Below are 144,179 nucleotides of genomic sequence, written 5' to 3' on the forward strand. Positions count from 1 at the left end.
AGTGCTACTGCAGGCTCCAGGCCTTGAAGTTCCTGCTGCTCTTTAATAACTCTGCTTAATAGAAGCCAAATGATGGAGTGTCTCACTGTCTCCAGTCCAACTCCCTTGGGCTTTTAGACCAAGTAACCTAATTTTTCGTGAATTCACACACATTGTCATCCAGCATGCTATGGAAAAAAAGACTCATTTATTTTCTAAGCATTCTATGTGAGGTCTTCCCCCATGCCTCTCTGAAAAAAAAAATCATTTTCATAATTTTCTCATTGTATGGGAGTTAAAAATAAGATGCAAACAAGGAACACCAGCAGAGCTGACAGTCCTTTCATGACTCTCAGCACAGCACGGGAGGAAAGCGAAACAATACACACACTTGCATTTTTACTGTTTATACAATCCCGCTCAAAATTCTACATTTTATTGACCTAAGATGATCTTATAAACAAGATCTGACAGGCTAGTCATCAGGTTAATTCAACTGCTTTTTAATTAAAGCCACGTTTTCGGTGAAACAGAATGAACTTTGTATTACTGTATTAAAACTGTATTTCTGTCAATTCATAAAGTTTCTTCCTGTGCTATGTAAAAGGCCAGAAAGGGTATTTAGTATTTTCAAACAGTGAACAATGCCCTTCTGTTCCCTCCTCTTTCTTGTTACTGTATGTAGCTATTACGGAAAAATGTCTGCTTTTAGTCAAGATGGCTACAGGAGAGACTGCAGGCTTCTCTTAAAGCTTTTGAAGTCAAGAGCAGCCAGAAGTCTGTGATCCCCTAATTATATCATTATCAGGCACATAGTTTCAGTATCTGCGACTTCACATCACTCAGTCACTCCCTGCTCTGCCCGCTTTGATGGGGCCAGCAGGCTCCCCCCTGCACGCTACAAGGGCTGTTATTTAGGGTTAATTACAGCCTTCCTTCCAAAATAAATAAATACCGTCGCACATCACCACCGCGCTAACTCGTGCTTCAGCCTCCCCCCCCCGGAGCACGGCGATCACGGGCAGCCAGCGGGTCGCCTCTGCCCGGGGCGGGCGCTCCCCGGGCGGCGGGCGGCTGACAGCGCAGGGCGCGGCCGCCCCTCGGCGCCGCGGGCTCGCCCGGGGACGGGCCGCCGCTCCCGCTTTGCCAACCTCGGGCTGACCGGCACCGGCGGCCAGGTGGGAGGGGAGGGACGGGACCGGAGGGCGCAGCCCCCGCCGCTGCCACCCGCCAACAAAGAGTCGGACAGGGGCTCCCGAGACAGAGCGAGCCCCGCCGCGACCCGCGCCCGCCGGCCTCGCCTGCGGGGGCAGCGGCCCCGCCGCGCTGACACCGCCGCCGCCTGAGTGACGCCCCCCGCGCCCGGCTCCCCTCAGGCACCCGGTCCCCTGAGGCGTCCCGTTTCCTCAGGCGCTGCTCCCCTCAGGCGCCCCGCGTCCCTCAGGCGCCGGGTCCCCTCAGCCCGCCCCCCCGGCCCCGGGTCCCCCCGCCGCGGCCTCACCTCTGGTGAGCAGGACGGCCATGGCGCACAGCTCCAGTTGCAGCCAGATGAAGATGTAGCTGGAATGGCGATCCATTTACCCGCCCGCCCGCCCCGCGGCGCCGCTCGCCACAGCCCGCAGCGCAGGCACGACCGAGCCGCCGCCGCTCGCCCCTGCCCCGCCGGAGCACCGAGGAGCCGCTTGCCCGCGGGCAGAGCCGTTGCGCGGCCACCGCTGCGGCGGGTAGGAGGAACGGCCGCAGCTTTCTGCCTTGCCTTCCCCTCCCTCCGCCGCCGCGGTCCCGTGCCCAGAAGCAGCAGCAGGCGCAGCGGCAAACAAGCTCCAGCCCGCCGGACGCTGCCCCGCTGATACAGCGGCGGCGTCTCCCGCCCGGTAAATACGGCCGGCGCCGGGCGCGGGCCGGGCCGCCCCGCCCGCTGCACCGCCCCTCCCCGTCCCATTGGCTGCCGCGCCCCGAGGTGGGCGGGGCGAGCCGCGGGCAGGGCTGCCCCGCCCCTGGCGGCGGCGGCGGCGGCGGCGGCGGGCAGGGCCCCGCGGCGCGACGGGCGCTCCCGCCCGCGGCGCCCCCGGGCGGCTCCGGCTCCGGGCGGGCCGGCTGCGCGGGCTATTAGCCCCGCTTAATTCAATGATGGGCACTAAGTGCAGGTCCCCGGCCCCGGGGCTCTGCCGAGATAGCGATCGCTGGCGGCACGGAGCGCCCTTACTCGCTGCGTTAGTTTCGGGGCTCTCCGGGGGCGGGCGGGTGGGTTTCCGCGGAGATCCCTCGAAATAATCCGCTTACGGAGGCAACAACAACGCCGAGTTTCATAAGCAAATGTGGTGGCTCTGGCTGCGAGCTTGGCGGAGCCGTTCGTGTTTAACGAATAAGCAGCGCTACAAACCCCTTCTCCGGGACGAAAGGCAGAGCCGGCACGAACCGAGGCTGAATCCTCCCGCCTGCGCTCGCCGCCCCGCGCTCACGGCGCTGCCACCGCGTTTCTGCTCCTGACACTCAAGGCTACACGAGGATGCGAAGGTGTCGCAACACCCGGGATGCCAGAAGTTTCACTGCAGCCGGATTTGGGTTGGGTTTTTTTCCCAGCCCACGTTTGGGCTCGATGTGGAGCTGACGGCAACGCGGCTGAAAACCGGGTGCGGCGGCGGTCCCCATCCCCCAGGTCCCGCCACCCTCCCGGCCTGGGATGAGCTGGGCGGCTCGGGGGGTTTCTGCTCGTCCTGCTCGGCTCCCCGGGGTCTTCCACGCTGCTCTCACGTCCACGCAGACACGGCAGGCCCGTGGGCCAGAGCCGTTAGCAAATACACCCACGGTTACTCTACTCTCCTTTCAAGGTTTCCTTTCAAAAAGCAGCTGTTGGGGATGGAAGCAAGAGGTGATGTTTCACCACGGGGTTCTGACACAGCTCCTCTGGGTCATGTTTGGCTTGGACAGTTTTCCTTCACACGTTGGTCCTTAAAACAATGTGCCCCAGAGTTAAAATTTCTTTGCTAACTTAGTTTTCTCCTTTCTTTTCTACTCAAATTTTATAAGCCTTGATTTCTACAGTATTTACACACTGACTGTTTCCCATTTATGGGCAAAATGCTCTAAATATTTGGATTCGCAGCTAGTATTAAAGCTGTAGATAATATGTTAATAGCAAAACTGACTTTAGAATTTTAATCGGAAATGTTTTGTGAGTCTTTAAAGTCTTTTTCAGTTTAGGACATAATACCTTGTGACAGAGACATTCCTCCCCTGAAAGAGAAAGGAGGAAATATGAAATCTGAGATTGAGATAACCCCGGTTTACTTTGGCAGAGAGGAACAGACTGGATCTCGAGCTAATTAGTGCTGATGCCATTACACGTTGTAATGGTTTTACTGCAGTCTTGAGATTTGCATATGTATAAGATAGATACACGCGTGCTGCACCACAGTCTTTACGCTTATGTTACACATATTTGCACTCCACCACAAAGCAATTTTCTAATTCTTGTTTCTGTTTAGAAATTACAAAAACAGTGAGATCAGCCAAGCCATATCTCCCACTCTGGCACCGGCTATCAGACACTCATTTGCAAACATATGAAAATATCGTTCATTACACCTTAGAATCCTTACAGCAACATGTGCGATTCTGTCTTTTCCGTTCCTACCACTGGTGACAAGCGCATTTAGCAGAGCTCATTTCTTACATGCGATACCGACAGACTGGAAATGGCTTTTATTCGTGGAGCCACATTACTACACTAAGTAACATGAGAGACTCCCTGAATATTATAAACATCCTGGCCAAGGGAGCGCGGACAGACTAAGCAGAAGGCAATGTGCTCGAGATCAGTTTTGAGCAGCAAATTTCATTGGCAGCTGTCAAGTTTGAATTGTGAGCTACAATTTACTGTAAAAAATTGCTAATTCTGTATGCTCCAGGCATACAGGGATGGAGGGGCAGCACGGATCACTTCCCAGCCTTGGTTCCCCCCAAAGCAACTGATTTGAAGACCCTTTTGGGAACCTGTGGATCAAGCTAGGGTGTCAGGAAGGTTTGGCTGACTTGCCATGTCTCCTCACTCGCTGGTACTTTGCTCAGGGAGCCATGCAAGGATTACGTGAGGTCCTCTGACAGACCATAACATAAACAAAATAATTCAGCTTCTGCAGCTCTAATTTGCTTTTGTTTTAGAGGCAAGAGCAAACAGGACCAGACTGGCCTGTAAAAAAGGGACAGGAGACAGACCCAGCACAAAGCAATAATAACAACATGTTCTGCAACCAGAAGGAATGTGGGATAATGACTACGAGGAATCATCAAGGAAAGCGTCAGGAGCCCGAGGCCGCATGACGTGTCTCCAGCAGCCATGGGAGAGCAGCCTGGAGCCTCCACTTGAAGGGACTAGGCAGCCCCACAGAGCACAGGGCTGCTCCCTCCCACCAGATACAGTGAAGCCCTTTGAAACCAACACAAACGAAGGACCTGGTTGCAAAATCAGCCTCCGGGCACCTCAGGAAAAGGAACTGCTTTGGGAAGCATCTCACAGGATCACGTTCCCTTCTGCATCAGCTCAACGCTGTGTCACAGATGCAGATTTTTATCCTTAAGAAGATGAAATTCCCAAACAAAAGAAGAGATCTGTCCAAAGAGGCTTTGCAGGCCACTCAAATGCTCATTTGATTCTTTTACTTCATTTCACAAGCCAATAGTTGCAATGCCAAGTTTCTGCCAGGAGAACTTAAGAACTGATGAGTGCTTCTTAAAGATCAATTCAAACAAGCATTCAGGGTCCTGAACTATTCCAGGCCAGGACTTCTCCTATCAGGCAAGCAGCTGGTCAGCGTAGGGCCTGCTTTCCCCTACAATCACACTCCAGAAAAGGCTCACTGTTTTCCACCAGGAGCACGTGAGAAAGTGCAGCCACACGAGAGTCTCTCTCCCAATGTCAGCTGGTGAAATCCCTCTGATGAAATCCCAAACCACATCCACCACCTTCTCCAGAAGCTCCATGTGCTTGAGAGCCCCAACACAGGCATGAGAAGGTGACTGGCATCAGGGATTTAGGTCTTTCCTAGATCAAGGAAGAAAATAAGACAAGCCAAGACAGAGGCTGACCTGGCAGCACTTTCCAAGTACATTACTTTGAGAGAAAAGCTCCTCTCTGGCTCTGGGGAAAAAAACCCGACAACCTCCTCCCTTTGTGTTGCTTCTTTTCATATATTCCCTTTCTCTTTTTCACATGAATTGGCACCAGCACCTGTCCCTGCCTCTCCCGCCCACCGTGTATGTGCCACCAGCAGCAGTGTGCCTGCAAAACTGACTAAATGGAGTTGAAACCTCAGCCTGAGGTGCTCCTGATTTATAGAATCATGGAACGGTTAGGGTTGGAAGGGACCTCAGAGGTCTTCTAGTTTCAACCTCCCTGCCATGGGCAGGGACACCTTCCCCTAGACCAGGTTGTTCAAAGCCTCATCCAACCTGGCCTTGAACACTTCCAGGGATGGGGCATCTGCAACTTCTCTGGGCAACCTGTTCCAGTGTCTCACTACCCTCAGACTGAAAAATTTCTTTCTTATATGCAATCTAAATCTACCCTCTTTCAGTTTAAATCCATCGCCCCTTGTCCTATCACTACATACCCTTGTAAAAAGCCCCTCTCCAGCTTTCCTGTAGGACCCTTTAAGTACTGGAAGGCTGCATTTAAGCAACTAGCCCTAGAAAAACAGTTTGCAGTGAAAATTCCTTCATCTGGCGGCTTTGAACACTATCACAAATTCCTCACCCTTCTACAAACGTGCCTGCCATGCTGGCCACTCACCACCATTTCCCCCAAATGTTTGGATTTAACCCTTCCATCTACCTCTAACAACAACCATGTTAACATAGTATTCTCAGCCTGTTTAAACCTTTCCACCAACTTCCTCCTCCATCAAAAAAACTTGGGCAAAAGAAATGGAAAACAACTGCAGTTTGGAAATCCATCCAAGTTCACCTCCATAGTCAGGGCATCCCGGCAGCCCTGTCCTGGGGAAACCTGCATTCTTTCAGGAGCTGAGGATTTTGCATACTGCTGGATTTGCATGTGCACGCTGGCTTTTGCCAGTACTGCCACATGAGAGGCTGATTTCAGTATCAAGGCTTTAAAGGTTGCTACAGCCGCACTGCAGTCATTTCAAACTGGTGTCAAACACAACGTTCGCATACCATATCCCTTCTTTTTTGCACCTTGCAATTATGATTCACCTGGGAATTTCTCACTTGGAAATTATATAAAGTTAAAAGCATTGGGACTATTTAAAGCATCTTTGGAGCAATATTAACCTGAGTAGTATTTTTTTTTTTGTTACCTACTCTGCAACAGCCAACAAACAACTTTCTTTTCCCAGTTACTTTGCTAGCATTTTGGATACAATACACACAAGGTAATTCTACTGAATTACCTTCATTTATGCTTATTATTACCTTTAAAAAAATAATTAAGGCTTAAGCTAACATAGCTGTGCTCAACATAAAGCCCAGGGGGTAGGGAACGTAATATGACTATATGCAATTTCTTTGGCTTCCCAGTTTTGGGGCTGGCCATGGATTTATTGAAACAAGTAGCCAGTTCAGGAGCTAAGACGATGCAGAGCCAAAGTCTGGCTCCTTCCCCAGCCGCTCCCCTGTGACAGACAGGCTGCCGAGCAAGTTCCCGCAGGTGAACAACTCCCAGGGAGCTTTATCCTTCCGCGACTGGGGCAGTTCAAAGGGGTGGACGGAGGCCTGCACGCTACACGCCTGCTCACCTTCAGCAGCAATTAGCATGTCCCCAGTGAAACTCGGTGACCTGCGAACTGGAGGAGGGGAGCTGTGTTCCAGAAAATTTCAGTGATACCTGTTCACAAAAAATAACTGGGAAACAAGGCTACTTATTTAGCTGCTTAGCTAAATATTTAGATGCTTAGCAGCATCCACCTCTCCATGAGCATGTGGTGTATCATCCAGGTGGCACCAATTTGCATCCCCCGAGATACATGACATGATAAAGAGACTCTCTTTAAGGGGCCCAGAAAGTGAAGCATTTCCTGTCATGCTCATCAGTTTACTTGTTTTTTTCATTTAAAACTAATCCTTCCTCCCCCTCGAAACGAGCTGCACTCCCGCTCCTCCCAATCAATAGGACGATTTGCATTTATCCTCCTGGAGGCATCGCTGCTCGGAGCGGGGCCAGAGCGATCCAATCGATAGGGGGAAGCTGGAGTAAGGCTGGAAAAGAAGCAGCAGAGAGATTCCCCCGGGGAGAAATGCAAAACACTGGAGAGAGGCAACAATTATTGTAATTGAGGTAATGAGGCCGAGGCGCCAGCTCCGGCTCTGCTTAACATCATTCAATACAAAGTGAGACGCAGATGAAGGAGCCAGCCTGCGCCCGGCTCGCCCCGCCGCAGCCCGGCCCGGCTCCTTGCCCTGGGCCACCGCCACGGCCCAGCCTCATCTCCCGGCTCCCGCCTCCTCGGCTGCGACCCCCCGCCTGCTGCAGCACGGATGCTCCGGGACGGGTCTGTCTCCTGAGCCGGTAGCTCGGCAGCACCGGAGTTGATGCCTTCGGGAGAGTCGCTCCAGATCTGAGTGGTCTCGGGGTCACGGAGTCCTTTTCCTTTCCGTAGGAGCCTCCTTGTGTCTGCAGCATCTCCGGTGTGTTTATCCTCACTGCGCGCTGAAAGTCACACGCTGGGCACCGAATCACTCGACCGAGGACAAACGTTGTCCTGTCCCATGGCAGGGCAACAACTTCAGCCCCAGCCCCTCAACCTTCACCCCTCCTCTGCACACCCCCCCTTGCTGCCGCCCCGGCCCCTCTCCTCCGCAGCCTCCCCGGTGAGCAGGGCAGGCAGGGGAGGGGGCTCACCGGGAGGGGAGAGCACCACGCTGGAGAGGAGCTCTGTGTCTGGGCACGGTATAGGTGTTTCTATATCCCTAACACTGTACCTGCACATGTGCTGGTGTCACAGCAGAGCTCACACCAGCTTTTGGCAGGGTCTCCAAAGGAGACACAACCACATTCGCTCACAGACCCCCTCGCAGCTTCAGCAGCCGAAGCGGTGGGATCAGTAAATCGCCAGCACCGTGACGGGCTTACGGAACCCTCCTTTAGGTTAAGGCAGCCGGGGCCGAAACGGCGGCACCGGAGTCAGAAAGCCGGTAAGGCGGCAGCAGCGCCGGCGGGGCCCGGGCCGGCGGCTCCGGGCTCAGCGTGGGCACGTCTTGCCCTCTGCTGGCAAAGCCGACCCTAGCAGCGAGGGGCCGGAGCCCTCTCGTACAGCCGAGCCCAGCAGCTTGTCCCGTGCAAACGCAGGGCTGAAAGATGCCGGGCAGCGCTGCAGCTGCTTTTGGAGCAGGAGGATGCAGCTGCCCGCGGGCATAGCAGTAAGTAATCCCCTTGCCAGACTGGCTAGAGCGGTGCAGGACCCGGTGGTGCACCGGGGCTCACATCGGCTCCTACTCCCTGCTGCATTCTGCACGCAGGAGTTAATGCTCAGGATTTAGCCATCGCCTTGTGAAACATCCATGGAAAGGCGTTAGATGTCAGAATTCGTAAACTGTACCTTAAAAGTCAAGCATCACCTATCAGATCTGAGTTATCAGGTGTCTAGAGATAAGGTAAGGCAAATATTAGGAATTCACTTTAGATCCCAAGCATGAGGAGCTATTAGTTATGTTCTGACACAGCATAGCATGCACGTGGGAGAGGAGAGCTAGCGCTGGAGATATTTCATGGCCAAAAAAAAATGGAAATTGAGCACCCGTGTAACAGGACAGTGTATATGGTTCAAGTAACATTTATTACAGAAAGCTATAGTTTGGATACAGGACACCTAGCGCAACAGTCATGTTGGCCAGTCAAACCAGAGCTTCTTTTGAAAAACAAACAAAAAAAAGAGCCTATTGCCTTTCTAAGGAAGTGTCTCAGGCTCATCTTTGCACATGCAAGATAGACTGTCCATGAGGTCCGGTCACAGATGTCGGTTTCCCAGAGGACGTACACCCAGCAGTCAAAACCCGGGATGCTCTGCAGGGGCTGGGGGCTACACGAGGCCATTCTCTGCTCTTGCAAATAACTGTTGTCAGCAGTCTCTCCACAAGGGCAGTCCTGAAAGCTTTCGATGCAGATGAAGAGACTCTCCAGTGATATGTTACTCAGTATTAGTCAATATTTATTGCTCAGTCTCTGTTTTCTGAGCTGGATATTCCAGAGCCAAAAGCCAGAGACGAGGCAGTCAATACAAGTCGGGAAAGCCTATATATGTTATAATAGACCAGAGTCTCAGCTACTTAAGCAGGCAGCACCCTACCAGTTTAGACCAAGCTCCAGTTCTGACAGGCATTTGCAAATGCAACAGAAAAGGCCAAAGGCAGAACTAGATTTCAGAGCAAGGACCAGCAGCTTCAAGAAGATGGATACATATCTTAATAAGACCTTAATAATTCAGCCTCAGAAAGCTGCTGTTTGAAATGAAAGTCAGCGGGACACCTAAGCAGAGACATGCAATAAGAATAAAACCTTAATTTTCACTTTACCATTAAAAGCAGAAGGGACGAGTATTTGTGAGACAGGGGACGTGAGGAGCTGTGAGTCAGTCACAGCTGCGGACTAGCTTAAATTCTAGCAGCACGTGGTGGTGTGCTCTGGGCTGGCCAGGGAGGCCACAACAGCAGAGCATGGAGGCTTCCCTCCTCTGGCTCTAGGGCAGGATCAGTAACTACATCAGAGTGAGCTTGGTAACTTGGAGTCAGAAAATTGTAAAAAGGGCAAATAACAGGGCAAAAGGAGCTGCAGCGAGCTTTGGCAAATATGCGACAGGCTGAAGGCATTGAACGCCCCAGATGCCAGTCAGGGCAGCGTCTGAAGGCTCAAACCTACTATCTCTGGTGGGTTTAACCAGGGAGGGTGAAGGTGGCCATATCTTCAGCTTTCTGCTAGCACTCCCTGAAGGACTCCCGCCCTTGTGGCAGGGACTGCAGAAGGGATCACCCATCCCTGAGATCCACATTCTCACACTGAAGCACCCATGGGACGGGTCTGAGCACTGTCCTGCCAGCCTCCGACAGAGAGGATCATCTCAGGCAGAGGAGATGGATACACAGTTCTTGCCAGTAACATCTCAAAACGCCACAGGGGTTCACCTGTAGGAGCACTGTGAGAGCAAAGGCAGACCAGGCAGAGGAAAGAATGGGTGGAGAGAAGCAGAGTGTTGGCAAAAAGTGATACCAAGTGGAACAGAAACTCAAATTCCTCACAGTCCAGGGTCGAGAGGCAGCGAGGGGGCAGGGGGGATTTGTTGAGAGAGCTGATAATCCTGGAAGGGGGAAGAAGTGTGGCCCCTATGTTTTCATAACCACTAAAGGGAAGAGTGCAAGATGTTAGAGTTACACAGGACTAAAAACGAAATTAAGAAGCCCCAGAGTAAGAAAGCAGTCCTGATTATTCTCAGAGCATCCTCTAAAACGCAGAGTATTTTATAGCAGTGGGACATTAAACTGAGGTCTTTCCTTAGGTAAAGACTTGCAAGGCAGGAGTGAAATATGAGTTAAACACACTGAAGGTGGGAGCAGAAGAGTGCTGCCCACAGCCTCACAGCCAGCACGGCTGGGCAGCCCCCGCCGAGCCCTGCCCGCAGCCTCCGCCTTCACATCTCTGCACTGCAGAACGCGACTGGTGTTTGCCTCCTCCGAGCTGCCATCACCTTCCTCTGCTGTACCTCTAACATGCCGCTCTTCCACTTTTTTTTATGTTCACTACTGTCACGCATCTACAGAGGGAACCATTTTCCTTCACTCATTATTCCTTCTTTTTGTCTATAGACACAACGAAGTTATAAAAAGGAGGTCGTGAGAGTGGCTCTGCTGCAGTCTGACAGCCAAAGCGAGCTGGGCTGGGAGGATGAAGCTCCGACGTACCAAAAGCAATGAAGAGGCTGAATTATGGCCTTCAGCAAATACACCACTCTGCCATAGGCTGTGAACATGCTGGCCAGATGCTTTGTCTTGTCTTCATTGCCTTTGATACTGCTGGTAGCACCGTGCCGCCTGGGTCAGCTGCAGCCCTGTCTGCCGCCTGGCCCTACTCTGGCAGGCAGGACCATGTGCTCCAAGTGGCACTTCTATGACCACCTCCTTTTTCAACCAATTCAATCATTATCTAGTTCTCACTTTTATCTTCGCTATCAGAGTCCTAATGAAACAAAATCATATCAATCTCTTTAAAAACATGTTTAGCCTGATACTAAGTGTATCTCTCTATCTCCGCTTGGAGAGCCTGGCAGTAAGACTGACAACGCACAGAAAAATGTCCTTTTCCCTCCCAAGTGCAGATTTTAAACTCATCTTGTTCTAACCATGGGAGTAACAGAAGGGCTGCTATTAGAAGCCCAACCAAGGGAAATTGCTGCTGAACACTTAGTGATTGGCTAATGGCATGACAAAAATCAGACACAACAGTCTGCATTAATTAGTAACTCTGTTGTTAGCCCTAGATAATTTTCTAAATAAATACAGGTTATATTCATCTGAATTGCATGGCCATAAATAATGCTGGACTCCAGCTCTGTGCCAAGGGAAGGAGGACCCTGTGAACCGCTATTTTCAGAGCAGGGGTGGCAGAAGGGAGCACTGACACCAACTCTGCACCGTGTGCCACGTCCAGCCAGCACCGTTACGTTTCATTCAACCTCTTTGCCCTTCCTGAAACCCTCAGGTTAAAACAACATTGGTTAATTCATCAAGCAAGTGCCAACTGAAACACTTCTATTTCCAGTAACAGGAGGCGCCACTCAATTCAGCCCCAAGGACTCTGGCGCAGGATTTCTCTGCCTGTCCCCTTGCCATGGCAGAGATGGCACTCAGACACCCAGATTCACCCCGCATGCACTAGATGACATTTTTGTACTATTAAAGAAACAGGGGAACTCTGTAGAAGAGTGAAGGAGAAAAAGAAATAGGGGAGAAGGAGAAGGGAAGGTCACTCATGAAGATAAGAACACCACCAGCACTTGCTGAAGATGCTCAGGGGCTGCAGGCGGGAGGCTGGATGTCCTACCAGGTAAGCCTTCCTCTGGAGCACCACTCATCTCCTCCTCCTCCTCCTCCTAAGGAGTTAGCAGACCACTCTATGTTTCATTCCCTACATTAAGTGATTTACTTTCCAACTACTCCTTCTCCCATGGCCTTCGAGACAGTTGCTGCCCTTGCACCTTCACCCTACCTCTCCGTTCTCTGCCTCCAAAGAAATACATTGAAAACGTATACTGGGACTCTTGTGCCAGCTGTGAAGCCCTGTCATGTAAAGTTTCGTGTGACATCGTTTCAGGCTGTCACGACGGGGCTGCGAGACACACTGGCTAGCACCGGCACGCCAGGCGGCAGCAGGGCTCCAGGGCTCTGCATGGCTCCAGGGCTGCTCTTCATTTGGTGCTAGCCTTGTGCTCGGGATGAGGCTGGGTTATCCTCCCCACCCTCGGCAGAGGGGCTGGGGAAAGTGATGAAAATATTGCAGCAGTGGTGAGAAGCTGAGAACAGCTACCCACCTCCTTCCCTGTGCTGGTGGGCTCCCATGTAAATCTCTGCTCTTCACTTACGGCCAGCACCAAAGGAGCTCAAGGTCATCCCTACTGACATGCTCTTCAGGCCTTCTCCCAGAAACCTGAACTCATCTTTGCCTCTCTTGCTTAAGCTATTTTTCCTTGTATTTACACATGAAGCTCAAAAGTAGCAATGGCAAGTTGTACTAAGCTATTGAACAAGGTGAATCAGAGTGAAAACAGGCTAAAATGAAGAGGAGCCCAAAAAACTAGCAGGGCAGAAGGACAAGAAGCAATCCACCAAAGTGAAAAGCAGAGAGCGGATCTGAGGCAAATCCCACAGCGAGAAAATCTGGCCCTGGCACTGTGCTGAAGGAACCAGGTGTGACGTGCCAGGAAAAAGGGATGCTGTAACGAAAGCTAAGGACATGCTGACTGACAGGAACCAGCACTGCCAAACACCCACATGTGAAAAATCGTCCTCACTGTTCTCTCTAGTAGTTTGCAATTCGATGAGCGCAGCTGGCACTGTGGAGGTGCTGGGAAGAACTGGGGGTGAGGGGTAGGTTCAGGGAGAGCCCAAAGAGGCTGAAGTGCACCTGAAGTCTGAGTAGCAGATGTTTGGCAGGGGCCTTCAGGGACACCCCCTGTGCAGGACAGTGCTGTCAGGACCCCTCTCTTTGCTGAAAGGAGCTGTCTGCATCCTTCTTGGCAGTCCTGCAGCAGCACTCAGACTTTCATTCCTAATACCTGGTACTTTGCTCTAGAAACAGATATTTATTTCCAGCACGCCAAGCTCAGGACTTTTCACTGTGCCTAGAAAACAAATCTCCCTGAAACCTACTCCATCCCTGACCATCCTGCAGGAACACTTGGATGAGGAATATCTCACCATGGCTGATTGAGTTTTTTTTCCTTTCTGATTTCAATGATGTAATTAGGAAAGCATAGATGACGTGTTTTTTTCAGAAAACATACTCCTTCCTTCTTTGTTGGCACATCTGGAGCAGTCCTCCACACTACGTTTGTGTCAGAGATTTACTTGATTTGTGTTGAAAGAAGAGGTTGTCAGAAATCTGGAAATGGAAACCATGCCAGGGTCCTACCTTAATCCTTAAAACTACACAGCTGCCTCAGACTCCCTCAGCACAGATTGCTTAAAAACGTGGTGGTATGCAATGACTTCCCACTGACAACCAGCGGGGATTGGCAGATAATATGTCAGGAGATACCTTCAGCTTATAAAGCACATTTCTTCCAGAAGATCCCCAAAGCCTAGTACAAAAAACAGCCAAAATAATTCATTCTGATGATATTTGATTAAACGACCTGTGCCTTCTCAGCTGTGGTGAGGGTGACAATCCTGAATAGAGACAAACATGCCAACTCTGAAGAAAGCGAAATAAATGGCAATTGATTCTCTATAAATTGTGAAACACGTAATTCTGTCACCAGCCCCCATGGCTCTTATCACAATATTAAACTGCACTGGACCATTACCAAGAACAATCCTACAACTGATTCAGAAAGCACAATAACTTGTTCATGAACTTCTCATTTCTTCCAACTTTAACAATTAAGACTGCGATTCTTCACGGGAATTTAGTGGTGCTAATCTCTCGTTTGCCACAGAAACGCTCTTGTGTATTACCAAAGAGTGATGGTAACAAACCAGGTCTGAATGTGGCAGATGTGGGAAGCAGAGCAAGTTGTTGGGAAAAGCCATGCAGCACCTGCAGCCGGAATGACTTTGTGAATTTGCATGCCCAGCAGTAACACTCATGAAAGTATCCCTGTGGAAAAAAATCACACTTACTTCAACAGATTGTTTTCCCTTGTCAGAAGGCAGTATGCTGTGGACAGAGCTTTACAGTGCAGGAGTCCAGTAGACCTCAACACACAAGACCTCTTTTCCTGGCTTTCTCTTGAATAGTGCCATCAACAGAAAAGTGTTAGGAAATACTAGGCGTATCGCTGTGGAAATCATAGAATGGTTTGGGCTGGAAGGGGACCTGGCCTTAAACACCTCCAGGGATGGGGCATCCACAACTTCTTCAGGCAGCCTGTTCCAGTGCCTCACCACTCCCACAGTGAACAACATCTTCCTTAGATCTGATCTAAATCTACTCTCTTTCAGTTTAAAGCCATTGCCCCTTGTTCTATCACTACATGTCTTTGCAAAAAGTCTCCAGCTTTCTTTTAGGTCCCCTTTAGGTACTGAAAGACTGCTAGCAGGTCTCCCTGGAGCCTTCTCCAGGCTGAACAATCCCAACTGTCTCAGCCTGTCTTCATGAGAGAAATGCTCCAGCCCTTGGATCATCTTCGTGGCCCTCCTCTGGACCCGCTCCAACAGCTTCATGTCCTTCTTGTGTTGGGGGCCCCAGAGCTGAACACAGCACTCCAGATGGGGTCTCACGAGGGCAGAGTAAGGGGCAGAATCACCTCCCTTGACCTGCTGGCCATACTTCTGTTAATGCAGCCCAGGATACAGTTGGCTTTCTGGGCTGCAATCAGATATCATCTTGTTGAACCCCTTAAGAGCAGAGGAAAGGAACAGAAATGAACCCTATTTCTCAATCCAGCTTCAGAAAGCACTCAATTATATAAAGTGCTGCCCTACTCCACACTGGATTCCTGCTCCAGTACATAAAATAACGTGTGAAACTTGTTCAGCATCCAAAATTGAAGCCATCTAGTTCTACAGATGTTGGAAGTTCATTTATAATCATCCAGAAACGACAAGGAAAGAGCTGCAGGCAATAATAAAGTATCCTGGCATACATTATCACTTCGGAACCAAGGAAAAATAAAAGTAGTGGTTGATAAAAAAAAAAAAGCATAGAGAAATAGTACTAGAAAGGACCTTAAAAGGTCATCAAGGTCATTCTCCTTGTCCAGAGCAGGATCATGTATCCCTATAGAAGATACTTGTCCTGCATGGTCTTCAGTGGCATCCAGTGCAGGGGCCCCATAGCTTTCCAGGGAAGCTCTTCCCAGCTTGTTGGGTTGCTGTTTATAGTAATATACAGTAACTAACTCTGCCTTGGTGCAGCCTAAGCCACTTATTCCTCGTACTACCTGCTAATGACACAAAACATGTTTTTCTTTTCACAACAGCCCTCTATATATTTAAGATTTGCACGTTGCATGCTCCCCTCTTTGCCCTTTGGCTTCCCTAAGCTGAGCCACCCCTGTTTTTTCAGGCCTCTGGCAGGTCATGTTTTGGAGATCATTGTCCTTGTTCTCCTCCAGACTCTTTCCAAACTGCAGTCTACAAACACAGACCTCACGCTACACCTCAGGCCCTCCCTGCCTGATTTTGTCTGTCTTGCAGACTGGAACATGATTTCTACCTCAGAATTTGCTGTTTTTCTGCAACAGCGACACACTGGGACATATCCTGAAAAGCTTTCCATAAGGAAGAAGCTGATCTTCCTGTTGCAAACACAGAGGCTGCTCCAGGGAATGCTCCTGAGTAGTTGTCTAGCTAAGGCAGTCCAATTGTCTTTGTAGGAGGAGACTACGCTGGCTAGAGAGGGAGCTTGGGAAGACCGGCATCACTAGGCAAGCTGTGTTTGACGGCTACACCACCAATGACTACATTTCAGCTCGCAATGCGCAGGACGGACTCTCAGACAACCTGCGGTGTTCTTTCTGGAGGCTGCTCCCAGCCATGCACCTGCGGTGGGCTCTCCCAACTGAACGTGCACATTTGTTCACGTTTCATCCCATGTTTTTCCAGAAGCCTACTTTCACTTTCTGTACACTTCTACCTTGTGAAAGAAGAGATCGCATTTTAGCCAGTATTGTCTCTTACTGTTTTCTCTTTTGTTCATACATCCTGGAACCACTTCTTTTGATATTCTTAGCACTTTTTTTTAATTATTATTTAAAAGAATTACTGGTTCTGCTTAACTCCTTTTTCCTTTAGGCTTCCTCCCTAAAATTACCTACTAATTCTGATTTTACTTAAGAGTTTTGTCTTTAGTTTGCTCTTTTCTCACTTTGTATTCCCAAACAGTACATATATTACCTTTTATCTTCACAGTCAACCTGTCGTCTTCTACTGATTATACTCAAACCTAGAATTTCTTTTTGATCACTTTTTATATATATAAAGAAGGTGGAAAAAATAATTTTCCATCTCTTTCATATAGATAGGAATACACACATATATGTATGAAACTCATTATGACAACAAAGGCTGGAATTTCTCGCCACTCTGCATCCCACTCATCCTTTCCCAGCGGATGATTATAGCCCTCCATGACCGTCATGCTCTGTGCTTTGGATGACATCGCTAGTTGCTGAAAGGCAACCTGGTCCACCTGATTTTCCTGGTATGGCAGCCTGCAGAAACACGTACAGCCAAAGCACTCTTTCTTCCCCCTTTCATCATCCCTGATAGAGCCAGTAACTCCCGTGAAAGCAGCAGGGGGGCTCCCATCCTTTGTTTCTCCTCTGGTGTAATAGCCACAAGTTGTGCAGGCGTTAAGGTGCGTGGTGTTTCCTTCCACACCAATGACGTTCCGTCCTCGCTTTGTGTTCAGGCAACGATCTAGTCAATCTTCCTCCTTAGGAGCAGGTACAACCACCAAGTCAGTGACTGCTTTCCATTTGCAGAGCAGCATTTCCTTTCCCATTAGCGATGTTGCTGCAAACCTCCAACTTCCTAGCTGTTGCCTTCGGAGGCCTCTACCTATGGGCCTCCACCCTATCTGGGTCTTTGGGATGATGGACCTGTGTCCGCCTGACCTTTTCTCACCCAGTTCTTGCAGTCTGCTTCTACAGAAATTTCCCCAGCACCACTGTCCACACTGAAGGAGGATGTTCTCCTCACCAGCAGAATAATGTGGGTTTCAGCCCTTGGTAACCCAGGCCAGGATCCAGACTGAAGCATGCCATGTTTGTGGTGACCATGTGGGCCTGGCTGTCACAGCTGCAGGTCAAGGAAGGTCTCAGCTCCAGCAGCACTGTGTTCCAACACTCCTGCCTGGCACGCTGTGGCCCAGCCCCAGCTGTTGGCCATGTGAAACTCCCCTCTTGTTGCCCTGTATTTACTCACAGGTGCTGGGGCTGAGGGTTCACAGACCCTCTCCAGGCTGGGCTGCTCTCTTACTAGGTTGCAAAAAGAGGGCAGAGATGCTACCTCTCATTAAACTGATGCAGCTGGAGAGGCAGCAGCAGATGGCTCTGGCTGGAGGGATTATGTGGCTGTGCTGGGATTCCCTATAAACTCAGCTTAGTCAGACCAATTTTCTCATGATCTGGAAAAACTAAATGAGAAAGGGTCTTAAAGCAGGTGAAGAGGAGGAGCATCAGAGCCACAACAAATGCCCTTCATCTGTTTCTGGACAAGGATATTGCTTCTGGCTGCCGGTGCAGCTCGTCTCACAACAACAGAAACGGGGCTAACTGCACCAACTCTTTTCACTACAAGGTTGTCTTATCGGAAAGAGAGCTGAGATTCACTGAGGTGAGCTGGTCTCTCTTTTAAGTAGGTATCTGCACAGGGGTAAGAGAAACCTAACATTTCAGAAAGAATTTTTTTTCCTCAGCATACCATCAGTTTTGTCAGCTGTTAGTATGTGTGTAAGGCATTAAAGACACTGACATTCAAGAGGAGGCAGGTAAAAGTTTTCATCTGTGTTATTTTAGCTATTTTTCTCATCTGGTTGAACACATATTGTCTATTTTCGATATCTCTGAATGATATGTTGGTTCTTCCTGTGTTGAACATTATGAAAGAGGTGGCAACTACGTCCCCCTGTTTCATTACAGTCAGTTCTTCAAAGAGTTCATGTTTTGACCCACTTGAGGCCAACAAACTTGTCCAATCTTAACTTGAGTTAAGATCAAGGCTATACCTCCCTAGCCCAAACATTAAACTTACACTTTGGTACCTTCGCTGCAGGACCTGGGGCCCTGAATGCTGAGCTCTTAATCAGAGGGAGGGATTGCTGGGGGATGGGGGTGGGAAAGGAAAATGAAGGGATTTTGTAGAGATGTCACCAATGGGTAACTTAGATAAAGCTTACAAGGGCATGTGGGGCCAGCATGCTTAAATTAGGAAATCTACCCCAAAATTCATGACTTACATGCATGCTTCTGCTATTCCCTTCGAGAAGCAGATGGCAGAGGGAATTTAGAAAATCTAATTCATCTAATATGCTAAGCTGTTGCAGGTAGAGACTCAAACTGTGCAATAATCAAGCTAAGATACCTGCTTCTTACAGTAGCTTCCTCTTTCCTTTTTGAGTACTTTTAGTGGCTGTCAGTGCATCTTGTTTTATAACAGACTGGGGTGTGCAGAGTGAGAGCCATTTCCTAGTTTCTGAAATGCCCCAAATCGTTTTTGGGACTCAGAAACAACTGTTTCCTATTCTCAACTAAAATTATGAGGACCGTTCCCATAATTCCTCCCAAGTCTAGGTGATTTTTTCACTCAGACTGAGCACTGATCATCTCTTGGCACAACCCGAAGCCACAGAAGACCCTCGTGACCCTTTCAGCTGCTATGGCATGGCTACATTTGACCCACAAATGACCAGGTAATGGACAGAATCTCCACAAAGGTCCACCCAGGAAAATGTTTCCTTAATGCTAGACATGAGTTTGTGATACGGAGGAGATACTTCAGTAAAGAGACTGGCTTGTGTCCAAGCAGATTTGGGAAGTCAAACATACAGGAGCCAAGTCTCAGTTCTCACATTAAAATCAATCAATTAGACTTCTTAATCATTTCATTGCAACATTCCAGTTGTGCTGCCAAGCTGGGCCGCTCAACAGATTTTTTTTTCCCTCCAATATACACTGGGACTAGCAAAACAGGCTACGACATCACACCTCGTCTGGGAGCTGGCAGGGCCTCTTCCTTTGTGAAGACAGATAGATGCAAAATCAGGCCAGAGAGCAGAGCAAATGGGCAATCACAACATTCCCATTCTCTTGTCCAAATTTTCTGCCTTCCAAATTGCTAAGGCCTGCAATAAATTGAACTTATCCAGCCCTGTAAGAAGCAAGGGACACTCAGACAGAAACACAGAGGGCAGCTGGTGTCGCGGAGCAACAAGCAGTGCCAAACGAGAAACATCCAAGAAAACAAAGCCACTGAGCAAGGTCCAAGGGAACAGCCTCACTTTATACCCACTATGTATATTAATCAAAAAACACTTTCAAAAGCATATATTGACTTTCTTTAAGAAACGAGGAATCACTGCATATCTGCTCTTCTCCCTGAATCGAAGCACCTTGTGAAAATGTCTTTCTGGGAGTCACTCAGCCTGCTGTCCCCCTTTCTCACCAGCTTTGCACTGTGAAAGCACCTCCAGCAGTGCCAGGGCCTCACCCTGAGAGAAGCTCAACACTGCCACAATCCGCCATGGAGACTTCAGTTCCTTACTACACAGAACACCTTTGGCACAAGCCTTTTACCGCTGTTTAAGGCATTACCGTGTGAACTACCACTGCAAGCATCAATAAAAAAAAAAAAATTGCAAAATGATGCCTATGGTAAAAAAAAAAGGAAGGAGAAGTTTTCTTTCTTAGGTGGTGGTATTCTGAGTAGAGCTCTTATTCAAAAAATATTTGGCAGAATATTTTGGAGTTTTGGAACCTGACCCTGAAAGGTCCCAAGAAGCATCACCTCTCCTCAAAGCTGAGCAATAAGCCATGGCGTTAGCATACGGCACTCCGATCAAAAAGTATTCCCATGTCCCTAGATACCTTCAACCCCACGGTACATCCTCTTGCACTCAGAGACTACTAGCTTCACATCACTGTTCTTCAGCATGGCACCTCTGTAATGAAACAGGTCGCAGCTGTTCCCAAGAGTTTGGCTCGGCTTAGCGCAGCGGGAGAGGCTGGAAGCAGGGGGTTAACATGCCAGAGTAACCACAGCCCTTCAACTTCCCCTTGCAGCCAAACGCAGAACCTGCCAAGTGCTGCGTTCCAATAAAACGCGACTCGCGCAATCTGTGAGTGTAATAAAATAGCTGTTAACAATTCTGTAACTCTCCCTCTTTAAGCTTGTAAAAGCCTGAAGGTCAGCTGGAAGTCAAGCTGCATTTCTGCGGGAGGAGGGCAGGCCAGACCCAGGTGACTGGTTCCTGTCCTTTTACCTCATCCTCCGGGATTTCTGAAGGGCAAGTGCTGCGCCTAGACAGGATTTTCCTCCCCGGCTCCCACTATGGGAGAGCAAAGGGCCAGAGGGGAGCGGGTGCCAAAGGACCTTGCTGTTTCAGAGCTGCTCAGATCTGCCTTCCATCAGCAGTGACACTGAGCGAACATCTGCCTTCGGTGGTCTGAGAGAAATAAGCTGATGGTTCCCCTTCTCTGGGCTTGATGCTGGAGACTCACAAGACCCTGGAGTAAGAGAGACAAGCAAGTTCAAACCCTGTCCCTCCAGGTAGTGGCAAGTCTTAGAATCCCATGGTGACCTCCAGGCTCACCTAGGGTTAGAGCTGGGTACCTGAACCTAGGCACAGTGCTCCTGCAGTCCGGTATGCCAAAACATAAGGCCACTGATCAAGGGAACAAAGCGGTTCTGCCACGTACAAAAGTGGGGAAGTAGGACGGATGTGGAGAGGGAGAACAAGGGTAGGGAGGCAGAAAAAATTCATCACCATTCTCTCATCACAAGACACTCCATTTCTAGTTTGGCAAACCAAGCGAATTTATTTGTCATCTCCAGGGTCAAAAGCCTCCTCATTTAATCACCGAGATTTGGAGGGACAGAATGTGCCGACACTTATAGTAAAAACAACCAACACAAATGTTTTCCCCCAGTAATTTCCCAATTGTGTCCCCAAGTATATCAAATTCTTGAAAGAAAAAGCATCCAGGCAGACCAGACAGAGGGCTGAGCAACACCTCTGGGGCAGCCCCCGCGAAACCAGCCGTCGTTGCAAAACAGCGTAATCCACTCCAGTCAACTCACAGTAGCAAGATTAAAGCCTACCTGGCTGGATTCTTTTATTGTTTTAGCAAATGTTATGTTATTATAGGTATATTATATTTTACATTAAAACTCTATTTATTTCAGCTAGGAAAGGAGGGAATCAAAGGGGAAGGGAAGTGCAGTAACTTGCAAAATCACTTCAAAATTTTAAGGCTTTAAGATGAAGCATCTTTTCCAGGATGATACAGGAGTACCCAAAGCCCTGCTCCTTCCCAGCAGGCTTTTGCTTGCCATTATCTTACAGTAGCTGAGGCCAGGGTCTCCAGGGACAGATTTGGATGAGCACTGAGTGGAAGAAAGGTGAGGCTGAACACCAACGGCAGTCAGAGCATCACCCTTCCCTCCAGGCGCTGCAAGCCCTTGTGCACAGAGGAAATTCTAAGGTATAGACATACCCGCACCACTCACACACACAAAGTACTGACTTTTTAAATTTGTTTTAAATGTATTTTTAAGAAGCACCCTTTAGAAATCCCATTCCCCAAAACATCTTTTGCAGAATGGGTACAACGGCAGCTCAGATCACAGTAAGAAGCACAAGTAGCACAAAAGAAATCATGAAACACATTCAGTTTTTCACCCAGATTTAAGTCTTCAGTTCTGCTTTAATCAGGAAAAAGTTTGGGTTCCCTGAGGGCTTGGTTACAAGAAACCAGCTGTAGCACTGGAAGACGATGGAGCTTTTCCAGAAGGAGCTGGTGGGGTTTGTGCCTGGAGAAGAACTGCCGAAGTTCAATTGGCCTCAAAAGGAGCCTTTCCATGCTCTCTTCTGGGAAATACCATGGAGATCTGATTAGGGCGGGGGTGGCGAAGAGATGGGGAAATTGCACATTAGCCTAGAAAACAACCTCCTGTGATGTCCCAAAGGAGAGCCGGCATCCTTTTGCCTTCATATACTAGCTGTCATCCAGGGGATACTTGCCCCAGAGACGATGATGTTCTCAGCTTTGAGGTAGCACAATCCCTTCTGCTGCTGCTACTTTGGAGAAAAATATTAGAAGAGATGAAACCTGTCCCTAGCTAGCTCCAGCTGTGTGCAAGCCTGGTGGGGGCCCCAGGTCCTGGTCTCACACATCGCATCTTGTCGTGCCGCAGCCCAACTTGCTGATGGAGCGGAGGTGGAGGGGGCTTCTGGGTGCAGGAGCGGGCGATGGAGGGGGCAGGTGGGGCAAGAGGGAAGGGGCACAGAGGAGAGCTGCTGCTCCAACATCGAGGGGTCTCCAGCAAAGCACTAGCATCCAGCAGTGTCCATCGCACCGGGGCACACACTGCCCGACCCGATGGCTTCTGTCTAACAGAGAGCATTTCTGGTGGTGCCCAATATGTTTTGAGTGCAGAGCACCAAGGGCTGGAGCTGTTTTCTGACTATAAGAACTGACAGTTGTTAGACAAAAGAAGGACCTTGGGTTTTATGAGACACTGACTAAAGAAGGCGAAGGGCAGCAGGGGAACAAAATCAGGCAGAGGAGGATGAGGCCATGACAGTCAAAACCTGCAACAGACGATAAAAATCTCATCTGGAAGAAGAGAAATTGCATGACTGAGGTATCACGGCAAGACACTTTTGGCGCAGGCTATTACATAGAATCATGGAATGGTTTGAGTTGGAAGGGACCTTAAAGATCATCTAGTTCCAACCCCCCTGCTTTAGGCAGGCACACCTTCCACTAGATTAGGTTGAGTGGCCTGAGTAGGACACAATCCATAACCAGAGATGAAGATTCACTATGACAGGGTGTAGTAAGGATCTAGAGACATGTAGAAGTGGAGGTAGGAAGAAAAACAAGCCTCAAATGTTAAAAAGGAAGAGCAACATTTCAAATACAACGGCTTACATGGTTCAAAATGGACAAAATTAGCAGATTGGGTTCTCAGTTGAGGAAAGTCTAAAGCCTCCACAGCCTACTTCTGCATTGATTAAAATGCATTAATCTGCGTTTTAGATTAATATTGAAAAGCAGATTCAGTTAAAACTATTTCCCGTAATTCACAAATGTCCTGTCACTCACCCCAGGAAATTCCACAAAATGGAAAAGCACACAGAGAAGATGGTATTTAAGGAAATTGAATCCAACTTTACTGAAAACTTCAAGCATATGCAGAATTCAACTGTGTAACAAAATGAACAGGCAAAACTGATTTCATTTTTAACTTTTTCCTCCCTTCAGGAAAGTTACAGATCCTCACAGTTTTCTCTGAGTGTAGGGTTTTAAGGATACACTGTTTATTAAGACATTTCTCATTTATGTATGCTTTGCTTAATGCATGCAAAAAAGATCAAGGCATTACAAAAGTACATGACAACTCCGTTAGATTCCCAGGCAGAAATTGTCTCTCTTGAACAACTCTGTAAGTGAATTAATCCTTCCCACTCTAAAGAGAAAATCTCATAACTTCTACTATGAACAAATACAAAATATGAAATCATATTAATAATTCTACTTGTCAGCCAGGGAAGCCATTGCTGAAAAAAAACGCATTTAACAAAATTACCCTTGTGAAAACTCTTGTAATAATCCACATCTCACTGGAGTTGAACAAAAGAGTACAAAAGAGAAGGTCGTCATTAAAAATATGAGATTTTTTAAATGATTATTTAACAAGTTAATGGCAGGTTTCTTTTAGGTGGTCCTCATCTAAAACTATGTATAACTGCACAAGCTTGAAGTAGGTTTAAGCCTCTTTACATTTCAATGTTTTCATACAAGATCCTCCAAATCTAGTGCCCATGGCTGGGCACACAATGTGAGAAGAAGTTACTCATGAAACATGAATAGCTTATCTAAAAATAGTAGCAGCTATTTGTGTCAACGCATGATAAAGGATACCTATTTTCAGACTGCAAAATGCTGAATAATCAATCTATAGCGTGCCTGAAGCAAAGTCTCTTACTAAGTACTATCCAGTAATGACGTTTATCATCCCATTCTCCACTGCACCAGTCGAGTTTTTGTGCAACTCAGATCACTTTACCAATGCCATGAAGATCAGTCATATGAAACTGCAAAAGCACATAGCAAACTCCCATGAACCAGCTACCAAAACGTTGCCCTTTGTTCAATAAACTATTCCAAATTATACCTCTAATCCCAAGTAGCTTGGAACAATGGCTGCCATTTTCAGGCAAAAATCAGTCTGAAATCTACACCTAGCATAGAAACTCCACTTAAGCTTATATCAATCAAGGATGATCAGTACTGAAACCAGGTACTAGAGAATTAAAAAAGTCCAAATACATCAACAACTAACAGAGAAAGCCATGCATGTGGGCTAGGAGAAAAATGCAGATATTTAGGGGGTTTTAGCAAAGATTATTTTTTACCAAAGATAATGGGATATCATAATGGGATATCTAAGTGGGATATCATAGCCCCAAAAATAGCAACAATGCATTTTAGACAAAAGGAAATCAGTTTCCAGAGGACCTGAAACTCTGTCTGGCCTGGCATTGCCAAAATGAGATCCGAGTTGGTCATAATAACAGTGCTCAATGCAGTTGAGGTGGGGACTGACACCCTGCTCTGCTTTTCGGAACCCTCATTTCAGTGGTTCTCTTGCTCTGACCCTCCAGGTTTGGATCCCTTGCGGGTGCCAGAAAGATTCTCACACCTTGGAGCTTCCTAAGCTACTACAGCACTAAAAACCTCCAGTCGAGTAAAGAAGTGCCAGCTGAAGCAGAGGCTTTTTCCCAGGCCATGCACTAGTTTGTCTGTGCTGAGCCGGGGCAGCGCTGGACCGGCTCAGACACCGCGCTCTCCCCTGAGCGGGCACCAAACACAGCTCCAGCCGCCGCAGAAGCGAGGCAGATTGTCGAGAGACAGAGAGAAAGCACACACAGAGAAAGAGCCTGCGTCTCTCTGGCACACAGCAGAGGTCTGCCAAGCACCCATGCTGGCCTGCAAACCGTGGGAGATCCCCAGCCTGGCAGGTGGCTGGAGACCTGCAGTGAGGACACGTGCTTGCTCTCACGGCTCCCACAGGGCAGCCTGCTAAACCCTCACAGGACAACTAAGGAGTTCAGTTCAAACTCCTCAGATGGCAGATAAGGACAGCCAAGCTGATTTTTCTCATTCTCAAGAGAGGTTTGGTATCTAAAGAAACCATCCAGGGCAAGAATAGCAGCTTGGTGTTAGTTTGGAGCCACAGCTGAAGAGGAATAGCATCTCCTGGGAGACACTTCTCCACTTGTATTCTGAACCTATTAAGACACAGTTTGCTCTGGGACGGGTGCTTCATTTTAACTGTATTACTGAGAGCATGGTTGATAATTACACCTTTGCTTAGGCTTAGTTGAAAATTCATGTAACACTTCATAGGGCAGTTTGGTTGTTAGGATTTTGTTCAGCTGCACAGCAGGTAAACACACACACAGAGGAAATTTTCAGATGAGAGCACATGTTCATTCAAACCTCAGAAAAATATGCCTAACTTGGAGCAGTCTTCACACCCCAGCCCTTCGATCTGCACACGCACCTCTGAGTTGTACGAGCAGGTAGTCTTTACTATTTGAACTTGCTGCTGCCCCAAGAGCATCTCTGACCTGCCCTTCAATGCCAGAAGGTGCCAGCCCTGCCCTTGCCTTGGCCCTTGGTGTAAGCCTCTGCAGCCTGGGAAGTCAGATGACACATTTACCAGGTGGGTTTCTGCTGGGGCTTTGCTCCCTGAACTGCTTCAGGGCTGGCAAAGAGAACTTGACAGGAGCACATCACCGGGAGCAGGGAAGCAGTAAGGAACGGTCTGTTTTTGCAGGGAGCTGGATATCAGATAAGCTCTCCCACTGTGTGAAACCTCACCTTCAATGAGCAATTCTTTCAGGATTGCCATGGAATCTGTGGATTCCTACGAAGCAAACAAGAGTCCTTAAAGATCTTGTCCTATCTCTGTATGTTACATATATCCACTCTGCACACACCCACAGTCCCCCTACCACATCTCTAATTGTTCAGGTGAAGAGATATCAGGGGACATAAGAACAAGATATACAATATATTTTTTTAAATTAAGTGAAATTCGAATATCAACCTAAGTCAAAGTGAACTCTTGAGAATTTTTATCCTAAAAAAGAACCGTATCAAGTGGTTCAGTTATCCATGCTTCTACTGGCAATGTTATTGCAAGCAGAAAGGCAGTTTTATTTAGGGAGTGAAGACAGGGACATGCTGTCAGTGGTTTAATAGCTTTCCCATTTAAAAAAAGATAGAAGACTTACTGTGGAATTGAATCCCTGACAAAAAGATCAATTAAACTAATTAAAGTTCAATTAAATCTGTCAAAATGCAGAAAAAAGAAAAAGCTTTTACTCTGAGGATGCAGAGCAGCAGCTAAAGGAACCTGGATGGAGCTGACGGACATCAGAGCCCCTTGGCACCATCAAGTAGTCTGGACTAGCTGACAACACGTTCACCTTCTGTAGCACCATCTGCCACAGGCTTCGGTCACTTTGCCAAATAATTCTTCCCAGAACACAAGATTTCTGCTGCTAATGAGGGCACATCTAGCAGAAGAACACGAACCCCAGTCAAACTCTGAGAGCATCCCAATTACACTGAAAAAAGATCCAATCACAGATTTTTGGACTGAGAAGCACGTAAGATCTTGACAACAAATCTGCCTTGTCATGCAGAAGGAAGCTGTTCAGAGTTCTGAAAGGCAGGACACTAACAGACCTCCATGTGCCAACTTTAGAAATTCGGGAGGAGGAGAGGGAAAGAATCTAAGTGACTTGCACCATTCTAGCTACGGGTGCAGATGACTGTAACAGTGTTTATCCATAATTAATTGGATGCATTTTCTTTTAACATACAGTAAAAGAGAAGATGAGCACAACAGACCAGTCTGAGCTTCAGCATATGAACATACACTTTCACAGAGCACAAACCCCGAGATTTCAAACTGGAGCGAAGGGACTCATCTTCAAGCACGGTGCTGCACGCGGAAGTAGATGGCATCCCTTTGCAAATGCTCTCTGGCACGTGCAACTAACAGAAGGTGACAAAATACTGTCACATGTATTGAATAACAGCTGGAAAGATGAGGTTGTTCAAGCTGTTCGCAAACCTGGTGTGCAAAGTCTGGTAATATCGAGCCTCGTAGTACAGCTGCCACACGACCCAGCAGCTCCAGGCAGGACCTGCCCGGGATGCAACAAGATTTGCCAGGATATTACTAGTTTCCTTGGGATACAAAACCTGACAGCTCATTCTCTAGGAAGCCCTAAATCAGATGGGCTAGTGTCTTTATCAGGGAGGAAAAAAGTGCTTCACAACTTCCAGATCCTCAGCTAGCTGAAGCCCTAATTGCTACAAAGTTTCCATCAGTCCTTTCCCTCAAAGAGGATCTTCAAACAAAAAGCCATGGTTGGGAAATAAAGAAATCTGTAGCAAGGAGCATCTTCTAATAACAATTCCAGCTGAATTAGCACAGCAGCAGCCTACAGCTATGAAAGACTGAATTTTTCCAAACGCCTGTTGGAGACCAGAGAGATATCAGATGGAGAAACTTAACAGACATCTGAAAAGAGTGACGTGTAACTGGAATCCAAAACCGTATCACAGCTGCAAACAATTTTCTTTGCAAAAGAAGTCAATATACGCATGGATTTCAGTTGCAAATGAAAGCTTTTGCTTGACTAACAGCAAAAGAAAAGAAGTGCCAAAGAAGAAGATAGGGTAGGCAAAGCAACAAATTCCTCCTATATCAAAAGCTCTGATTCTTATGAAATAATATAAAACAAATAAGAAAGCAAAAACAAAACACAAAAGCAACCCTCACATACCATTAATCAGTAATCATGGGCAGAAGAGCAGTGCTAATGTCAATGAGATGGCACTTTAGCTCAGAATATTCCTCTGCAGAAAACTCAAAAGTCAAGGCAGTGTATTTAAAACATCCAGAATTGCCTCATTATCATACTACATCTGTAAATGAGATTGTGTTTTTGTGAGGACAGAATATTATTCTAGGAACAGCAGTAAGGATGACGTATTCACAAAAACATCCAGCTCCTACTTCCAAGAATGGACTTGAAATTTAACTACATACACAGTAGTCAAATGTTAATTTACAGTAAGTGACTGTCCCTCACGCACAGCTGACTCACGAGTACCCCAAGGCACCATGACCGAGTGATGCTCAGGGCACGTCACTCCTTCCTTGCAGCAGAATATGCAATATCAGTCACTCAGTCAAACTCACAGCAACAAGGGACTTTCCTTTTGGTAAAGTCCTCAGGATATCATCATAGGCAAGGTGACACTGGAACAAAGGGTGACAGTAAGATATGATCTTCTTTGACCCACACTTAGGACACAGGGCACAGCTACCCAGTATTTTCTCTCATATCTCTGGGGATACTCCTGCAATGAGGCTACTCCGAAAAGGAACAGGTATGTTTTTAGTTCTCTCTGGCCTCAATTATATATCCTTTCTGAATGTTTTTAACTGCAACGGTAAAGACAGCACCAGTGTCCACCAAAAGATAAGATGCTTCTATCAAAGGAGATAAAATTAACAAAATAAGTCTGAAAATGAGACACTTCGTCGCTGCTAGAGATTAGTCTAAGCAGGGAAATTGACTAAAGTTGAGCAGTTGACCACAGCATCTCAGGATCAAGGCCAGTGGAAAAAAAAAAAGCAGACCTTCAAAGATACCAGAGGGCCTTAATAATACTTATTTTTTTTAAAAAAAAGATGGTGCAATTGTAAAAGCATCAAACATGGGAGTCCCTTGCATCAGTCACGTGGTTTTATAATTATATTAAGCCCCTCTTTCTGCTGCAGTTCTTGAGCAGGCCACCACCGATGATAAAACACTATCCCAATGGCACTGCTTGCAGTATGATTGTACAGGCTCAGCCAATCTCTGAAGCAATTCTGAAGACTGTTTCTGTTATACTAAATAATCACTTAGCAAACGCGTAACAGGAAAACCACGAGCAACATATGCAACAACAGTTCTTCAATCAGTTTCTCATACTACTCCTTGACCACTCGTATCAAGTAATGAGTATAGAAAACACATCCCACAATGCCAATAAACACTTTCTGAACAGCTGGCTAGAAAGAAAACACCACTTATGTGATTTGCAGGTGTAGAACGATCCAATGAAGCCCCTTTCATTAAACAGTGTCAACTACACCAGAAAGCACAGCATCAGTTTCAGAACAAATAATAAATGGCAAGCCATTAACCAATTAATAGGTTTCAGTGCACCTGTCCATTTCTTTGTTGTCCAGCTTCGGATTTGACAGGAAGAAGAAAAATCCGCGGTTCCTACCCTCCCGCCCACCTCCAGCAACATACAGAGGGCCGGTTTCTGCATGTCGCTGAAGATGGTCTCGAGATCACACAGTAAGACCAAAATTGCGTTGGTGCGTTAGTGGAGCCATGATGAAGGACACTGACCTAGACCCCGCCATTTGGTTAGCGTCTACTTTAAAGCAGTGCCTGCAATCCTCTTCCCTGACTTGTCTAACGCTAGTGAAAGTTTGGCAAGCCGTCACTCCTTGGCTAACAACAGCTCCAGGCTTTGGATGGCTGCGGAGCACAGGGGAGAAAAGCTATCGCACAGTGAGCAAACACAGAAGCCAACAAGCTTTCAGGATGCCATCTGATGCTGACAAAGAAGTAGCTATTCTTGCATTAGCTAGAGAGGACATCACCTGCAGAGGGAGTGTGTGCTCTGTCACGTATGCACGTATGCACGTGTTTTTAAGGCGTTAAAGCAGTGCATTAATCCTTGTTACTCCCAAGTTATCTGTGACCATTCATACATTACGAAAGTTCTCATGTCATTAAACAGACTAGTCCTCTTTAGGCTGGAAGAGACTCTTCTGTAAAACAAGCGAGATGATCAACAGGTCGCAGCTAAGCATATAAAAAATTCATTCAAACCAGAGCTTTAAAAAATAATCCAAAGTAATTTTCTACAGAATGAAATTAACTTGTGAAGCTCGTTGACGCAGGATGTTATAGAGGGCAATATAAGAATCAAAAGGAAATCACATAAGATCATGGAAGATGGGCCCGGCATATCTATTAGACAGAAACAACCTTTGTCTCAGCAAGAAACCAAACAGCAAAATACCAGAACTAAGGACAACCACTGGTGAAAGATCATCCATACGTCCATTCATTTCGCATGCTATTTCCCTATGCTTGGGCAACCTCAAGACAATGAGCATCACAAGAAACAGGACACTGGACAAATAGGAGAGTCTCAGGAAGCCTTCTGTCACCTGGCCTTGGGTCTCTAAAAATGCTGAAACAATTTATGTTAAAATTAATTCATTCGAGATTATTATACTTCCATTTTCTGAGCAAAACCAAACATCTACATGATAGAAACACAACAGCACATGCTGGGTTAGAAAATGAGGAACAATTACAAGTTCATCTACCCTGATTCCTCCCTCGTTGTTAGTTAAGGTATTTCAACTCGCTCCATTTGCAATGGCTTGTTTGCACAGAGCATTCAGCTTCCACTAATGAAAAACTGATTTTAAAAATCAGTCCGAGCCCACTCAACATGAGACAAGGCAAAATAAAAGTCAAATAATGTTTCTGGTGCTGAAAGACAGTATTTTCTAGGAATAAAACATGTATCATCACATGTCAACACCTCTAAGTAGTTGGTTTTTTTTAAATCCATTACCTACGTTCTTTCTTACTTAAACTACTGTAACATATACATCTCTGCAAATACTGAACTAGTACTGCCATCACTATTTTTGTTGGTTTTAAGCAAAGAAAAAGTCACATTTATTTTGTAGTAGCAATAGTTTCTTTTTTATTTTTTAATATACTTTAGGAAACAATATACAAAGCCGAGCTTTGCCACCATTTTCAAACGGTGGGTTGCTCCAATTACACAAATTCAGCGTTTTGTGATGGTTAAGAACAGCAGTCAGCACCAGACTTAAACAGTTAGCTACAACACAAACATCCTTTGAAATGAAATGTCATAATATCAAGACAGGTAAACCAGGAGTTAACATATGACAACTGTTGGGGAGGTGTCTTAAATCATTCTTGTTGAATTTTATATTTCATTAAATATTTTATACACATTTTCCTGTTTACAAGTTTTAAACAAAACCTCCCTTGAGGAATTATTTAAGTACAAAAGTGTTCAACAAGAACAGTTCTAATAAAGAGTCCCCAAACAGACCAAATTTTAATATGTGTTGACCAAAGGAAATGAAAACCAGTGTTTCTTTGTTTTAACATGTTTATTACAACAGATACAATTCACATCTGACTAGCTTTTTTTTTTTTCCTCTTTCCCCTCCCACAACCATGTTAACATGTTCATTGGGCTATTTCCTTATATTTGAGCAAGTAATGTACTTTCAGCACACATGCCCAGCAGTACTATAAGTCCATTCTTACAGGGTGCAAATGGAAATACGTTTCAATAATTTATACAAACAAGTGGGTTATGCTCAATCACTGCAATTTTAAGCTACTGTACACAGGAATGAAAAGATTATAGAAAAAGTGCCATAGCAACAGTGCCTTAAGAAAAGAGAAAATTAGAAGCATTAAAAAACTGATAAAATCAGATTTAGGATTTCACGGGGAAATGGAACACAGAAAATGAAAAACATTTCTCTGTAAAACAGAAATGGAGAAGCACTGCTCTCGATTCGGTGCAAGTGTGGAAACAGTTGTTTCATGGTATTTTGTACATTACCCAAATTGTTGCAGCCTTAGACACAGATCGCCTGGCGCTTGCATTGAATTTTAGGAAATGCAAGATTTCTGAATGATAAATTAACTAAAAAAAAAAAGAAAAAAAAAGAAAAAAAAAGAAAGCTAATTTTGCAGACAGGTTTACATGTAAAAGGCTAGGTATTTAGCCACCTCAGCATTGATTAGTTTTGGATGTCTAAGCTCTGATACACATGGCTTCCCATGGCTTCACTCTACAAAACATATTTACAACGTGAAGAATACATCTACAAGAAATCTACATTTCAAGGGTTTTACAAATCATTCTTGTATCTTTCCCCTGAATTTGACTCCCTCCTGTCCCCTTCCCCATGTCAACTTTTTTTCTGCCCAGCTCAACGGTCCAAAGTCTACTCAAATGCAGCTCAAAAGTGTTAAGACTGGGCATCAGTTTAATAGTTCCTGTACTCAAAACCATGTGCAATTGTTTACAACTTTTCACACCATGAAGGAATTCTGATTCTTTAGCTTTTCAAGTTCTTTAATTTGTTGCCTCAAAAATAGTATCCTGCAAGAGAAAGGAAATAAATTAGTACAAACATTTTCATTACATACAGATATTAAATAAGTATCTACACAAGCACTTCCACAATTTCAGTGAAAGATACATAGCTCCTTAGCTCTACTAATAACATTCAGATATTTTCAAATTAATTTGCAATCTGTTCAATCACCTACAAACACCATATGCAGATGCACAGAGACCTGCTATGTTTTATACCTTAGTTAGGAAAATTTAATTGCTGTATTTCATTATGACTGATATACTGTTATGTTTAAACTGGCTCGTCACTTGAATTCAACTCCCAGAAAAAGCAGGACACTGGAAGAGTATGTTGAGCAACTGAATATTCTGAAGAATAGTCCTGTGCCTGCATCATGCAGTTTTCCAGACTGTACGACAACCCAAAGCGCTCAAATTTTTTTAAACAAATAAGTTTTCTTCTAGGTGCTGTCAGTTATGGTTAAAATAATACACTTGCTTTGCCTAAAGTTCCCTCTTAGAACAAATTTAAATAGTTCTCTTCTGTGCAAAAGTACAGAAATAATACATTATTCAAATGTACTGGCTTTGATAGTCCCATCCTTTGCAAAAGCCTCCCCCCACCCACTTGTTACTTATGCCACATATTTCACATCTTTGAGATTGCAGTAAAAATAAAAGATACATGTTATCATAGATTCAAAGTCACAATAATCATTATTCAGTGACAACTTAAGGACACACAGCGTACAAGAAACAAGGTGCTATTTAGTGAGCTGAACAATCACATTTGATATGTTATTTCAGATCAAATGTGCACCCAGGGACAGAAATAAAACTTAGGGAATGAAACCTGTAAGAAACCAAGCAGTTCATTAAATATTCCACAGAAATTGTGATTTATGTAATGAAGTTATGAAATAAAATTTCAGAAAGAATGGATATTTTAGATTCTTTATTAGGAAAGATGTCCAAATATATTATAGACTACCTCTGGTTTGGAACTAGATGATCTTTGAGGTCCCTTCCAATCCTAACCATTCTATGATTCTGACTAAAGGTTTGTTTTACTAACTGCCAAAAAGCAAAGGCTTCTAGGATAAAGTTAGCTATTTGAACAGCATGTAACACTAAGAGCAGCTTAAAAATTGTAAATGAGAATCACTGTATTCGAACTGTAGTGTGACTTAACAGTTGATGGGACAACACGATTCAAAAAATAAACTGAATATGAAAGTAGGTTCAGGATCATGACTGCTGGTGAAAAGTTTCAGCATGTATTGTAAGACTAAACTTTTCAATCTTGCACAACAGTCTTCAACAACGTGGCTGTGTGTCGCTTCAGTGATACATAAGACACTCGCTATTACTGACTTAAGAAGTCTACTTTGCTATAATCAACATCTCACTAAAGAACCCCAAGATCTTCGACACCTCCTTCCTAAGTAAAAACCTTATTTTTAACTTAGCTTGTGATACCAGTGACACCTGCTCAAACCTGCTCTGGCTTTATACCTAACGAACGTCTCTCACAAACTGTAGTGTTTCAGGCCGCGCAAACGTGTACCTATGTGATTCCACGCATCGCGTATGAACAGATACTTTTAGATGTATGCTGAACTAGTGTAAGTTAATCAGTTTTTCCCAATGCACGCATGTATCTGGAAAGAGACTTCTTTTCTCTCTAGGTGAAGATACATACAGAAGCTGCATATCTTGTTCTAATCATTGGAGACTATGAGGCATCTGTGCGGCAAACAGGTAGAGTGTGCACAGAGAAGACAGCTTGCAAACCTGACAGATATTACAAAGTCATCGGTAAATATAGGTCATGCAAAACCATGCCAGAATGGGAATTTTAATACCACCTTGAAAACTACCATTTTGAAAATAAACACAGAGCACATACTTACCTTTGCTCACGCAAAGTTGCTTGAATTTCACATACTCGAACTAAAGACCTTAAATTCTTTAATTCAGTACAAATTTCTGACATATGGACACTTCCCATGTTATGGGCTTCCTCACGTAATCTTGATGCCTGCAACGGTTACACAAAAAGGTCAGGATTTTGAATCATGTATTGGAAACAACTGGCTGTAGCCAGGGGATCACTGGATGAGCGTGTCTTGAAACAGTAAAGCACTCTAACTTCAAAAGGGAACATTAAATCAGAAGTACGTTACATTCTCTACAAAAGTCCATTTAGAAACAGAAATGAGCAACACTGGCTGCCAAGAGATAATCTAAACCCAGGCCCATGCTAAGGCAGGGATGGTTGAGATTTCCTTGATCCTAACAAATGCTTACCCAACCATCTTGAAAGACAGTGCATGACAGGGCTTCAAGTTTCCAAAGTTGTTCAAGTAGTTAAAAAGTCTCTGTCCACTAGTTCAATAGTAGACTTAGACTTCCCATCTAAATTAAGCCTTAAATGACAAAAATAATTAAATATCATCTTCTTTCCAGCTACCTTATACAGGTAAAAAAAGCTCTGCCATCCTTTTCAGATGTTCTCTTCCAGACAAACTCCGTTATTTTAATTTCCTTACTTAGTCAGTTAGTTTAGAAAGCACGACCTATCCTCAGTCTGTGCACTTCTTGAAGCCTTGTCACTGAATTGGATATATATATTATATTGGATATATATATTAAGGGCAACAAGAAAAACTTCTATAGGTATGTCAGTGATAAAAAGAGATGTAGGGAAAACGTAGGCCCTCTCCGGAAGGAAACGGGGGACCTGGCTACCCGGGATATGGAGAAGGCTGAGGTTCTCAATGATTTCTTTGCCTCATTCTTCACTGGCAAGAGCTCCAGCGGCACAGTCCAAGCCACAGAAGGCAAAGGCACGGACTGTGAGAATGTAGAACCGCCCACTGTAGGAGAAGATCAGGTTCAAGATCATCTGAAGAACCTGAAGGTGGACAAGTCCATGGGACCTGATGAGGTCCATCCGCGGGTCCTGAGGGAACTGGCAGATGAAGCTACTAAGCCACTAGCCATCATATTTCACAAGTCATGGCAATCTGGTGAAGTTCCCAATGATTGGAAAAGGGGAAACATAGCCCCCATCTTTAAAAAGGGGAAAAAGAAGACCCAGGGAACTACAGGCCAGTAAGTCTCACCTCTGTGCCCGGCAAGATCATGGAGGAGATCCTCCTGGCAACTATGCTAAGGCACATGGGAAATAAGGAGGTGATTGGTGACAGCCAACATGGCTTCACTAAGAGCAAATCCTGCCTGACTAATTTGGTGGCCTTCTATGATGAGGTTACAGCATTGATGGATAGGGGAAGAGCAACTGACATCGTCTACCTGGACTTATCCAAAGCATTTGATACTGTCCCACACGACATCCTCATCTCTAAACTGGAGAGACATGGTTTTGATGGATGGACCACTCGGTGGATAAGGAATTGGATGGATGGTTGCACTCAAAGAGTTGTGGTCAACGGTTCAATGTCCACGTGGAGGCCAGTGACGAGTGGTGTTCCTCAGGGTCAGTACTGGGGCCAGTGTTATTTAACATCTTTGTTGGACACATGGACAGTGGAATCAAGTGCACACTCAGCAAGTTTGCAGATGACACCAAGTTGTGTGGTGTTGTGGACATGCTGGAGGGAAGGGATGCCATCCAGAGGGACCTTGACAGGCTGGATAGGTGGGCCTGTGAGAACCTCATGAAGTTCAACAACACCAAGTGCAAGGTCCTGCATGTGGGTTGGGGCAATCCCAAGCACAAGTACAGGCTGGGCAAAGAATGGATTAAGAGCAGCCCTGAGGAAAAGGACTTGGGAGTGCTGGTGGACGAGAAGCTCAACATGAGCCAGCAATGTGCACTGGCAGCCCAGAAAGGCAACCGTATCCTGGGCTGTATCAAAAGGAGCGTGGCCAGCAGGTCGAGGGAAGTGATTCTGCCCCTCTACTCTGCTCTCGTGAGACCCCACCTGGAATACTGCGTTCAGCTCTGGAGTCCCCAACACAAGAAGGACATGGAGCTGCTGGAGCGCGTCCAGAGGAGGGCCACGAAGATGTTCCAAGGGCTGGAGCACCTCTGCTATGAAGACAGGCTGAGAGAGTTGGGGCTGTTCAGCCTGGAGAAGAGAAGGCTCCGGGGTGATCTTATAGCAGCCTTTCAGTACTTAAAGGGGGCCTACAGGAAAGCTGTGGAGGGACTTTTTACCAGGGCATGTAGTGATAGGACAAGGGGCAATGGATTTAAACGGAAAGAGGGTAGATTTAGATTAGATCTAAGGAAGAAATTTTTCACTCAGAGGGTGGTGAGGCACTGGAACAGGTTACCCAGAGAAGCTGTAGGTGCCCCATCCCTGGAGGTGTTCAAGGCCAGGTTGGATGAGGCTTTGGGCAACCTGGTGCAGTGGAGGGTTTCCCTGCCCATGGCAGGGGGGGTTGGAACTAGATGATCTTTGAGGTCCCTTCCAACTCTAACCATTCTATGATTCTATGTAACTCCAGAGAACTCCTCAACAGCGCAAGGAGACAAGTATAATTACTCTTGAGGTCCTGTGCATCACACTGCAAGAAGGAAAGAAGACTTCTTGCAAGTGGCATACGGAAAAAACTATGTTTCAAATAGATCCTGCCCTGCACTCTTACTGCTTAGCAAAGTTATCCTCTGCTGTACTGGGTCTGGCTGAGATGGAGGTAATTTCCTTCTTAGCAGCCCATATGGTGCTGCTACATTTTGGATCTGTGACCAAAACAGCATTGATTTCACACCAACCTTTTAGCTATTGCTGAGCAGAGCTTACAGAGACAGCATCAAGGGCTTCTCCCTTTCTCTCTCTGACCCTCCCAGCACATAGGTTGTGGGTGGATAAAAGGCAGGGATGGAACACAGCTGAGACAGCTGATCCAAACTGATCACAGGGATGTTCCATACCATATAATTTCATGCTCAGCAATAAAACCGGGGGCAGTTTTCCACAGGTTGCCATTGCTCAGGGACTGGTTGGGCATTGGTTGGCTGGTGGTAAGCCACTGTTTTTGCATCACTTTCCTCCTGCCCCTTTTACTTATTAAGCTGTCTTTATCTCAATCCATGAGTTTTCTCTCTTGCCCTTCCAATTCTCTCCTCCATCCTACTAGGGGAGAGCAAGCAAGTAGCTGTGTGGTGCTTTGCTGCCTACTGGGGCTGATCCACAACATCTGCTTAAGTACTTGCATACTTGATTTTTCCTTCCCGAAAATGATATTTAGCACAGGTCTTCATAAACTTCTGGCATTTCTCCAGTTCGAAGCAGCACTTTGTGTTCTAATTCCCTATGTTAATCATTCTATGATTCTATGTTAAAAGTTTTTTTTTGCTGGAGTGCGTTGACATCCAGAAGCACCCTGGTCTCCAGTAGCACATCAGTCCCCATGTCCTCCCTACACAGCTCCAAAACCTTGAGACTGATAGCAAACTATCAATAATGACTTTCAGAGTACTTCTTTTTAAGATGACCAGTCACTCGTCTTAAATCTCATTCAAAAGGCCTTAAAATAACTTCTGCATACAAGATTCTTGTTAAAAGGTGTTAACAGTCTTACTGCAAATCAGGATATAATGTTTATTGCTCTCTCTCATGTTACCAAACACTGATACTTTATCAAAAGAAAGAAAAAACACAACAGAAAACCCTGACATCACTTCTTTTTAAAAAGTCCACATTGACTATTATTAGGGTTTTCTTTTCAGGTGTTTGTAAAAATGTAAATTCACCATTTTTTCTACTTAGATATTGTTCAACACACAAAGTACCTCTACAATTACTGAGTTGAGAACATTCACAATTTCGTTTCTCACATTCCTTAAAGAGAAGATAGTTACACTAATTATTTTTCAGTTAACCACATTACTGGATTCTTTTCAAGTTTACCACATTAACTGTTTTTTATGAGTTCTGTGAGATAAGTGCTGGTGGTTCAAGAACTGTTTTAGCTACTAATTACTGCACAGTACATTTCTTCAAGTCTGACTGCTTTAAGACGTACCTGTCCTGGCTCACCTTATTTATTTACTACTTATTTTTCAGTTTACTCTGGCATGTGCTCTTATGCCCTAACTTCAATTTAAGATACACATCTGGTTAGAAATCTGAAAAATCAAGGCACTGCATATTTTAGCCTCTCCACTTTCCATCTAGCTTACCTTCTTCACTATGTATTACATCCATACTTTCACTTTTTCTTTTCTATCAAATATCTGACTTAAGTCCCTCAGGTGTTACTATTCTAAACTGGCCTATAAGCAACACTGTCACGTGAAATCATCTGAAACTGCAGTCAGGACAGTACAACAGGTAACACTTGGCACAAAGGTAAAAGTATCCAAATGAATACAAGGCTGCCTAGCATTAGGGTTAGGCTGCCTGGGCTTTTTTTGATATCTTTATTACAGATAGTGGGGGGAAAAAATTACCTATGAACCGTATAAATCTGTACTTTCTGCATTAAGACATAAGTCAATTCAATACACAGTGAAAATAACACTATCAAAACTGAGGGCCAAGGCCACAGAGAGAGATGGCTGTGCTGCACCATTTCCTTAAAGGCATGTTCCACAGCAATGGCTCAGTCATTTGACTCAGTACAGGCTGGTAATGTCTAAAATTGAATCAAAAAAAATAATGAAAAGAAACAAAACTCAAACCCCAAACACAGACTAAATAGGGTTATCAGTCTAGACTGCACTTCTAAGAGTCATCCTGTAAGTTACTACCCAAAATCCGCCAGTGTAGGCTTGAGCTGGCATGCAACCACTCTTCAAAAGACCAAAGTAAACCAGGCTAGGTAAGATTAATATCCCATACAGACTGTGTCAGACAGCGTTGCCTGCGAAAGGACTTGAACTGGACTCTACCAACATGGTTCCTTTGAGTAATACATTCCAAGCTGCTGACATGTATCCAGTTACTCTGTGTTACCACAACAGAGTAGGTCCTACGCAGTTAGTTATAATGGGAAATCCAGTAGAATTGCCATCCATATTTTATGTAAAAATAGCCCAAATTCAGTCTAAGCCCTCTAAATCATCTTAAAATCTGGGTACAACAAACAAGGCAGAGTTCCTTTTTTACTGTGTAGAGCTAAAAACTGAGTAACTCAAACTGTGGAGCAGTCTCAAATAGTTTAACGCTTGTCACCTAATTCCTAACTTTTTCCATATAATAAGAATATCATTATTATAGACATTAATTGAAATGTACGTTCTTTGTAAATTTCAATAGAACCTTGGCAGTAAGAAAACAGTTATGAGGACAGCTATTCATCTGAGAGAACTTCAAAAGCTCTGGTAATTTAATCAAGACTGAAAATACTTCACTGCTAAACGGCAAATCACGTGTAAAACCTGCAGGTCTGGCCTAACCTCTCTACATTCTCCTCTTTTCTGGCTAAGGCCAAACATTAGGGTTTTTCTAAATACTTTTAATTCCTAGAAAAAGCAACCTGTGTTAAGAAAACCATATTTTAAACTACACATTTTGCATTCTCTCAGGGAACAAAGTACAAGAGTACTCACCTGCTTTTCTGCATGATCTGCAGGCCAGCCTTGAACATGCTTTATAAGATTTTCATTGAAGTGTGCTGCTAGCGTAGGTGTTAATGAACAAGTGGGTCGTACAGATGTATTTTGTGGTGCAGGTGTTGAATTTGATGCACTAGTGCTAGAGGTATGATTTGGACCTGGTGATGGGCTTCTTTGACTACTAGAAGAAAAAATTACCAAAAAAAGTGAGCATTAAAAAACATACATAAAACTATAGAGAAACACTTCAAATACATTGCTTCCAGTCACAAAAATAAAGAAAGGATTTAAACCACAAGTAAATACTTCTGGTAGACTAATCCTATGTCACATTTCCACAGACCTCCTACTTGTATGGGAACTGTTTGAGTGCTACAATATCACAGGGTTTTTTATGCTTGGTTAGGGTTGGGGTTTTTTTAACCTTGATAGCTGTTCAAGACATGTAAGCTGTGTCTTCATTTTAGTGTTGGATAGAGAATATACACATGCATGTTCTTCCTCCAAATAGCTGCAAACCTAAGATTTTCAATAATGATGTATCAGACGGCGTCAAGCAGGTTCATTCAAGAGAATATCGGCAAGTGTCACAATGATCATTAAGTACAAAGCCTGATGTCCTGATATAAAAATCCAGCCATTTGGGCTTTGAGGAGTATAACCATTTGCTAATGCGAAAACACAAACGTCTAGGTGACTCTGTGATACTGCACATCCTTAATTAATGCACTCAAGGGAATAGCAGTATCACAGGAGCAGTATTTTTGTAGCTACCAACTTGACTGCTTTATTGGAACATATTCATGCGCCGTTTTTCTGGTTGGCATGTTAATCTGTTGCTGGAGAACAGATGCATGGAGACATGTTCAGTTGACATGTGCTGTAAGAAGAATCAAGAACTCTGTCTCGGACAAAGCCTTTGACTGTCCTCTTTCAGACCTCCATATGCAAGCAAACACAACATTAACATTATCTGAACACTACACCAATACATGGCTTTTCTGGTTCTGCTTTGCAACTATAATTCTTGGTCAAAAACTTTTCTAACTTTTACTAAAAACCTCTCATGTTTGTCTTGGCATAGTAGTCTTTTGCCATCCACAGTGCTCGAGATTATGTTATCAACAAAGTGTTCCAGCCATTGCCTTAAGCAATGTTGGTTTGGCTATTTTTTTTTTCTTTTAAACTCCATTCCTCTAATAATTACCCTCTCACTTGACTTTACAAGACATTTTTCCCCACTACCTCATGAGGTTCCTCACGCATGGCAACGGTCGTCTTAAGAGTTTCTCTTGAGAATCCCATCTCTTTATAAAAGCCTATTCCTGCTGCAATGACTAAAAAAGGCGGGTACCGCTTAGGTAAATCTTTGGTAAACTGGTATGACTGGCTAATTCACAAGGACTCTTGTACTCCAAATTTGCAAATATTCATCCTCCACCTTACAACTGGATGGTAAGCCGCCTAGGTAAAGAAGTAGGGGTTTTTGTTTCACTTGTATCACTTCTCTCAATAAAACTATGATACACAACCTGAATACCTATCATTAAGCCCAACAAGCTACAGAAGTTCCCTCAAAACATCTGATCACTGATACTTAAATTTACTCTCCATGTGTCCAGAAGCCCAGGTATCAGGGCCAGCATGAACACTACACTCTCGTATCGGTCCAACTACATCTGACACAAATGCCAGAGCTGCAGCTACACAGTTCTGCTACATATAAGTGTTCGTAGCTGTTCTTCAACTTCCATATTATCAGCAATAGACAATTCCACTGCGACTTCTACCAGCACCAAAACTGCTATTTGGTATATCACCATTATCAAACAAAGGATCAGAATGTGTGAGTTTGTCTCCTCCTTGCAAACACTGCTGTCCTGGTCATCTGATCATCTAGGAAACCAGAACTTAGAATCATAGAATCATAGAATGGTTAGGGCTGGAAGGGACCTTCAAAGGTCATCTAGTCCAACCCCCCTGCAAGGAACAGGGATATCTCCAACTAGATCAGGTTGCTCAGGGCCTTGTCCAACCTGGCCTTGAACGTCTCCAGGGATGGAGCATCCACCACCTCTCTGGGCAACCTGTTCCAGTGTTCTACCACTCTCATAGTAAAAAATTTTTTCCTAATATCCAACCTGAACCTACCTCCCTCTATTTTAAAACCATTACCCCTTGTCCTATCATAACTGGCCCTCCTGAACAGCCTCTCCCCATCTTTCCTGTAGGCCCCCTTGAGGTACTGGAAGACCGCTATAAGGTCACCCCGGAGCCTCCTCTTCTCCAGGCTGAACAGCCCCAACTCTTTCAGCCTGTAACTTGCGCTGGGAGGGGTATATAACCCATGGTGGGGAAGCTTAGAAGCTGACATTTCAGCACATGCCCTTTTCTACTCCCCTGTCCTGTGCAAAGACAAGGTCTCTACACTGTTGCTTCCCTTTCCAGCATTCGTGCAAACATTCCCCCACTCCCAGTTGGCATGATTTCCCTTGATTTCAGGCAGCAGAAGTTACAAAAGAGAATATATGATGTGACGGGGGAGGGGGAAAGTACTCTTTCAGTTGCATGCTCTGTGTTCTCTTCAGTAATTGGCTCAACTACTTCAAAATCACTTAGAAGTGCAAACGTTTAACTGTAGAAGTGTTCAGTTGATTAGGAAAAAACTGCATTTAGATTTCGAAGCTGGAGTTGAAACTAGTCAAGAACATGAAGGGTGACAAGGGCTGTACAACAGGAGCAAATGAAAGGTAAGGAACAGGTGGGTTGTCCCTCTACAAGGCAAGGAGGCCTAGAGACAAAGTACATGAAAAACGCCAGGCCAGTTGGCAACTTTTTATCACCTGTTTTTTACGGGTATGGTCTGCCCTCAGGCCTCCCACATGCCCAAGCAGATCAGCAGAGTCAGTGTGAGAAAGTATTACCTACAGCAGAGGAAGAAGTTAAGGAGCAGTTAAGCCAAATGGACATATGTCCATGCAATCAGGCGGCATGCGCCCGAAAGTAACCAGGGAGCTGGCCAGTATAACTCAGATGCTGCATCATCTTGAAGCAGCATGGAGAGCAGGCAAATTTCCTGATGATGGGGATAAAAGGCAAATGTTAAAACCATCTTCAAGAAGTACAAGGATGACAACCTGGGGTACTACAGTCCAGTTGACCTTAATCTCTGGGAAAGTTACGGAGCAAGTCTTCCTGGAAGGGGTTCCAGCTACATGAAAGACTAAAAAGAAAACAAAACAAACCCCAAACTCCAGCCAGCACAATTTACCAAGGGGAAATTATGCCTGACCAACCTCACTGACTTCTATGATGAGATGACTGGCACAGAGGATAAGGGGAAAGCAGTGATGTTGTTTGTTTTGACTTCAGCAAGGCCTGTGACATCATTTCCCATAGTATTGTTATAATCAAACTGTTCACTTATCCAGTCTGTATTTTATGTATAAGGTGGAAAACTGAATGAACTGCTGGGCTCAAAGGCTGCAGTCAGCAGTACAAAGACCAATCAAAAGACAGTGACTAGTGCTGTCCTCACTGATTAACACCAGGGCCAATACTGTTTAACATTTCTATTAAAAAAGCTAGACACTGGCAAACAGTGCACCTTCGGTGAGTTCTGAGATGACACCCACTTGGGGGGAGCAGTCAATATGCTGGAGGGTAAAATGTTATTCAGAAGGACCTGAACGGGCAGATAGGAACCAAGTTCAAAATAAGCAAATGCAAAGTCCTGCACCTGGGGTGGAATAAACTCGTGCAACAATACTGGAGGAACCCCACAGCACAGGCTGAGTGGGTAGAAAGCAGCTTTGCAGAAAAGGACCTGAGGATGCTGGTGGACAAGTTGAACGCGAGTCAGCAATGTATCCCTGTGGCAGAGCAGGCCAAGCACATGCTGGGCTGTATCAGCAAGAGTATGGTTGAAGCAACATTTCCTCCCCTCTCTTCAGAGCTTATGAGATCCACAGTACCTGGAGCACTGTGTAGTGGGGAGCCCAAAAACGGACAAGAATTAAACTACCACACCAAAGAGTGTGGGACCTGATGAGGTGCATCCGCGGGTCCTGAGGGAACTGGCAGATGAAGTTGCTAAGCCACTATCCATCGTATTTCAGAAGTCGTGGCAAACTGGTGAAGTTCCCAATGACTGGAAAAAGGGAAACATAGCCCCCATCTTTAAAAAGGGGAAAAAGAAGACCCAGGGAACTACAGGCCAGTCAGTCTCACCTCTGCGCCTGGCAAGATGATGGAGCAGATCCTCCTGGCGACTATGCTAAGGCACAGAGAAAACAAGGAGCTGATTGGTGACAGACAACATGGCTTCACTAAGGGCAAATCCTGCCTGACTAATTTGGTGGCCTTCTATGATGAAGTTACGGCATTGATGGATAGGAGAAGAGCAACTGACATTGTCTACCTGGACTTATCCAAAGCATTTGATACTGTCCCACACGACATCCTCATCTCTAAACTGGAGAGACATGGTTTTGATGGATGGACCACTCGGTGGATAAGGAATTGGATGGATGGTCGTTCTCAAAGAGTTGTGGTCAACGGTTCAATGTCCATGTGGAGGCCAGTGACGAGTGGTGTTCCTCAGGGGTCGGTACTGGGACCAGTGCTATTTAACATCTTTGTTGGAGACATGGACAGTGGAATCAAGTGCACCCTCAGCAAGTTTGCAGATGACACCAAGTTGTGTGGTGTTGTGGACACGCTGGAGGGAAGGGATGCCATCCAGAGGGACCTTGACAGGCTGGAGAGATGGGCCTGTGAGAACTTCATGAAGTTCAACAAGGCCAAGTGCAAGGTCCTGCATGTGGGTTGGGGCAATCCCATGCACAAGTACAGGCTGGGCAGAGAATGGATTGAGAGCAGCCCTGAGGAAAAGGACTTGGGAGTGCTGGTGGATGAGAAGCTCAACATGAGCTGGCAATGTGCACTGGCAGCCCAGAAAGGCAACTGTATCCTGGGCTGTATCAAAAGGAGCGTGGCCAGCAGGTCGAGGGAAGTGATTCTGCCCCTCTACTCTGCTCTCGTGAGACCCCACCTGGAATACTGTGTTCAGCTCTGGAATCCCCAACACAAGAAGGACATGGAGCTACTGGAACGAGTCCAGCGGAGGGTCACGAAGATGACCAGAGGGCTGGAGCACCTCTGCTATGAAGACAGGCTGAGAGAGTTGGGGCTGTTCAGCCTGGAGAAGAGAAGGCTCCGGGGTGATCTTATAGCAGCTTTCCAGTACCTAAAGGGGGCCTACAGGAAAGCTGGAGAGGGACTTTTTACAAGGGTGTGTAGTGAAAGGACAAGGGGCAATGGATTTAAACTGAAAGAGGGCAGATTTAGGTTAGATATAAGAAAGAAATTTTGCACTCAGAGTGGTGAGGCAATGGAACAGGTTGCCCAGAGAAGTTGTGGATGCCCCATACCTGGCAGTGTTCAAGGCCAGGTTAGATGAGGCTTTGGGCAACCCGGTGTAGTGGAGGGTTTCCCTGCCCATGGCAGGGGGGTTGGAACTAGATGATCTTTGAGGTCCCTTCCAACCCTAACCATTCTATGATTCTAAGTCTGAGAGAGGACCCCACAGATGACTAAGGGGCTGTACCAGGAGAGGCTAGAAGAACCAAGTTTATTCAGTCTGGAAAAGAGAAGGCTGAGGGAAGGAAGTTAAAAACAGTATGATGATCCTTCAATTACCTATGGGGAGAGCACAGAGCCAGACTCAGTGATAGGACAAGAGGCAGAGAAACAAGTTGCAACAAGGGAAATTCTCATCAGACATAAGGAAAACACATTTCACCACAAGGGCAGTCAAACATTAGAAGAAGATGCTCACAGATATTAAAAAAACACCTAAACAATGCCCATAGCAATTTAAACTTGCCAGTCCTATTTTGAGTTGGGACTTGGACTACATCACAACTAGAAGTCCCTTCCAACCTAAATTATTCTATGTTTCTATGTATCCATACAGCATCAGCATACTGATGGTGCAGAGAAAGGCTACATTTATTAACTAAGTAGAACTGAGGCATCACCTTCAATTTACTCCTTAGTTCCAATAGGATCGAAGTTCCACTATCAATTGCCTCCTCTCCATTTATCAACCTGGCTTCCTGGCTTCTCTGACATCTACTTCATCAGTTTAAAAAAAAAATAAAATCAATCATACACATCAGAAAAATAAATAAAATCTGTGAGTTTCTCAAAAATAAAGTTGTATCTTGATTATGAGTAAAACATACTGTCACAAAATATCCTAGCACTGCTGTGTTAGCAGCAGGGGGAGCTACGAATGCAGCAATGATAGTTCCAAACTACTGCTATATTTTAAATGCTTCAATAAAGCCAGATACCTGTCTTAACTGCTGGATGAGTTAAAGACTGACTATGCCAGAGGCACTGGAATGCTTCCAGAGAAGCAAAAACATTTGTACAACAGTAAGAAAATAGGATGGTTCTGAAATACACTACTACAAAGTACAAAATGTTACAATCTACAAAAAATGGAGGAAACACCTCCCCCTCAAGCAGTTTTGCATCTTCTAAAGGTAGAGGAAAAATATTCTCAGTCCCTTCTGGAAATAAAGATAAACTAGCAAACTGATAAAACTATTCATTATGGAAGCATTCGTTTAGTTTGATTTTTAAGGCAGCTGTAATTCATGGCGTGTCTTTGGAATCATCTCTTACAAAAAGACTCACTGTATGCCTACACTGCACTAATTTCCTAACTTACATCTCTAAAATGTTCACAACTTTAAAGTTATCAATAGCTATTCACATATTTCTTAGACAGTGCTTCATCCCAAACAAGTTAAATGTAATTTTAGCTCCATTCACTTAAAATTTTTAGTAATAGTAAAAGCAAAAGAAATGTAGTTGTGATTAACTTCTGCACAAGTCTTACAGTCTTAAGCTGTAGAAAAAGGCAACCTTAATTCATAGTGTCTCTTTTTGGACCACCTGTCCACACTTCAGGTTGCTAAGTTGTTGTTCATTCCTATAAAAAAAGAGTAAAGGGAGTCAGCCCCAAGAGCAGTCCCCAATCCGACTGACTGCCTTCACCTACAAAGGAGTAATTTGTTCTGTATTAATTCACAAACGCTGCCTGGACACAGGAAATCTTTGGCAAATGAGGAAACCTACATTTGAGCTGGTCCATTTTTATTCAACCCCACTGCACTGAACAGAAAAAAACACCAGTCACATAAGTTTTTCCAAATCACCTGTTCCTTAATCTACCTTTTTTTGCAAAAAAGACACTTCCAAAAGAAAACAGAAATGCAAGAACTCGTGATGGACAACATAGCACTGTCGCAAATGTGAATCAGTTTGAGAGATACGGGATACTAAAAAATACTAATGTCACAATATCTTTGATACTAGGCTGCCCACTCTCCTCTATTTGTGCACTGCCTCATGCATGACTCAGCTGTACAGTTGCTGGGACAAACTCAGCTTCCCTTCGCCAGCAAAATCCTGATGCAAAGCGGAGCAATGGTTTGCAGAGGGCCAGTAAACCCCTAAAGGAAGATCAATGTTGGTAAGGGTTACGCCAGAGTAGGAAGTCCTACAACCCAAAGGAGAGGGGATGGGATACGGTAAAACATCCGGATTAGCAGGTCAAATGCCTATCAGTATCACTTCATGCAGGCTCCAGGCCATGGTGAATGTTTCCAAGAATAAGACTATCTTCCTTAGCAAGGTTTTCTACGGGGAAAGGGTGATCAGCAAAGGACAAAAGGGTCTGTGACTGAGACCTAAAACTTCACTACTCCTTATAAAAAGGTCTAGTCCTCTTATTAAAGAGGGTTATAGCTGGTTGCCAAGTATAGTTTTATTTTTAGTACTGTAATTCAGAAAGATTTAAACAGCACCATCCATAATTACTAAAGACTGGAACTGGTACACCATGTCTTTATTCCACTCATAAAGAAAAATCAGTTAGTTGTAGGTTAGACATCTGCCAGAGATTAGCATCAAGTGTCTGTAAAACAGCCAACATTAAAGACTCAAAAAACTTCTGACTTGCTTCTGTTTCTACCCTCGAAATGATCAATATCATAGTGTTTCCAGCAAAGCCAGTCACTGGGACAGGACTGCCAAGCAAACAAACAAAAAGCCCACACCTCCAAAAAATCCAAACAAAAACAATTCCTCTCCTCACAAAACAACAAAAACCAACACAGATTTGAAAATCTATCAATAAATTAGTGCATCGATGACATGTAATCAAAGGTTCTCTTTACCACTAGTCTTAGAAGAGATAAAAGGGCTTCACTATTTTATGATCTGGAAAGCACCACCATGTAGCTGCAGCTATGCTGAGAAGGAAAGAGTGTTCAGTTTTTTGGTTTTGTTGTTTGGAGTTTTTTTTAATATCATACCACTCACCTTACTCAACCACTCCAAAAATCTAGCTTTTCAGATTTGCAACACCTTTTATGCAGATTTACAGGAATCCATTGTAAAGATGCACATTTTAAAAACCCAACCTGCAATCTCTTCCTGCCACAGTTCTAGACCATGACTCAACGATAGAAGGATTTTATGACAAATCTTTGGTTACAGCCCCTGGAACCAATGGGATAAAGTATGCAGCATCCTACACAATGAAAAGTCCATCTTCCCAAAAGAAAAATTTCAGACAAGATACAGATTCTAAACCCACCTTGTAAACCCATAGCTAAATGCTCCTATCATGCAACATCTGAATAGGCTGCAACGTTGACGAAAAAAGTATGGCCAAGGAAAAGCATTTGTGAAACTTACTTCCTTTTTTAAACGCTCTTCATTAAAGCAGCAAAATCACTTGATTCTTACTAATTTAAAAATCAAATGACACTACAGCAAGACATCACAAATATCTAACACTAAGCAAGTCACAGAGTTAAAGCATTTAATCCCATAACTGAACAGAAATAAACAAAAGTTTCAAACTCAGAATCACAATAGAAGGAAGGAATCACCTGTAAGGGCAGAAACATTAATTCTATTTTGCTTCTGTAAACAGAACTCTAGCGGTGGTCCTAAAACGGAGAACCTACCACATCAGCTCTGTAACAAAAGTCTTTAGCTGCATCCTTTCAGTAGCAGCAGAGTTAAATTCTGTGTTCAATAAACAGGCCACAGAAGAATCCAAAAAGTGCGACACATACAACACACACTGGATTCAGAGCAAAACCAGAGGACAGCACAGAGAAGCATTTCGACGTACCTTGAGCGCTGAAGGCTTCGTGGAGATGCTGGTTCATGACCTGCCTGCTTGTCAGCTACTACCGGCTGCTGAGGTGCTGCCTGTGAAGCTGGTCCTTGTTTAACGCCTGGAGTAGCAACCTGGAAAGTTCAAAACTTCATTAGATTTCCTCCACAGTAAATAACAAGTGTAAGAACCAGAGGAAAACATGGAAATTACAAGTTGCAAGAACAGTGGGGTTTTTGATACAAGATCTTTTGTTGATAGAACTTTTATACTTTTCACAAGGTGGGTTGTTTTTTTTTTTAAATCACCTCTAGTTCCAGAGTTGTGACAGACTGCAAGAGCAGCATCAGGTCATAATGGTATCATAACATCTCTATCAGAAATGGGGAAAAAAATCTAGAGCGTATTTATCAGTCTGCTACTCCCCCTTTTTAACTGTTCTGTCAGTTCTAAGATGAACGACAAAAAAGTCACCAGAATCTTTTTCTTTTTGCTTTTCATTTGTAGTACACATTTAAGATATTAAGACACCTTAATATCTTAAGTGAGATACAGTCTTTTTTCTACGAATTCCTGAACTATAACAGGATGAAAAGTTTGGGAATACACTAGAGTCTAAGTTGCAGTAAATGGAGTTCAAGATATCGCCACATACACTCCCCACTCCCACCCCCTCCTGGCCTGTCCCTTTTATAGTACATACAAAAGAGGAAGCAGCTCCAAAATTTATCCCTCACTCTGGAAAATCAAGCTAACAACTTTAAGAAAAAGGAAGGGAAGAAAAATGGGTCCCAGGGATCCATAAAGACAAAAAACGTAAATCAGGCAGCTTGTCTGGCATTTGCTGACATCAAGCTGGTATAGATTACTAATTAGTGGTCATCTGAACCTCCAGAAACTCTGTTTCAGAAACAGATGCCTGTGAAACAAACCACAGACAGCAAGTCAGACAGTGTCTGCTAACGTAAACTCAAGACATAAATTCATTTATTTAAATATACATGAAATCTTAATATAATCCCAAATCTACTTATATGCCTAAGAGGAAAAGCCACCTTTTAAAATTATCATCAAAAGTCAAAAAAAGTCTGAATAGCACATGAAAATGTCTCTGTTCTGGAAACATAACGTAAGATCATGGTAAGATCACTCAGTGTCTTGAAACCAATAAAATTACACAGTTGAGGAGGGTGAAATAATAGCAATTCATAAATTGATTCATGAAAAAAAGACTACCTATCTTTATAAAATGTACAACATGAAGAACTTTGCTATCAATGCCTAAATTTTGCTCACCCTGTGAGTAAACATAATCATCAAGGCTGTTTGAACAGAAAGAACAATTTCAAAAGGAAAAGCCATCAGATGCAATACAATCACCTTGCGGATCCGAACTAAAACTACCTTGACTGGTAAAAATCAAAACAAAAATGGATTGTAAATAAAAACTGGAATTTGAGAGATAAATGAGCCACAAACACTCTTAACTATTTCCTATTTTCCAAGTGTTTCAAAGACTGTAAGTAAGTATGCCAGAAACAGAAAAATAAAGGCTATATTAAAAAAAAAATATCCTTAAACAACATTCTTACTGAGCTTATTAACACGTCTATGTAACATACGCTACACACAGTGATTTTGCAGAAACTCAGAACAGTTTCTAACCATACAACACAGGCACAGCTGGACAGCACAATGTGATGCCTAGGATCCTGGAGCCTGTGACACCTGAGCTGCCATGTGCATATAGCACACTTCAGGCAGACATACCAGCCCAAGTTTAAAAGCAGTACAGACATGTTCATGCAGTCCCAAGAAACAGGTCCTGCTATGCAAATGGCATTACAGTGTTATCAGAGGCAGTCCAAGGATCTGTGCATCTGGCACTGGGCTCTGCTTGCACGGTGCCAGTTGAGCTTTGTCTATGCCTGCTGCAAAGAAGCACCCTAAGCCAACGAGCTTGTGCTCTGAAACCAAGCGTGTCCTGGCACAGCACCACATCTTGATTATGCGTAATTTACCTCAAACTCTTACAACTGGATAAGCTAACCTGACTGACATATCCAAATGACTAAAACCAGACGTGCTTACACTGGAGCTATTACCACATAAATTCTCATCTCAATCCCATTTTAGGGAATTGAACTATGTGAATACAAGAACTATCAAGAAAGTTCCTTCCCTACTTAACTGAAAAAGTATCTGTTGCTGAACCAGAAGAATGTGTTACCTCTGGGACTAACACACAAACAATTCATGTTAATATTTCCACAGCTGTTAGCACCAGATTTGAGGAACACAAAAACCAAGAAAAGCTCCTGCTGTCAAGCATTGCTACTAATTCGGTTTAGCTGATCTGTGAAGCTACTTTCGGTACCTAGAAAACAGAAAGCTTTTACAGTAATGATATCCTGGTGTAGTAAAGAGTTATAACTTCCTCACAGAGGCATGGGAGCGAAAACTTGTCAGTATACATAATAACACAAAACAGTCCATCAGGATTAATGGCATTCTGAAGCAAAGACATTACAGCACAGAAGGCATAACTCTGAAATTTACTACATTTAACACTTTGTTTACAACCACATTATATATTCTTCAAAAAGAAACCAGATGTGCAATCTCACCTCACTGTCATGCGTCTTAAAGAAAGATGGATTAAAATATGGTAATTTCAAAACGTGTCACAGTATGCTCATCAAAATATAGACATTACTACTTTCAGAAGAACTTCTATATATGTATCAATAAAACACGCAATACTCTCCTTTGAAAATACCGGAGGTGAAATCCTACATTCCGAGTCACTAAGTACAGGCAATCACAGAGCCCTGCATATAAGTGGAGATTCTCATAGCAGGCAGAGCATAAAATAACCAACACTGTTGGTTTTTGAGGAGTGGCAGCCTTGCTGCAGTTATGACTTACAGTGAACTCAGATCAACTCTTCTCAAACCTGCATTTAGCCTTGAAGTTTGTTGCTTCAACCAAAAACCCTGTGTGTCCAAAAGCACGTGCAATTACACAGCTGGTCTACCAATACAGATTGGCCCTACTTACAACGCTTGGCTTGACTTCACTTTCTCCTAAGGCATAGTTACTACCACATCACCTACTTCACAGGTATAATGCTGGCCTTTATACTGGGTGAAAGGCAGTGGCTTCAGGTTGTCTGCACAGTTCTAGGAAAATATCTGTAGCAGGATGATAAATACTAAAGAAGCAAAGTTCATAAAACAAGGATAAGTGTCTTGGGGGAAAAAAAATCCACCTGCTGAGCTGTCCTTCCTTAAAGTTTTCTTTCAGAAAACACTGAAGATAAAGAAGATCCCAAAGGATGATGTTTATAATGTAGCTGATAATCAGAACTTTATAAATAAAGTAGATCCAGATCACTGGGTTGTAGAGACCAGAACAGATCAACTTCCAATTACTGACAGTAAATGATTTAAAAAAGATTCTTTTTCATATCCCAGGATTTGAAAGCACCAGACATCTCTCTTCTTTGTTTCAAATGTGCTATTTGATAATTTCATTACTTGTCACCTAGCTATAGGATGTGAACACATATATTTGATAGGACAAGGGGAAATGGCTTTAAATTCAAAGAGGGCAGATTTAGATTGGAACTAGATGATCTTTGAGGTCCCTTCCAACCCTAACCATTCTATGATTCTATGATTCAGGATGCACTCCAAGAAACAAAGACAACAAGCAGGATTAGTACACACATAAGGCTTTCACAATTCACTGTACCATTGTCAATCACAACAAACTGGGAGAATCACTTGGTTTTCTTCATACCCATGAAAAAATTCAAATGTAAGAAAACTAAGCATTTAGACTAGAATGAGGAATGCAATCTGTCCTCTTGAAGATAAAAGTATTCCTTAAAGGCCTTCAAGAAATCAGAGGTTCTCTTCCAAGCAGAAAACTGAAAGAAAGCTGTCTTAGCTAAGCCCGCGTGGGGTGGAGGTGAGTCTCAATCTTAAAAGACAGATCTGTACAACAAGGAGACATGTTCCCATTGCATGACAACGGCAAACCGCAAACCTCTAGGAGAGGTCCAAATTCTCCTCAATGGACTTCTATTTTTCACAGCCAAAACAACACAGTAAATGGCTTTTTTTTTTTTTTTTTTTTAAAACCTGCCTAAAAGGCACACGAGTGTTAAGCCCGGCAGCTCTACCTGTCACTACAAAACTAACTTGAATGTGAAAGGTTACTTTCCACCAGAAGGTGCAAATCAATAGCTGTGCCTTCAGTTCCTTTTAGTAACAAAATCCTCCTTCATAATGGGTCCTTTAAAGCAGTATCTCCTCCCACCCTTGCTCTGTAGTATGAATCACAAGTCTTCAAACAAGGAAGAAGACAAACCCGTTAGAAAAGGTGCCTCTAATTACATCTACTTTCCCCATTTGTACACAGCAAAACAGTCTCTGATCTGCTGGGTAAAGAAATGCAATAAATAAATAAATAATCTCAGCTTCAATCATATTTATTCCTCAATATCGCCACTTGCAGGTGAACTCAGATTCTGCAAAAGACATTTTACCTCTGAAGACTGACCCACTAGAGGGATCACACACAAAAAAAAAAGTAAAAGAGACAACTTTATGCTTTCTACTTCATACTTAGGAAGAACCTTAGGAGCTTATTTGTTAGCTTCAATTCATGTCTCCTTGTCACTGTTCCAATTAAGGAATTCTGAATGAACGGGAGTGGGGGGGGGCAGGAACAGAAAGGGACATCATGTTACTAACCTTGTAAACATGTAGAACATTTCTAAACCAGATTTGAGGCTATATCAAGTCAGCTTCCTCAAGAATTTCTCTCCTATTCTAACAATCTTTTATTGGCTAAAGTCTAGAGAACTGCATCAGCTGTTGCCTTTGAAGTAAGCTTTTGTTTCCATTTAAATGTGTTAAAATACTGATCTCTTGGTAATATCTCCAGACAGCATCTGAAGCAAGCACAAGATGGTGCTGCAAAAATACAGCCCAGTAGTTGCTCCCAGTTGTTTTTGTTTCTACTGGGAAAGACAACATACATACGTTTTCATCCTCTATATAATTGCTAGCACACAGATATATAGCAGCAATACTTAATGTTACCTATAATGGTTTCTTAGTACAGCATGGCATAAATCCAAAGGAGCTTACCTTCTGCTGCGATGATACAGGTGGTGTAGTCATCAAAGGTTTAAGCGGAACGGTGTTAGTTTGAGGTGTGCTTATTCTCGGAGATACATACGATCTTGGTGATGAGGCGTCAGATGTTAAAGACATTGGAGACTGATTAGATGGCTGCGCTGTAAAGAAAAAAAAGTGTTTTGTTTTGTTGGTTGTTTGTTTGTTTTAATAAAACCATATCATATCTTAAATGTGAATTAATTTTCTTTTGGTTCTTTGTTTTATGATTACCTTATACAGCATATTGCAGTTTCAGTTGGAACGGATCTTAAAGATCATCCAGTGCCAACCCCCCTGCCTTGGGCAGGGGACACCTTCCACTATATCAGGTTGCTCAAAGCCTCGTACACAAACATATTCAACTCGAGATGGCTGGGCAGGTGAACAACTGGAACGATCAAATGCTCAACAACAATCCTAACTAAAGAATGTATTTTCCTTAAACCCCCCACTTCTAAAACTTGAGGAGGGAGAGGGGGAGAGAAGCTATTATGCAGTGCTTTTTCCACATGAAAAGACTAAATTAATTTCACTGGTGATTCCTATCTTACAGTGCTCAACCAAACCTATTAAACCAGAAGAATGCATCTAGAAACCTATTCGCCCATTCTAGACATCTACCAACAGCTCCTCGCCCATATTTTAATTACTGATTGAAAATCAGCATTAGAAAATACTGGTTACCTACTCAATGACGACTGCCTTTATTGTTTTAGTTTAAGTTTCTAGCTTTATTAAGTTACAAACCACAATGTATCGAAAATATGTGAACGAGTACCTTGCCTAGAAGCTGAAAAATACTATTTACAGAAGACTACAAAAAAAACCACCAAATAGAATAAAAACTCTGTTAAGTATCTAAGGCCTCCCGCAAGAGTCACGGTTGCACAGTATTACAAAAAGGGTGTTCAACCAATGAAGAGCTGTGTTCTATATGGACCATTAAATAACGTTCAATTAAGGTTCAGAATAAATTGAGAGAGTCTTGCACATTACTCATATAGAGTTAGTTAACATACAAAGAAAATCCCAAAAGGCAAGACAGGGAAGCACATTTACTTAGCTGTGTGTCAGCTTCCTGCTCCCCAAGTAACAATTTCTTATCCTACCTTTGGAAGAAGAAGTCATTCAACATCCTCTACACCAGATGGCCAAAACCACCACGAAAGATAGCTTCTGCAAGCTTCAATTGTATCAGCCTTTATAAAAATGCAATGTAACAATTTTACATAAGTGAAAAGACGACTGAATACCTTGCGTAGACAGTTGTGCAGCTTGAGAAATTAGGGAAGTGATATTGAAAGCAGATGGTCCAGCAGTAAGAATTTTATGGAGTATAGACTGCAGAGAGGCTTGTGTCACAGCTGCTGTTAGAACTAAAAACAAACATTTTGTTTAACTGGCAATTCTAGAACATCACTTTAAACTGCTCGAACTGGCTAAATACATTTAAGCTGCATTTTCTTTCTGATTTTGTTCCTATACTACAATAGGCCAAAGAGTCATCTGAACTATTTTTCAATGACTTGAATTCAATTCATGAATGCTTGGCATATCTAACCAAGTCCTTTATTTTGTAGTTTTCTCTTTGAGACACTAAAAAAATGCTTTTAGAAAATAAATGTTAACTCTTCAGCTTGATCTTACGGATCTGTAATAATTCTTGTAAACATACAGAGAACATTTGTTCAATTTATTATTGTAGTAAGCAGAACGTGTGGGTTTTTGTTTAAACTGCAATAATTTAAAAAAATAAAAAAGCAAAAAAGGAGTATCACTTCAATTCACTAAAAGATGGGGCAGGGTGGGAAGACTTCCTATTCAAGGAATAAGATCTTTCAAGCTAAAAATCCAGATACTCAGAGTTTCTTTTTAAAACCAAACCATATTTGTTCTGGGTTTAGCTATCCCATCCCCCACTCCTCCAGCAAAAAGTTAATCATTTTCAACCAATTGTTTTAAAACTGCACTATATAGGAAAAGCATCTTACAGCATGAGCAGATAAGACCCAGCCTCTGAACTGATCTTTTCAAAAAGGTCTACAGACTCCGTGGGATATTTCCTGAACATACACTACCCATGTATAAGTCTGAAAAAACTGCCTCACCAGCACAAACACAGAATAACTGCATCATGAGCACAGAAAGGGCAGTCCTGCTGTGCAAGCTGAAGTCACTCTGCCCACATGGACCTGCCCGCCAGGCCCTCATACCATCAGAACAGTACTACACGCTCGTTCCAAGACAGATACAGCTGCTGCTCAGATACGACAAGAGAAAATGACTAGGAACTTAAATTGGCAGCTTTCTAATAAAATACAATTGGAGTCTTGATTGGACTTTTTAAGACAACCAACCATGATACTACTACTTTTTTAGTCCAGCCTAGTGCACTAGAGTTTAAAAGCTTCTCTCTGCACAGGAAAAAACAATAACCCACTCACCTATTAATACTGAACGAAGCCATAATATTTCCTGATTAAAATTAAGTCAATTGACAGTTTTTCCTTATAAATAATTGTAACGTGCATAACAGTGAAACGTTAAGTACAATTTTACTATTTTGACTTTCATGGTTTGATCTTTCAAAAAGTTAAAGACAATTAACTCTGGGCACTACAAGTAAATGTTTTGCTTCCTATTTAAATCAGTGACCAGTGCGCAAGAAGTTCAAAGAAGCAAACAAAAAATCCCACACCACTTTCTTAATCAGTAACCTGCCACATGCAGACACCATGTTAGATAAAAATCACATTCAAAAATGCATCAACTCTACCTTGCCACAACTCTACCTTGCCACAACTCTACCTTGCCACAACTCTACCTTGCCACAACTCTACCTTGCCACAACTCTACCTTGCCACAACTCTACCTTGCCACAACTCTACCTTGCCACAACTCTACCTTGCCACAACTCTACCTTGCCACAACTCTACCTTGCCACAACTCTACCTTGCCACAACTCTACCTTGCCACAACTCTACCTTGCCACAACTCTACCTTGCCACAACTCTACCTTGCCACAACTCTACCTTGCCACAACTCTACCTTGCCACAACTCTACCTTGCCACAACTCTACCTTGCCACAACTCTACCTTGCCACAAAAGGTACTACAGCTAGTTCTAAACTTTCCTCTAATAAACCAGGCCAATGTGACAAAAATCTAAGGGATACACCGTTTACACGCACAAAACTCAAGTTGCTAGCCAAATTACTTATATACTATCTTTATTCAGAGAGGCTAACGTTCTGCTTAAGAAAAAAGTTGAGAGGCAACAAGATTTAAGAATTCCTAGAAGATTCAGTATTTGCAAACACATATTATTTGAATAGCAGCACAAACTACAGAAAACAAAGAACACTGCACAAAACAAAAGAACAAAAAGCTCTAACTAAATTTTGTGCAACAGATGAATGCTGATACAGCGATTAAGTCATCAGTCTCAATTAGACTGCTCACACACATCAGCATTTATTAGCTTAACAACCTTAAACGTTACTTGGCTAATTTAGAAAGGTTTAACATTAAAAAAAAAAAATCAAACAAAAAAAATCCCCACTTTATCTAAGGGTTCATTTATTCGCTTTTAAAGTAAGGCTTGCATTTACTACAGCTTAGTATCCAATAATATACTAATGCATGTATATAAGAGGTTACATCAACTTGAATCCTTACCTTCATTGATTTTGGATATATCTACGCTAGAATTATTAAGCTGCAAGGTGGCTTGCAGAGCAGGCAGCAGCTGTCGAAGGAGATTTGGGTCCTGAAGTAACGGAGGAATTGGTGATTGTGGGACAGGTGAGACAGGAACCGTAGGAGCAGATGAAGCAGGCGCAGAAGTTGGATTCAGTCCAGAAGCAGAAGATGTAGAAGGAGTTGTGCAAGAATGGGAAACAGACTTGTCCACAGATGCAGACTCTGAACAGAAGACAGACAGTAATTTTCATTTTCCCCAATATAACCTGACAATTTCTCACTAGTACAATATTCGTATTAAATTCCGAAGACCAAATGCTTAACTATCATTATAAGGAAAAAAACTTTGAAGATATTTGTTATCTAGTGTAATTTATGGTATTGAATCTAGTATTTATTAGGAATACACACAAAAAAATTTTCCACTTCAAGGTACTGGACTGAAAGTTGTCAGTATTACAAATGTGATTTTTTCCCCCCTAATTTTTAGGACAAACGTAAGCCAAAAATTCCTTAGTGATTTTTTTCTATTACTGGGCATATACTCATACTCTGTGTTTTTAATCATGATTCCATATACCATGAACGAAAACTTTATAGTCCATGGATTTTACAGGTAGGCCAATATGTCAAATTTGAGAAGGTATAAGCCATGCTTCATTTATTCAGAGACCAGACCAAAAGAAGCTACAAAATAAAGACCAAGTTTATCATATACAATCCAGCTACATTGCTCAGGATTCACTGATTAATGAGCTGTACTAGAAATGTAAAACAAGAGCTGTTAACATCCCCAAAGCAATGTGGAAAAATACCTAAAAACGTATTTGCCCATAATTAATTTCAAATGTGTCAGCTTCTCCTGAAGCACCAAGAACTAAATCTTTTATTTTATTAATCTTGTTTCAGCAAACAGTAACACTTATTATGCACAGAAATGCTTAGTACTTAAATTAATTATACTGTATGGCAATTTGTTCTAATTAATGTGAGTTATTTAATTAATTTTAAATTTGACTTTCAGTTAACATGAAAGTTTCTACTCCATTCCAGTAGTGTGAGAAATTCCTGCACTGAAAGTATTTCCACTTACTACAGGTGTACCATCAGTCAGCTTCAAATATCCTCCCTTTTAGAAGCCCAGACCACTATATTTCAGTTTTAGCTTCCCCTTCTCTCATCCCCATTAAGCCCATCAGAGACCTCTGCCCCCAAATTCAGTCAAGACTAATGTCTCTATAGCACCAAACAGGTTGGATGAAGAGTGGAAAGATGGATATGGATCTAAGATCTCACCCAGGATGCTTGCCCATAATATTGAAGACCTGGATTTTAAACCCACCTCAAACTGGGCAGAGAATGTCAACCTGGATATTCCACATTTCAGGCAAAAATCCAAATGAAAGTTAAAATAACTGCCTGGGAAACTCTTTTACTATAAAAGTGCATTTGGTTGGGTTTTTGTTTGTTTGTTTGTTTTTGGGGAGACAGCCAAGGTAAGAGGCGGCTCACTTTTAGTAAAGAAAAATGAAAAGGTCTTGTTTTGTTTTACTATGTAAGAATAAAATGTTAAAAGATTTCTAAAAGCTTTTGTTTTCTGACAGGTTAAATGCAACTTTTGAGACTAATTTGTAGAAGAATCCTAAAAAAATAAAAATAAAAAAATGACTCAAGTGAGTATCCATACACAAAGCAAACGAGATCAGAAATCTCAGTGAAAAGAAAGGGGACTCCTGCTTCCATGCAGTTACAGTAGAAATAGTTCATAATAGTCACAAATACTCCAAAAAATCTTTTTCCAGTCAAGTAGCTGAGAAATCTAAACCAGAAACAATTGTCAAAGAATCCAAGTTTGACAGCTTGCAAGGATGCAATAGCCAGGGCACACAGACATATTTTGATGTTTCAGGCAAACTTCTAAGAAAGAGGCAGCCTTATCTAGTTACAAGCTCCTCAGGACAAGGGGTTGGCTTTCAATGTATCTGCAAAGGGATCTGGTCATTTGGCCAGGAGCTTAAGAAGAACTTACAAAGGGACAAGAAGTGTTACAAAGACTGAAGAGGAAAAAAAAAGCAGTTACAAAATTTTTATAGATTTTTTCATTAACATGTGACTAGGACAGTTGATTAGGTATTAGCCCCCCCCAAAAAACAGTAAGTCATTAGTAAAAGTGTCTGTTATAGAAATATTACATACAAAAATCTTATGTTACAGTGTTCAAAGTAAGCTTATTAAGACAACTGCAAGTCAAGACACATCGATCAAACAAGAATCTTACCATACTAAACAAAAACATGTGAAGTTTAAACTAAACTTGGATCTGTCGCAGTCCACATGAGGACGAGATACACTTGTAGACAAAAGCAAGGGAATTAAGCACAACGGGGAATGTTAGTACTTATATGTACAAGTCTCTTACCCTACAGTTTTGAAAATTTTACAAAACAAAACAAAATGAAACAACACAATCACCAAAATCCCCCATCCTAATTTAAAAACAAACAAACCAGATAAAAATACTAAGAAACTTCCAACACTAATTTCAAAACATACTTAATATAATTAGGCTTGTCTTCACAGTTGAATGGAGTTATTTTAAGCAAAGAAGCAACTACTATACTATTAATTCACATAAGCAGTACCTGAGCTTCAAACCACACCATCAAATGAAACAGCTGGAATTATTTTTCAACCATGCTGCAGTTTTGAACACAAAATAAACTGAATCAAAGGCAAATTTGAGCTAACAATGCAGTGAAGACAAACCTTAGTTTGAGGTATTTAACTAATTTTTTGAATAAAAGGACTCAAAATATGTCATACAAAGGTCTGTAAAAGTACCTTAGTTTGGGTAAGCTTCTCTGCTCTAAAAATGTAAACTGAATTCCATCAAAACAACTCACTCCAGTTAATTCTTTTAGTCAATATGGAGACACTATTCTGTACCTGTACTATTGAAGATGTTTTAAGTACGTGTTAAAATGCACCTGTGAAAGATCACCCAGATTAAACACCTAGAGAAAGCGATGTGAAAAAAAGATGGTGTCTAATGCTAAGACTCCAATCTTTTGAGATGGTTAACATTACAAAACCAACAGTTCAAATGTTATGAAAGAATACATCTCTATGATCATGACTATCTACGTGTACATCGTATTATAACTCCGTGTTATTGAACATCGTAGAGGGTGCAGAGCACAATGAATGCTCAGAACATCACTACACTTCAGGAATTAAGTAACTGAAGTTATTCATAGTGAAATAAAGGGTATAAACCTGTTTCTGCCAAAAAAAAGTTGTAAAAATATCTGTGAAAATACTAGTATTTCTTGTTTGTATTAAGTAGCCTGAATGGCTATTTTCTTCTCTACAAAGGGAAACTCCTCTGTGACGAAAACAAATATGCTAAAAAATATAGACTACAGATTAGCTCTATATAATCACAACTTTCATTACCTTAATTTAAACCAACCTATCTTACTCCCTGACTTCCAGACTGGACGCTTGATTTCACGGACATAAATCCAAGAAATACTGCCAGTAAAACAAAGCCTCTAAATATTTACACATCCACTTTTGTACAATGTAATTACAAAGGTTTAAAGCTTGTTTAATTTTATGATGCTACACAGACCTTGCAAGTTTCACCTTTAAAGTTAACACAACTAGTTAAAACTCCTCAAGATTAAATGTTTGTTTCACAAAAATCCTCAGATATCACTCACTGGGGTGTGTGCATTTCCCCTGCTTTTTCTACAAATAGAAGCAGAAACTTCTCACTCCCTGCTTTTCCTCCCTAATTCCCCTCTTCTGATCTGCTTTGAGAGACTGTTTCATTCTATATTTTGCCACACAGTTAAGTTTACTTCTGAAGATTTTAACACTACTTCCTAGATTCTGAAACATTTACTAGGATTTTTAGAAAATGCTTAGAATTATACAGTCCTGTAATTCTTAAATGCATTTGAAACCTTGACTGTCATAAAAGACATTCAAAATGAACACAGCATACTGGGAAAAGTTAGTATCTTCACAAGTCTAAGTCCTTCAGTTTTACAACTCTGATACACTGGTGTCTACACCTCTGCCAACATAAGTTCATGTTCATTAACAAGCTAACTACAGTATAATTGCAAAATGAGGCCTTTGATTACACAGTCATTCATAAATCTAATTTGAACAATTAATACATCAATCAGACTAACACTGAACCTACAACTGAAATTTTACAAACGGAAAATGCAAGTTTGGTCTGCGTCTTATACCAAAGATACCCTTAAAGAAAAGATGAACTACACTGTAAGGCCTGCAAAAGTCTTAGACTATCATAGAAGTTGCCTCCTATTGGGCAGGGCAACTATGCAGCCTCTTCATTGTCAACATCAATTTTCATACAAATGCTATGCAAATGACTCTTCAACTTCACTTAAAATTTCAGCTGTTAGCACAAGAGTCCCACAGAAAAATTTTAAATTTAAAAAAAAGAAAAAAAGAATTAAAACCAAAAGCAGACCACAGCCCACTGAGATTTTGAACTGTTGAAAACTTCCATTAATTAAAATTTAAGTTTCAGCTCTTCCTCTGAATAAATAAAAAATGAAATTATTTTTTAAATCATTTTTGTGATATTTTAAAAATGACTTTGCACCAATTTTTCCCCGATAAGCTAAGCACATTAAAGCTTCAACTTCCAGAGGTCTTAAAAAAAAAATCTCCAAAAAAAAAAAAAATCCATTCACTTTGTTGAGACGATATGAAAACACAGTAAGCTTTCTGACAGTCATGTAAACAAGCTAATTAGATGCAGCCTACACATAGAACTTAACAAGTTTCTAGACTGTCAACTTTAATCATTTGGGAAAAAAATGAGCAAGAAAAAGTCATCCAAAAAAAAAAAGTGAAAAAGAAGTAATCAGATAGCAAACAAAAACAACTAGGTGTGAAGATTAACTTAATGTGAAGAACTATTAACTGGTTTTACATTAAAAAATGCATCAGCAAAAAAATCTGTTTATAATGAAAATTTTTGAAGGCCACAATTATTAGCTTTCTATTCATAACCTACTCTGCTGGAGTGTCAGCTGCAATCCCTTCTTTTGGTTATCAGGCAGTATACTTTATCACAAGAACCTGTATGACAAAGGTGCATCTTTGTTGCAGGTTTCACAAAGAGGTATTTGAACTCAGGCAATCTGAAGGCTACTGCTTGCTCCTCAAACATCATGTCAAGTCGGAATGGAAACATTATACTGGCTTACTTCCCAGCAGTGTGTATTTTTTAACAAGGCCAAGTAATCCTTTCAGAAAAAACACCACAGATCATTTCCAGCAGTCGTGGCACAATGTTCTTCTATTGCAGCCTAGATACAAGAAGGCAAACGCTTCTCTTCTCAGCGTTTGAGGCAGTACACTGAAATGCTGCTGAATCTCGCTGTTACCATCTCTGCCCCTCATGATGAGAGCCTTTGCTGCTAAGCAAACAGCTGACCTGCTAGTGAACCTCATTCTGAAAGGCAATTCTCAGCCTAGCATGATACAGTGGTAGTCACTTTTACCTTTTTTACTTGGTTCAGTTCTGGTCTTAAGTTCCTTAAGACACAGCAAAATATGTAATTATTTAAAAACAATTAATTTTGCAAACACATTTGGCCACATGAAACTGGCAACAACGGTAACTGGGTTCTCAAATATGCTGAAATTATCTAAAATACAAAAAATTATCTATTTTTCTCACTTGGATTATTCCAGTCTTAAAACTGAATTTTCATATTTTATCTCTGCTGCTAAAATAAACAGCAAACAAGTGTTAAGTACTGGAAGAAACCTCCAATAGTCTCACTAGTGTAATTTTTCCTAACCACTGTATGAATTGAGTAATAAAACCGCAAACTCAGCCAAAGAAGACGCAACCATACGAGGAGCAATGTTAATAAGTGACTGGTAAAGACTAGCAAGTGTTACAAGTAAGAAAACCACAAGGGTGAGAAAAGGATGAGGAAGCAGCTCAGCTGTCACTGACCAACCACTTTAATCTGTCAGCATCAGGGTCACAACCCACCCAGCACTGCACTGGCCAGCTTGCTGGGCTGTGTCAGAAAAATTTTAGAATACTGCTGCACTTGGAACAGAAGAGCTGGCTGATGGGACTTGGAGGAAAAGGTGTGAGAAGTATCCTACAGACAGACACACTGTTAAGATACAGACAACATAACATTTCATTCAGTTGGAAATCAGAAATAGAAAAATGTGACGTGCCCTACAGATAAAGCAGCCAAAAAGTAGGAAAAGCAACCCCACACTTTACCTGCATAAAGCACTCACAGTGAGCACAAACAGAAGCAGCAGATTCTGACTGGAACATTCAAACCAAAGGGTAGAGGTCAAATAGTTCCCCAGGAACTCTCCACTACTGCCAGCCATTGAGGGCAGAGGACTACCGCTAACAGCTGAGCTATAGTTCAGCCAGGGATTTTATTCAATCTCCTTGTGGGACTACAACATACCCCTGCAGCAAAAGAGATTGAGCTGAAAAAAGTGTTGTTGTTGTTGTTTTTTGTGGTTTTTTGTTGTTTTGTTTTTCACAACTATTACTGCATTAAAAACTACACACTAAGAACAGAACTAGTAAAACATTGGTACATCTATGCTGGCATAAGGCTGCCAGCAACACATTGACCAGAAGCAAGAACTCATTTAGGCAAGGACTACTGCACATACTATTCAGTCATTTGGACCAGGCCATTTTTATAAGCAAAAATACAGCTTTACCTCTTTTTAGAAAGAGTGGGATGGCACAGCTAGCAAACAGAAAAAGATCAAAGGCTGTTTGCTTTATTAGTGTAAAAATAAACCCATCAAACTATTTTCCAATTTTACAAAGATACTTTTAGAAGATTATTTGAACTGAGTGTCTCAGGACATTTTTTTTTTCATTTTGTCTAACGGCTAAAAAAAAAATACTTTTAAACACTGCATACCTGTAGTACTACAGGTCCACAGTCATCTCTGGGAACACGAGTAACAGAAGCAAACTATCTAAAAACATCACAATGTACAGCACTGCTTCCTCCTTTCTTTTAAATTTAAATATGTAAAATAATACAGAAATTATACTGGTCAAGTTTCTTATTAAAAAAAATTCCAACATTCACAAAAATAGAAAAAGGCAAGACTGCTGAATATACTCTTTGAATGATCTCTTATCATACTATAAGCTGCACTGAATTTTTCTGATTCTGTAATATGAGAGGTATTCAAGCAACATGGGAAAACTCACGTTTTCTGGAATACGTATTTCAAGCCTAACATTCATCTATTCTAATTCTTCAATTACTTACTAACTTTCTGTAATCCACCCTGTCTGAAGCTCAGGAAGTATTACAGTTGCTCACAATGAAGTGCCAGGAAACACATCAATGAGGCAAGAGTATTACAGAGAATCTACCCATTTAACCCATATGAACTTAAAAAAAATCTACATAGAAATACAGAAATTAAGTGATTATTTAATACAGAACCATCTATGGTAACACGGATTCTAAAGTAAGATTTAAAGTGTTAAGACTGCCCTGTGAGATTGTTTTCACTATTCATATCCAATTGTACGTTCTCAAATGAATGTCATACGCAAGAAATACTAGAACTCCCTAACAACATTTGTAGCAGTTGTCACAATGGGAAATTCCTTCCACTGCAGCATGGTTCAGCTGCTCAGTTTAAGTGGAAGCAACTAGTAAAGGTATGCACTGAAGCAGGGACAGAATATATCCAGTCTGAAGTCTGACCACACACAAAACAGCAATCAAGTACATGCCAGAATTGAGTAATAATAAGGGTTTTCTTTAAGCATATTTTGAAGATAGTAACGAAAATAGAGGATACACTAGAGAACACCTGACATGAATGGAAGTTTTGCAGTGTCGTGTTTAAAAGTGCATCAAATTGCAATTAAAACATAGAGGCTGAACTGAAGCGGGTAACTATGGTATTCAGCACAAAAACCATGCATAAACTAATACATCTTACTTCTTGCTTTATTACGATGAACAGAAGAAGGCTTGCTGAAAATGTTTTGTTCCTTAGTAGTTTATAGTCAACATTCATGTACCAGGTCAAGTAAAAACTGCTCAAAATCTCAAGAAAAACATACAAAATTTCTTTATATGCACAATTTTCTCATACTGCAGTATTTGCCAGTGTATGTCATCGTTTCGGTATTTTGGATGGTCAAGTGCACTTATGTCTGTGCAAAAGCTGGAATTCTTTAATAAAGAAAACTGGAAGGCAGGAAAGCAAACACAGAGTATAAGACCAATGTCAGTCCAGAGTCTTTTTGGTCTTCTTTTTAGCACTGCACTATTAACTCTGTAACTAGACAGACTTGCAAATATCAACAGGGCAACAAGCCATCTTTAAAAAAAGAATTCAGTGTCATACTAATTAAACAATATTTTAAAAACAGGCCTGCTTATCAAAAATTACTTTCTCCTCCTCTCAAAGCTCCAAAAATAGAATTTTCTTTTACAATGTTTTACTAAGAACTTGACTATACCAAAGTATCACACTATCACTAATAACACACATCTCCATTCTCACAATCTTGAGCTCTTCTTCCCTAATAATGAAGTAAAACCAATTAAAATATAGACTTTTGAAGGGTCACAGACAACTCAAGGTAAAGTCCTGATCTTCACTGGATAACTCCAAATGTTTCTGGTACATATTATACAGAAATACAAACTTTCAGCAGCTTTAGAACTGAAGATCCAGTATATCACAAGATACAGATAAACACAGAACAGTAGCTGTTACAGATATGTAGAAAACTGTGCTGCTTTCTGTTAAGAATTGCACTTGTGTTTATTGAAGAGTTTGACACTGGCATTCCAAACAGTAAGAGCAAGTGATAAAATATAATGGTCCAAAATGACTTTCAAATAGTGTAACTATATCTATGTTAAGAGCTCAAATAATGGCAAAGATCCAAAATGACATGAGGGAGGACAAAACTAAAATATGTCCTACTAAAACACGTCTTTCACATTATCATTTGAAATTGTAATTTGCAGAATAAGCCAGTAAACAGCAAATACTGCAGTGTCAATATGAAGTTGTGTAAGATTTAGCAAACGTGGTTTAAGGGGAAATAAACACATCATAACAGTAATTGGGTTCTAAGCACACACAAGCAACAGGAAAAATATCTTTAAATTCTAGAATAACATACTTTGAACAAGCAATGCAAATGTAATGTATTATCTTAAATACTAGAAAGAATTTCATAAGACATACCTTTTCTCTCTGTTTTCTGTGCAGGGATGGAAGATGTGGATGTAGGCAGTTTTGATAAAGTAGATGCTCCATTAGCATCAAAGGATTTCTTTGGCTGGTGATCAGATTGTAGAGAAAATGGACTAGGAGGAACAGTGCTTGGGGTAGCAGTTGGATGAACCACTGGTTTGATGGGATGCTGTACTGGAGTAGAACTACTGTGAGTCTCTGCTCTTGGCAGTCTGTAGTCTCTGTCATTGTGCCTGCTTGTTTGAGATAAAATATTCTGTGGGAGCATACTACTGGCGTCACTGGAATGCTTGTCTTCCACTTTTTTCAGGATTTCCCAAGAAACATTACAGTGAGAAAAAAAAAAAGATTGAATTAGAAACTTGTCTGAGATTGCAGTGACTTTGATTAATACAGCTGTACATCAACAACTAGAGTTGATTGAACTTCTTATGATTAAAAATAGCCTCAGGTAGATCAGCATCAAAAAAGCATCAACTCACTGACAAAACACATTTTCTCTGAACTTTGCTTGATTTAGATTTCCGGTTAAGCACTGTGTTTTGATGAAAGGCTGCTTTATAACAAGTGTTACAGTCAAGTTAACTTTTGATGTCTCCTAAGAAAATCTAAATCAAAATTTATTATTTCCATCTTATATTTAGCGTGAAGAGACAATTCATGCCATTTTTCTCTTGTTCACTGAAAATCCTGAACACTGAGTATAATTTAATAGTTTCAAATTCCACTCTTCAAAGAATTCTACTTCAAGTCACTTGACTACTACTACAAAGAATTTACTTTCAATTAAATTAATTCAAGAAGACTATATATTAAATGAGTGACTAATCTGCATCTATCACACGATCATAGACTTTAAAGTATGCTACACAGGGAACATACCAAGCAAATAAAGAGTAATTCTTTCTATCGATTCCTAGATTTTCACTTGTCACAAACAAATTGTCCCAGGCAAGGAGGGAGGGCGTGGGGAAGATTAATACTTTGGCTTCTACTTTTAAACCACTCTGAGAACTGTGCTACAAATTCACCCAAACTACATCAGCATGCAGAAGGAATCTCACAGTACAATCATTTCCCAGACAATGCAAAGATTAAAGCTAGGTATCAGGAAAAGAAATTCCAAGTAAAAGAAATTCATAGTCCACGAAGCGCTTTGCTAAGAGTATTGGCACGCTAAAAATATGCTTTCGATAACGTACACAGGCCTCTAAACCCCCTGATATCCTAATCCATTAAATAAACTTATTTTCAGATGTGAAATCAAGGTTTTAGAAGAGATTTCTGCATCTCCATTTTTAAGCTCAGAATATGACACTGACAGATCTCAGTGATCATGACAGTCCAACTATACCATAAACTGTGCAAGTTATTTCAACAACTACCTATAGAGATATTTAAATTAGGCAGTAAAAGCTGCAAAAAGGAGGAGTACTATGAAAAGCATTAAGCAAGTGTTGTACTAGTAAAGGCTCAAAATTATTTTAAGAAACAACATTTGGGAGAGCTGGATGTGCTATCTACTTTGGCCTTTTAATATAAAAAGGTGAGAAAACAGCTAAGGAAAGGGATTTGATTTTTTTTTTTTTTAAGTTTGGAAAAGAAAACAGTAATGCAAACAAGGCAAGAATATATTACTGTAAAAAAACCACATACTTCCACTGGCAAACCCACTGGCAGCTGTCGCCTGCATCACCTCTCTTCTGTAATCCCTATCTTTTGGAAAACTGTTAACTGACATTTTGCTTGCTTCTTTTTGTCTTTGCTCTCTGAAGAAAAGAAAACACAAGTTAAGTAAGAATTTACATCATCTAATAATAAAACACTTTCTACGGGTGAAGTTACATGAAATCAATTAAGCTATCCTAAAAGCCTGTGGCTGCAGATGGAGTAGGCAAATTCCAGCCATTGCTTCCTTACACCAATGCTTATCAAAGTCTCCAATATATCAGTTCAGCTCACTAACATTGCAAAAAACCCCCAACAAACTACTACACCAAAAACGAAAAAAACAAACCAATCATACTTCCCCCTCCCGCTCTGGATCATCAAGGGATAAAACAGGTACCAGTGGTCATGGTAAGGGCAGGAACACAGCAGACCTGGATCATAATCCTTTACAGCAGTAACCTATTAGATAAACTCAACTGCTCTTAAATGAGCTTAAGAATATTTGTTCTCTATACAATGAAAACAGACACACGCATATACCTTTCCAGCCATTCTTTTGGTTTTTCCCATTGTGAAACTTCTGTTCGGCAGTTGTAGTAGTATTTTTTGCCTGAAGAGCTGATGTGTTCAGACCAATCATCCGCAGAATCATAAGCCTTTAAAATACAAAGAGTGTTGGACAAAGGACTACTTGAGAGTTTTAAGATACAAATTCAAAAGCTTCTACCATTTTTAAAACTACACTGCATCAACATATGCACCCATATCACAGCTTTCCATTTATACCACCTCTAAATGCCTGTTTCATTTTTATAGTTTAAAGATGTGACCACTACAGTCCTGTTACATTCTGCAAAATTTTCCTTCGTTTTATTCTGATCAACCTTGAAACAAGAACTAACAGTATGTTTAGTGGGTACAGTAATATCAATTCTGGTAACATTAGTTTTCTCCATCTTAAAACTTCCTCAAAAATTAAGTTTATTTTCAAAATTTTTCTACACTTCACAAATTTATCTACCATTTGCAGTGCAGTTTTTAACAAACACCAGTCTAACTACTAAAACCTGGATAATAAAATGACTAAAATTCACAATGTGTAACGCATTTAAATAAGCAAAATCATACTGTCTTCTCTAGATTTACCACCGAAGTTCATGGAAAATACTTCTCTCTATATCTACTTCATTTAAATAATCTAGTATTTCTAAATTCAAGACCAGTAGCTCAAAGCTCTAATGATTATAAATTAGAATAGTTTTACAACATGTAAGAACTGCATCTTGGTTTTACAGAGTGTTTATAAAATAAAGACTGATGCCAGAAAACTCAATGAAGCAGGTAATGTATATGCCGCCTGTTTTAGACAAAACGACGAAAATACAGCGTGTATGAATGGGGCGACACAGAGATGAACATCAATCCCAAATACTCACTGCATCAGAAGTTTTGCTCGGATTATTGCTGGGATTAGAAGAATGTGAATTTGAACTATGAAGAGCACTGTGGTTATGTGAATTTTCTTGCGGAGAGTAACTGGTCCCTGAAGGAAAAAAGAAAGACTGTTCACCATGTACGTTTTCAAAAGAAATCGATCATCTGCCTTCTAAGGAGCTGGAAAGGGAAAGGAAAGGGTTGGGAAGAAGGCAAATTGTCCATGTGCTGGACCACAGCATAGTTCAGATGCAGAAGTATTTCAGGAGACCATACACTTACTTCTCTTTCACACAGTGTAAAGCTCACTTTGCCTTTCTAGTTACAATAATGCAGTATGTCCCTTCACTAGTTTCTTTGTAGTGGAATGAAGTTAGAGAGTAAGACAAGCAGTCTTTGTCTTTTTTGATGGTTGGAGGAGTCCTAACATGCCAACTCAGAAATAAAGACGTGTTTCGTCCTCAACTTTAAGCCAGAAAGTTTAAATGGGTTTATCAACAGCTTACACAGTTAGATAAGCAGAATCAGGTTTTAAGTTCACTGGAGCAATGTTGTTTCCTTAACCCTTTTGAGACTACTCATAACTGGTTCTAGGTAACCATTTTTGTTTATGCATTTAGATTAAATTCATTTTCCTGCACCGCAGTCTCTGCAATATAGGTATCGACATCTAGAGTACCAAGAGCAGCATTTCCCAAACCATCACCTGCTTCTGGCCTCCCTAACAACTGCTTCTCAGGGTAACCGGGTTTTCTTCCTTGCCGTAAAAACTACCTGAACACAAAAGAACAGCTGGGAAATGAGAAGAGAGCTAATTCTCAACATCTTTTACATCTACATTTGCATCTAAGCTCAAGTCATCAATTACACCTGAACAATTCTCATTACAATTAAACAAGGCTATCATTAAACCCTTTGCAATATTATTTTAAATTTCCTGCTCTCAAGGCCTCTCATTCCTCAAAAATTTCTAAAGCAAGTAAAAACTTTTCCATTCTTCTTTATACAATTTCCTCTTCCTAAGTTTTAAATGTTCACATAAATCACACCAAACTAAGAAAAATCATCTGCTTACACATCTCAGGGAAAAACCTAGATATTCCACATACAACATTCTCCCTGCCTTTGTTTTTCCTCTGCCTACCGAGAAGTTTCTAAATACCTAAGGATACCACATTAGGTATCACCAGCTTCACACACCGTTCAGTGATCTAAATACAAAGTCAAAGTGCTTTGCAAATGGCAGACTTTACCTTACGGGCAACTAGAACAAAGAACAGTGGACTGACAGGCGGATGTGAAAGGAGCCGCTACAAGTACTTTTTTAATATATCTTCTGAGAGTCACACACACAGAAGATGACTAAATAATATATCATGGGGCAGAACGGGAGAGACTAATGCAAATTCTGTCTTCTGAGCCTTCTGACTACACAAGAGTTGAAAAAATTGGTATTTCAAACTTCTTCCTCCCTGCCTCTAACGCTGCAGGTTAGAGAAACAGTCCATCACAAAAGCAAAGAGGTACATTATGACTAATCTGTTTAGTATCCTATAAAGGTTAAAGGCTGACTTGCACACACATGAGTTATTGTAACCTGAACCATCACTAGTTCTGAACCGTTCCCTACACTGTTTTGGCTAAAACCGTATGTCATGCTCTTTAAAGATCAGGCGAGGAAGAAGGACAAAGTCTTGCTCTCAAATACAACCTTTCAAAAGTAAGACAATTGGTCCTACACTGAAAGCATCTTACACACTCAGCCACGTGGAATTACTTACTATGGGAGTAACTTAAGCTTGTCAAAGCAATAGTCACAACATCACATGCTTGTGAAGTGCATGAACAACAACAAAAAACTGAGCTTGATGTGACGTTACACGTTATGTACGTTAGAAAATTCTGGAATTTAGACTTTAATACACATTTTTTAAAAAACAGACACATTTAATTCCCTTAAATGTATGCAAGTAGTATATTATAATTACAAGACTGTACTCAGTCACTCCAATAGTCTCATTTATTTTTTTTTTCAGACAATGATTATGGAGTGAGATGGCTGTTTAATATTTTCATATTAATTATTCTGTTAATAGTCTTTATTTATTCACTCTATCGTTCCTAAACTCTACTGAGATAAAAACTATTAAAATTTCTTCATGTGTTTTTATAGGTTGCTTAACACAGATGTATTAGTTTATTTCTACTATGAGATAAAATCATCTCTCTTTTTTAAAGGAAAAAACGAGATGAAAATTTACCAGATGGCTTGTTTGAACAGTTTGGTATTAGTCATTTCAAAACTTCAGAAAACACCAATGTTGTTAACTTACTGTAATCCCATACCATGGATGCAGTAACACTACATTTTGTTCAGCATACTCAAGATGTAGTTGGTGATTTTTAAACACTGTACTGGTCCAAATACACTGCCACAGTGAATCTAACATGTGTTTTCCAAACACGAATAAGAGCCAACAACATACGTATTAAAATCAATAAAATCCTTTAAAGTCAATTCTATCCAACCCATAAACAAACCCCTCAAACCCACTGAGCAGACTTTCAGCCCCCACATGGTCTAACAGCTCAGCAGCATCCCCGCACCATTTCACACTGTTCCCAGCCACCCTGGTTCCCAGCCCCAGTACTGAGTCAGAAAGCACCTCCCTGCGAGTATCAAGAGCGGCTGCAGCAGTGACACCCACCTACAGCTGGCCCCAATAGTAGAAACACCTACTTTGCAGCAGTTTCTTCATAAGGAGCCCCTGGGCCTCTCTGTGCCGAGCTGCAGGTCTCCCAGCAGAACCCTCAGGCTGCACATCCACAGGCTTGCCCAGAATCAGGGATCCTGCCCTACCTGAGCTGGCCTCAGCTGCATAAAAACCGACCATGGCTGCTGCAGCAACACCAATCGCCTCCAGTTGCCAGGACAAGCTATGTGGGCTTTTACAAGGGCAAATCATAAATACATACTCAATGGTGTCTAGGACAATTACATAGTGTAATTACAGGTGCAGGTCCATTTCCATATCTCTGTTTTATTTTATGCGTAATACCGCTTTACGTTTGGATCATTACTCAAATTTCAAGGGAATGAGACTATGAAAGGGCTGCCCAACTGATGTTTGCTGTTGGGAACCTTCCAAGACCTAAGCAGAGGATGCTCTGGGGAACAAGAGTTTCAGGCACTTCATAAAATTTAGCAGCTTAAAGGTCATATGTAAACACCAAAACCATATCACCAAATTAACCACATGCTAAAACCTTGCTGCCTCAGAATAAAAAGGTACATACTTGCACAGCAGTCATCTAGGAATTGTGACAACCCAGGCAAGCAAGCATTGCCAGCTCAGGTTGCCAGGGAAAGTTGCTCAAGATCTTTAAAAGGCCACCAAGTTAAAATGGTATGCAAAGAGCAATTGGCAAATGGAGGTCTACTTCTAAAAAGAAGGAGGGTTCCCCTTGCTTGTACGCTAGCTTTCACCATTAGCAAAGCCTAACCTTGATCCATTTTAAGGTGGCTGTGACTTGCAATCAGCTCTGTGCCTCCCAGCTGCATGCCTGGCAAAGTAGATCACGAGAACGGGATCACTAAGATTAGTCCATATCCCAGAAACAGACCTGATAAGGTAGACAGCACACTACTGTCCCTCAAGATGTTCCCTTATAGCACTTCTCACTCCTTCCTCTTACAGTTAGACCCTCCTTACCAGTCTCACTTTCTTCAAGAAAGAGGGACAAAAAGACTTGGTTCTAAAATGCTTATTAGCATACCTTAAGATTTAGCAATTGCAAATTGCAAATCTTTGATGCAGCACAGGGAAATTCACATTTTGTTATAAATCCTCCGATCCAGTTACAGAACTCCCCATGGAAATGTTTACTGCACCATCACTGTGACTTTCCTCAGCTTAATCATTATTTTGGAAGCAGTTAAATCTGGAAAGAGCTATTCGTAACTGGAAGATGGCCAAGAAGGGCATCAGCACTACAGTTATATAAAACCGCAGCGGTGTAACTGTGACAGCAGGCCTTCACTAACACCATCTCTAGTGATGAACAGGTCATAGGACAGGTCAGCGCCAAAGTTAAATTATCATAACTATCTTCAAGTCTTTCAAACAACAACAAAAAAAAATCACACCTTTCTCACTAATGCACGAAAAGCAGTAGAAAGCACACAAAACATGGTTCTGGGAACCAATTCAAAAATCAGGCTGTGACTTAATGCCTACTACAGATTTGAGATTCTGCCAAGATTCACTTTGACATTTGTGTAAGTAGTTTCCAGATCCAAACTGCTGAATCCAAGACGGTTTGAACTGCAATGAGGTTTCAGCACTACACTGGACTTGGAAAACAGATATAACACAGGGTTAAATAAGAATGTTTCATTTTGAATCGTAGTTAACTTTCTCTAGTAATTATCACACTTAATTAGTGTCTCCATTAACACCACTTCAACTCTGTGAAATTAAGAAAAGTTGAAATTCTGAGTTAGCTAATGATCAAACTGCTCTAATAGAGCACCTGATATCTCTCCCCTCTCCCCTGCCTCTCAAGAATAAACTCTTTCCTTTCCGAAACTTATACAACTATACTAGCAACTACAGCATCCATTTGTAACCAGCTAAAATAAATTTTCTTGCTGTTTGCTTAGAAGAGTCAAATACATCACCGTGCCCTCCACATCACCCTCTGGCACGCGAGTGTCTTAGCCTAATTAAAACTCTTTTTCGCTCATAACATTATATAGTATCGTGAATCTCCAACTGAAACGCACAAATCAGGACACTGAAACACATTAGTTAACTTCAAAAGATAATCTACAATCCAGATCAGCAAACAGTAAAAAAAAAAAAGCAGCTCTTTTCCATCCTCTTCACACAAACGTACACTAAGAAATTAAGATAGTTAACAAGTTCACACACCTCCACTCACACACAAGATTTTACCCAGGCACAAACAGTAAAATTACCGTAGTTGCAGTAGTATAGTGTTGAACTATACAATAGTCAACTTCATACAGACCAACCTAGAGCATTTATGTCTCCTTTTCAGTCAGACGAATACCTTGTTAATATCTTAACTCTCCTTTTGTCCATAATAAAAAGTGTCAGTGCAGATAACACAAAGGGGAGTTTATAAATGGTTACCAGCTGGGTAGGGAGCACAAAAAACACTCCCCAGCATTTCGAGTGCTGGAACTGGAACTCAAAGGCAGTCCTCCCTTTTGCTCCTCCAGAGGGAACAGAGATTCAGGAAGGGCTCTAGGAGAGTAATCTTTTCTGTGCCCAGAAACCAAGCATATGGAAAGAAACACTGGGCAGCAGAAAAGCAAGGAAGTTCATTGCATTTATTTCAACTGCATACATACCGCTCTATGACTCCACACTCCACCTCTTTGCTAACATGCATCAAATTCATTAAACTACAGACAATATTAGAACTTGAACTTTCTCAGCAGAACAAATACTGCCTAACTGACAGACACTAATTATCTGTTAACAGAGAGAACTTAACAGTAAGATAGTTTATGGCATGATATTTTACGGGGATTAACTAATTAAGACTTGTTTCAACAGTGAACATAATAGAAACTTATCTAGGATAAGCCTAAATTAAAATACCTAAAGTGCACGTCAACTGACATCTTTGTAACTTCAGTGCAAATCTTTGTGCAGAATACTTTCTCAAGTTCTGCATATGAGAGGGAAAAAAAGTAACACAATAGGAACACAACACACAATATCTCAGCAGTAATCAAACAGTCTAGCATGGTCGTTTTTATTTGCCACATGTAAAAGTAATAAGACAAAACACAATTTTTCTTCACTGCTGCTGTACTGAAATAAAATATGACTGTCTTCCATAGGCAACTAAAAGGATAAAATCTTGCAGTTTTTCTAGCAGATCTATGGTCTCAGAGAACACACTGTGTGGTAACATTTTCCAAAAATTCATAACATACTAAGTTGAATGCACAGCGCTCTGCCAAAAGAAAGAAAATCTAGCCTGATCACTGTACTGCTCGACTGCCCAACTATATACTCATTACAGTCCCCAAAATAAATGTTTTATACTAGTCAACAAGTAGCTCTATGAGCAAAAGAGCCTACAAAGCCTCATTTCCTCCCCTGCCCTCCTCTCCTACCACATCTCCTATCCAGCACAGTAAAATCTGTGTTGTTTTGTAATGTTTCATTCACAGGATAATCGTCCCAATGTAAAGAAGTTTCCATCTTCTTCTCCAAGTTACCGTTCACACAAAGTTCATGGAAATTAGCCCAAAATGTTAGTATAAACAGACCAAGAGTCATACATACATGGAGTAGGGCAAACGACCACTAAGGGATGAAAATGATACTGCAAGCATAGTTCTCTTCATGACAGAATTTTTCTTCTGAAAAGGTAGTTAAGAAAATGACACCTGAAGAAGGAAAAGCCAGGACCAGAAAACCAATGGAAGTCAAGCACTCGAATTGTTTTACTAATGAAGTACTCAAAAAATGACAAAATATTCTGGATTACTAAAATGAAAAATATTAGCTTCAAATTTTATCTTACACATCGCATAACGTAACAGTAGTTTGCTATTTTGCTGTCTTCCACTTACGTTTTTATTTTTAATTAGATCTGTTCAACTTATTTCAGAAACTGAAGTTTAATTTTAGGGCAAACAGTACAAACTGCTCTAGAAAGAAAATCAGTTATCTGCCCATCAAAAAGGAAAGCAAAAAGCAGCAATAAAATGGCTCAAATTAAATTCAAACTTCTGAAGTCTTGCGTAACAATTCAGTGAGTTACCACTCCAGCAGCTAACAGGCAGACTGTTTTCCCAGGGTTGTACTTCAGTCTAACCGGATGTTACAGCTTGGGTTGTCCTCACTGCTAGAACAGACATAAACTTATTTTTGTCCAACCATCCCCTTCTAGCTTGCTCCTTTCCTTGTTACAGCTACAGCAAAATAACTAAGTAATTTTGGGTTGTTTTCTTCCTCCCCTCAGCCCACGTGCCAGTAGCAATGAGAAATCACTTTTCAACTTACAGATAACTTATAAAAGGATCAGATTCACTGAACAAGGTCCACTGAACCCACCGAATTTCCGGACGATCCAATACTCAAATGTCCCAAGCCACATCCTTCACAAAAGCCGAAAGAATGAAACGTGTTTCCACCACACTCTAGACCATCTCTAGACCCTACAAATTTTCTTCTTCAGAGAAAACCAGTCTATTGACAATTTTCTTGCTATCTCAACCATTCAAACAAAAATAAGCAGAAGACTGGACAAATAATTTTACCATCACCTGGAAAATGTTTATTCTTTATTTCTGAAGAGCAGTTAAGTAATATCATTTGAAAGAATTTGCCTGTTTCTCTTAAAATAAGGGAATGTCCAACCAGCTTCTAAACCCTTCTGATAAGAACACCTTAGAAAGACCCAAAGTTTACTAAAGCAGATACTTTTAAACAAATTGAAATCTTCAAGTTGAATTAAGAACTATAAGCGGACAACAAATTCTTCAGATTTACATTTGCTATTTCCTCCCTTTGGGTTCAGGTCACCTAATAAAAAAAGCCAGCAACCTCTTCAACACTGCTTAACATGTCTAAGGTACCTACTTTACTTGAGATCAATCAACTCGAAAAAGCAGCTTAAGCAATTTTTCCTATGGAAAATATGAAAAAAAAAAAACCCACATGAACATCAGCAACACAGTCATATTCCTAACTCTCTAGCCCATGACCCCAGAAGATCTCAATGAGTTAAATAAAAACTACACTCACTATTACAGCATCACTGATGACAGTCAATTATGAAGATATTAACATTATCATATCTGTATTAAGCCGACTGGGACATTCCGCTAAAAAGAAACTAGAGATGGTTGAGAATAAAGCCAAATTATGCTTTCATTCTTAACTGTAGCTTGGAAAACATATACATCTCTAACACAGTGTAAGAGACTGCACGAGAGGTTCTTCTGTCCTCAAATAAGAGCTTCATATAGAAAAGGGCTTTTTAATTATTATGACATGCAAAATGAGAAGTGTTAAACTGACAGCCAGAATCTTTACCACAAATGAATAATGATGTTATCTTAACTGCTGCGTGGATCAGCACAGCATATGGCAATAGACTGAATTTCCCCCTTCCAAGCCCTCCCCAGCAAAACACCATGAAGCCCAAACGAACAGACCTCCCATGAACATACTGTAATATAGCAGTAAGAGCTTCAAGAGCTTCCAAGCTTTCAATGGAAGCCTAACAGCACCACAACGATGCTCTATCCTACCCCAGGCAACAATACTTCCACAATTCTAATCAACTCAGAGTAAGCAGACCAGTGAGCAGAGTAAGCCTCCACTGGTTCGTGCCTTAGACTGGTCTAATACCTCCTCAAAAGACAACAATTCCACTACATGAATACAGAAAGAAAGGTGTGAACGGGATTTCAGGTTATGTCAAATAAAGTGTATTAAGGTTTTTAAACTGGGTCAGAAGTAGAAACTAACTTTATGCCTAGGCACCTGATAATAAGCGGATACCACAAAGACGAGAAACTGTTCACTGTAATAGAAAACTGTGCATAAAAGTATATTCAGTGCACATCATAAAGACAACATTTGAACATCTGTCAGATCCCCTGGATCTCTATTTCTCCAATGACTGATACACATTAAACGTCAGTAATAATTCCAATTTTGCAATGTTTTTCTCTCAAAACCCAAGAAAAAGAAAAACTAGAGAACTCAAGACATTTCTAAAAAAAAATGTATTAGCCATCTGTATTTTTAAATTATTACCAGTAGGCACATGCTCAAATGCTTTGCGAAAATAATGCTTACGGGATACTAAAACTGGATAAACAAATCCCTTAATACTGGGGAGGGGGGGCTATCACAATTTTTACTTTTCCTTCAAGGAGCTTCCCAAAGAACATAAAACAAGTACATTGGAAGAAAAACTGATGTTTAACAACATACACCTCAGTGACATCAGATGGAAATTGCTTAAACGCAGACACTTTCTAAAAACTAAGTATTCCAATGTTTAAAGACTACAAACAGCACAGTAATACTACGAAAGCGATACATCATAAACTGGTCATCACTGTCGGAAGTCTGAATAAAGTCGGGGTCATGCAAAACAATTTCTGCTTACAAAGTAGAGGGAAAAAAAAAAAAAAAGCAGTGGCCAGAACACAGCTCTGAGACTGCTCCTCCATTTTCTGTGCATCAATAGCACTAAATTAGTACTCCCACTCAGAGGCTCCAACCAATTAAGCAAGGTATGACAACTTAATCTCTCTGACAAAATCCCCTGAGCAAAAATAAGATTAAATAAGAATGAGGCCATGTTATTTGGCAACTCTCAATTTTCTTTTAATGTTTTCAGGATAGTTTTGTGGGGACAAAGAGCTTTAAGCAGAAGATTCTGTGAATGCAATATTACTTACAAATTAACTTGCAGGAAAGTTTCCATTACTCAGTTTAAAATAAGGAAGATGAAGTTGCAACTTTTTCTGAACATAGGTGGTGCTACGCAGTGACAAATGCTTGCAACCTTAATCCCACCTTAAAAGTTTCTTTCATTTCAATTGAGCATGCACCATTCTGAAGCGGCAACTCTGGAAGTACATGGTGTCGTAGAAAGATTGAAAAAAAGGAGACTCTATCACAAAACACTACTGCAATCCTGCAAAAAGGTTAGTCACAGACATAACTAACACACTTATAGCCTTAATAAAAAGGCTGTGGCAGAATCAATGCCCAACCACGTGAAAAAAAAAAGGAAGAACAAAAAAGATGCTGTATATCTCCCTTCTGAAATGTCTCTTTACAATATTAACTGTAAGTCACGTTATCTTACATTTGCATCTCAAGATACATAAAATTTGACTACCCTCCAAAGGCATGCAGAATTTTGTCTCATTCAGTTCTGCTCTATTTTGTAGGCTAACACAAGAAAGCCTTATTCATCCTCCAGTTACTTAATAACCATATCTGACAAGAACCAAATTCCACTTCAATACAAGATCACTCTTAAGTGCTATTAATATTTGCCAGTTGAAGAGAACTTTGCACCTCTTCTAAGACTACAGCCATGTCCATTAATGTTGTGGTTTAGGCCGATCCAGCTGACCCTCGCTTTTATACTGGGCATGACGTTGCATGATATGGAATACTAATTGGCCAGTTTGGCCCTCAATCTTAAGTTCAAGTACAAATCGTAAGGAGAGTCGTGGACCCCTTGTCCTGGCCATGTTCCCCTCCCACATCAAACCATCACATTTAAATTTTTAGTAACTCATCACAAACGAGCAAATTAACTTAAAGATATTTAGTGTTAGATGCAGAATTGTTTAGTAAACTTTTAGAGGATAACTTGTGAAATGACTAGGCTTAGACAAACTTCTTTCTGTTTGGGACATGCTGTATCACACGTGTATTTATTACAGTATAGATACACAACAAATGTAAGGATTTTAATTTTATGCTTATTTAATCTTCAACTGGGAATTGTTTTTGAAAAGATGAGATGCTAATAACATTCTGAAAAAAAACAAGTTAAATCAATTTAACGCACATAGCAGCTCTTCATTAAAAAAAAGGGAGGGCTTGGGGCGGGGGGGAAGGCAGCAAGCAAGGATCCACCTAAGAATTAATATATATAGTGTCGTGGTCTTAATACGATGGATTCACAGCCTTAGTTCCAAGCTGGATGTTTAGCTTGGCTTAATACAGGTATTGTGCACCAGGCTTTTCAAGTATCTACAGCACAGTAGATGACAAGATTCTTCTCCTTCTCATTAAATAATTCTTAAATATATACTTACAAATCAACTGGTGTTCCTTGGAATTTCCATACTAGAGGAAAATATGGCTCTCCATAAAAGCTAAAGTTATGTTTACAAACTGAAAATCTATTTTACAATTGTTTGGTTGCCCGAGTGTCTCATTTTATTTCCCTAGTTAAGTAAACACTCTCAAAAGGACTATACAGAGACTGCAATCATTAGCACAGGCAGTGTTTTGCCAGTAAAAGAGGTGAACTTGACACTACTTGCATTTGAAGAGGATCATATTATTTCTTGTATTAAATCAAGTAGAAATAGCATTCCTTAAAAAAAATGAGCAGTTTTAACCCATGAGCAAACTACTCAAGCTACTGAACTAGAGAGATTTGAACTCTGGCTGATGTTACTCAAGGGGAACACCTGACATCAGTACACCATCATCCAGAAAAAATAATTATGTGAAACAAACACAGCAGAAAAAAAATAGGAAAAGTACATTACCTAATTTGTACAGAAGAGTTTATGCACAGATGTGCACTATTTATAATTAACAAAATTAATTAAATTAAATTTAAATTAAAAATAACTACTAAGAAGCATTCTTTGGGGTTTTTTTTTTTCCACATTTGGAAGTGAATAGCTATATTTGAAACATAAATGAGACGACCAGGGCAGATCAAGATTTCCTTTCTCCATTTTTGCTACTGATAGATATGAATAATTTATAACTCTGTTACTCTAACAAACTCAGTAACAAATCTACTTAGGAAAGCACTAAGGACGAGTGTTGCTTTGTAGGACATAAAACAGCATGATACTTAAGAAACGCAGGAAACCAAGGAAGAGGAACTAACCTGTGTAACTGGGATGGAGCTATTGCTTCTTAAATTATTTTCAGAAAGCCTAACATGCCTAAATACACCAGATTTTTACGATAACATGGTGAAACATAGAATGTTCCTCTTTAAAAAAAAAAACAACAAACACTTAAAACCCCAAGAAATCAACCTTACTAGGGACACTGAAATTCTTACAGCAACAGATATTAACAGATTTGAAAAAGGGGTAGGAGGGATTTTTTGAAAAGTTTAACTACGCTGAGATCTTTTCCATACGAAAGTGCCAATATTGGCAATTTAACACAATAATTTAGTTTAAATCTAGTAAAGTCTAATATTAAATTTGAAAAAATATCCATAGTAATGGGCATATTATGTTTTCTTTTAACAAAAAGGCTGATCTTCAGATTCCTGGAAAAAGCAGATTAAAGAGCACTACTGTTAAAACCAAATTCACTGAAATCTCAAATCTTTAGGTACAGTTACAGAATAAATTTGAAGCTCTCACTTCACTAACACAGGCCCCAAATTATCCAAGTTTTTACTAAAAAAAAAGTATATTTTAGCAAACATTTCTAAGTATTACCTGATTGCATTTTGTTTCTGCAGAAAGTAATGAGCGTGTTCACAGTTTATCTTTTCCCAAGCTTTTCTGCGGTAGGCAGCTTCTCAGACTAAACAACCATACAGAGTAATGACAGTGCCAGTTTTGAAGTGCACTCTTCAAGGGAAAATAACAAGTAGTAGTAAATTCAAGATGTATGGTATTTGGGACTAAACACCACACCAAAGATGCACAGCTAAATACATTTCCTTCTTAATTTATCTAAGTGATTCAACGTCATTCCCTTCAGGATCCACTACGTGGGAACTTCTATTAGCTGAGCTCTATACACATGAAAAAGGAGTTGCGCCTCCTATTCTTCCCCACAGAAACACCACAACATCTGGGGTTTTAATCACCTGCCTGTGAGGAGGCATAGACAGGCCATTTTCATTTATGCTTTGAGTAGCTATGTCAACTCTCTGAAAGGAAGAAAACGCTAAGAAGGAATTTGATCTTATCAAAGGAATGGGACTCATAAAAAAAAACAAAACCAAAAAACCCAAACCCACAAACAAACAAATAAAAAACAACCCACACTGATTTTATAGCAGGAATTTCCTGAGCCACAAAATCATATGCCTTCAACCACTACCTCCTAAAACCAGAGGAGGTAGGAACTGATCAAACACGTGCAGCTGACATTTTCTAACCAAATATATAAGCATACAAAATGACACAAAGTTTTCGCAACAGCCAGCTTTTTCTGCATTTTAAAAATCAAATATTACAAACAATTAAAAAACAGGAAAATGTAATTTTACAAATTTCTTTAAAATTCCTTTATATTTTCTCCCCAGTAAGAAGCTGTACTTATTCAACCATGATCATTATTATTATTCAAAACATTAGTAAAATTACTGCAAAAAGGATCTGTGACCGATTTCCATTCAATATTGGCTTTAAGATTTAAATAAAACTGGTTTAATCTTTATAACAAAATAACCTAGTTTATCCTGCTTCTCCTCTCATCTTGTAGCCATCTTAGTCTCTAAGCCCAAGTCTGTTTCTCACATTCACAGCCAAAGCTAAAGCTAAGGACGGGAATTGGAAAAAAATGGATAGTATAGAGCCGGATCTCCAGTTAGCCCCTCTGCTTCCTTTATGGTCACAACAAATTACAAGAAAAATATTCAGATGGGTCAGCAGACTTCATCTGGAAGGCAAGGAAAAAAGCCTAACTACAATTTCATTTGGTTAATTCATTGTGTATTCTGACTTTATTATCTTATATTTGAAAGCTGTCCTGGCAAAGACTGTTGACTAAAGGAAAGCTTTATGTAATAAATGTTCAAGTTCTTTCTGCCTATAACATGCCTCTTCAAGGAAGTTCTGCAAGACATAATAATAATTTCTGTTGAGTGAAAACTTCTGTATCAGAATAGATTATAAATCTGTTTTAATTCTCAATACACTTAAACTAAAACCTTAACTGTAGTAAATAAGAAGAAAAGATGTGGAAACAGAAACAACAGAATTTGACCTAAACCAGCTTTTAAATGTAATCTCATACTTTCAGGGGAGAAAAAAAAAGAGAATTTTAGCTTCATTATTCTCTAAATTCACTTCACATTATCCTGCATAAACATGATATATGACAATGAGTTTAAGGAGTACAGCATTTCTCTGTCCCAAAGAGAAACCTTTATCTACAGAAGCGATCAATAACTCTCCAACTTTCATATTAACAAATTTAACTTCGAAATCAAACATATGCTGGAAGGTGGGGAGGGAGGGAGGGAGGGAGAGGGGGAAAGGCCTTACAAATCACTCTACAAAGCATGTGAGACAAGCATGTCAACCTTTCTGTAACAAGTTCTTCCAGCGAAGAAAACAAGAAACTTAAGAAGAAATTAATGTTCTATTACATGCAAATTCTGCAAATCTAAAACAGCAAAGCAATTTCAAGACACTCAAGATACTGTCTAACTAGATCAAGCTGTGTAGTTATGGCCAACAAACTAAAGTTCAATCTGGTAAACGTATACACCAGTGAAAAACACCGGAAGTCTGCATTAAAGTGGAAGTGTGCAATCATGACTGAAGAAACACACTCTACATACTAAGTCTGGTATAAACTGTACTGAACTGCAGATAAATTCTGAACACTTTATACATAAAGAAATTTCAGAGATCAAATCATCTGGATTATATCAAATTCTAAAAAGAGTTTTTAGGATAGTTGCTCCTAAAAAAAAAAAAAAAAAAGAGTGCTGATAGAGCCCACAAAACTTTAACCTGTCCCAGTGCAGCAGGCACCTGCAAATACTGAATTCTACTGCCAATAGATCCATCATAGTTCCACCTGACCCCGCAACAGCACTCAAAATAACATATCTTCAATGACCGAAAATCCTACAATGCAGTAAGAAACACATTCACAGGTTCATAATTTTCACATGCCATCCTCAACCACTTGGGGCAGGGGGGGAATTGTAACAGGAATGCTACTTACAAAGTTAATTAACTTTCAATCCCTTTCAATCTTAAATCCACTAATCTACAATGCTTAAACTACAAATATTCACACTAATGTTTTATCTGTCAGTGGACCTCTGATCAACTAGTTCAACTTTCTGCATGAAACAAACCTTAGAAAATTGTCTTTTAAGTCATCCAGTTTCAAAGCTTCCACCCCTGCAAAAATCATCACAATGAGTCACTCCAATTGTTACCAACAACATTAAAAATCGTGCCAAATTTCTATTTTCTGAATATTTAGGTTAAGCTAACTGGATCTTACACCTTTGTTTGCTACATTCAAGAACTCTCAAGTTTGCCATTTTTTCCCCCTGTAATTATTAATCAAATAAAAACCAAATAAACCCTTAATGTTTTCTTTGTAACTATACCAAGAGCTCTTCAAGTCTCTCCTTCTAATGCACGAGTTCCAATGGCAGTCATTTTCTTGCCTCTTCGCTGAAAATCTGCAGTTTTGCATACTTGCTGAACTGTGAGAATCAAAACAGAGACCGTATTCCAGTAGCTGTCACATTAGCACTAAGAGGAGGTAATCTCTCTACTCCTACTTGATATTCCTCTGATCATATATCCTTTCTGGCTAACACTGCACTCAATATTTATGCTCTTAAATGTGTATGAGTTTCATGTCTGTTCTAAGAGTCATTGCTCTGCACAGTATCTACTTTCTGTAAAGTCCTAAACTCTTTCATCTCCTTCCTGTAACTTTTTACACAGTGGACCAGCACTGCATGATCCTGTAGATTAAACAGCATTTTTGCTTTTGTACAACTTACCTAGCTCTGTACTAGTGAACAGTTTTTATTATTTGCCATTCAGTCTCAAACTTAGTGATAGTATATGAATGATCCTAGGATTTCTTCCCTGTAGGTAAAAAAAGTTATTACTTCGGTCCAAGAGCAAACCTATGCACATTTAAAAAAAAAAAAAAAAAAAAGACTCATTTAATGATCACAAGTTTCGGATTTATCAGTTACCAGTTTTTGATCTAGAAAACATACAATGTAAACAATGTTTTCTTAGTTGAAGATCTCAAAATATTGTACCTAGTGGCTAAGAATCACCTATTTCATGCCTACTCAAGATAGCAGGTCAACGAAGTTAGTTGACATGTATCAGAAAATTAATGACAAAAGTTTAGAAAGAAAAAAAGACATCCTGAAGATTCCTGCTGCCCCTCAGACACTAGGAATTTAACTCTGGAAACTAATTGTTCATATTACTGACAGCTTTGCCCTTGTCATGAAGTACTTTAATAGTGCATTACATCTCTCTGAGTGATGACAAAAGCAGGATATTAACATTTTTATCATACCTCTGCTGTAGAATCAAAATAAGTTATGTTTTAAAACTCAAGTAGAGAAAATCACAACACTGAACTCTGACATACTGTTCCTTTGCAGCTCTTTTCCTTACAGTCACAGTAAGGAACAGAATGATTATCCCAAAGTACTATGGGGCCTAATCAACACAGGTCTTCAGGCCTCTTGTTTTCCATTCATTGCAAACACGATATAACATTGCTGCATGCACAGAAACTTAAGTCAAGGCCACAAAAACTTACCAGACATCTCAACTCATCTGATAAAAAGAGTGAATAGTGTGGTCTCTTGTTAGTCATCTGCTCAAAAATTTTCTCCCTTTTCAGTAACCTGGAGGACAGGCTTTCCAACCGGACATTATTCTTGAATACTGCCCAGGAGTCTACTTCTAGGCAGTGCAAGTACAACTTGTGCCTTAAAACATGCATCTCGCTTCACAGGCTTCAAAGTAGAGAACAGGAGGGATGTTAAAGTGTACATAGGAGAATTTTACGTTATTTCACTGTTTTGTTTGGTTTTTGCTTTTGAAGGTTTGAGAAAAACTTTCTGCAGCAGGAAAACAGGTGAATATCAGATTCAAGAGATGTCTCTGAATAATTTAGAAAGTGTTTAAAATTTACAGGATCAGTCATTTATTTTAGAAGCTTATTTGCATCAATTCAGAAACCAATGCAATTTTGTTCCCTATATATTCATTACCATAGACTTTCCTCTCATTACAGATGAATGAATTTCAAAATACTGTTTCACAAAGCAACACTTCCAACAAAAATTACAATAAACAAAAATTTTAGCCTATGGTATAATTCTAAGATTACTTCCTGTACATACAACTGCAGGCAGAAAGCTCTGATTTCAGAAAAGGGATAAAATATTCAGCAAAAGTTTGGTAAGCCACAATTGCTCTGGTTAGTATTTTTTTTCAATAGGTCAAAGTACTGAAGGGATACAGGGTTCATGTCAAAATCTAGACATGAATTCCCTGTATGATTAGGTTGGTGTTTTCATAGAAAAAAACCACTACTTCAGTAAAAAAGTAAGCCTGCACAAAATGCATAAAACAAGCAAAAGAAGCCCAGAACTAAGCAGCGTTCTTTTACTACTAGAAAAATATTTTGGGGATAAAGGAACAGCTAGTGAATTTATATGCTTTTTCTAGGGTAGTTTCATTGTTAAAAGCTAGGAAGTCTGTTAAAGGTCTTCAAGAAAGGAAACAGAAATCTTCTAATACTGCAGTTACAGCAGAGAACACCTGCAGTCAAGTATAACAAAATTTGCTGACCCCTTCATAACTCAAGAGAAAACATTAAGAGGATAACAATCTTAACTCAATATAAAGAAACACTTCTCTTTCCAAGCGCTACATTTAAGTCCAGAAAGGATTCATTTTTACACTACAACAAACTACTGACAAAGCACAGGCCCAGAAGCATTAGTGTTGAGAACTGCCTTTCACTGCCAGTACAATTTTTTTCCTTACTGGAGAACTATATAAGAAACAATTTCTCTGTAGACTGAGAGATTTTATACAATTTCATAGGCACTTCCGGGGAAAAAGCCTGACTTCATAAACAAACGTAGTTAACACTGCAAGCTGGATGCCATTAAATTACTATTTTCCACAGCAAAGTTATTACAGCATCACTTCCTCTTTCAGCCAAAACAGAGGCAGAGCTTTCTCTTTCAAGCTCTGTATAGTTTTAATGACGCTTGGCTTTCTTGATGTTTTACATAAAATAGGTAGAAACAGCACGGAAAAATGTAAACTGTCAATAAACAATATTTCTCTTAGAAAGCAGCCGAGTCCTAAGCAGTGGTTAAGGAACTATCTGTTATTGGGGGCCATTACAGAATACAGAGTAATACCAGTAAAAAAGGCACATAATTTACAAATTGCTATCTTCACTATAGCCTAGCAGCAGGCAGCTCACCAGAAACTAACAGTTCTCATCAGTCGTTTTTACCTTCAGAAAAGCAACTCAAAAGTTTAGTTGGCTGTATATTCTATTTCTGCAAAGACAGAGGCTTGAAGCATAAGCTAAGAAAGCATGATGCTAAGTAAAAATCATTCCCTCATGATTACCTTATGAACTAAAGATAACCAAATTTAACAAATCTTGTATATAGGCAGTATTTTCCCTTTTCCAAAACCTGAATAAGCTTAGGTACAAAAGCTTACCAGGTCTAGCTATTAGACTGACTTGAACATATTACACTTACAATCCAAAAACTAAGTTTATGAGTTCTTAAAACACTTTTAAGATACGTATTTCCTTAAACAGATCAACCATAAAGGGAACCTTCAGAGGATCTATTTACAGCTCTGTACTCTATATACTAGTAAATAGAAGAAAGTAAGAATATAAGTGACACTGGAAATTCCCAACGTCAAAGTCCCTAATAGGAATGGATTTTGGGAAGTGACTGCAGCAATAGGTTACAAATGAACAGCGCTGCTTATTACCGTTTCCTGCAACTTCCACTTTGGATAAAGTCTCCCATTAACACACCTTCACTCTCCCAACCTACTCCAGATACTTGAACTTCATGAAAAGAAACACAGAGGACTCCATTCACCTAAAAGACTTAGCATTTAATACCATCATATTAGTATCACAATTCTTTCCTAGTATCAATAACATAAAATCAGTTTTTATATGTTCCATTCTGTGCTTTTTAGAAGCAAGCATTGCAGCTACTTTTCAAAAGCAATTTTGAACATCAACATTCTAAACTTCAAAATTTTAAAACTACATACGCAAGTCATATCCTTTACTGCAATTCTATGATCACATACTTCCCAATTTCTTTTTGATTATAGATCCTCACAGCAGAGTAACAAAATAAAAAAAAAGAAGAAAATAATGGTTATATAACTGATCCAGCAAAAACTCACTTCAGAAACATCGCCAAATATACTGAGTAAATATAAAGTTACTTTCTACATAAAATTCCTAAACTTTTAAAGCCAACTTAAAATTAATCCCCCTCAACTGAAGGTACTAATACTAGTGAGACTTGGAAGAAAACTTTTAACACAATTAGAAAACCACAGAAATCTGCTTTTTCTATCTTTTTTTTCCTCCTGAATCCAGAGAAAAGCATCTAAGAGGTGAATGGTCCTGAAAGCAATTGTATGTATCTTAAAAAACAAACAAATCACCAAACCAAACTCCTTTAGAGCCATCCAAACAGTCAACATTCAAGGAAGGGGAGTGAATCGCCTCTTTTACACTTCGATATTGGGGGTGGGAGGGCGGTGTTCAAAGCATGTTTCCTGGAGAGCCTACTCTGATTTGTGATCACAGCCTTCTCTCATCCAAGCTTTGACCGTACAGCTACAGTGAGGAAACGGTTTTCGTAGTAATGAATAATTACTTTAGCATTAACAGCAGTTAACACTACCTAAATAGGTAGAATCTATTCCAACTTCTTCCTCAACCCTTCACTATGCTTCATTACTCTCAGACTTCCCTCTTTCCACCTACTGCAATTTTGTCTTTCCAGTGCAGGCTGCACAGGCAGCTTCCACTTTCTTGAACCTGCCCTAACGCCCCGTTTATCTCTGAGTGCTGGTCAATGATCACACTAATTTAATCAGCAGTTAGTCTCTTGTCCTCCTCTACTGTGAAGGTTGCTGAGACAGGAAAGAAAAGCTAACTCTGTTTCCAGCTGTTCACTGTCCCTTTGCCATGAGGACCCTGAACTGCAGGAACCACTGGAAACAAAGCAAGTCAATGCTTGATGACAAAAGCTCCCACCACTACTTGGATAAAACTAGGAAATCGTCATTTAAAACATTCCATTCAGCCTCTAGTAGCAGTAGGATTTCGAATCTTAGAACTGTATTACAGTCAATAAGAGTGATCACTTACAGTAGTCTTAATTGCCAATTAAAAAAAATGCAAAAGAAACATATTCACAAAAGTTCAGTTATATTTTGGAATTTAAATCCCACAAGTTATCAACAAATTTCACGAAAATAGCCTACATAGCACAAATCCAGCAGAAGATTTTATGCTGTGATTAATGATCTCCATCTTTTTTAAACAATTCAGTAAGATCATTGCAAGAAGCAAACATACATTTTCAAAGTGTCTTAAACGTAGCAAAATACTCAGTAATTTCCTCACAATAAGAAACAACTGAGTAGAGGTGGCTTAACTGAACTTTTTTTTGCAAAATTCTACTATGTGTCTTATTAAGTCATTCCGCTCCATATATTTAAGTAGAAAGAAACACCCTTTTCCCTTTTTTTCCAAAGGTTGCATCTTGCAATTTTTACTCCTAAATATGTATCTCCCTTACAGCATTCCCAAAGCTACGTTACCTATCTGACCTATTTGTTTATTTCCTGTACGCCAATATTACCTCATTTCTGCATTTAAAAAGACCTACAAGGACCATCTATGCTCTCAGCCTCTCCATCCTCAAGCATGAGAACCCTCAAATTTTTGTACTTCCCTTTTTTCTTTAACGGAAACACTTTTCCACATCTACAAGGCCCTTCATAGTCCTAGTCCCTGTAAACAATGCTAGCTTTAAGTCCCTATTTGTTACTGTTAAGGAACTTCACACTTGAGTTGCTCTCATAAGACCCCCTAATCTCTTCAAACTCCACACTTGCCCACAGCAGCTGACCTAGAAATAAGAGATGCACTGAGGGGGGTGGCTGTTCATTATGTTTTAAACAGTTGCATAGAGACAATGTCCCCATGCACAAGGACCCGAAAGCAAGAACAAAGTTACTCCAGTTTTTTGATATGCTCGATGTACAAGTGCTCTTTGGAAAGCGGGGATGTGACAAAAACTTTCAAGTACTCTACCGTGTTTAGTCCAAGGTACACTTGGAAGTCTCTCTCCAAAGAAATGATCATCTCTGTATGTAGACTCTTCACGCAGAAACCATGCAGTAAGCAACTTCGAAAAATGCTTTGTTTGCACTGTATCAGTACAGGGGGCTTACCCATAACACACACTTTAAAACCTTAATTGACAGCAATTTAATTTCTTACCATGGATTACAGTTCTACAAACACAAAAGATTCTACCATGAGTATTACAAAAATAAGCTGTAACAACAAAATACCTTTATACAGGTACCAAAGGTATTTGCAGAGGGAGGTTCTACCATTTTTTTGAGTTATTAATTTTCAATCAATTTAATTATAGCTCTTACATTTTATACATGTACACTTTAAATGACATTTAGCCAGTTGTCTTTACCACAAAAAAGTCAAAACTAAGTGAACCAGTCATGACTAAAGGAGCCCCAACTATCAGTATGCTACATCAGTCAATCTTCCTGTTTCTCTTCAGAGCAAAAATCACTAAGAAATATATAGGGGCGGCGTTTTAAACACTGACTGGAAAGGCAGAGACCAGGTTAAATCGGCTTTACGTTCAGTAGCAATACACCAGATTTTTGTTCTGTTTTGTTTTCTAAGGGATGAAAGAAAAAGAGATTGATTGTGTGGGACTTTAATGCAGTTTGGGGAAATAAATACTGGAAATTTTTTAATGAGGTTTGTTTTGTTAAGTTCAGCTAGTTCATAGGAAGGCAATAACACCTTTGTACCATTTCCAAATCAAGCACCACTGATTTTAAAACAATGAAATGCACAGCAATTACCAAAAAAAACCCCAAACTTTCTTTTTCCCCTCAAAAGACTGTAAAAAGAAAAGAAAACTACAGTAGCATTAAACTCTTCAGTCATATTAGGACTTCAGTGGAAAATTTTAGAGTTTTTAAAATTTTTTTTCTTTTTTCCATTGTTATGTCTGTAATTACAAAACTAAGGAAACGCTGTACCAATAACTGTATCTTAGTGTAATTCAATAGACAAAGAATATAGTAAATTATTAATTATGACTTTTGCATAATATCCAAATGTCCGTAATACCATAGCACTTCACCTATATTCTAACACCTACCTTCAAATCATACTGACAGAAAGATCCAGTAACTCAAATTTGATGTCCTCCTGCTCAGCTTTGGTTTACTACATGCAATACACAGGATTTAACATAACTTTGGTTGTTTTGAATACATTTTAAAAAGCAGAAACCGGGGCCAAACTAACCTTACTAACAGCACCAAAAAAAAAAAATTATTTCCATTAAATAGTACAAATTTTCATATTTTAAAATTAGTATCTTCCCTCAGACTGTTGAGGACTACTTCCTTCTCCCAGTCTATTAACATATGATGTGCAAAGGACCACTTTCAGATCAGAATAAAGGAAATTTTCCACTGTGTTAACACCTTGGCGAAGGAGAAGGTACAGTGGGTTAGCGTTCCTTCCACTTACAAAACTACAAATAATTCGTTTTCCTTTATTGTTACTGTATACACTCACACTTCATTCCCCCACTATTAAATCCAGCTGGACTCAGTGAGAACTTTAGAACGTCCTTCCTATCTTAAAAACAATTCCAACACACTAATAAGCAAGTACACTCCCCATATAGAGCCTCATCCCCCAGCTGCTTTCACATATGCCTAACTCCATTAAATGTAGCTCCACTGAGGCAGAAAGAAATACTGATTACAGCAAAACTAAGCAGAATTGCAAGAGCATATAGGACAAGTATCTTTGGACAGGTGAACGGGAAATAAGAGAGGACACCTCTGTGTCCTGAAAAGTAGCAAAGAATAGCAGCCTACTGGCCTGGCACATGCATTAAATTCTGAGATTACCATACTTTCAAGTGTGATCAGATATAATGAAAATCAGTGTACCAACAGAAGATGTCTGTTTTTATAACCATTCTACACAATAATATCACATTATCAGTGGTCTACAGAGCCTCTGTATTAATCCAAAGAAGGAAGAACAAATAGGAATGGTAAGAACTCTCGGATAGCATAAAGACATTTGTGGTGTGGAACTAGTATTTCCTAAAAGATTCTTACAGATATTTTATTTATTTTAACTATTGTAACAAGTTACAACTGCAGCAATAAATGTATCTGTACATCACAAGTTGTTAGCTTTATATAGAACAAAGAAGCCCTGATTTAAAGCTTTAATTTGATTTAATTTTCAAGTTCTCTACTTGAATACTTCACTTTATAACTTGATACAGAGACCAAATACAGTACTTACAAAACAGAAAACACACTTTCAAATTCAGTCAGTAACAGCGGTTCTAAACTGCAACTGTTACCATTTTTTATTAAAAGGAAAATCCTACTCTTTCCTCTTTCTAGGAAGAAAGGACAGAAAATAACATCAGTTACAAAATTTCCGGGATATTACTACTGTCTATAATATCCTGTAAAAACACAAGAGGCTGACTTGACTGTGAACATTATTCTCTAAGCTCCTGCCAAGAAAGGCTCTAGTAAGTGCTACCTTTGATTATCACTTTCTGATTGTTAAGAGTTCTATGCAGCAACTAAATACGAAGCTTTTTTCATTTCTTATGGGGTTTAGTCTATGAAGCACGTAACTACACAGTATAGCACCAAAACACACAGTTGTTAAAGTCTCTAAACTAGCTAGTATTTATTATTAGTGAAAAAATTCAGAATATTATTTCATGTTATCAAATGTTGCAGTATGTCTAAAGTATTAAATTTAAAAAAAAAAAAGAGAAGTTTATGCCATCTTTCTAGTTATAAGAAAAACTATCATACCTGTAAAATTAGGAAATTAATAGGTGTTACAATGCCTAAATTATTGCTTCCAATGAAACTTGCACTTCAGTTTTCCTACAGTCTTTCAAGCACGGTACAAAGCACGTTTAGTGTAACACTCTCATCGCTCAGGTGATAATGGTTAAATTTTAATATTTATGAGATACTAGTAATTGCTTAAATAAAGGTTAAAGATAACTCACCACCATCCCTCTCTCTAACTCTGTGAGTATGCACACTTTTTGCTTTACTGTGCCCTGTGTTGTCACCGTATTTGTTTTCAGGGCTATCAGAGCGCCGCAACATTTTATTCGGTGGCGAAGGATCTGTGGTGTCTCGCATCTTGTCATGACGGTGATCAGCACCACCGGGGTGACTCTTTGATGAGTACTTAAGAGCCTGTAACAGATCACAAGAGAACAGGCATTTACATTAAATACAAAGTTACAAAACTGATTATTAAAATATTATTTCTAAATTTTAGATCTCTAAAACATTTTTTAAAGTTAATTAATTTTCATTTCCTATTTAAACAACCAGCATTAGTCTTTCTAATTTTAATTACCTACATTAAAGCAACAAGTTCTCTAATTAGAACTCAAGTCATTTTCTCCCACTATTACATCCAACGTAATACTTGCTGTTAAGAAAAACCTAATTTCTCGATCTTTACACAGTACTTTTACTTTTCATTTTCAGCAGTAAACAGGCCACGGTACTTCTACACTTTTGGAAGAAGCACAGGTCTCCACCTGGTATTAAGAATATAAACGGAAAGTTACAATTAATCACTGTAAACTTTGAATATGTCCTCCATACCTTAGTGAAGGCCACTCAGTTTACCGCTACCTTGAACTTCTGCAAGATTTTTTACTACTAGCAACACTGTAACAGATGTAATAAGAAAAAACCCTAGAATTCTGCGGGCCCAGAACACCTAATGTGACAATTCACTTTGAAGTATTTACCAAAAATTACGCTTTTGACCAGCTTGAATTCATAGTGTGAGCTTGTGAGTGGCAAATGTTTACATTTATATGAACTGTCACTGACAGCTGCTTTAGACTGTCAGATTACACTTCACAGTGACAGAAATACACAGAAATGTAATAGAACAGTTAAATTCTGTGCCCTAAGGAGAGCAATATGACAATATACAGCACTCCCTAGATTCACACCTTGAGAACCGTTTTTTCCAGCAGACACAGGAGAGGAATACAGTATTCGCCTTACAGAAACTGAGGTTATTGTCAGCGGCTTAAAGATTTGATGGTTTCTGAACATGCCTAGCAGCTGGCAACTGCAGAAATTAAGCCTTACTGGCAACCCCAGTTATCCAGGGTCTAAAACCATGCCCTGCTCAGGTTACAGTCCACAGCAGCAGTTTTGGGGAGAAGAAAGGACTTGGGGAGGGGAGTGGGGGAAGAACAAGATGCCTTTTGTTTTTAAAAGGAAAACACTCACCTCCCCCTGGATCTCCGCTCCACTGCAAGTGACCCCGGCTCGCTCTCCCGCCCCTCGTACCGTACCCTCCCCGACTCCTAGGCCCAAGCCCTACACGGGTCGCAGTAGGCCTCGCCTCCTCGCCCCGGCCCCGCAGGCCCCAGGAGAACGCCGGAGCACCATTCCCTCCGCGCGCCGCCGCCACCCCCCGCTCCGCTCCCCCCCGGGCCCGAAACGGCGCTGAGGGACGGGACCGAGGCGTCTGTTGCACCGCGGCCTGCGCCGGCGGCCGAAGCCTCCGCTGGAGTAGCTCCCCCCCCTTCCCCTCTCCTGCTCCTCCTCCCGGGCCTAGCGGCCGGCGCTTGAGGTACCTGGTAGGGCTGCGAGTCCCCCCTGCGGTCGTGACAGCTAGAGAAAGCGAGAGAAAGAGAGAGACGTTAGCGAACGACCGTTACCGGCCGCCGGGGAAGGGGGCCCGAACATGGCGGAGGGGAGGGGGAGAGCCCGCGGGGCCAGGGGCCAGAGGAAGAGGAAGGGATTTACCCATCACTGAGTCTCTGCTGTTTCCTCGCATACATTACCATCAATGCCCGGCCTGTGTGTGAGAGTGTGAGGGGACCAGGAGGGGACGGCCGCGGCCGGGCCACAGGCGCCGAGGGGGGAGGAGGGGGAGGCAGCGCTCCGCCTCGCCGCCGACCGGGGGCAGGGAGGGGGGAAGGGAGGGAGGGGGCGGCTCGGGCAGCTCGGCTGAGAGCAGCGCTCACGGGCCCATCTCCTGCGCGCACAGCGAGAGGGGAGACGCCAGCAACTCGGCCCTGCGCGCGCTGAGACGCTCCGGGAGCACGGACTCCGCCGCCGTCGCCGCCGCCGCTGCTGCTGCCGCCGCGGCCGCCTCCTCCCCCCGCTGCGCCCGCCGCCGCCACCGCCGCCGCCGCTCCTCCAACTACATCCGGGAAACTCGGGAGACGCCGCGCTCGGTTAACGTCGGCTCTTTTCGGCTCTTTCCGACACGCTCCGTCCCCTCTGTCCCCTTTGCTCTCGGGCGACTCTGCCTTCGGGAAACATCGGCTGCCTTCGCCCAGCCAAACGCCCTTCAATCTCTCCCTTCGGCAAACATCGGCTCGTTCCGTAATTCTCCTCCCTCCCCCCTCCTCCTATCGGCCGGCCCGCCTCGTCTAACTCTCCCGAACGCTACCTGTCTTCGGAAAACATCGGTTATTTCCGTAGAGATGTTTTCACGCTCCCGTCAGGGTGGCGCCGCGCTCGGAAACGCTCGGCTATTTCCGTGACCCCTCACCCGGCGGCGCCGAGGCGCTGCCGGTCGGAGCAGTCGGTGACCGGGCGCGCCCGGCTTATTGGCCGAGGGGCCCCCGCCGCCTGGGGGGCCGCGCCGCGGGAGGGCGAGGCCGAGAGGGAGCCGGGCCACAGCGGGGCAGGCGGCTTTCTCGCTGGCGGCCGGCAGGGCGGGAACGCCAGGCAGGTGGGGGCAGTAGGGGGAATTGCGAGAGAAGCGGCGGGGCGGGGGGAGCGGCGCCCGGCCGCGAAATAGGAAAGGGAAGGTCTCCTCTTACCTACCCCCTCCTCCCCTTCCGCCTGGGGACTTGATGTATAGGCAGGAGCCATTTTGTGTATGGCTTGTCTTCTACGAGGAAGCGCTCGGCGGTGAAGAGGTTGTTAAGATGTCCCTGGGGAGGTGGCGGCCGCGTGGGTCAGGCCCGGCCCTGCCGCCCAGCCCCTGCGGCGGCGCCGGTTTTTCCCGACCCGCCATGGCGCGGCTCTGCTGCCGGCCCCTGAAGAAACGCCGCTAGGCTGTCGCAGCCCCGGCCGCTGAGGGAGCGAGGCGCTGGCGGCAGAACGGCCCGGGCGCGGTGAAGCCGCCGCCGGGGGTGGGCGGGAGGGGGTGCTGAGGGGGGGTGGGGGGGTGGGTGAGGGGCGCTAACGGCCGCCTCCGGCGACCACAGCTCGCCCGCGTAAGATTGTCGTCCCGGCGCCTGCGAGTAGCCAACAGCGCCAGGTCGGTTTGCTTCAGGTGGCCCCGAGCTCTTGGGAAGCGAATGCCTGGCGCTCGGTTTGCGAGGAAGATCTCCTTCGCCAGAGGCCGAGTGGGTGCCGCTGCTGGTGGTGACTGCTGAGCCTTCTCCTGGGGAAGGGTCGCTTGGTTATTTCTGACCAAACCCTCGAAGTCTGAGGTATAAGGCGTCATGTGTTCAGAATGGTATTGATATTCAAAAATGTAATAGAAGTTTTTTGATAACGGAGTTGAGCATTGCTGTGTGAGTATCAGGAGAGATCAGCCTTCACTAAAGGTATAGTGGAAATGCTGAATTTTGTCCCACTCCCTCCCTGAAAAGGGAAGAGATGTGGCACAACTCGGAACTAGCATGTTAACCTCAAACAGAGCATCTTTCCTCTTGGCTCTGTCTGTGCTAGAGTAGCATTCATGATAACTCTCTTATGGAATTTTTCTTTCTGATTTTGGTTGTTTTTTCTTAGAGTGCAGAAGGCCGTTGCTGAGAGGGGACTTCAAGGAGCAGTGGCAGAGCTCGGGGAGGGGAGTGGAGGATGACTCAGCAGGGAGCCGTTCTTCAAGGTTACAATAATGAACTAGTGAAATGCATTGAAGACTTGTGTATGCAAAAAGAAGAGCTGAACAAACAAATCCAACAAGCAGAAGAGGAAAAAAATAAACTCCAGCATGAAATCCAAATTCTGAATGAACAACTGGAGTGTGTATGTGAAAACCTGGCCCAAAAGGTAGCTTCACGGAATGAGCTTGATAAAATTCTTGCTGAAACTGAAGCTGCTTACATGAAGATTTTGGATAGTTCTAGAACTTTGCTTAATGTCCTGAAGAAGGAAGTGGGAAGCTTAAAGCATACGCCAGAACTGAAAACCAATGTAACGTGAAATGGTCAAATCTTTGGACTTCACAGTGCTAAAATTCCACTAGGTGAGAAATGTGGTTAGCCACAGAATCTTACAACAGTATAAGCAGAGAGGAATTTTTCTTCCAACCTTTCTGTATGTTTTATTACTATTTTTAAGTGCACTAGAAAATAGATGAAATAAAGTTGCTGTTTTGCTGTTAAAAAAAAAGCTGATTACTTAAATACTACATAACTATATTGTATATAGGTAGTTGAGGCAGATGTGAGGCTGTCACTTGTGACACGGTGATGCTTCAAGGCTATTCTGAACACAAGAAAAAAAATTCCGATTTTATCGTTTGGCTTCAGGTGGCTACCAGTGAATTCCTGTTTGATTGAAAACTAGTGGATGCAAGTAGATCAGATACTACTTCTTTTCACTTTACAAAGGCTAGGCTTTACTGTTAGGACCAAAGAGAAATCAACTATTTAGCTTCCTTTAGGAGTTTGGAGTTTGATGCATGCACAAAGTCAGCCCCTGTTTACAGTTGTCTCTTACTTACCTGGAATAATGGAGTGATAAGGTGAGAAATCATAACTAATGCAGGGAATGGAGGCTTAAGTTGTAAGACTGTATATGGTTCGTGCATCTTCTGAAGCTATGCTCAAAAGCCTTGTTCAGAAAGGAGACGCTATAGTGAAAGGCAGGTTTTGGTGCAAGTGCATGCCTTGGGTGTGCAGGACGCAACACTGCAGACAGCTACACCATATAAAGTCAGACTAACTAATCCACTTACGGATAAGGAAAAGATGATTGTATTTCAGTAGTGTCTAGAAGTCCCGAAAAGCCTGCTGGGGTTCAATCAAAAATACTAACAGCTAAATACAAGGCCAAAGAAAATAATCGTAGCTAAAAGCCAATAATAGAACTTCTGGAAACCTTATTTTTAGGGCCCTTTAGCTCTATACTGATGTATTAAATAATTGTAATAATATTGTAAAGAATAATGAACAACCTCAGATGGAGTGAAATAAATACAAATGAAAGATGAAAGTAGGAGATGAGATTAGAAGTAGTTTGCAACTGTCAGACGTTATTACAGATGAGATTACGATAGAACCTAGTTTAGAGATGAGGGAGGAGGTAACAGCATGGCAGAAATCTCTGTTTAATCCTGTTTTCTGTTTCTGGTAGTTACTAAACCTCTCTCGGTTCGTGTGTACATATGCATGCATTTTGCCCTGCTCATTCATGTGTTGTAGCAGTAACTTTATTTTTACGCCGCTTCTTGTAGTCAAATCTTCATTCCACATCAATTAACTAAATTGGAAGAGGTTAATCTCTTTACTTTATAACTGCGTTTCTCTCAGGTGCAAGTATAAAGGATATGTAGATGTGAACAGTTTCAGTAATAGTTCTTCACCAATAACACTAAGCAAATTTTATGTTCTGGTTACTGTGCTACATCAGGGATTAGTGTGACTGAGCTAATGAAGAGTTTACTTGTATAGCATTTCCACTGACTTCCCTCAAGTAATGGTGAGGTGGTGAAATTAGACAATCTCAGGAGTACTGCTGTTGTTGTTGTAGTAGTACTGCAGTATTCAGGACCGCTTTGTTTATACTGATGTGAAACACAAAAATGTGGCTATTTTTTAGAAGCAGAAAAGTGATTTGACTGGATGTTTCTTCACTTTCTTCCCTTAGTCTGATAGTAGTAACTAATTTACATAAAAACAGGAAGACTCAGGAAAAGGCATTAACTAAACAGCAAGGACTTTTTTGAGAGTTGCAAACTGCTGCTTCTTGTTACCTGAAAGGGAATTTGAAGCTATGTTAAAAAAATAATCGTGTCATAGAAAGCTCATTTATCGAGAACACTACAGTTAGTTTCTTGTGTTATCCATCTCAAACAATAATTAACAGGTTTGTTTGCCTTAGAATAATCATATATTATAAATAAAGCCTCTTCTTGCTCTCCTTAGGCTGTTAAAACTAAAGAAATTTTAAGAGAAGCCTTGTAAGTCTTTAAAGAAATCTACTTTACAACCGTTATTGCATCTAGGTGTAGCTATTACAGTGTCAAAACTAAAATACTGGAGATGTTTGAATTTTTTAAGTTACAAAGCTAAGGGAAAATTACTAACTGTTGGCTAGTATTTACACACACTGAGGCTTCCCAACTTTCTGATACAAAGTTGAAATATTATTCGATTTCCATTCAGTGATCCCAATCTGTAAAATTTCTGTTTGAATTCAAATTTACAAATGGAGATCAATAATATCATATCTCTAGGGCTTGCCTAGTTGTAGAATAACTCCCGAGTGTGGCAGCGATTGTGAAGTAAGTGCACCTGCAGAGTCGTTACTCAAAAATACTTCTTACCATTGTATTTTGTATTGACCCAAATGAACTTACAGTGTTCTTTTATTGAAACGGTAAACCTTTTTCACTGCTTTTTCAGGTAGTATAAATCTTGACATAAATAGCTTTTCTTAAATAGCTTCGGTTTGTTTAGAATAAAAGACATGCAAACTAAATTAATACACTGTATTGCTAGAACAGAAATGATAGTCTGCAGATTACAGCAGCTGTGGAGGACTACCCTGCAACAGAAAGTTATCCTGAAATAAGGCAGGTTATAAACTTAAAGCATCATACTTATTCCTGACTTAATTTTTATATTGATTTTATATGGCTCTCTGGGTTAGATCCAGTAATTTACTTGAGTGTTTCAGTCTAGGAGCATACATGACAGAAGTTCAGGTTACCAAATTGTAGTGCGTAAAGTGCTGTGTTGGGTGTCTTGTAGTTTATTTGGTATGTGAGGAGGCACAGTTTTGGAAACTCCTACTTGTGCTTGATTCAAAGCTCCAGTGAAACACATCTAGAGCACTGGTCAAATTTCCTAAATTTATGTTGTGGCGCCTCTACCTGGTTTCCAGATAACAGGGCATAACTGGAGGAGAGATGATTCCTGGCTTTTACAGTGATAAATATGTGCCTAGGACATACAACTCCTAATGATCAACAGGTTTTTCAGAACATTTGAGTGTTGACTCTGCCAGGTAAACTAAGTTTATTATGTATGATAAGAGTTTGGTGGTTACCAAAGAAACTGCTTGTGAGTGATACGTTGAAAGTAATTTTCTGTGTGGAGGTGGTTATATGAACCACTTGGTGAAGTCCCATATACAAGCAGTCACTCACTGTCCATAGCTGTCTCTGTGGAGATGCTAACCCTTCAGTTCAGGTACCTTCCCACATGCAATTTCTGCTAATCGCCGTACGGGAATGGAGGTGAGTGGATTGGGATGAGTGGAGAATAAAGTGAAAGTATGGATGTGGAGCCGTGGTTGGAGAAGACTGGAGCTTGAGGGCGTGTGATAGAGAGAGGTGGACTTCCTCTTAGTTTCTGTCTGCTTTCAGTGTGTTTGTACTGAGCTACTGCCTACGGTTCCTGCTACCCAACAAATTAAATTTTAGAAATCATCCGAGATTCACGAGAAGTCCAGACCTTCTCCCCACCTCTGTTAAGTCCACTGACAAGCTACAGAGGCAACCTATGATTTTGCTTCCTCTTTCCAGCCACACAAACTGGCATTCTTGGCTACACAGCGGCCAGTTCCAGCAGGAGGCTGTGGAATCTGCGCCTCCTGTTTGCTGGGTAACAGTGCTACCAGGCTCAGGCAGGCTGCATTGCCGTTGTTTCCTACTCTGGTAGCTCTCCTGTGAAGAGTAATCAGTAAAGTACTTGGACATTATAAAGAACTCTTAAGTCATGTCAGTATATTAGATGCACTCAGCATGCATGTCAGATTGACCTCCGAGATTTTAGGTGGAGGGATGGCAATTTTTTGGCTCTTCATGAATGCGAGAGATTTGTTTCCTTGGGCTAGGAGGTCTTCAGACTAGGAAGACTAGGCATCTTTGGACACCTGAAGATTTGTCCATGCAAACAATGAAGCAAGCTGTAATCTAAACCCGGGTGACTAGGTCTTGGATTGCAATTTCAGAATTAAGTACCTCAATTCCATCTAGCTCTTGTGGTATAAGTGTGTCTCGCTCCAGCTGGATGAAGTGGATTAAGCTAAATTGGAACAAGGTACTCTTAAGTCTGGAACAAGAACATTCAGAAGATTGTTAGCAAAAAGATCAAATGTCTACAGTTAATTCATTGTGTAGATGAGTCCTGCACAGAAGACCAGTATCTGTTACTCCTTAGATGATTTTGCTTGTTAGGAGAAATTTGAGCTAAAGGATTTAGCACCTGGCAGTTGCTGAAGCTGTATTGGAGATGGAGCTTTTGGTGAATTTATGGCAATTGCTGAAATTATGCTTCGCTTTGAGTAGACCCTGGCCTCTTGGATTTTTATGTAAGTAGTAGATAAAACAGTTCATTTTTTTTAAGTTTTTTTCCTCCTTTTCAATAATGAGTGAAGAAGTATCAACAGTTGCTTTAATACTGATTTGTTTGTGTGGTGGTGGTTGTTTTTTTAACAGATAGGTGGATGGACAGGTTTACCTAAAATTGGAGTGCTCATTTAGCCTTATTTTTTATGTATGTGTGTGTTTCTAAATATATAGAGAAATATGTGTTACCCAGGTATTGTATGTATCTTATTTTTTCTCTATTTGGGGAAGGACAGATTAACCCTTTGTTTAGTGTGTGCACCAATTGCTTTGTCAGTTGCTGTTGTGTTACTCTGCTTGTGGGGAGTTGAGCACTGTGTCCGCTTCTCAGATGACTGTTCTACACTTTTTTTTTAAACTGGGAATGGATCTCTTTTGTTCTTTGCCTCTTACTGCTTTATAAATCTGTCTTTAATTTGAGTTGCCGTAGTGTAGTCCTTGGTTGTTGTCTTCCTCAATTGATTTTCAGATGAAGTTTCATTCAGTATCTAGCTGTAAAAACCAGATGTGTGCAGGTGACACAACTTAATTCCGTATTAGCTGTTAATGAAACATGATGGAGAGGTTCGGGCTTGCAGAAAAGGGAGCTGTATATGTTATTTGGTTATCCATAGCTTTAGCTTATGGGATTTGTGTGAAAAATAGTTCAGTGTTGTAGTTTGATTTTACAAACATATGTTAGAAGAAGTGAGGCTAATAAAACACTTCATTTTGTAGTGGTTTCAAAAGTAGTTTAACAAGATCATGTGGGGTGGAACAATCTGCTTTTTTTTTGTTTATTTGTGCAAGACTAGACTATAGATATGCTGCAGTAACCACTACAGTAAATTTGTAAATTTTATTATAAACTTGAATATCTTATTTAGCAGTGACATTGCAAATAATGGCGTCAAATCTTTGCCTTTTGATTGTGAGCCTGTTGCTTGCTATGTCATTCAAAGCTGATTGTATTTATAAGTATGCCTGATTCGAACGTCATAAATGGGAAAATGTTACTCTTGGAACAGATTTCATCTGTACTGGAGGAATACGGGCACCTGTAGACAGAGATCACATTCAAGAAAAGGCATTTGAGAAAAGTCATATCGGTCTCCCTCTGGAGATGGGATTGATTGTGATTCCACTGATGGTGGTACGAGCTTCAGTTTTGCTCGCACCTCGCTTCAGGCATATGAAGTTACGTGAGATGGCTTCTCTCTGCTTACTGCTGCTCATGTTTGATAGAACATGTGCACTTGGCCCTGAAGGATTTATAACGATGTTGAGTGTTCTTATTATCTTTTGGGATGCAGACATACAGCTTCCTGCAGCGGCCAGCCTAAATCAAGAAGACACAAGTGTTAGGTAGAGGGTAGAACAAAGTAAGAGGCTGAACAATTTTTAACACTTAGTTTTAAATGTTTTTCAAAGTACGATACCGAATAGACTGGTCATGGAGCATTTTAAAATTAAGTCTCCATGGGTGTTATTTTCTGAGCTTCATGCACATGTTATCATGTTCAAGGGAGAGCTCTTGTAATGAGCTTGAGGTTTTTCATTGATATGTGGTATATGGGAACACTTTTAAAAAATTGTCACCATCATAGTCCGTGACTGATCTATAACTTTTTTTTTTAAAACCACTCATAGTTTAGTTGAATGTAGTAAAAAATCACAATTTTTTTTCCTAAATGCTTTAAAATCTCCCTGTCTCTATTAAGAATTAGCTCAAATTGGTGTTTGTAGTATTCTCTTTTTGCTGTTATGTGATAATTAACAAGTCAGTACAACTTAGAGACCCATTCTGATCAGGCATGCTCTGTCCCAGTTCCAGAGACAAAATCCTTTTTGTATTCGGCAAGCTTTATTTTTTTTTAAAGCCTCTTTTTTCTTATACCATAAGAACACTTTGAGTTGAAAATCAACATGACAGTTAGACGCTCGTGATGCATTTTTTTTTTTAATATATTCAGGGCTGAATCATATTGTCAGATGTTTGAAAACAAAAAATAGCAGTAATTCTTCATATGCTTATGCAGTTGTTTAATAACAAATTCTGCTGGAGATTTGCGCTGCTTACTGTCCAATAGTAAGTGGGATTACTTGCTGTAATTGATGAACCCGAGGTACTTTTCATTAAATATCGATCCTTCCTCAAGAATTGTTGCTAGCATGAAGGGAATGGATACTTCATTCCAGACAGCCGTAGGGCAAAAGAGGAGCTGCATTTTTAGTAGAGTCCACCCACCTGTGGAAAGAGAGGAGCATCTTTGTTAGCCTGGCTCACGGTAAAGAGTTGTGAGACAATTCAAACCAAGTGATTATAATGGTCATAGTTTACTGTTGCAAGGCCTGCTGAAGCAAGCTGAAAAAAAGAAAACCTAGTCCATGCTGTTGGTCACAAGGAATGTGAACCTGACTGCAATCAGGTATATCTTTAAATGCAGAAGCTGAGGTACAGCTGGAAGCAGTGTAGCTGCTGCAGTACTGGGCTCAGCAAGGGTTAATTTGCCCTACCAAAAAGCAATGGACCACGTGGACACAGTTACGAAATCTTGTGCAGTCAGGAGTCACTGGACTTGCTAGAAAAGCATAACCTGTTTCTGGTCTTGAAACTTGGGGAATTCTAACTGTCTTAGTGACGTGCAACATGAGATACGACTCCATTCTGTTCCCTTTAGGGGCTTTTCTCTGAAGCCTAAAGTGTCCTTGCATTAGATTCAAGTTGTTCAAGTTCAGAAACCTGGGGCCAAGGGGAAACATGCAGATGTCCAAGTTCCACTGAAGCCCGCAAGCCTGTAAGTGGTTTGTACACACCGTGTAGTACACACGTTTCCTGGTCAAATGCCGTCTAATCCTTCCGTGGAGTTGCAAGGTTTGTGGCTCCCCTTAGTAGTCTAAATGATTTGCAACAGGTGACACTTGTTCGATGTGGAATGTACTTTTTTTGTTTGGTTGGTTTTTTAATGAAGTATTCCATTGAGGCCTCCCACCACACTCTGCCATACACATTCATGCTGTGTGTGTGAATATATGGGTTTTCTTTGAGCATGTCAGAAAGAAACTACCTGTACAGGAGCAATTTGGGTGAAACAAGATTTGGTTTTATGCCATGCTGTTTTTATTTAAAACACTTTAAAAAATGCCAAGGAATATATATATATATGATATATAAACTAATGCTTCCAATCAACAGATCACAAAGCACCTTACAGAGAATGTTAATATCTTTATCCGCTTGATAGACAGTGACAGTCGGTAGTAATCTGCCCCAAATCAGGGAGAGATCTGTGAACGGAGGCTTTGCTTTTTCAGCCTCAACTGCATGCTCTGACTTGGACTGCTTCCCAGGGGTTCACATCCTGTTTGACGTTTGACATAAACCAACTGGATTATGCATTTTCGACCTATATGTTGGAGGAAAGGAAAGAAATACGGAGGATCTGAATTCTAGTCCATCTATAACGGCATATAGACCACATAACAGTGTTCTGGCCATACATAACAACAACAGGCTGTGTGGCAACCATATTCCACCACAACTCGTTTTGGGTTAATGGAATTGAAGTAGCACAGCAAGTCAGAAATTGTAGAGATGCTAATGGACCGGGCTCTTCTATAGGGAAAAGAAGCTGGGTCTATGATTTCAGGTTAAAAGATACTTTAATCCGGGACAGGTGACACCTGGCAGCAATATTCATTTATTTCGCATATCTCAAGAAATATATATACACATTAAAAATATACGTGCAAATATACTAAGCATTTTAATAAGTACAGGATGTTTTTGTTAGAAACCTGTCTAATATTTCAGTACTACTTTCAGCCATTAGAAAGGACAATTTAAACAGGCCGGTCGTTAACAACTCACATTAGGTTGTGTACCCTCTGCTTTCAATAGCCCCCACAGTCTTGCTACTATATAAACACTCATTTGTAGCCCTGGCCTTCTCTTCCTGCTGCAGCAGCCTTTGTTGTCCCAATTTCCTAGCCCCTTGCTTACCATGTATTTAGTTATCCCAAGGTGCTGACCAGAAACACACTGCTCTTCTGCCATGTGGTGTGTTGGAGATGCTTTCAGTATCTTCATATTGTCCAGACGTGTTCTAGCACACTTGGAAAAATTGTTTGCGAAGATATACAGATTTTGCGAAGATATGCAGTTTGATAGTGCCACAAAAGTTATGGTTGGATGAGGTAAGAATATTACATTGTAGAGAAACAACAGATGCCTGATCTGAGAGGAGTTTCATCCTATGAAAAAACCCATCCTAAAAAGCTGTTTAGGTTGAAGCGATGGATGGATGGAATGTAGCATTCCTGATATGCTGTGGAGATTAAAGAACAGAACTTTATTATATTTGTCAATAAGAATATCCTTGTCCCAGCAAATGCAGAGTTTATTTACAGTCTTTTGCAAATAAAGAAGGTCTATATATGATGCTGTAATTTAATTAGTGTTAAGGGTATGTGCAGAGTGACTTGAGTTTGTTCCAGAAATGATTGCACTGTGTTTGAGAAAAGACTATAACTTGAAATTAAAAAGAGGAAAAGGAATATAATACTGGAGCTTGCAGATCAATGACCTCATTGAGGAAGCTGTTACAGGTCAGCTATGTAGTTCTTCAAAGCTCTGAATACGACCTATATGGCAAAACAGTAATCACATGCTGAGATAGAGTGGAGTATGCTCACAGTAAGGCCACTTGTAGAAAGTTATGTCAAGACATCATATGTATTCAGACGTTTTCTTTGTAATCCTGCTCTATTTTACGAACTAATATATTCCCCAGTAAGGTGCACTAGAGATAAACATTTCAGATGCCTTCATCTGCAGAGAAGAAGGAGAGGCAATTAAAAGTCTGCATGCTGTGAAATCCCTGGGTACCAATGGTGTCTGCGCAGATGTTTATAACATTTTAAGGAACAATTGTTTTTTTCTTCTGTCTGGGGTGACCCAATGCAAGCGTAGTTTTTGAAAAAGGATAGTAGCTCAATTATTTTCACACTGGCTAAAATTCTGCTGGTTTGCTCAAAGGCTTCTATTTTTATTTACTGATAGCAAAGTCTTTGATGACAAACTGGCTTCTCCAGACTAGACAAATTCTGTTTTCTTTTATTAGCACGCATCATTACTTCTCTTACAAAGAAAGGGCAGGCTTCTGATAATGTAGTGAATGAACCTGGGGCAGAGCAGTGTCTGGTACTGGCCTCCATCAAAGAAGTGGGAAGGCACAAAAGGCAAAATTGCTGGCCTTGGTCTGAATTGAGTGGACTTGCTTGCAAAAGTAGCAAGTGAGAGAGCCTTTTTCTTTTTTTTTTTCCTTTTATTTTTTATTTCCTCCCTCCTACATCTTACTAGGCTGAGTAGGGAAAAAATTTTCTTTCTCTTTACAGTTATGAATAATAATAAATGGGATACTTTACTCCAAGAAAAGCCGATTCCGCATGGGTGACAGCTAAAGCTGCCCCATGGGAGCTCCATTTCTTCCTTCAGCAAAAATTTTTTATTATGCAAATTCCAAAAGCCAGCAGCCATTGAAGGGGAAGGAGAAACAGCAAAATGCTGTGTTTACTTGTCATTATAGACCAATTATTCTTCCAGTAGCTGCACTCCTGTGTGCAGTTTCTTGGTTGCTGGTACTGCCTGTCCAAACGGGGATTTTTGGTCTCGGACGTGTTTGATTTAAAATACATTTTTTATTTTATATGAGCTTAATAAAGCAGCGCACATTGGTACTTGCATAGGTTTGGAATTTGTCTGTAACTGTTAGTTAAAAGTCCTTTTCACTGGCTTAGTATGCCATGTATTATTAGGCTGATGTAGCTAGAATGAAGCTTGGATCTCGGACGTTAAGATGACCCTTTTAACTTAGATTGTGCCAATGTGTATTTTATAGTTTGATGTGTTGTTGAAGACAGCAGCGACCAAACACAACAAGATATAACTTGACTTCTGTGGACTTAAATTAAAACTTCCCATATTACCTTGCATGAACATTTTTGTTTTCAGTAACTTCTGCATTTGGTTGTTGGGTGGGAAAGCACAGCCAAATGTTTTAAAGAGATACCAAAAATCATTTGTTTTGGCTAACAGTACATTTCCTGAATAATCTCATCCAGGAGAGATTTTTAAGTGCGGTACCTGTTCAGAGCCTGGACCTTCAGAGCACAAAAGATCCTTCATTTCCCAACTCTGTCATTCCCACTGCACATGAACAAGCTAGTCAGTTTTGCAAAGACTGTGGGAGAAGGGGTCATCTTGTGGGTGCTGGGAGAGAGCAAGTCATTAAATAAATGAAGGCAACACATGCTGTACAAAAACACCTCAGACAGGCTCACACTGAGGTACTCAGGACTTTGGAGTCTCTTTCTATTCTGTGTGAAGTGTAAATAAAAGTAAATATATGTGTGTGTGCATATGCTGCTCGACCTACTTGATACTACCTCTGCTACATTAGGATTCTGTTACACTGTGAAATAATGATTCAATTTGTAGTTAAAATCATCTCATTAGCCCCTAAAACCATTCAAACAAAGTAGTTGTGCAGTGTTACTGGATTTCGAAGTGTTGAATTTCCACATCTGTAACTTATGATTCTGGTGCTGTGTTCTGTATGGTAGCGAAGAAGGTAACAAAACTAATTTTATAGTTCTGGAATGAGTTGTGAGCTAATACTAAGAATTTAGTAAGTGCTCAAGAGGATTTTATACCACAAGGCTTACTGAAAGTTAGTGGGTCTTGTGCTCTGCTTGCTAATGCTCTGGACTTTAAAATTCAGGATTCTTGGTGCATTTCTGAAAGGCCTGGCTCCTGAAATCAAGGCATTTTCTTTGTTTTTCTTCTCCCTCTTTGAAGTTATATTTCTTTTCCTTGTAAAGAAAAGGTTGAAAAGCAAGTAAACGTGAAAGACTCAGAATTGCAAAAATAAATAATTCTAGATCTTTTTCATGACTTAACAACAGTCTCACCCTTTATGCTTGGCCTGATGTATGTCTTTATGAACGCTAGGAGCTGGTCATGGTCGAAGTTCTATTGAAAATTTCACCCCATGTTATACTTCAATCAAATAAGATGCAATTATGATGGCTTTAAGAAAGGCACTTCTGTAATCCATGGTTGTAGGTGCTGTAGCACACAACTTGCTTTCTTTATATGAATATTTAAATTTCTCTCTTACTATCTTTAGCAACTTCACCCAGGTTTCTTCAGTCACTGTGTGTTATTCAGGTGTGTCAGGGAAGCTCTTTCTAGTCCAGCCCCAATGTGATGTGCAGGTGTCATGGAGCACGGTCTAGTTTGGAGACTGAGCTCTGGAGCTCCCAGGCCAGCAGAAGCCAAGAATCCCACAGGGGAAGGGAAGGCTACTGGCTCCTGGGAGAGAGCACATCCCAGCTTGGTATGACGCTTCCCAGAATCAGGAATGTTAGAAGAATGGGCAATGGAGAGGTGAGGGCATTTCAAGGCTGAAAGAATGTCTTGGAGAACTCCTAACATCACAGTGTCTTTAGCTCATGGAAATGAATACAGGAAAGGTAAATGGGAAGATGACTGAAGAAAAGGGTGTTTCACAACATCTAGCTGGAGGCTGAAGATGGGATTTAGAAACGGAGTAATTTATCAAACTGGAGCTAAAGGTAGAAGTAAGTATGCTGTATAAAGGGCAAGATGAAAACGTTTTCGTAAAACTGACACTGAAAAAGAGGGGATAAGCTGCTGAGAACATCCAGAGAGATAAAGAGGAATTTCCTGAGAGGAGAACATCAAAAGAACTGCCAAAATTGTCTAATTTTTAGAATGTTTTTTATTAAAAATATATAAATATAATCTCTAACATCAAGAATAATTTATCCCAGTATAAATAAAATAATTAAATCCTCAGCAAAATAAAGGTTCATTTTGATGCCATTCCACAATTATTCTTGACAAACGTTTTTAATTTGACGCAAACAATAGCAAGGAAGCTTTGTGGGCATCATAACATGAGATTTAGACCTGAATGCGTTGTTTCAGTCATCACAGTGAGGGGACAATAAGAGGGAACATGAGAAAAATACAGAAAACAATGTGCAGGACTGCACACAATTTTGGCTCTTGTATTTCTATAATAAATTTAGTTTGTGGTTTGCTTAAAGCTTCAGCTCCCAGATTCATGTAGTGAATAAGAATCTAAGATTTCATTACAGAAAAACAAGTTTCTAATTTTCACGATTGCAAGAGGACTTAAATGAATACAGAGCAAGAGAAAGAACTAACATATATCTCTTAAGAGACAAGTTTGCCCAGAAGAGTTGTAGATGCCCCATCTCTGGAAGCGTTCAAGGCCAGGTTGGATGAGGCTTTGAGCAACCCGGTGTAGTGGAGGGTGTCCCTGCCCATGGCAGGGGGGTTGGAACTAGATGATCTTTGAGGTCCCTTCCAACCCAAACCATTCTATGATTCTATGATATAAGTTCTTAACTCAAAAATTAAAATCTGCCTTCTTATTCTAAAAAAAAAATTCAGACACAAAGCTAGGACTTGATCCTGCCAGTAGAGCTCAGGTTGGTATTTATAGTGTGTTAGTTACTCAGACATTGCAAAGTCTCGTATCCCATCCTTTTCTCTCCTTAGCAACATTCTCTTAGAGCCTTGAAAACAACATGCCTCTGCCCCTCTGTTTTACTTGCTTTTTCCTTCAGCAGATTCTGACAAGCCCAGCGTCTGATTTCAGTTCTGATCTGGAATAACTCCAAGGGTGTGCACAAAGCCATCCCACTTCTTCCCTCTGCACGGGGTGGTGGCGGGGAGGAGAGTCAGGACTATTGTTCTCCTTCCCTCTGTCCCTCCTGCAGCAGCAGCCAGCATTGTTCCTTTTTATTTACTTCCCTCTCTCTGTAATCCAGCGGGCTCAAAGTGGAGGGACCAGCTCTCCTCATTAGAATAATTAGGCTGATTTATGAGAGAACAACACAGTGAAGGAGAGCTCCTCTTCTGCAGCGTTCGCTGCTCGAGGCTGGGTGTCCACTAGCTGCTGGCCTTCCTTGATAGCTCACGCTCCCACCCCCAGCTACCCTGGCAGGCTGGAGTGCTCCCAACTCTTCAGCCTTCACTTCTCAGTGAAAATGTAGAGATACAGGTCATAAACACTTTTATTTTCTTCACATGGTATTCTTCACAAGTTGCACATTCCAAGGTAATACCGAAGGTCTAATTAAAATAACAAAGTAAAGGGGAAAATCCCATGTTGAACCCTTCCTCAGCATTAGCTAAGTGGAAATTTTGGCTTATAAAATGTTTCTCAGTCAGGTCTGCTGTGTCACTGGGACAGCAAGAGCTGGTACGGGTTTGTTCCTCTCCTGCACTGTGGAAGTTTTGTGTTACTTTAGGAAAAGCTTATGTATGAGGAATTACAAAATTTCCTTCTTCCAGGGAAAATGTTACCAATATCCTTTGTTCATCTCCTTTCTTTGGTATCTTCATGGCAAAGTACAATGTGTACATAGGAAGTTCTACTGCACACTGGAAGACACATTTAAAATGCGTGTAGGCATATTTAAAAACACATTTAAGCTCTTAAAAATGTATTACACAAGCAAACAAACAAACAAAAAGATCACTGGTTGGCAATTCTGCCGGTTGTGTTTCTGGCAGGCGCCAGAATCAAACACCAAACTTGGAAAAGTTGCCAGCTGCCTCCACTCCCCAGTGTGATGTTTGTGGTCACCTTTGCAAAGGAAACCAAATCCATCACTTTTTTTTGCTAACAGAGTGGCATTTGTAGTGCCTGAAAGGCAATTAAATAATTTTCTAAATCACCCCCCAAGTCTGTAAGAATATTTTTGTTAGGGAGTTGATTGATGGTGCCAGAGTTTCAAGAGCAGTTATTTATATTCAGTAGCCCTCCACATCACAAACTCCATGAAAAGCCTCAATGAACCCAAGGAGCCCATGGTATAACCAAGCCAGAGAAGTGAAAGTAATAAAGGAATGAAGTATATATTGCACACTGACGTGAAAAATCTTCTTGCAGTTGTAACTGCCTGTAACAAAATGCTTCATACCACCCGTAGGAAAAAGCAAGTCAGCATCCAGCATTTTCTGCTCCCTTCACGTTGTCCAAATGTTCTTAACGACATGTTCTCGGATGGAATGCTTGCTTCTGTCTTTTGCACACACGGAAAAGCAGTGCAAGACCCAGTTCACCCATCCCATTCCCTCATGCAAAGTCTCAGTGTATTTTTGGCTTAGCTGATTGGCAATTCGGACTGGCCCAGAGTTGATCTATGTGGAAATCTACCCTCTTTTCACAAAGTTGCATTCCAGAAACTGGGCAAGAACACTCCCCTTTATTTTGTAAGGTGGGAGAGAGGTGGGGAGGGCAACCCCTGACACCTGGCCACTGCACTTTACAGCCAGAAGAAAGCCAGGAAGCATCTAAAAACCTACCCAAACCCCAGCTTTAGTGTTCAGAAGTCAGTGTTTCGATATGTAAAGACACAACATGATTATTTTTCTGCCTCCTGATGCAGTGATCTCACTGATGGACGTGGGGCATTCCCATAGGAAGAGCTCAGTCTTAGCGCGGCTGTGTGCAAGGGCAATCCATGGGGAAGAGAAACAGCTATAAAATGGAGAAATGGTTAAAAGACTATGCAGCGCGCCTCTCCTAAACAATCATCCTGTACTTGCTTTCCCTCTCTCTTCTCAAATTTGCTGCCTTGGGGAGGTAAAGAATTATCATTGCCATAAACCGTAATCAAGATCAGATGTGCAAAGGGAAAGGCCTTGCTCAAATATCAAAGGGGTCTTAAACTGCCAAAGCAGAGCAGGAGAGAGAAATCCCAAGGGAATCAAAGATGTAATTTGTGACTGACCTTCATTTTAACTGGGAAATGCGTGCTCTTGAATGGCAACATTCCCGTGAATGCATGTTTTGTTTTGTTTCAGCTTATTGGGCATCTTTGCTGCAGCGGTATTGATCTAAGCTCCCGGACAATGAGCTGGGAATCAGGAATCACATATGCATTCCAGAAGGATTTTTCTGTGCTGAACTCGTCTCAGCAGTGACAGTGCCCGGCTTTGTCATCCCCTCTGCCACGGCACTGCCTTCTGGGGCTCGCCTCTTTGTGTTTGCATCACCGCTTGCCTAAATGACTCCACATTTTCTGCATTCTCATAACCCAGTTGTCTGGATTTGGGAGAAAAACAAGATAACAACTCTTCAAGGGGATTTTTGCTGCCACAGGAGCAGTTGATGTCTGGATGAGCTCTCAGTCATTCAAAGGCCAAGCATTACAAGAAAACAACAGATATGTTACCTCTTTGCTGTCACATATAAAATGACAGCATTGCAGTGCCTCAGCCTCCCATGTGCTGCCTCCCTTTTTACATTTCACAGGGTAATAGTTGCCTGGAAAGTCTCTACAATTCAAACAAGTTTAGATTAAAATCTGGTTCCAAACTTATCTTTATAATGGACCCAGATTGCACACTGAACTTTGGGGAAGTTCAGATCCACGTTTCCGTCTGTATTTTGCGGCTCAATTCCAGCCATAGTTTAAAACAAAGATGCTGCTGTCAGCTGCTGTCAGGTGAAGTACTGTGTGCCCTTGGCTTCCCATCAGATCTGCTATGTTAGAGCAAACATCCATTTCCATCATCTCGGAATTATGTTCCGAATTATCTTTCAATTCCAAGTAAACAATTTGATTAAAAAGCTTATTTCTAAATGCTACCTGAAGTTGGTCATGAACTGCAAGGAACGACAGTGCTTTGCAGGTACAGTGAAAAGAAGAGGTTGTTGAGAAAACACATATTGCTGTCTGTTCTGAAGAAACCTCTCACCAAGACGGTAGCTATTCATAAAATAGACTTCTTATCTGATAATCGGAATAATATAATCTGTCATAAAAGTCGCAACCTCTTCGCAGTTTCCCCTCTCAGTTTCCTCTGTGAACAGCTGTCAATGTGTGTACAAAACTCACTTTAAAAAAAAACACCCAGATAGGTTCGATGTCTGATGCAAAACAAACTGATCTTTTAAACGGAGCTTTTTCAGGAAGAAAAACCCTTTGGAGTTGATGGGATTGGAATATTCAGGTTATTTTTCATCACTGCAACATGTTGTTTTGCAACACAAAATATGTCCATTTACAGTAAATACAGAGATGCCTGCAATAAATTAACTACAGAGTTTCAGAAACACAGATGGTATTTCTTGCATTTTCCCAAAGGGCTACATTTGCTCCAGAAAAAGCAGAGATTGTAGCTATTCTGTTATTTTTAGGAGTTTGTGCATCCCCATCATTTCTACTTCCCTAAGAACAGATAAAATCTGATTTACCGTTCATCTGCAATCAAGCAAGGAGATGAAACATTTTGTCACTTGCAATATGTTTCTGCAGCCTCCGGCATTTGATTTTTTAAAAGTACGTCTGCAAAAGAAATCGTTAAGATTATGTACGTGAAAGGCAAGTCTTCGCAGTCAGTAAATTGTGGATACGAAAAAAATAGGCGTCGGTGATGTGACACAATAACTAACGCAATAACTACAGTTTGTCCCTGGAGTCCCTTTCTTCGGTGGCAGCCCGGGCTGGGCGCCTTACCCTCGCCGCCAGCAGGGGGCGCGCTGCTCCCGCGGTTCTCCCGCCGCCTCCTGCGGGGCTCCCGCCGGCTCCTTGGGGGCCCCCGCCGCCTCTCGGGCTGCTCCCGCGGGGCTCCCGCCGCCTCTCGGGCTGCTCCCGCGGGGCTCCCGCCGCCTCTCAGGCTGCTCCCGCGGGGCTCCCGCGCTGCTCCCGCAGCCGGGGCGAGGCGCTGCCGCCCGCTGCTTGGCGCTGCTGCCCGAGCCGGTCCTGAGATCGCTTGCAAACAAGACCTTGGCGACGGGATTTTCACAAGCAGCAGGTCGTTTCCAGCATCTCTTTTCAAACCACTGGGATGGAGCTAACCCTCAGAAAGCTCTAAGAAAAGAATGGAAAATAGAATGCGACCAATCTTTTTTTTTGAAATATTTAACATACATATTAGTAAGAATACGTGACATTTCATAACACCCTTCGTTTGAGCTTACGTTCATGAGTGCCTTAAACATTTTTGGAACTTTCACCCTTTGTTATGTTGCAAGACATTTAATTCAGGACACTCCAGTGAGGGCAGAATTGCTGTGTCCAGAAAGGTAATTGAAAGGTAAGAGAAAGGGTAATTGAAGCACACAGCTTACAGTGGGGCTTGCGTTCATCCCACCTAATTATAGGCATCTAAGTGAGAGGGCTGATTTAGAAGCCAGCTTGTCTTTGCTTCCCTCTACAGTCGATGGATAGATCCAGCACCTCCAAAGAGTGATTGAGCACACACAGGTGTTAAAAAAAATCCATGCAGTTAACCACACACACGGGAAAAAAAAACCACCCACCACGATTCATTTGGGGGCAATAAAATACAGCATATTTTTTGTATATCCGTAATCGTGATGCTTAGCTCATTCAAACTGACCACTGTAAAGTAAAAATCACTACTATTTCATTTAGCGTGTTAAAACACACGGAAGATGGCTTATAGATGTAACTCACCAGTGACTACCTGTTCAGAAGTGAGAGAAATATTCTTCTGGCAGAGCTGTCATTGATTCACTGGCAAAAGCTGCAAATGAACTCAAGAAGGAATTCAGGAATTCAGAAACCTCTCAAGATACAAATTCTTGCTGAAAGTAGACCAAGTTCAGCTCTCCTGAATTACACATTTCATTTAACAATGTTTATAGTAAGCAAACGGTGACTTTGAGGCAAACAAGTGGGCAGAGTGGCAATCTGTGCAAACTGCCTGGCCAAAGCGGCAGTGCTTCCCTCCGCCGCCCTGCAGATTCCTTTGCTGTCTGGCATTCCTCTGGCCTTTCTGATGTGACACTTCCCTTGCTGTTTCTGGGATTGGAGCGAGCACACTTTAAACATTCTTCTACAACTCAGTTCCTGTAGTTCTGCATATGCCTTTAGGATGACTCATGGCTGTAATCCTAAAGGGGATCAGCAGCTCAATGAAATTGGTCCTTATTTCATGGGAACTTTTAAAAGTCCTGATGGATGCCTGTCTGCATGTGCAGGCACCTAAAATCCTTTCACAGTTTTGTTCTCACTTGGGCCACTTGCTGCTTCATTCTTCCAGCTGATTGACGACAGTGAAGAAGCAGGATTCAAATAAGGTTTGAAATCTGCGGACAGCCTGACTGCAGTGCATTGGATGTATTGCTCAAAGGACAGTCTTTTCCACAGGTCCAGCATTTTTTTGCATTTGAGATTTTTCTGCCTGTTATATTTTGTCTTTTCTTGTTCTATCCATAGATAAATTTGTCATTTCTCCCACTGAACAAGCAAAAAGAACAACTTGGCTAACTTAACATCACCCTCGGTGACATCTTCTTTGGCTTCCTCAAGGAGCTGCATGGCACCCCTTGAATCCTTATCAACACCAAGTCAGGGGATGCAATGCAGTAATCTGCTTGGATAGGAGAGAGAATGAGCTGTCAGCAGAACAGGTCCAACAAACCAGCAGCATCTCTTGCTTCCTCCCATACTGTGGGAACCCATGTGGCAGTGGCTGTGAGAATGACTTCAAGAACACAGCCTACAGCTTCCAGGGACAGATCATCAGGAGGTAAACACCAGGTGAAGAAATATTTTATTAGTAAAGTCTACATTGCAGGTTTGGCTGCAAGCACCATTATGGGATCCCAGCTGAGGAGAGGAAGTCATGGGCAAACAGCCACAGCACAGACCCAGTCAGTCTGGACTCACATGCAAGTCCAACATGCCCAGAATATGCCCGACTTTCTGCATCTGTTCTTGGCACAGCCTCTGGCTATGGGGATGGTGAGTTCAGCCACTTCCATGTGGCTGCTCTCAAGGCTTATTGAGGGTTTCTACATTAGCCTTCTTGCAGGTTCAGGCTTTCTTCCTAGAGATGGCACAGCTCTAGGGGAAGGGGTCTTCCGAGATGCTATGGTGCCAGCCTCGATTGCCCAGTGCCACAGCTTGTTTGGAAGGATAGCCTCTTGTGCAAAGATAAAAACTGCTGTCCTTGGCAGAGACATAAACTGGAAGACATCGTTCACTTGCCAGAGAGCTGTTCCTTCCTATTTCATCTTTTCCACAGTAGCACATACAGACACAAATTTTCTTCACAAGGTAACTGGCAAGCAGTGCTACGTCCTCATCCTGTTGTCACAGATCTGTCCAGTTGTATCCCATGTGCGTGAAACTCTCCCTTTACAAACTTTTGCAACTAAACCACAAATCTCCACCTCTGCTGCATCTGTCTTGCAAAACCGGGTGGATTTTCTGGTGTGTTGATCAGCAATGTGTGGTGTACCAAGTAACAGAGCAAACTGCTCAGCAGGAAGGGGCTGTGCTTGCTGCGGGGCCCACGCTCACACTGCCTGGGTGGTTCACATACCTCCCGGCTGAAGCACAAAACTTCCTTGCCATGGGACCGAAAGCATCCTGTGTCACAAGACCTCATCTCTTGTGGCTTTGGATCTCACTGTGTCCCACCGCAGAATAAATCTGAAGCACTGATAGTACAGACATGAACCTTGAGGTGGGCAGTTTCTTGTCTGATATTTACCTTCTGGTTAAGGTAAACGTGTTGTATGCCACCAGAGGCAGTCACGAGAAAAGGAAAGCAGTACTTGGACAAAAAGGCAATGGGAATTCAAAGAGGAAGTGGTCAGTATTTGCTCATAACATTTGCAGAACTTATTTTCTCTTTGTTCCCTAACTCAGGAAAAGCTATTGGAGTAGCTAGGAAAGGGAAACATTTCTTTCTGAGTGTGTGAAGCAGATCCCTCACTGGCAAAAGCTGCCCAGCACGTTTTGTTCAGTGGTGTGTAGAGCCTGTGACAGTACACTGCACTGGGAGCAAAATGTGTTGCAGTTTAGGAACCTGTGTAAGAGCTGTGTGTTAGCTAAGTTCCATTTAGCTCCTACTTTGTGTGAACCCTTGTTTTCTTAAAACAAAGATAAATTTCACTGGTATTTCATTTCCTTCTTTAAAAATGAGAAGTTTGGTGTTTTGAGGAAGTGGCCAACTTCTGATGAAGAATGTTTTGATGATGAGTGTGACCATGTCGTGGGTTAGGCTGACCCTCCCACACAGCCGGTCGCTCCCCCTCCCCCACCCCAAGGAATGAGGGAGAGAATTAAAGGAGAAACGGGAAACCCATGGGTTGAGATAAGAACAATTTAATACAGATGATTTAATACACAGTGTAGATGCTCACCACCCCCTCGTATGCAAAGCCCGTCTCGTCCCGAAGCTGCAATCCTGGACGAATGCGAGGCCCTGAAATAGAGAGGGGCAGAGAGAGAGAGAGAGAGAGAGTACTCCGAGAGTGGGAGTACTGGGAGAGAGAGAGAAAGAAAGAACAACAATAGAGCAAAAGTGCAGCAAGCACAAAAGAGCAAAAGCGGCGAAAGAGCCAAAGCGCAAAAGCCCTTCTGTCCGGCTGCCCCTCGCTTTTATACTGGGCATGACGCTGCATGATATGGAATACTAATTGGCCAGCTTGGCCCTCAATCTTAAGTTCCACCACAAATCACAAGGGGAATCGTGTCCCCCTTGTCCCAACTATGCTCCCCCCGTATCCCACCATGCTTCTGCACTCCGGCACACTGAAAAGTCCTTGGAGTCTCACGTCCAACCACAAACATCAACTTGTTATCAGCATTCTTCTCAGAGCGAGCCCCTGAGTGAAACCAAAACACGGAGCTCTTCTAGCTGCTAAAAAGAAGAGCTAACTGTCCCAGCTAAAACCAGGACAGACCATTAGGGTAATGAAAAGGTGGACAGAAAGAGGGGAACATGTCTTCCAACAGCAGGTATGGTGTCATGCCCTGCACCTGTCCAGGAAAGCAGGGAGACGAGAGGCTGAACACTCACCAGAAGCTGGCTTCAGTGACCTGCCAGAACTGCTCGTCTTTCCTGGCTGATTATGAGACTCTTACAGCTCAGTGTGTAGCCATGCTGGAACAACTTGTGATGGAACTCCAGCCTGTTGCTGACAAATGAGTTCATGACAAACGTCAGCTTATGACAAGTACAAGTCTTTAATTTACTTCTTAACTTTGAAGCTAGTGGAAAAGATCTTCAAGGAATATTAGCAATTACCAAATTTCTGTTAAAAGTGTTTTACTAGCAGTATCTTTGAAGGAGCAATAATTGAAAGGAAGCGGGTAGGGTTTTTTTTTTCTCTTTTCATGGTCTCTTCTGTGCAATGATAATGTTCTTTCCACCTTAACTTTATCTTTTCTGTTCTGTTCTTGTAGGATGAATCCATGACAGTAAATATAGAACATGTCTAGGGGAACCTGAGGACACAGGGAATGCAAATCAATTTTGTATTTCACACTGAAGTCCTCCTTTAGCTCTTGCTTGCCAAAGTTTTACAGCTATAAACCTGCCAGTCTCCACACCATAATAACATCATCATATACCTTCCTTTATGAATACTTTTGCCTACTGACCATAAGATAAAACCTTCCTTGCATGAAACTTGGTATACTTTGCCACAAATCTAGAAAGGATGAGAAACTTCACAAATTCTCATTTGAAAATTCCTTTTCCTGCTTATCTGTAAAGATCAAGGACACAATTGTGTCCTCCTCATTCTCCTCATTCAGAGGACCAGGGGAAGCTTTTGATGCCAGGAATCCCATGCAGAGGTGGAGCTACTACTTTCACAATTACTTTCCATTCCCATCAGATACTTTCAGTTTGTCCTTTCAGGGACAAAAAGGCATTCTGGGTTCTTCTGAGAGACCATTCCAGAGGGAATGAGTGTTTACATCTGTTTCAGAGAAGTCTCTAAGTCTGGTGGTGGGAAATGTAGAAGGAGCTGCTACCTGCAAGTAGCTGACCACTAGCATCAGGTGGTCACACTAGACCAGGCATCCAGCCTTGAGCTTTGGCATGCAGTACAGAACAACAGAGGAAAGTTGCAGAGAAAGGCCTTGTTACAGTTGAGGCCAGAACTACTCAGTTTTGTTTGAGGTGGCAGAGAGGACTCTCAGGCTCACTATCTGGAAGACAGGATAACCTCACTGGGAGGGGTCCAAGAAAGAGCTCTACATGCCTGAAGCAAACCCTGGGAGAATTTGTGATGCCTCAGCCCAAGAGAACAATCTCAAAAAGCCCTGTTTATGTGCCTGAGTTTATGGGCACCTGAGCTTCATTTGTATCCAAACTTCTCTTACCACACTTGTCCAGAGATGGCCACATTGCTGAACTGAGCAGCTCCAATGTCTTCCCATCTAGGATAGTAGCAACCATGGCCACTTTCATTTCAAAACACACCTGGGAGTACCTTCTGCTGTTTGCAAAACAGCCTACAGGTTAGAGCTCTTGCTCTGGAAATGAGAGACCACTTTAATTCCATTCTCAGCTGAAAAAAATTCAATCAATGGTTCCAATGAACATAAGTTAGTAGACTACAAAGTTGTGTGGGAGGGGAATAAAGTCCATCTCTCTTTGATAGTAGGTCAGTGCAAGTTCAAGAGTGACATGGCTAGAAGAGGAAGAAACATAAAGTAGCCAGAGTTTGTAGTCCAGAAGTTAGCCGCTTAGCTGGGAGCGTGATCTCAAAGCTAAAGAGGTGTGGGAACTGGTCCCATGAAAATATATAAGGTCTTTGGCAACCGCAGTTCACAAACCCCTGATCTAAGAGTTCATGTTTCACTGACCATGTCCCCCTCCTGTTCTTTGTAGGCTCCTCAGCTGCAGCATGTCAAATCCTTGCAGCCCATCGTAACTCAGTTTCAAGGACTGCTAATCAAAATTTTCAGGTTACTAAAAACCAAGGCTGAGGCCAGATGTAAAATGAGCAAATAGCATTTCTATGTCATGTTGGTCTTCATTTGAACTCTCAAATCTTAAAAGTAAAATGCTTGAGAACTTACATCCAAAAAGATTGCAATTAAGGGTGAAAAATCAAAATGCCTTGTTAGGGTGAAAGTACTTATAACATCCTTCATGGATCACTGTTGCATCTCCAGAATTTGGATGGTGTGTTTCTTGTAAAAACACACTTACTTTCTCAATGGGAAATTCTCTCCCAACCTGTACCTTCACAGCAGCTGCATTCTTGAGCCACTTCATTAATTCTCAGTCATGTGCTACTGATGAGCATGGAAAAGAGCAAAGGAGGGCATGACAGGCTTTCATCTTTTTTGGTCCCTGCCTGACTGCATAAAATTAAGAGCCCTGTCAGACCTTATCTTTCCTGGGAGCCTCAGGGCACTTCTGAAAGACTTTACAATCCTCTCTTTGAACTTCTGCAATCATCTATGCTTTATTTTCTCTTAGAAATGGCAAGTGGGAAATTGTTGCTCACCAGCCTGGGCTGCAGCTCCAAGGATGCCATTGCATCTTCCACAGCCAGGAGGAAATGGCCCACCTTTTGTAAGCAGGGTCTCAACCTTAGTTAATTAGTCAATTACATTCAGTTTCAATTCAAGCCAGCTGGCCAATAATAATTGGATGCCACAATTCCCCCTTTTTGTTTTACCAGTTTTTTGTTTTTAGAGGAAAGTAAAGGCTTTACAGTGAGCAGAGACCCAGTCCATTCATTCTGACTCCAGCACACTTCCCTCCCATGAGAGTATCACATCGGGGCTTGCAGCTTTACCTTCTTTACCAAAGGACTCTGGCTCCAGCGAGGAACTCACAGTCCTCAGGGTCTCTTAGACATGTCACCAGATGTTGCTTACCAGCCTAGGCTGCAGCTCCAAGGATGTCATTGCATCTTCCACAGCCAGGAGGAAATGGCCCGCCTTTTGTAGGCAGGGTCTCAACCTTAGTTAATTAGTTAATTACATTCAGTTTCAATTCAAGCCAGCTGGGTAATAATAATTGGATGCCAGAGGAAATGAGTTATTCTCCTGTTCCGATTTCCTCCTGCCTGTTGTTTCTGGAGGAGGAGGCCCCTTTCAGAGAGGTGCAAAGTGCTACCTCCAAAATCCCTGCTGCCTCTAATGTAGAGGAAGAGCTGAGATCTAGGCAACCCTTCGAACACGCAGGGTGCTCTCTGTGAGGCTATGTAATGCAATATTCACTACTCATACTGCTCAGAGCAGCAGGTCTGCTTTTCAAACACAGTCTTCTGAAGGATGAGGTATACAGGTAAGGTAGTGATAACACTGCCTGCCTGTTATTTTTTCTGATCTCTCAATTGCAGTTAGCAATTGTGTCTTGAAAAATTGCTTCTAGCTGAGACTGGGGTGTTGGATAGGGGACAAGTTGCTCTGGCACTGTGAGTCAGAGGCTCATTTATTCTTTATCTGTGGCAGTGGGAGCACAGATGATGAAAGCTGTATCTATGACAGCTCCCTTATTGAAGTGCCAGTGTTATTGTACTGCCTGTAAAGTCATAGGAACTCCAGGTTTCATTTTCTTCTTTTTTTTTTTTTTTTAAGTACAGATATGTTTCAACCAGGACATTCCTGCTTCTTGTAACTGCCAGTTACTGAGCACGAGATTCAGTGTTTTTCTTGTACTTGCTATGAAACGCCTAATCAAAGCTTTCTCTGCTCGGTTATGGCTATTTCATTATTTATTATGGTAAAAGTATGAATTACTGAACTTCAGCCTTGGCAGATAAGTGAAACAGGAATGAACTTTCAGCTCTTCTGTTTCAGAAGGTGAGTAAATCTCTGGTGGAGTTTGCACACATGGTTGGAATAGTTCCCCTCGTTTACACTGGCACAGCTCCACCAACTGCCGCTGCACTGCCTCGATTCACACTTCCAGCAGCAGGGAGTTAGAAACTCAGGGGCCTGAGGCAGCTCTAACTTTTTAGTATTGCTTGTCCAGGTTACCTTTTAAAACAGAAAATTTAAAATAATTTGTGAAGAAAAAAAGGATTTCTTTCCTCAGGGTTATTAATTGGGACTTGACTAGAGAGAGAGAGGAAGGAGCTGTAAGTGATGCACTGAGGCTGACCCTGGAAGAAGGAGAGGTAATAACAGTATCAATATCCATTGGCTCTTAAACCAAGTCACACGCAGCATTTCTCACATGTAATTGTTTTACATAATGCCCTGGCAATGAGGAGTTCATTTTTAACCTGATTTCCCTCAGAAATGCACTGTGCATGTTCACACCGTCTGCCTGTTGCATCTCCTTCCCAGCCCTCCTCCTGCCTCCTGCCATTCCTCCGCTTACTGGCATGTGACAGAGCAAGTCCAAAAGTGAAACTTGGTAGCTGTATGCAGGAGAGGTGGCTTCCTGGCCTCGCCAGTGGGCAGAGACATCTGCACCCGCTGAAGAGAGGGCTCCAGCCACCACGGCTGCACCAGGGCAGAGGCGGTGGGCACCTCTGCTCTGACAGAAGGTGCCCCCTGGCACTGGGGGATGCTGCAGGAAGGAGCGATGACACCGGCATGCAGGAAGAAACTGGGAGGGTAAGTGGGACGTGGGAGAGAAATCCGTAGGAAACTGGCCTCCATGAGCTTCGCTGCGCACAGCAGTTGAGCCTGACACGAGACAGGCACTAAACTAAAGAAAGTCCTTCAAAGAAGTAGATGTGTTCTTTCCAAAGTATCTGCTAGTAAAGTAAATTAAGCCAGTTCAATTAAGCTTCCATGTCAGCATCCAGCAGTACAGCTCAGCCTGATTTACGAGTCTGCTCAACAGCAGTAGACAATATAAAACTAGCATTTTATAGTTTAGGATGGTTGATTTTAGTGTCATTTGACATACTGTACACTGATCTCCACTTTTAAAAACCAAGGAACACAAAGGTGTCTGCTTGCCTTTAGAAAAGGAAATAAATATTAACTTATCTGCACAATGTGTGAGCAGATCTAGCCCTGTTGCAGGAAACTCATTAATCTCACATGGAAAATAAATAAACCAGGAGAGAAAAGGATGGGTGGGATTTTAACTTCCTGTATTTCCGCAAATCGTTATTTTATGTGAACAAGTGCATGCCAAAGGTTTTTAAGAGGAAAATTACTGTAGAGGACAAATAAGTTTGTTGACTCCTTTAAAAGCTTTTCAGTGGAGGGATATTTTAGAGTGGTGTTGGGAAAACTCACCTCTTGAATGCTGCCTGATAATTCCCACTATTAGACCACATTTTCCATTGCTGGTGCCGTTGTCAGACACAAGCCACCAGGACTCACATTTTCCATGGCAGGTGTCTGCCTAAGGCTGGATACGTGTGATGCATGTGTGCAAGTATCAAGAATTGCCTCAGACTGAGAGTGTATAAAAATTTCAGCCAAAATGGTTTCGCTCTTCAACAAGTATAAGTGTGCTGTTTCCCTCACATTAAAAAGAATGGCAGCCTCTACTTTAAACAGTCCCAAAGACCTCATACTTTGGAGAAGAGCATGAAATATGGCAGGAGTTCTTTAGCCACTCTGGAAATCCACCTCAGCCTGGCTGAATTACTGGCCTGAGCAAGATCAGATTGGTCTTGATAGAGCTTCACAGCTTGGTGTTTCAAAGATTACAGCTTCAGTGATTCGGTGCTAGTCTGGAGCTTACCAAGGTGGTTTTGTTCAGCTAGTTTCTCCTCTGTGCCTTTGGACCCTGCTGCTGGTCTGGGGCAACCCAGAAGAAATGGTCACCTGAGGCAGGGGCAGACTGGAGAGGGAGAGGCAAGAGAAGAGAAGAAACGAGAGCACAGTCTGGACAGAGACCATGGGACAAGGGAGGAGGGTTGAGATGAGAAGCCAGAGATGGTGACCTAGCAGAGCTGGTGCGAGACAGGGATGGAGAAAAAGAGACCTAGGCTGGGAGAAAGGGATCAGAGGATCTGTGGCCACTATACCCGCAGTCAATGACCAACATGTGTGCAGTAAGGTAAGATAGCAGTGGTTTTGTTTGCTGATGGGGGAAATGTAGGTGGTCACTGACAGCCCATTCAGAGTAACACAGTGTTGACAGCAGCAGAAAGTATAGTTAAAGCTCATTTTCAGCCATGCAAAGTTTGGACTTTCAAGGTATAGCCATATAAAAAAATGAGAAGAATTGGGAAAATGGTGATTGGCCCTTATCTTCCATAAAAATATGACTCTGTACTTGAAAGCAGCCACTACTGGTGTTCTTGCTCTTTCTTCACAGGTGGGAGATATTGTTGCTCAATGCCTTGAAAACTCAAATACTCATTGAGATGCCTTTATTTGGCTTTAAAAGTTGGCCTTTCCCAAACATAGACATCTGTGACCAGGGTAGTCAGCGCTTCCACAATCATCCATGTATTAGTCAATGCCCTTCCAGCATTCTAGATCTGCTCTCACATCATTTGCGAAATTAGAAACTGAGGAGAAACACAGTAAATAACCTGTGTGCTGAGTGACTACCAGTTCTCTCTCTGAGCCCAGCGGTTTATTCTCTGATCACTAAAGCAGCTTAAAACTGAGTAATTTGTATGGTGCTCACCAACCCTACCCTGCCAGGATGCAGCTCTTTCTTCAGATTAATCCATAATCTTTGGCAGTCTGACATTTCTAATAGTAGTAATTTCTAACAACAAAATATTGCTATAAATATTATTCTTTTGGGATTTATCATATGCAAACCCCACCTAAGGACCCCAAAAGCCACTTGTCTCAATCTAGTTATATTTCCGTAAGCTTAGATATAAAGCTTAGAAAAGCAAGCAGGTTTAGAATATTTATGAGAAACAGAGAACTTGTAATTTAAGGTAAGAACTAAATTAGTGAGAATGCCAATTTTTGGTCGTAGGATGGGTGTGCCACTAATTCAGACAAATGTGTTCCTGGTAAGAATACAGTCTGGAAAAGGAAATGAGAGCAAGTGTGAAAGAGACACAGCCAGCCTTAGATGAGTGCAGGAACATCTGCAGTCAAATTAGAACGGTGAATAGCAGATGACGAGAGGATAGCTTTTTGTCACAGCATATGTTTAGGAAAGCAGGCATAGAGAAGTTGAATTGCTGGCTTGGATGGCAAATACATGAAATTCAAATCAGATTCCTTAAACTTCTGGTGGGTAAGTTGGGAGGCAGGAATGAAATATCAGGGATGCAGCTTGGGGAGGGTTGGGACAGCACAGAACAGAAAGGAAAGGAGAGGACACGTCATGTTTAATGGTCCGTCTCTGCTTTCATATTGTACGAAGAAATGGCCATAGTACAACACCCTCTACACCAAGGATCTGTACTGTGATTCCCCCATTTTCCATCCATGCAAAATTCTGATGGAAGTTTTTTATGATGGTTTGAGTCTGACAGATGCTGCTCCTCTGAACAAATTCCCTGACATCTAATAATAGCCAAGCTCTCATAGCCTTTTGGTTTGGAGTCACCAGTTTTGATTTCTTTGCTGTATCAGCCACCTGCTTTCAAAAAATTGAACTTTCCTTTGAGTAAACTCAAACTTATCTTTCAGATGTATGTCAGCTCTGATTGAAACTTGGTAACAAATCCAAGATTATTGGGAAGACACAGATATCTAAGCCTTGATTCTTTAGAAACTGAAAAAAAAGGAAAGAAGCTAGACACTAGAAAGTCTTACAATATTTTGCATGTAGCAAGAAACTGAATTGGGTTAACCCAACCACATTGTGGTCATGGAAAAGTCATTCAGAAGTCTCTGTAAAATCCTCCTCCTCTACTTAGCTATTTCAAAGACTTCAAAACAGCAGAGGCTCTGCAGCTGTGCAGTGCAGCCATAACACACACTCCTGCACTCCACAATAATTTTCTGGTGACGGGAATGGAACTGCAAGAGGTAGTTTTGAAATTTGAAGAGATGCAACCAGTGAATCCTGGCTGCAATGGATCCTCTGTCTGAAAACCCTATGTCTCAGCTATTTGTAGCTGTTTCTGACACCAAGGGATCATTACTAGTTTCTACTTTGATGAAAGCTACCTACCCAAAATACCACGCTGATCATCAGTCTAAAGTCACATGCTTGGATTTTGCAAAAATGTTTGCAAAATGGAGTCTTCTGAATATACAACAAGAGCATGTAATATTATCTGGATGTAGTTTAAATTAAGTTATATGGTTTTGTTGTACCAGTTATGTTGGGGTAAGGGAAGGGATTAAAAAGGTTATTTACCTAATATGTTGGATATAACTACCTTGGAATTAAGTTTTCCATCTTTAATTTAGGAGTTTGAAGATGAACTGAAATGAACTATAAGGTTTTGATCTCTATCTTGAGGATCTCTGTGAACAATACATGATAGATGTACAGTGCTGAGACCCACAACAGAGGAACTGGAACTTTTACTCAGGGGTGCATAGCTCTTTGATTCAGGCATAAATGTTTCCTTATTTATTAAAAGTTGGCTGGGGGAAATAAAGAATTCTGGGGAAGAAATTATACATATTTCTGATCATGTTGATATATGTCTGAAGGAGAAACTACTATTCCCAAAACAAAAATGGATAATTAAAAGTTATACTTTGTGACTCCAGAATTTGAAAAAAAAAAAAAATACGGCATCTAATTAACGTCTATATGATTACTTTCATGTCTTTTCTCAGGGGTAAGATATTTATAGTCACACACAAAAACAAGAAAAAGGCCTAAGGAAACGCAAACAAAACCCCACCACCCAACACCTTAACTGCAGCGTCTGCAAGCCGGCAATCATGGAATACTTGATGAAGTGCTTAAGGCTAGGAAGGCTGATAATGAGATTTCTTTTAAGTTCACAGTGCTGCACATTAAAGAGACAGTGCCAACCTGATTCCGAAAGAAAAAACATTACATAGCACATACAAGTTGGTTTTGTTTTTGTAGAAGAGTCTTTTTCATCAGTCTTTGCTGGTGTCTAGAAAGACAAACAGGTTTAGTAAGCAGTATACTTGGTTCCCCAAGTGTTCTTGCATTTTGTTTGTCTGCTTACTAGCTCCTCAGTTCTCATGCTGTGTCTGGCAAGTACTCCAGAGAGGACAGTGGTCCTGGGCACCCGCCCAATCAGTGCAAAAATGCAGGAGCTCCCCAAGATAGTACCTTAAGCAGAATATACTAAAGGCCATCTGCACACAGTGACACTGACTGCGTGGAAAGTGTTGTCACATGTACAGCACAAACTACCTGGAACCAGACAGTTCCACCTCTCTTTGTCTGGACTGTTCAGTGATAGAAACCACCACATTATTTGCTGCAAGATCGGGTCTGGCATTTCCAGAATTACATGTGAATTATCAAGTTGAAGAAAAGTCTAGTCAACTTACTTTAAGTCTGTATTTCAATCCTTTTTTAGAAAACCAAATAATATTTTACTGGTGCAGAAGCCTTGTATAGAGGGACTACAACCTTTCTTACAAAACAGCGTACGTGTAGTCTTATGCTTATTCCAACATAGCTTCTTCCAGGAGTTTCTTTGCAAAAATGTCCTTTTACCCTTTCTGTTGGGCTTTCCTATTCTAAATGGAAGCGAAGCGGTAATGCCAGCATGTTCCAGCTGCCTGCATGAACTAGTCCGAATTAACTTTCGTGTTTTTCCTATCATCTCCTGTAATTTTTTCTCAGCACCCCCAGGGATGAGAAAGAACATGAGCTGACAAACAGGTAGAGCTCATAAGCATATCTATATTCAGAAAAAAATACATTCAAACAATATTAATGTTGCACAGTCAATCATTTAAACTTGGCAAAGCTAATTTTGTAATTTCAACTTTTAGCATAGTTTTTACTTACAACATTGCATATTTGTTTTTCAGTCCAGCTGTGGGTATGAATCTGTTTCTGAACCAAAAGCATCAAATGTCTGCCAGACCCTTGCTCCCATTGTTGCTGAAACTGGAAAATGAACAATGAATGACACAGGCGGCTGCATGATGAAGTAGAATTGCTTTACAATTAAGACAGCAGAACGCTGTCCCTGGAGGACTGGAGACTGCTATGCTTCTGCTAGAGAGGGTGCACCTGCAGAGGGGTGCTTATTGTGTTAGTCTTTGATTTCATATCTCTCATTTTGAGTGCTGACTCAATAATCTAGGATTTGATTTGCAGGCACACTCAGCTGTAGCCAAGATGTGCAGGAACTGTGCCTTGAACATACGAGGTGATATATAGCACTAGGTGCTACCAGCAAAAAAGAGATCTTAAGGATCACAAACTGAAACTAGGGGATACTTTTAGTCTAGCTTAATATGCAGGTTTGACAATGTAATGCTGCAATTGCGACAGAAACTGGAAAAGAAGCGTTAGTACTGTCTGTCCATCTCCACACCGTCTGATGCTACAGGGCTGGATTCCCACCATGTGGCCAAAAGCTACTGGAGACCAAGGTGCCACTTCAACAGTACTGCTCAGCGCTCTCCTCAGCTGCAGCCACCCGTGCCTGGAGCTGGCTCTCCTGGCAGGACAGGTAGTGTCCCTGGCATGCCCTGGTAAGGTCTCGTGAGTGACATTTTGTGAGATTTCCTGCCAGAATGAAACATCAACATGATCATATTCGCTAAATATGTTAAAAAGGACTGTCAAGAGAAAATGTGTAGCTGACGTCAGTGCAAGTAACCCCCAGTACCATCTGACATACTAGTCCACTCACCATCCACTTCAACCATCTTCTTCAAGGAGTATCAATGGCAACTCAGGTGTTACTCTACAGTAAAAGTTTTCATGGGGCTGTGGGCCACAAACCCAGCCCTGGAACTCCAGAAGAGTGATTCCCACAAAGCTCTGTGCTAGCACCAACCTTATGGAACATATTTGTTCATGGTCTATAAAACACCACATATAAGAGATTCTTAAATGTTGATGGTACCTGTTTGATCTTAAATGACGGTAGACTGGCTCAGCTCAAAATGGTGACATGTCCCTGCAGAGAGAAATGAAGACTAACATCACGTATGCCAAAGGCTGTGTGGGTTAACAACCTTCTGCACACAGAAAAACTGGAGACAGCTGGAGTTTTTGTTAAACACAATCCAGAGTAAGAGGATCAACCTAGCTTGAGCACTCACAGTCATGGCCACATGCATTGGTCAGAGGAGGAAGCTCAGGAATTATTTCCAAAATAAGCACAACAGTCTACCCAAGAAGGCATCGCTAAGTGTGATAATCAATGTCTGTTACTCATTTGGTGAGTGCTGTGGCCCATGATACATTTCAGTATGTAAATATGTTCAGATACATTTCTGTGGCAGAAATGTGTATGTAAATATGTTCAGATACATTCAGAAATGTTCAGATACATTTCTGTGGCAGTAGATGTCACCATTTTTATCTTGCCATGATTACTATTATTTGTAGATTAAAATCAGTATAAGCCATATTGTTACCCTAGACAGTCAAAACCTCTCCACCTAATATCTGGCATCAGGATGCAGTCAACAGCCTGACCATCAAGTTGTGGCAAATGGAAAGCAAGTAAAAATCGCACTAAAAGATCTAGAGGATCCACCCTGGAAAAGATGCACACGTTGCAGGTGACTTCATCGACTCACTATGCCAGTGAGACACTTCCAGGAACTCCTGCTGTGAGCAAACCTTCTCACCGTGGTCTCCACGTCACTGCTAGAGCTGGTCGAGTGGGCATGGCATGTCCCCTGTGCAGTCTGACAGTGGTGGGAGGAGCTGCAGCAGCTAGTCTGGTGTGCAACTGGCGCAGAGTGGATCTTGTGTTTAGGCCAGGACAGCTGCATGTGTCCTAGGGTCCCTCTTGTCTTCTCAGAGTGAACACTTACAGGCCTTGGGCAATAAGAAAATAATATGACTGCTTTTTGTTTTGTTGCACCTGTTGCCTTATTGGTTTTGTTCACTGACACTCATTAAAAACAACCTTTCGTATTCAAAGTCCCAGGTGAACCCACACTCCCCACCTCCTTGCCCAGGTAATTTGAATTCCCTCCTGACTCTTTTTTCCTGTCTCTCTCCCGTCTGGGACTGCTCTCTCTGTCCACCTGCCAGCACTACCCACCTCCACTGGTTTCTAGCACCAGTCTCTTTCCTGGGACTGCATTCTCAGTACACCTTCCCTCTCCATCCCAACTTCTCTATCAGTTTCTTTTACTTGTTCCCCAATTTCTTCAGCAATTTGTTTCCTCCATCCCACATTCACCTCTACGATCTCTTTAGTCTACAACCCTGATATCCTTGATCTGGATCTTCACTCTCTGCCAGCTGTCATTTCCTTCGGTGGCTTCAAAACAGTATTCCTGTCCTACCAGTCCTGAGTATCTGCCTTCTCTGTAAGTCCAAGTTTTCATCCCATATATTTCTACTTCCAGTACAGCCTGCTGATTCTCCAGAGCAAGGGCTTAGATCTGACTCTTGCTCCATCTGCCTCTGAATCAGATAACTTCTTCCTCCACATTGCCTAGATGCCAGCAGAGAGGTCACTGAAAGTGCAGGGAAGTGTCCCTGCTCTCCATTCGTTGCTTGGCTCTGGCTCAGCATGTAGCAGCTGGAAACAACCATTATTGGGAAATTCTGTCTTCATCGTGTGATCCTGGGCTGCAGCATGTGTAGTGGCTTTGTATGGAGAGTGTGTGCCCAGGCTGGGAGCTGAGAGGGGCTGGAGAGCCTTATTTGAACTGTGGGAATGATGCACAAACAACAGGACTGCAACTGTGAGAGGCATAAGTTTGCTCTGGGACAGTCTTAACCCTTAAGCAGTAGCAAGTGTCTCTGTAAATTGAAATTTAAAATACCCTAACATTTGGCCAAATTAGAATAGATTTTCTTTGGTGCAGAGAAAAGCATCTGAAAAAAGCCTCCTTTGCTCAATTTCAAAGCAAACTTTCTCCATAAAAAGTTTGATTAGTTTTTTCCTATTGGAAAACAATATACCCTTCCTACATTTAATTTTAGAAATGACTAAACACTTCACTTGATATTTTCTCTGGGTGAGAAAAACACCAACATGATGCAGACAATCAGTATAGACTTTTCCAGTCTGAGTCAGTGTAGCCGGGCACAAACAGCTGAAAGCTGAGTCTCTCATTGGAAATGTCAAACCCTGTGCAACAGGCTGTAATGGGCTCTTTAAAATCTCGGCAGAGCTGCTCACCCTACCTTGTGCATGTGTTGGGAATGAGCCCTTCAGCTGATTCCCAGCAAGCAGATTTAAATAGGTTTCCAGCTTAGGGAGAGAAATGGATGTTTGTCTCTTAGGGGAGCTGTTCCTTCCTCCCACCCCTCCCTTATATGTACACATACACGCACACAAAAAAAAAGAGCAAAATGGTGATAAAGGTACTCTCCAGGCAGAAAAGACCATTCCTCCATAGAGACAGAACAGTACTTTTGGCAGACCTGAACGGTACTAGAGTTTAAGTGAGTTGGAAATAAAAGACTGATAATGAGATTTTGCACTAGATTGGCTGGCTTGTGATGGCAGGCAGAGAGCACGGCCAGCCTGCTTACAATTCACCCCAGATGAGCTAAACGAAAATAGAAACTGAGGAACCACAGGGCGTTATCCAGTCTAGAAAGGTAAAAATGTTGACTTGGAAAGACCACCACTCACTGACCAAATGATGGCTCTGAGTTGCAGACACTTGCCGTTCTCTCGGTCATGTTAAGAAGGCAGTAATCTTCCAGTTGCAGAAAAACTGGAGCTTCAGCCCTCTCCAGAGCTGGCATGAGAGGAGAGTAAGGAAGGAGGAGTATGGCATTCACCAGCACTGGTCAAACTTGTGGTCCTTATTTCTGCTGATCTTTAGTGGCTCATAGTCCTGCTGTGTCTAAATCTCCTTTCTAGGGTAGGAGCTTGTGCCTGAGCACAGAGGAGTTCTGGGAAGTCTGAGAAGCAATGACTGCGTCACTCAGGAGGGAAGAACAGGTTTGCCAGTGGATTTATGCAGAAGACACCCGTGATTCATTTCTTCCTGGATGTGAGCTCTGCTGCAGCCTGAGCTCAAAGCATCTTTGCTTGTACTTAGGATGAGGTAAATCTGAGACTATCAACTACTGCCTGCAAGGCATTTGCCTGTTCATGAGTTATCCAGATCCAATGAATGAGCGCAGATGCTAAGACATCTAGCACATATCAGGAGGCTCCAAAGCTTATGGTGCTGTGGCCTTTTGGTACAGACTAAGTGCGACATAGCTGGGTGCAATCTTGATCTTAAGGGTAGGCTTGACCATACCTTGTTAGTAGTAAGAGGAAGGTGTAAATCTTACTAGGTCCTGGAGAACAATTTATATTAATTTCTGGTCTCTTTCTTGATGTCTGGAGGAGCACATGGTGCTCAGTTTTTGTCAGGCAATCCTATTAAATGTTAGTTTAATAATCTGATAGAGCATGCTTAATAGTGACAAATAACAGATGGATGGATAATGAGCATCTTATTAGTAATAGACTAATTTTTCAGCCTAGAAAGATCCTCTCTACTACTCACTAAATGCACAGGTGCTGGTGGTTCATCTCAGCATTACGGCTGCTGTAACTTTGTTTAACTGGGGGCACATCCACAGGGCTGGTAACTTTTGCCTGTTCTGAACTACCATTTCCCGAGTTCTGATATTTTCCAATTTGCAGCCACATACACAACGACATTTGTGGACAGGGAGGGCCAGGTTAGCTCCAAAGAAAACCTCTTTCCTCTGGAACAAACTATTTGCCAGAGGCACTCAGCATCTGTTACTCCGTTTTCCTGTTAGCATAATATCACTGATTTATTAAAGAAGTTTTAAACTCAGAACATGCCACAAGTGTATGCCAGTTTGTGAAAAAAAATACATCTGGCTCCCTCTTCTTTATTAGATGATGTGCTTTTGTGAGATTAATGTTGTGTATTTCCTGTTAACCTTGGTGTTGTGTCTGTAGCTGAGCAGCTGCCTCTTTTCTAATGCATTCCTTAAAGGCTACACTCAGTGCTGTCAACTGTACATGATGTTAACTTAAGATAATACCAAAGGGTGATCTGTTTTCCGTGCTATAGCCACGGACTGGCCAAAGGGAAAGGAGCCGTGGATTGTGCTCATTGCCTTAGCTCCAGTTTGCACAGGTGTTCTGCACTCTGCCTCCCAGCTGCGAGAGGGGATTAGCCAGGGTTTAGGGGAGAAAATGAAGGGAAATTAGATCAGGCAATCAGATAACAAATTAAAATGAAATGGTAGCTGCTTATCCAACCAAATTCTATTCTTCGTATTTCTTCTGCCTACCATTCAAAACCACATGTGACTGGTGGGTCACACTCCTTAGCTTCTGACTTTGATCTCTGAGCATCAGAGTTCTTAGTCTGTGAGCGGAAGACTAAAATGCACATGCAGGATCACACTCATGAAACAGCACATACTTGGCTTGCATCCGCATCCAAATTCATTAATAATAGTAGTTTTCTTTAACTGCCAGGAAAGATAAAGAAAGCAGTGACATTTTAACCATCTTGTGATGTAAACAGTTCTTCCTCCCAGGAGTTCAGCAAAATAAAGTGGAAGTCTAATTAGGGATGATAAATCCTAAACTTCACATTCATTATACTTTTAATTCTTTCACAACTCCTCCACAAATCCTGGAGTCGTTTTATAAGGAACTTTAACACCAGCATTTAACTCATAAGTAAACCTTTGTTTAGAAGTATTACAAACACTAAGGTTTTGTTCTTAGTTTCAACTGTGTGTGTTTTTCTCCTCTCCAAGCACTGTATTAAAATGTAACATGAATATTAAGAAGTATGAAGGATATGTCTGCTTTTGGTTCAGTGCAGTTTGGTAGTGGTAGGCAGCTTAGTTAAGCAAATCCAAACCATTAAACAAGATTAAATAAGGTATCAGTAGGTGTGCCAGGGATCAGGAGGTGGCAGCAAAACCCTGAGGAGATGTTTGATTTCTGCATGTCAATTATGGAAGTGTTTTAACTGTAAACCAGAATTAATAAATCATTAACATATGAGATTTTAGCAAGAAAAACAAGGAATGATCAGACACTGATTATAGAATGAGAAATGGTATGAAAAACTTTTGAATTATATGGATTGGAGAACTGCCACCATTAAAATCTCAAATAAATTCATAATTAATATAATTAACTTTTCAGAACAGGAGGACTCCAAGTCAGAGAAGGCTCCAACAGAACTTCTCAAGTTGGATGGAATAGCATCAATGGATGTATTGCAAAGTTCAGCAAATTGGACTATAGCCTGATGATTGGGCAATTTTTTATATATGTATGTATCAGTAACATGAAGTTGGATGAAAGAGCATAAAAACTACAGAACAGCTTATCTGCTATGGTTTGGAAGTAAGATCATAAAGAAGACATCCAGGAAAGAATTCAAAGTAAACTAGAATTTGAAATACCAATCTAACAGGTAAATTGTTGTGAGACAAATCGTTGTATTTCCACTCAATCAACTATATTCAGTTTCCACTTCATAAGCGAGAGGTTGGTAGTATGAATTGCAGAAGGGATATCAATGTCATTGGCAGTAAGGAAAAAAGTAAGACTGAGCAAGAAGAAGAGATATTTGGTATAGGGACAAAATTGAGCTGGGCTATTTGTCAAAACTGTAGGAATATTCAAAATAGCTTATGCACAGCTCATTGAGCATGTAGAAGAATAAAAAGATCAGACCTGCAGATGTCTGTCTGCATCATATATGTACCTTTATAAAAGCTAGATCCTGAAGAGAAAATAGTAAAGAAAGTATCACAGAAAAATACTGAGAACTCTATAGACAGCAAAAGCTTACAAGTAGAAGGGGAAAAACCTGGTGTATTCTGAGATTTTAATAAACAAAATGAAAGAAGAAAGTTAATATTACCTTAAGTGGAGCTAGAAAAATTCAGAAATTGCTAAGGGGGACTCACAGACACACTGCTCATGAACATTAAAATATCATAAGCTCTGTTTCCTCAGGAAAACAAGGAAAAATAATGTTTAACATTTTTTAATATTTATTTATATTAATGTATTCAAGCTCCATGTGCCCTACACAAACATGACAGATTTCTACCATATCAGCCAGAAATCCAGAGTCTCTAAAGCACTCCTTTGCTTTAAGAAACTGGAATTTTACTACAGGCTGCATCTGTAATAGGAAGACCAGGCAAATAATGTGCATACATGAATGTGCATATTCTTTGAATAAAATAATTTGCATAATTCCTATACCGTACCTGGATATACTTCAGAGTTTTGCTGAACAACAAATTTCAGAAGGTTTTGTAATGACAATAGGAAAAATTGAGAAAACAAAATAAATGTGATCTTAATAAATGAATCTATTTTAACATATTTTCCAGTATCCTCAGTTTGCAATGACTGAAACAGATTTTTTGCTGGTTCCAGTTCCATTTGTGCCAGCCACAAGCCTGTGGGCTGGAATACTATGAAGATGAAACAGTAACACACAAAAAAAATAAATCCTGTAAGCATTTACAATGTATCAGGAAAAAAAGAGATGTCTACAACTATTTCACAGAATCACAGAATGTTAGGGATTGGAAGGGACCTCAAAGGATCATCTAGTCCAATCCCCCTGCCGGAGCAGGACCACCTAGATCAGATCACACAAGAACGCGTCCAGGCGGGTTTTGAACATCTCCAGAGAAGGAGACTCCACAACCTCTCTGGGCAGCCTGTTCCAGTGTTCTGTTACCCTTACTGGGAAGAAGTTCTTCCTCACATTTAAGTGGAACCTCCTATGTTCCAGCTTATATCCATTTCCCCTTGTCCTATCATTGGATGCCACTGAGAAGAGCCTGGCTCCATCCTCATGGCAGTCACCCTTTACATGTTTATAAACATTAATGAGGTCCCCCTCAGTCTCCTCTTCTCCAAGCTAAAGAGACCCAGCTCCCTCAGCCTTTCCTCAGAAGGGAGATGCTCCATTACCTTCATCATCTTTGTGGCCCTGCGCTGGACTCTCTCAAGCGGTTCCCTGTCCTTCTTGAACTCAGGGGCCCAGAACTGGACACAATATTCCAGATGCGGCCTCACCAGGGCAGAGTAGAGGGGGAGGAGAACCTCTCTCGACTGACTAACCACATCCCTTCTAATACACCCCAGGATGCCATTGGCCTTCTTGGCCACAAGGGCACATTGCTGGCTCATGGTCATCCTGCTGTCCACCAGGACCCCCAGGTCCCTTTCCCCTCTGCTGCTCCCCAACTGTTCAGTCCCCAACTTGTACAGGTACATGGGGTTGTTCTTACCCAGATGCAAGACTCTACACTTGCCCTTGTTGTATTTCATTAAATTTCTCCCCACCCAACTCTCCAGCCTGTCCAGGTCTCTCTGAATGGCAGAACAGCCTTCAGGTGTGTCGACCACTCCTCCCAGTTTAGTATCATCAGCAAACTTGCTGACCATGCACTCTATTCCCTCATCCAAGTCATTGATGAATATGTTGAACAATACAAGTCCCAGTACCGACCCTTGAGGGACTCCAGGGTCTATTTATTTCACTTGCACCAACAATGCTGGAATTTGAGACAGAAAAATGTGTAATATTGATTATATTCGTATCAGACTAAAATCAAGGAAATAAAAAAATTGACTGGAGGCAGCTGTCATAAATATTTTGGGAGCCATTTGAATATATGTGTTTGAAAAAAAAAATCTCTGTTCTCTAAATAAGCAAGTCTGATAAACCCTTCTGTAAATGTAATGTGCTACAAGTTGTGTGCCAAAATCTAGGGAATACAGCTCCAATGCTCTGAACAGAGTGGGAGACACCTGAGATGGCTCTGTTAAATTATGCAAGAATCTCAGCTATGCACAGCAGAAGCATCAGTGTCAGGAGGTGAAGAACACCAAAGCAGCTGCCACGCACACACAACTAAACATGTTTAAAGCAGGAGTTCTCAAATTGTCCTGTAGGGCTGGCCACATTTTGAGGAGAAACTGGCTCAGTTTCTCTTCCCATTGATGATCATATAACATCTTTGTGCCAGATACAGAAATTGCCTGCATGGAAAAATAATTTTAGGAAAGTATTTATGTTTTAGCTGCCTTGTAACAACAGCTTAGCAACTAAAGAGAGAGGTGCCAACACCTCGTGATCAGCTGGATCTTCAGAGGCAACCAGGAAGATTCTGTGGGCCTGCAGTGATCTGCAGACAGGGTACCACCTGAGACGTCTTTCTACTGTTGCATTCCCCTGACAGAGATGTAGGATGCTGCTTTTGCACATTTGCAGTCATGTCAGCAAAACTGAAGAAAATCCCCCAGTGATATCGATCATGTCTGAAGGGTTTTGGTGACTAGTGTGTCACAACAGCCTAAGTGTCTTATTTCTTCCTGTCTTTTTCCACCAGAGAAACCCCTGATAGGAAATTAAATGAGAAGGGCATCTAACCTGCCTAAATTTAACTCCCTAACTATCTTTTGCTAGCCTGGCTCTTACACTTTCAGATTCAGGCTCATTTAATGGCATTGGGATGCTTAGTTCTTAACTAAAATCATGCTGAAGAATGTCCTCTGGAGATGGTTGTCTCCCTTGGGTTTGGAAAAAGCACTGACCTGTGGAAAGCTCTTCATTCTCTTAGTTTAATCTCGTTTGCTATCACATGGGAGTGTTCAGCTTACAGGAGTTGCTTTGTTTGGGGTTTGTGGAGAACATGTCCTTTTTCAAAACCGATGGAGGGCTCAACTCCCTCTTGCCTAAACCCTACAACAGGAAAAGAAGGGTAATACTTGGATGGGTACAACAGCAATTCATCTTTCTGGCCGGAAGCCTTGTTTTGGAGTTTTGTTGCTTAGTGTCTGTCAGCACTTTCATTCTGGGGAATTTAAGTTTCTCCTACAACGGCCTGGCCACAACTAGATGTTTGCATATAAAGTATCAGAACTCTTTTTTTTAAAAATTAATTTTCTGAATGAGGTTAAGTCCTAAGATATGAAAAATTACTTGGGTGGTATTCAGCATAAAAAGAAGGAAATTATTAGCTTGGCACTCATTTGTTTTTGTGAAATATTTATTTAAAAGGAAAGTCAGATGAATATTTAAAATATGATCTCAAAACCCACAAAAAATATGTATTCATCCAGAAACTGGTCTACATTTTGAGGTGTGTAGCACCTCTAGGCATTGTAATTACTCTACTGTCTTTGAGAAGAATTTATCCTACTCAAAGAACTACTACTAACTAGCCATGTATGTTCAACTGGTTTCCTTTCAGGAATGCTTCAGCTGCTGATGGATCACAAAAGAAAGGATCGGGTCCCAAGAATTTGAAGATACAGATAAGAAGGAAGTAATTGCTAGTGATTTGCTGGTCTAAAACAAAAACGATTGACAAAATTATTAAATCCTGTAATCCTGTAGTATGCCAAAAAACCTTACTTTTATTATTGAACAGGAACAAGTATCAGAGGAGACTGAATGAGATCCGTTGCATTGTAGACTACACAACTGTATGTGTCTAGTAACAAAAGACCTGCCCCAAGAAATGAGAGGAAAATGTAAGAAAGTCATAGTCTTCTGGAACTGTTTAGGTATCTCAATGAATTTTTGTCACAAACACTTCACTTGAGACACTACTTGAAGACAATGCAGGAAAGCCCCACTAAATAAAGGCGAGTTAAAGCTGTCCAAAAATACCCGTAATGATATATTGCGAGATTAGCCAAGAACTACCATCAGCACAGCCTGGTGCAGGCTAGGGCTGCGCTTCTGCGAGGTGGCTGTCCAGTGCATCAAACGCTGGTCTTTCTGGACATCAGACAGCACTGCTGTTGCCAACACATGTATTTGTAACACCAGTGTATTCCTTCACTTGGAAAAGACTGGAAGAATCCTTGGCGTATTTTACAATAAGAAAAATAAACCCATTAATAACAGATTCATTGAATGAATAAAGTCTCATCCTTTCACGCATAGATAGGACTGCAGCATGTTCTTCTGGTGAAGCCACCACCGCCCTTGCCCGGAACCAAGCCCTGTCCGTCTCTCAGCCACTACCTGCTGGCCTTACTCATCCCTCGTCCTTCAGCCCTGCCTCCCTCCTGAGCTCTCCCTCTACAAACTTCAGAAAATTATCTCTCCCTGCGTGTGGCTCCAGAGCTCGCTAAGGCCGCAGGCCAAACCCAAATACCGCATCTCCGAAGGCTCCCGCTGTTCCTCAGGGCACTAAGGAGCAACATGGGGTCCTGCAGCCACAGGCAGCACCAGGAGGGTCGGAAAGGCGCGGAGCACAGGTGAAGGACATGCGTGGTGCGGGACACCCGCCGCGCGGCGCGACAGCTACCACAGCGGGAGCCCTCGGGTGTCCGTTCCCCCGGCTTCCGAGTCGGGCTCTCCGCCGACTCCCCCAGCCCCAGTTTTTGTCACGCTGCCGGAATTCCGCAACTCCGAACTGCGAGACCCGGACGCACGAAGGCTCCGACAGCGCGGCAGACCCCGGACCCGCAGCCGCCGCGGAGAAACGGCCGCAACCCGCTCCCGCCGAGCCCCCCGCCACCTGGCGTCACGCGACTGCCGAGGGGCGGGCCTCTACCCTCCCCCGCGGCCAATCGGCACTCCGCTTTGCGCGGTCCTCCCTCCTCTAGCCAATAGCGCGCGAGCCCTTCCTTGGCGTGTGCCTGTGTGCGGCGGGAGGCGGGGCCGGAGCCGAGCGGGGCGGGCGGCAGTTGGGCTCCGCGCGCCGAGGAGCCCCGCCCCGGTGGGAGGGGCCCGGCGCGGCGGCGGCGGCGGCGGCGGCGGCGATGGGGCGCGCGGCTCCGCGGGTAGAGGGAGGTTGAGGCGCGTCCGCCGCCACCCGGGAGGCTCGGCCGCAGGTAGGAGCTGTGGCCCCGCGGCGGTCCGCGGGTTGGCGGGGGACCCCGCGTTTCCCCGGGGCGGGGCGGGGGGCTCCAAGAGGTGCAGCGGGGTTGCGCTCTGCTGGCGGGACCGCGGGGGGGTCGGCTGGCGAGCGAGGGGATTTGGCAGGTGCCGGGCTGAGGGGGGTCGGCCCCTGGGGCGTGAGGGGTCCGTACCCCCTGCGCGGGGCGCCGGTTCCAAGATGGCCCCCGCCCCCCGGCCGGCCGCCGCCCGAATGAGACCCCCCGGGTACGTGCGAGGCGCCCGGGCGGCGGGGGAGCCTCGCGGGGCCGTGCCCCGCTGCCCCCGCTGGGTTGTGCCCCGCTGCCCCCGCGGGGTTTTTCTTCGGGCTGGGGCGGCGGCCGCGGCCGCGGCCGCGGTGGTACCGCGAGGGGAGGCCCGGAGCGGAGATCTGCCCGCGGGCGCCGCGGCGAGATCCGCCCGGTGGGGAGAGGGCGAGGGGAGAAGTGAATTTAATCGCGGCTGGCGCTCTGCCGTGCCTCGCCTTTAAAGCCGGCCGGGCTGTCGGGAGGAGTTGAGGAGAGCTCGGTCATAGAAACTAATGGATGAGACTAAATCATTAAGTGACATCAGGCTACGCAGCTGGACTCGGGAGACCTATAAACTTTAATTTATAGCTTATCGGTACCGTGAGGTGTTTTTATGAATTGGCTGAGAATAGCTTAATTCGCCTATGAAAACAGCTCCCTACTGGTTTTGTGAATGCCTGCGCTCAACCTGTGTTGAGGAATAAACAGCATTATCAGTTTGGCGTGTTGCATATGAAGAACGTAATTGACCATATGTGATGTAAGATTTCGGAAGAGCAGTAGGCGCCTTTGCATGTTACTTTTGTGCTTTCACCTCTGAATTCTTATCAATTCATGGGGCAAGAGCTTTCAGTGATTTTTGGAGCTCTTTCTTATGAACAAAACTGAATAGTCCAGACAGGGGTGATTAACATCCTTAGACCTTGGGGTGATCCTTTGTACTTGAATTCAGCATTTGGTTTTTACAGTTTAGTTTTTTTGAATGAGGTTCAGAGTTCTTATTTTAGGTTTACTTACATCAAGAGCCTCATTTTAATGAGACGTGCTTTTTGTTAAGCGTGTCTTTAGTAGGTGTTCATTTTAAAATAGAAATACATAAATTGAAACTAGAATTTTGGTATGAGGTACTGTCATCCTTCAGGTCCCTTTTATGGAAGGATGTTTACATCTTGGCCATATTTATAGAAAGATCTTACTTAATTTATAGCTAGGTTATTCACATACTGAAAGTATTGTTTACTCTAATTGATGTGGATGATCAAATCTCTAATCTCTCTTAGAATTATCATTACGATTTTGCTAGGTATCACTGTTTTGGATTGAGTAAGGGTTTTTTTATATGCAGAATGGGAGATTGCACATAGCTTCTAAAAGCTGTCTTAAAGCAACAGTTAATTTAGATTTTGGGATTTAATGTCGTAGAGGGAATGAATGAATGAGACTCATCAGCTTCAGCTGTGCCTGTTTATTCATCAGAATGAAAAGGAGGAAAGCAGTAACCTAAACGGTGAAAAGTTGATTTAAATGATCTGAGACTCAGAATAGCTTTGGAGTTTAATGTGAACGTGTTTTTAGGTATGTGTGCACACTTAAAAGGAGATAAAGGAAGTCTCGGGGCTGCAGATTGCTGTCAACTGGCAGAGTACATCAAGGAAGGGCTGCAGTGTGTTTGCTCTGTTCTTATTCTCTTTAGGCATCCACTAGCAGTCCTTATTAGAGACAGGATGCTGTGTTAGTTGGACCTTGAACCTGAGCTAGTTTGGCATTTTTGTGTTTGTAATAAAATGTTTTCTGTGTAGTAGCATGCAATTTGGAATTTAAATTTTAAATTAGGCAGGTATCAGAGCTGTAAGTTTTTAAGAGTAAAGTATGGCAGTCAATACCAGGTGCAGAGAAAGCAGTCTAATGAACATAATATTACTTTGGAGGCTTATTTGCATTTTTGTTAACATTTATAGGACATCCCAACTCCTGATAGGAAATGATCACAAGTATGTTTTCTAAGTGGCAACCTCCAGTCTTTTCCTGAGTGCCTTGTGGGATTACTGTGCTTCTCACGGAAATCATGTTGTTGGAATCTGCTGCAACTCCCATCTGTTCTTATGATGTTGCAACGTTGCCTTTCACTGAAACTCCACCTTAGTTCTGCTTTCCTGTGCTGAATCTCTTCTTCTTTTTTTTTTTTTTTTTGTGGCAAGCCCCTGTGAGTCTTTTGTTTATCTCTAGCATATGGAAGGGAGCAGAGGGATCTATAAAAAGTAGTTTGGTAACATCTTCCCTCTAAACTGGTTCTTCCGCATTAAGGTTTACTGTAGAACTTGCTATGATAATAAGAAAAAGCAGGAAA

At 41.9% G+C, this 144,179-nt stretch overlaps 3 protein-coding genes across 9 annotated transcripts in view; 1 reads left to right on the top strand and 2 right to left on the bottom strand.

Annotated features, from left to right (window-relative positions):
• BAMBI (BMP and activin membrane bound inhibitor) overlaps positions 1–1,556 on the bottom strand; it is a 4,211-nt gene extending 2,655 nt beyond the window's left edge. Inside the window, exon 1 of the mRNA XM_086614825.1 lies at positions 1,481–1,556. Coding sequence (XP_086470951.1) covers positions 1,481–1,556 — 76 coding nt within the window. The remainder of the gene's footprint in view (positions 1–1,480) is intronic.
• A 29,644-nt stretch (positions 1,557–31,200) lies between these two features.
• Positions 31,201–97,163, bottom strand: WAC (WW domain containing adaptor with coiled-coil). 5 transcript variants are annotated; one of them, XM_086614861.1, is made up of 14 exons: positions 97,062–97,163; positions 96,238–96,274; positions 94,627–94,822; positions 70,728–70,834; positions 69,832–69,947; positions 69,277–69,389; positions 67,612–67,920; positions 58,297–58,542; positions 55,872–55,994; positions 54,589–54,737; positions 49,442–49,560; positions 40,213–40,399; positions 34,598–34,725; positions 31,202–32,708 (listed from the first exon to the last, which is right to left on the bottom strand). In XM_086614861.1, the coding sequence occupies exons 1-14, from the start codon at positions 97,076–97,078 to the stop codon at positions 32,639–32,641; spliced, it is 1,917 nt and encodes a 638-aa protein (XP_086470987.1). In that variant the 5' UTR covers positions 97,079–97,163; the 3' UTR covers positions 31,202–32,638. The 5 variants fall into 5 exon arrangements, with proteins under 5 accessions (XP_086470988.1, XP_086470989.1, XP_086470987.1 ...); XM_086614860.1 differs by lacking the exon at positions 97,062–97,163 and adding an exon at positions 96,410–96,527; XM_086614862.1 differs by lacking the exons at positions 67,612–67,920; positions 97,062–97,163 and adding an exon at positions 96,410–96,527 and having other exon boundaries at positions 31,201–32,708.
• Positions 97,164–97,307: 144 nt separating this feature from the next.
• Positions 97,308–103,961, top strand: LOC104369951 (microtubule nucleation factor SSNA1). 3 transcript variants are annotated; one of them, XM_086614866.1, is made up of 3 exons: positions 97,308–97,346; positions 97,896–98,055; positions 98,360–103,961. In XM_086614866.1, the coding sequence occupies exon 3, from the start codon at positions 98,429–98,431 to the stop codon at positions 98,771–98,773; it is 345 nt and encodes a 114-aa protein (XP_086470992.1). In that variant the 5' UTR covers positions 97,308–97,346; positions 97,896–98,055; positions 98,360–98,428; the 3' UTR covers positions 98,774–103,961. The 3 variants fall into 3 exon arrangements, with proteins under 3 accessions (XP_086470992.1, XP_086470993.1, XP_086470991.1); XM_086614865.1 differs by lacking the exon at positions 97,308–97,346 and adding an exon at positions 97,497–97,536; XM_086614867.1 differs by lacking the exon at positions 97,896–98,055.
• The last annotated feature ends 40,218 nt before the right edge of the window (positions 103,962–144,179 follow it).

This window comes from Tauraco erythrolophus, chromosome 7, assembly GCF_009769465.1.
Source record: "Tauraco erythrolophus isolate bTauEry1 chromosome 7, bTauEry1.pri, whole genome shotgun sequence".
Taxonomy (NCBI): domain Eukaryota; kingdom Metazoa; phylum Chordata; class Aves; order Musophagiformes; family Musophagidae; genus Tauraco; species Tauraco erythrolophus.

Bases quoted from the DNA above. Each gene is read 5' to 3' on its own strand.
- WAC (XM_086614860.1), bottom strand. From the start codon at position 96,450: ATGGTAATGTATGCGAGGAAACAGCAGAGACTCAGTGATGG. The intron at 96,275-96,409 runs GTAAATCCCTTC...CGCTTTCTCTAG, and splicing joins CAGCAGAGACTCAGTGATGG to CTGTCACGACCGCAGGGGGG. The intron at 55,995-58,296 runs GTAAGGATTCAA...GTTTGTTTTTAG, and splicing joins TATATCCAAAATCAATGAAG to TTCTAACAGCAGCTGTGACA.
- LOC104369951 (XM_086614866.1), top strand. From the start codon at position 98,429: ATGACTCAGCAGGGAGCCGTTCTTCAAGGTTACAATAATGAACTAGTG.